The following is a 143,845-nucleotide window of genomic DNA, read 5'->3' as shown; positions in this document are numbered from 1 at the left end:
CATTCACTGCTGTGCCTGAGAACTGTGTGTGCTGGGCACATGTGGGTGCTTAGATGCTGCACGATGAAGGAAGCAGGAGAGAGCAAAAGGAAAACCCCACAGGTGTGCTCCTGAGCCCTTCCAGGTGTGCAATCTATGGAGCAAACATCTGGAGGAGGGACTGTCCTTGTAGCCCAGGGGGGGCTGGGGTGGGGGGACAGGCTTGGAGCGTTATGGGTTATCGGGAGGAATGTTAGCTCCTTGTGACCAGGAAAGGAAGGTGTGGACACCACCGACAGGACGGAATTTCCACTAGCCTCCCGAAAATATGGCTCATGTTATGGACGAAGATAAATTAATGAATGGGAGACATAGGATGACTCAAATTATTGAAACGGGTCAGAATCATGAAAGCAGCACTTCTGAAATCACCGAGACTGATGAATCTCACCTGAGAATTTGACACCCCCCAACCCCCGCAAGCTGTTTCCCATGGAATCAAACGTGGTGCCAGGTAGGGAAGGACCAGGCAAACTGTCAAGTACCTCATGGGGTTGGTGGGTGGTCAGTGGGCTTCTGTCAGCTCCACCTTCATACTCACCCAGGGGACATACTCAGAGAGGCCCAGAGGGTCTCCGCGAAGGAGGACGTCCCGCTGAGACCTGCTGCCTGTCCTGGGTGCCTTGCCCCTGGCGAGGGACCCAGGGGTGGTCCCAGCCCAGAAGGTGACAGCCACAGCTGTGTGTGCCTGGTAAAGACCCTGGGTTTGACCAGCATCTCAGGGTGCAGTGTCAGCACCCTCAAATGCTCAGAGGCCTGGAGAACCCAGGCGCACCCCACCTTCCTGCTGTTTCACCCCAAACTTGCCAGACCAGCCTATCAGCCATTGCCTGCCCTCTCACTCTCCCTCACCTCACCCGGTTCACCCCCCACTTGGCACTCGCCCCCACACACTGCCCCCTGCAGAAGTGAAGGCAGGCCTGGTCAGCTTGCTCTCAGGACAGGCCAGCCCCAGAGCAGGGTGGACGCACAGGGCTACATGTACACTTTCTGACCCGTCCATGTACTCTGCGTACTCCCATGGGGAGCCTTGTCAGGGGCCTGGCTGTTGCCCACCCCACACCGATTCTCTGCATCTGGACAAACGGCCCAGCAAACACGCCATCTCTGCGGAGTCCCCTCTCTCCTCTCAGTGTGGCCTCCAGGACCTCCGTGTTGTAGGTGGCCAACCCCTGCTCATAACTGGGTGTGCCCAGGGGGTGTGCCCAGGGCACAGAGGGTGGAGGCCGCTCATCTCAGATGGCACAGCTGCTGGGGGGCAGGACTGGGGCCAGGAGCCAAGCCAGGCCCCTCCAACCCGGTGCCCAAGACCAGAAGGTCACACCGCCTGCATGCTGTCACCCTTGGTGCTTACTATTTGTGCACAAACTTCAACTCTGCTGAGAGGAAGGCGGTTTTAAATCTGGGCCCTCCCCTGCAGCCCTGCAGCCCCCAGAGGGCAGGCCTGGTCCTGGGCAGCCCCTGGGATAAAGATGAGTCCTACAAGGGCAGGCTGCATGAGGGTCATGGTGCATGACCCTCCACCGAGTGCCCTGAGCCCAGAGTCCATGAATTGTGAACTATGTGTCTTAAGCTTGTGTGGTGATGCCAGGAGCCCTTGGGACCCTGGTGCAGGACCAGGGGTTGATGCGCCACAAGGAGCTACCCTCGCTTTAGAGACAGGCTGAGGCCCAGGAGGGGACAGCCCAATGCACAGGGCAGCTGGGGCTCCCCACTGCAGACCACCACGTGTGAGGTAGGCTCAGGGTGAGGCCACGGTCCACCATGTGGCCCATCAGAGCCGGCAGACACACAGACCTTCCCCCGGCACCTTTCTGGGGCCCTGGGCTCCAGCTGTGTCCCACCTGTGTCTGGGCCTCAGTTTCTCTCTCTGCAGAATGGGCTGGATGAGATGCCTGCACGTGCCCACCCTGGGCCCAACCAGCAGGGCATAATTGGGGTGATGGCAGCAGGATCAGCACAGCATTCTTCTCGTCGTCACTGTTAGGATTTTAGACTCGGCAGTAGTAGCAGCAGCCAGTGTCCCCAACCACTGACCACTCTGGCCGCTGGCCCTAGGCCACCCCAGCACACAGAGAGCTCCCTCTTACTTCAAAATAAACCACACAGTCCTGTCATTTTCTCCACACAGGACAAAACTCAGAAGCACAGAGAACCTAATCGCCCCAAATCACAGAGCTACCAAATGAGGGGGCAGCGCTGAGGCCCTGGGCCGCCCGCCCGCCCGACTCATCACCCTCCCGTGGAGCACACCCAGGTCCGAGCGCTCAGCCAGCCGGCGGGCAGGCACAGCCCGCTCACAGCGAAGCCGCCCACAGCCCCAAGCACCCACACTCCCCACTGGCCACGGCATGAAAGCTCCTCAGGACAGCAAAACGGCTTTCCCACAGAAACGTGCAGCTCCCCTCCTTCCAGCCCAGTCAGCGTACGTGAGGACAAAGCAGATGCTCGACGGAACAGCCCATCCTGCAACATCACCCTCTGAATGGATGTTTCCAGGAGGTAAAATCCGGCACAAAATCCCATTCACCATGCACCTCCTGCACCTGACATCATGCACTGGAATCCGACAAGATCTGCCGCCTTCAAGAACTGGGGATGGTTAGAGAGGAGTGCCTGCCTGCCTGACACTAGACGTCCATGAACATTCTAAGGCAGAAATAGACGTGTGAAAATATCCCAATGCATCGAAGACATTCTCACAGAAAAAATGGTTGGGACACAGGGCACGAGCCAAGGACAGGTGATAAAAGTGGACCAAGTACAATGTTTTTAACTGGGAGGAATTTCAGTTCACTAGAAGGCACCTGGCTACTTCCTGAAATGCCAAGTTCCATTCATTCATTCATTCAAAATGAATACAGTCCAGGTGTGTGCCAGGCAAAACGCAGGGCGTGTGCTCTGGTTGGGAGGGGTGGCCCAAGTCGCTGGGCACCACAAAGGGGACCAGGCGAGGCCTGGAGGGTCACACACTGAACGTAGAGCTTCGTCTGCTAAGGGGCGAGGGGTGCAGGAGGAGGTTTTGTGGGGCGGCAAGGATTCAGACACCAGGGGCTGTGGATGAGGGCACTTAACGGGTGAAGAGAAGCTCGTGTGGCCAAGAGGTGTGACCCTGCAACCAGGTCCCACCTCTGAAGGTCTGAGTTAGGGGCAGGAGAGGTGCCTCAGAGCCTGGGCTGCCAGACTTGGGACAATCCAATGTGAGAGGGGCTTGGCCCGAAGCAGCGCTGGCCTCATCTCACACCAGACTTTGCGTCACACCAAGGCCTCCTGTCACACCGAGGCCTCCATCACACCGAGGCTTCATGTCACACCAAGGTCTCCATCACTCCGAGGCCTCCATCACACCGAGGCCTCCATCACTCCGAGGCCTCCATCACTCCGAGGCCTCCTGTAACACGGAGGCCTCCATCACACCAAGGCCTCCGTCACACCAATGCTCAACTCAGAAGCATCCAGGCTGGAGCGACAGGCAGACAGGCCAGGCCCACGGGGCCTTCAGGGGAGGAGACGACAGACTCACTCAAAACCAAAAGGTCATGGAATAAACAAGAACTGGAGCACGCTCCCCAAGGGAGGGTGTGTGAACAAACACGGGGAAGGATCGGGAACGGCTGGCAAGGCCGAGTGTGACGGGAGGAACCAGGACAGACGTCCACGGCACGCCCAAACCTGCCGTGAGGACTCCAGCGCCCCCTGGATAGGGGCTCAAGGGCAACCCCAGGGAGGGTACAGTGCAGGTGAAAGGACACGCCTGACGCAGGAGAGGCAGGAGTGGCACAGCCCCCTGGAGGAGCCCTGACACCGCTGCCCCTCAGAGCACTTGGCAGACTGTCAGAGACAAGAACATAAAAATTACCTAGAAACGTACCATGTCTTTTCCATTTTATTTTTAATAAATGTACTCGTCGCCCGATTGGAATAACCAAGCAGGCTCCACGGTGCTGGGGCTAAAGGAAATGTCCATCCCCACCATGGCTCTGTTCCTACTGTAGAAACCGGGCCTGGCCCAGGTTGGTACAAGCACCCCATCTCCACTGGGTCCGCGTGGGGTCCATGCTGCTTCAACACATTTTTAAGGGGAAAAGGGTCCCAACACCATTCTAAACTCAATTAAACAACTAAAAGTTCTTGGTTTTCCCATAAATACTCTGAGATTTAGAGCAACACACTCCAGGACATTCTCCATGCGGTTTGAATCAATCCAACCATAACTGTCTTCACGGAGGAGGTCTTGAGGTCCTATCTGTGGCCCAGACCAGCGGCCCTACCAGAAGGGGTCCGACAGCACCTCCCAGTGACCGCCCAGTCTCTGAACAAACTCGGGAACGACGGGGAGCTCACCACCTCTCTGGGCAGCCATGCCACCTGTGCCCGTGGCTCCAACCATAAGGGAGCACCTCTGGAATTTGGGAGTTTGTATTTCTCTACCTTTATCTCCTACCTTTTGGTCCTCACTCTGCCCTCTGTGTCCCTTGCCCCAAGACATCACCTCAGACCCCTGAAGACAGTCACATACTCTGTCCAGCAGGTCAGGGCCCCCATGGCCGAGTCATTAGAGGGTGAGGTCTGGAGGGGAGGAGCTGCCCGGCCCCCAGGTTTTGTGCCCAGCATGCCCGCACAGCCCTCAGGAAGGTCCCAGCAGTGGGGCAAGTGGGATCTTCCCACTGAGGACCGCATTTCTCCCCGAGGTCGTACATGTTGCCACATGTTTTCCAGAGAACTTGACGTTCCCAGCTCAGTACTGCCTGGGTCTGCTTCTGCCCGGGCCCGCTTTTGCTGCTACCAGAAACACGGGGGAAATGAGCTTGCACAGGAGCTGTCACCATTCAGTTCCACTCATCCCCAGTCCTGGAAATGACATCAGCACAGGGAGAACAGCGCAGGTCAACCTCAGAGGTTAGCGCGTGACTCTGCAACCTAACCCATCTGTCACTCGCCTGAATCACTGGTGAAGGGTCACAAAAATAACCCCTTGCTCCTTGCACCCATTGTTTGAAAACACCGGAAAGTATACAAAGAATATCAAAATGACCTGTAAACTCACCACCCAGAGTTAACCACCATCACTACTCTATTTCCTTATCGTCGCGTTTGCATATTTTTTAAATTGGGATCATATAGTAACATACACTTTATATCCAGTCTATGTAGTTAAGACTGTTTCCAAACGACCTTTTAAATGGCTGCCTAGTATTCCACGGGGCTTCTGCAATTCACCTCACTGCTCCCGCTGTGGACGTGGGATTTTTCTATTTCTAATCGAAGGCTTCGATTTTCTATTGTGATAGGACACGTGAACCTCTTCACAGGTCTGTGATGTTTTAATCGACACTTCTTTGATTTGTCATTGAATGGACACTGGTTGACAGGGCTGTTCCGGTATCATCTGTGCACTTTTCCATGTCTTTTGTTCATTTTTTTAATCTCTGAGCAGCTACCTTTTGTCACGTTTCTGGCTAACATTATTAAAAGGAGCAAAGGTTTGGAGTTCGAGGAGCCCCTGCAGGTTGAGTCCCAGCGGGGCCTGAACAAGAGGCCCCCGGCTGTGCCCAAGACGTGAAGTTTTCATTCCCCAGAAGGACTCTATTTAGCATACATTCAGCCAGTGCACAGCTGGACTGGCATGGACAGACTCGATGCACTGTCAACATTCGGGGAGACTGGCCCCCGTTCATCATGCACTGTGAACACCCGGTGATGAGTTGTTGTTAATACACACAAGATGGGAGCTGCATCGGAAGCACAGACACTCACATCGGTACCGTATCTGGGTGGGTGGGTGGACCCTCCACGCTTTCCAAGAAGGCCAACCCACACGCTGAGCACCCGGTTTTCTCCGTGAGGGAGGGTCACCAAGCACAGTGACACGATTCAATGTGGCTTCCTTAGAACACATGCACGGACACAGAGCAATTGCTTTTTGCCACAAGAAGAGGCTTTACCCGACTCAGGGCTACTAACATGTCCCAAAAATTAGAGCCCATGCAACTACAGCTTTGTTTTCTTTGCCTGGACTGAATGGCACTTAAAGAAAAGCATGAAAGGTAACATCTTAGGGATACTTTTTGATGTAAGGTCGTTGTGGACCCCCAGGTTCTCCTGGGACCCAAGTGCACTTTGGGACCGCTCCTTCGAAAGTGACGTGAGGGTCTGAGGATGGCTGTGAGGTCCTGTTCACAGCGCCAATCCTGATGGCCTGAGCGGGCCCCAGCACTGCCCTCGATGTGGTGACCGCCAGTCACCCTTTTGAGACGACCCCTAAATGGCCCTGTTTGTACAGACAGCCCCACCTGCTGACTTGCCTGACTGGGGACTGTGAGCTGCCTGAGGGCAGAGCTGTGGTCTGACCCCCACCCTGCTGCTGAGAGCTACTCTGTCACCTGACACAAAGCCAACAATCGGAAACCACTCTGGATTTTTTAAAGTGGGAGACATTCATACTCATTTCCTCACTCTTCCTCTACCAGCCTTGGGGACAGAACCGGTTTTGGCCTGCTGACTATTTCAACCTCTGACACCAAGCAAATTGAATACATTCTGTTGCTTTCGCAAAGCAAGACCTACTGACCACAAGCTACTTGAACGGCTCTGTGCCCTACTCTTCCCTGACCCACCGGGCAAGGCAGGAGGGAACCCTCCTTCTCTGGGCTGCACCCCTGCAAGCTCCCTAGCAGGGCCGAGCTGGGTTTCTGGAGCACCCCAGTGTTCTGGGAACCCTGTCCACGGCCCCATCCTGAGAAGCACAGCTGTCTTCAGAGGTGACCAAGCCATGACCCAGCAGTCCTCTACCGCCAGCGGGCTTGTGTCTAGTGCCCAGGGGCAGCCGGCCTGTCAGGGGAAGAGAGAGCCCAGTGTCCCCTTTCTCTCGGTGCCAGAAGAATTTGGGGCTTGTCTTCACCAGGCCCAGAGGGCTGGAGGTGAGGGCAGTGTGGGATAAAGCTGACAGCATACCAGGCACAAACTCTCTCCGTCTCTACCTGGGAAGTCATCTGACTTTCTAAGCAATCTCTTGGAAGCAGAAGGCATTAGTGTCACTTTCGTAACTAAAACAGATAGAACCCGAAGACAGAGGCCTTAATGAATCACCCACTTCTCACTTTGGGGCACTTGCTGCTGAACAGATGGAATCAAGAACCAGGAGGGGAAAGCCCATGGTTGGGAAACAAGCCCCCAGCAGCTGGCCCTCATGCCCTCTCCTGGGCCCGCTCTCCCTACGTTATGGGAAGGGCCACTGGCGAGTCGTGGGGAGATGTACCCTTCAGTGTCGGCTGCCACTGATCTGATAGTGCCACTTCGTGATCGATCGCTCCTTCCCAGAGAAACTAAAGGAGTGCTTTCAAAGCGTATATGTATTTGTCACCTTCACAGTTTACTCCCATTCTCTAAAAGATCAATACGTCACCATTTCCGAGCAGGGCTGGAAAGAAGCAGCCAGCCATGCCTTCCTGCAGTGCCTACTCTCTCACTGCATAATTTTTTTGCTTGCAAATTTCACATTTTAAACCACAGAAACTAACAAAAATCAGGTCAGACATCATTTGTGTAGCACATGAAGTTAAACAAACTGGATAAGTAGATCCCCCAGCCAGGTGTTAGTACTCCAGGCAGGAGGCTTCACCGGGCACCTTTACAAAACAACTAAAAGCAGCCTCCATCCCCAATCACTCGGCACCTATAACCAAGACAAACAAACTTCCCTATTCCTTTCTCCCCTTTTTTTTTTTCAATTTCAGAATGCTCAGTGTACCAACAGGGCCAGGATGCATTTCACTCTTGACTGGGTACAGTAAGATTGCTAATCAGGATTACTTGATTCAGTCAACACTGATTTTAATAAAAAGACCCCAAAAAATTATCATAAATATAGAGAAAGTGCGGGCGGCAGTGACAGGTGATTAAAATCTCATTCGCTTGGAATCAGCCCGACTCACAGAGGCGGAGGCAGGTCAGTCCCGACTCGCGTGGCGACCATTATCTGCCGCTGCAGGCCACTTCCAAGCACACACAGGCACCAAGGGGACCCCCACACAAGGAGCAGGGGGCTGGGAGCAGGCTTCGAACCATCGCCCTCGTGCGCCAAGCAGGGCTGCAGGGGCCTAATCTGGCACGAGGTGAGACGGGATGGGGCGTGGGGGACCCCACAGGAGCACAGAGAACTCAGGCTGCCAGTGGGTGTTTAGAAACATTTCAAGGACTGAAACCAGCCTGCTCAGCACTGCAGAAGGCAATCGGTTAGGGAAGTCAAAGCGATTGCTCCCACACAGCAGAAGGAAGAAGGATCTTGAAACACTCAGAAGACACTGAGGGTCAGGTGAGCCGGGGCTGGGGGGAGGCTGCTCCCAGCCCGATGGAACTCTGCAGGCTGGATTCCAGGAGATCTTGGGGTACGTGGCAAGTGGTGTTGTTTTTTTAAGACCCCAGTGTCTCACTGGATTTCCTCTGTTTACTTCATCACTCAGGCCCCAGTGGGGCCCCGCCGTGCCCTCCAGCGAGGTCAGAGCCCACTGGGCGACGGTGAGGGTGTGGGCCAGGACAGCCCTGCAGGGCAGCTGGGCACCTGCATCCCCCCCGGGCCCTGCCAAGGCTAACCACTGGCCCCAGCCTGGGCCTCCCTGGGCACCAGCGCCTCCAGGCAAGCTCTGCCCAGTGGGCCAGTACCTGTCTCTCCAATCTGCCCCTTCCCCCAACCCTGCCTTGCAGCTCCTCCCCACTCTCCCCAACTTCCTTCGAGCAGCTTCATGGGTCTGGGGGGACCCTCTGTGGATGCAGACATGGCCCTCTGCTCCTATAACCCACCTAGACTCGGGTTACCAGATTCTCAAGGGGAGCTACAGGACGACTAATGTTTTAGGGTAAGTATGTCCCATGCAATATTTGGGACATACTTATCCTAACGCACTTTTCACTATCTATCTGAAAGTCAGATTTAACTGGGTGTCCTGTGTTTCATGGGGCTACCTGAGCGCTGACTGAGCTCAGACCCCCAGACTCCTCGCACTCGCTCCCAGCTCGCGGGGGCTACACCTGAAGGCACTTCCTTCTCTCTCCCTCGCAAAGCCAAAGTCACAAGGTCACCTGCAGCCCTCCAGGCCCAGAGCCTCCCCCCTTCCAGGCAGAGATGCTTCCACCTGGGCTCCCAGAGGGGCTCAGAGCAATCCCCTCTGGCACTTGCTGAGGGCTCGGTGGGAACCGGGGAGACCTTGGACTCCATCGTCAGTAGCTCCTTCAAGCTGGTGTCACCCTACCAGTCAGCAGCTGTGCCCTATACACAGTAGGTGCTCAGGAAACACTGGCGACCCTGAGTGAGCCCCTCGCAGCACACAGTGAGGTCCTCCCTGCCACCGCCTCCAGCACCATCCTGCCTCCTCTCCCTGGGTAATTGTCTGACTACTGGCTCATTTGCATACTATTAAGTGTCAGGCTTAGTGCTCGGGCTGGGAGTTTCTAAGTTCACTCCCCCTCATTTCCCTCCAATTTATGTCTGCTTCCTGACATGCTCTTCCTGCTTATCCTGGGAAGAGGGAACCCCGGGAGCTGAGGACAGGGGTTCCCTCCGATCAGCCGGCACGTGGCCACACCACCCGCTCCACACTCAGGTCTTAGCTGCCCGCCTGTGGTCAGACCTGAGGTCAGCAGGACACACAGCTGGGCACTGTGGAGCCCGTGGTCGGCCCCAACAGCAGCCCACGTCCACTCCCCCTGCAAAGCCGGGCCTCTGGAACCTTCTGGAAGCCCCTGGAATCTGGCACAGCAGGTATGGATCAGGAAGGATGATATTCTCGCCTTCAACTACTGCCTGGTGTGAACCAGGGGGTGATCGAACCAGAAACGGGAGCTGCAGGAACCTGCACTGTCCTCACGTGGGCGTGACACCGTGAGTGGAACCAGGAAAACTCACTAGTGCTCTGCACTGCTTCTCACAGGGGAGATTCTGGAGGGTCCCACTCCCACCTGTGTCCGCAACCACAGCCCCTCAGCCCCGAGAGTGGGGTCAGGGCCCTGGATGGTATCCACCCCCACGACAGGCCGCCTGAGACGTTACCACCTATGTCAGGTGAGGATGACACGTCCTGCCCTGCCTGGCTTGGGCTGAGAGGATGCAGCACCGTCATCCCAGGCACAGGTGAGCACCTGCCTGTCCCAAAAACTCCCGCCAACATAGATCCCTTCTGGGGCACAACAAGTGCCCATACCCTGGGGCTCCAGACCAAGGAACTGACCTCAGACACAAGGCCAGGGCCAGGAGCTTGATGGCAAAAGCAGACGGGCACCCAGCCCAGGCCGATGCACACAGGCCAGGTACCTCCTGTCCAGAGCCACTCGCCGAGAGCCCAGGGTGCCCAGTTCGAGGCACCGTTCCTAACCCAAGCCCAGCTGGGACGGCGTGTCACCTGTGAACCCAGGGGTCTGACCCGAACACACCGAGGGCCACTGCCACAGGGGACTCAGACCGAGACCCATCCAGCCCAGAGCCCGACCACCCCACGACCAGCAGCAGCACGTGACCCCCGGGAGCAGAGGGCTCCTCACTCAGGCAGACGATGGGAGAGGCCGGATGCCAGGAGGCCGAGATCAGCACCAGACAGGTGGGGGTCCACGGAAGGCCCTCCACCGTCACCATGGGGGGCTTCCCGACGTTCCTGCCCCCATGCCGCTGGTGCCCACGGCAGCAGATGCCGTTACGGGAACGTGCAGCACAGACTCACTAACAGCAATCACCAGAGTTATGAAAGGACAGGTTCTGGTCCAGAATTAAAGCACGACGCATTAACTGCTACCTCCCCCACCCGCCGGTGACAGTTTACAAAGCCCTTTCTCTTCCCTGGAGCCACAGGACAGCCTGGGTGGGTCCCACTCCCTATGTGTGGGGCCCGATGTCACCTGGGCTTGGCCCACCCTCCCCGCCCACCCCACAGCGCTCAGATGCCCCATGAGGGGCACGGAGGCCTGGCGGTGGCCTCTGTCTCTGGTGACAAAGTCAACCACTGAGAGGGCAGAGTAGTGAGAGAAAGGGCTGCCTGGGGACCCCGGACCTGGCCAGGAGGTGGGGAGGGCAGGGAGCACACGCAAGGACGAGCTGCTGTAACAAGGTTCCCCGGGGGGGACTTGCAGACACAAGTGGGGGCGGGCAGCAGCTCCCCGAGAGAATTCCTAAGTTCAGGGAAGCTTTTGCCCTGGTCGCCTGTAAGAACTGGACTCCACATGGCTCGATTTATACGAATAACTGACACAACCAGTCGTCCGGAGCACCTCGTCCACAGGGCGCAAATGGGACATGGACCCAGACAGGAGGGGTGAGAGGCAGTGAATGGAACCCCCCGGATGGAAACAGCCCTCTGGGAGGGGGTGTGCACCAACACACATGTGACCCACCGCCGTCGGGAACCCTCAGCCTGCACTCGAGGTCCACGCGTGGGCAGAGCCTGCACATGGGGCAGGAGACTCGCACCCGTCACAGGACGGGGCCTTGCGCTCTAAAGCGGCAGAGGGGCCCCCAGTTTGCACACAGGGCGGGATGGTTCCCACGGCAGTGTCCAGCTCAAGGAAGGAGGGCTGGGCAACTAACGGTCCCAGCAGACTCCCTTGGGAACTCTGACAAGGGGATCCCCGACAACAGAGAGGCCTGGGGGACCCACAACACAAGGGATCAATGGGTGATGTTACGAGAAAGGAGTGAGGTTTGTGCTCCATTGTCCAGCTCTCAAGACATAATGGCCCTGTGCAAGCCTGTCCCCTGCCACTCTCTCCACCTACTGCGGGTCGGTGGGGTCGGTCTGTCCATCCACATGCTTATTCAAGCAGGTGCATGGGGACCAGAGGGTCCCCGCATGTGCCCACACCACAAGTGGGGGCCTTAGGAGGACAAAGGCCACCCACCCCTCGCCTCCTGGGTGGCCCTGGGCCGCATCTGTCCCTGCACAAGAGTTGGGTCACAGCTGGGGTCTGGCACAGGCTTTTCCCTCCCGGCCACTGCCCATCTTAGGGCCGGCCATCCTGGGCTGTCACACCACTGCTCTGAGGAGCCCGGCATCCCTCCCCAAGTCCCTTCACCAGACCACGCCATACATGACAGTTCCCGAGGCATTTCCAGGGGAAACACTCCATTCTAGCATCTAACATTCATCCCCTAAAAGGTGAGGAAGCATTATGAAAAATCACCCTTTTACTAAAGAATGTTATTTTCTCCAAAGTGGGCACAGGGACCAATTTTTATAAAATATTTTAAGTCAAAATACTTAAAAATAGCACAAGCTATTTTCTGGCATATTCCTTTGCATCACAAACACAACTGTGCCCCATAATCACACAAACTGTAGCGACCAAACCATAAACATCCTTCAGGAAAATCCAGCAGGAACTTTCTCTTACTCTCTGGAGAGTTTTCTGTCCAGGCTGCTGCGCGGGGAAGCCCTGGTCCCCACATGAGGCTTTCCCAGTGAACCCCTCAGGAAACAGCACGTGTTTCATTCTAGAATGACACCAGTGGTTTTTCAAAAGTTGGTGGCGGAAAGAGAGAAACGATTAAATATTTTTGGATGCATGGCACCAGCAGGTGCGAGCGTGTTCATCCGGCAGGCGAGTGGCTGTCTCGCCAGCTGTCACCAGACAGGAAGGACTGACCACAGCTGGAGGCCAGGGCCCGCCCTCGCATCCTGGGGTCTGGCCTGTGCTCCAGCACTTGAAGACCACTGAGTTGGGGGACAAGGCAAGATGCTACCTGGGGCCTTTGTGGCTAAAAGCCAGCTGGGGCGGGAGGACACGTTTGCGGGCCGAAGCAGGACAACCCCACCGGCCAGCCTGGAGCCCATCAGACTGACAGAGGACGAAGACGTGGGCTCATGGAAGCGACCAGTTGTCATCTGAGAACTCAATTATCCCGGCTGCGCCTTTCAAAGCCTCCTTGAACCTCTGACCTGCCGCAAACAAACAAGGCCTCTGTGTGTCTCTCTTCTTCCTATGAAACGCCAAAGCCACTCCACGGCACAAAGTAACTTTGGAACCTCAAGTTCATGATGTTTCTGACACAGATCATGTCACCAACCAGAGGTGGCACCTAAGCAGGGCAACGGCACAGAACGTGTTCGAGGACCTGCTGTTCGCTGCAAGAGCAGAGAGGAAACAAAATGGTCTCCGAGCAGCCTCCACAGGTGGAGAACACGCTGTGTGGGTGGCAGCCTGCATCGTCCTCTGTCACCGTCCCTGCCTGCCACTCTCCCCGCTCTCTCAGTCCAGTGGCCTTCCTGTCACTTCCCAAGTGACGGACAACATGGTGAAGACTGCTCAAAATCTGAAAACAGCGTTATGATTTAAACCTACACAAACAACTCGAGACTTCATCAAAAACAAAACTAACCAGTGATGACACGCAAGGCCTCCACCATCACCACGGCGGGGGCTGCGGGGGCCAGCGACGGACACAAAGCTTCCTGCACTAAGGTTCTTACTTTGCAGGCTTCGTGTAAAGACGTGGTTTCGGTTGTTGTGTTTTGTTTTTGTCTGTCTGTTTTGCCAAACGTGGCGAGGGAAAGGTTCATGGGAAAGCCTGAGCAGAGCTCGCCGCGTTTTCTGTAGCTTTGCACCTCTGGGTTTCTCCAGTCATAGAGCTTAATCAGATTGAAACCCTCTCAGCACTTCCCATTGATAAATGGAATTAGAATTCCCACGTGGAACGAGAAATCCTAGAGTTTCAATGGCAAACTTCTGTCACGCAAGCTGATACCAGACCGTGTCTAAATTTTTTATAGGCCAAGAAAGTGGTACCAACTTTGTGACTGCACTTCTAAGTAGTATTTCTAAGCCCAGCATTCTGATAACTTACGAGCAATTATATCAGACCCTGTGGGTGCCTCTGGCCCTGCATGAGAGGGTCCTCCGTGGCCCTCTGGCTGGCACCCCCTAGAGAGTATCCTCCATGGCAGCCCCCGCCCCCCCGGGGTGGTACCAGTCACTGTCACATCTGAACGCGGAGCTCCACCACCACTGCCCCACCCCGCATGCGGCAGGCACACCACTGCCCGAGCGCATCAGACCCAGAGGGACCCAGGCTATGCTCAGGCTGCCCCCCCGCCACAGACACTGGGCACAGCTGTGAGCCGTCACCCCCTCATCTCCCTTGGACCCCACCCTGTGAGATGTCATCACAAAAGGTGTTTCAAGGGGCCGAGAGAGAGGGGCTCCCCAGATCACCCAGAAGCCCAAATTCAGAGGCCCCCAGGCCGCAGAGCTGTGCAACTGGGGTCCTCAGAGTCCAGCACAGAGCTGGCATGCAGGGGAGAATGAAGGAAGGGCCGCAGCGGCCTGCATTCAAATCCCTACTGAGTGACCACAGACACCTTCTTAACGTCCCCAAATCTGAGGAAATTACAGCATTCTAGTAGGATCGGGCTGTCAGAGGTATGTCTCATAGAGCCCGTCACTCAGGAAGCACTCAGTGACTGTGAGACGCTCTTATTATCTTAGTTGTGGGTGTCGTGATTGGTCACAATGGGACTGCCTACGGCTGCCCCACAGTCCTCCTCACACCCTCTGAGAAGCGGTGGGATTGGGGGGGAGGCACCCTGGAAGTCCTCCAGGCCCCCTCCCCAGTGAGGGGTGTCTCAGGGAGCAGTGGGCAGTCTGGACCCATCAATGGCACACGCTCCCCAGGGACCAAGCGCCAGGGCTGCCTCTTGTCCCCCCGGCCTGGGCAACCCCGAAACAGGCCACAGCAAGCCAGCCCAGATGGCATACTCGGGCAGGGGGGCCCTTGGTCGGGGCTGCCCCAGCGAGGAGCAGGTCCCGTCACAGGGCACAGAATGAGCTGTCGGCTCCCGGGGCTCCCGGGGAAGCACGTGTGAATTTTACATCAGCAAAGTGAAAACCCTACCTCGATAGGTAGGTTGAGACGGACGGGTAACCAGCAGCCTAGCCTGCTGGCAGGCATCAAGGAGGGATGAAAGAACCCTGCACCGGCTTAGCGAGACTTAGCAGGAGTATCAGCTTACAGGTCAGCCAGCGATGGCGAGACGAGTGGGGTTGGGGCTCCAGGCCCTCACTCAGGAGCAGGAGGCCTCACAGCCCAGGACATGGCTGACAAAAACACACACTTCTGTTCTGCCTCAGGCATCACACACGGGCTGCCAAGGACCCAGTGCCCACGGAAGGGGTCCGGCTGCCCTTCCCGAGGACAGTGGCACCAAGACCTGGGCATGGAGGCCAAGCGCCACAGGAAAGGTGGCTCGTCCACAGCCTCGAGGCCCAAGGGACATGGGGAGGGCCTTCTACACACAAAGGGTCGGGCGACTCCGAGGGTGGTGGCTGCGAGCAGGTTGAGGAGGAACAAGAAAAGAGGTGAGAGAGGTAAGCAGCACAAGACCCTGGGGGGTGTCAGAGGGAGGGGCAAAATGGGCACAGCAATCCTCGAGGGTGACAGGGCCAGGCTGCTCCCTGGAAGGGTTCCTGGAAGGAGACAGGACCTGGGTGAAGGCACCAATTCAGACATCCACAGAAGTCAGAACCCCCACGGGCAAAGAGCAAACGCTGGCTGGGTCATCCACACCCCAGTGCGGGGGAGAGGGGTGGGGGCCCAATCCAGATGCAGGGAGGAGCAGAAGGGGCTCATGGTGCAGACGCACAGGGACCTGGTGGCTATGAAGGGAAGGACTCCCCACTCACAGGACAGGGCGCGGGGGAGCCTCCTGGCCTCCACCTGCTTAGTATAGGTCCCTATGCATTGACTGCGTCTCATTTACAACATTTAGGAAGATACAACTGTGGTTGTATTGGGGGGATCTGTATCTTTGAGACTGCTGAGTGATTTCAGAACATTTCCCAGATCAGGAAAACCTGGGGGTGGGGGGGCTTGTTCAAGAGTGTTCCTTAGACCTGTGGACCTCAGTCCCAGGACAGCAATGTAAGACGAACTGACGAAAGTAACCAACCCCCCAAGTCACAAACACAGAAAAGGTATTTAACACTGATGCTGGGGAAAACGGCTTGAAGGCAGGGAATTCCAAAGAAAACAAGACAAATCTAAGCTGCACTGTCCACTTTTCCTGAGCTCAGAGCGCTGGGCCTGAAAGGATGGGCCACATGCTGCAGGACAGTGACAGGACACCCAGGAGCTCTGCAATCGCCAGGTACAATCAACCTGCGAGGCAGATAATTCAGGCCCGAGGGAATCTGGGGTGGGGGTGGTGGGGGAGGAGGGCAACCGCATCTAAACAGGGAGCATTCCAGAGACAGGATCTCTGCTCTTTGAAGCGTGTAACGATAACATTTATTTCTCCTAGATAACACTTGCCTATTTGCAAATCTGGTGACTGCATTTGACTATATTATCGGTAAGATCTTCCTTTTAAATGAAATCGATGGCAGATTGTATTAAATATTTACAACGGATTTTAAAAGAGCAAAGGAGACACTCCTCCCGCACAGACTCACACTGGAGTGGGAGTGGAAGACGTTGTGTGCGCAGAGTGGTGACAGGCGTCCATTCTGAAGGCAGCTCACCCAGGTGTCCCTCTGACACCAGGCCAGGAGCTGACATTAATCCAGTGGGCCTCAGAGTAAGACACATCCTAATTCAGGGCATTTGCTTCTTTACTGCCTTCTAATGGACGTTTTCCTCCAGACCCTGAAAGAAAGGCTGCAGAGAAGACATATTCCTGTCCTCCGTTCTCAACTGCTCTGCCAGCATGATGGGAAGTGACTGGGTAACCTTCCCCTGGCTGCTCAAAACGCCAACTATTTCTTGCACACAAACAAGGCCCGTCAGGGTGTCTGCACGCTGCCAGGCAGCTCATTACAGCCATGCCTGACCCGGCGTTCCCAGTCAGAGGGGATTCCAGCGGCTCTCCACAGACAAATAAACAGCAAATACTTATAGGGGACAGCCTTGGAGGACCGATTCCTTAATCAACAGTTAAAGAAGCAAATTGGATTTGCCCTATCACCAAAAAGAAAAAAAAAAAAAAAAATTAATTCCAGATTGTCGTTTTTGTCTTAAGTACAAGAAGGTTGTCTTATAGGCTTGGCTGGATAATTTCATTTTAAAAGTATCTCTAAAATTTGACATCCCTTGGGACCTGTGGTTTTCTCCATCATTATATAACTGTAAACTTCTGGATGTTAGAGATTGGATAATTTCTTTCAGCTGGACCTGGCCTCCAGCGCGTTTGGATGCTGAGCACGAGTGCCAATGGCTCCCCAGCTAGCAGGCGAGCTTCGGAACCAGACGGGTCCCCGGCAGGCAGATCAAAAGTTTTAGTGTGCAGGACTTTTCTTATTCATTCTCCTTAACACATCCTCTTCTCTCTCTACTATTAGCTGAGAGGCCTGTTAGACATTCTCAGGATGGGCCGCGTCAACAGCAGTGAAAACAAAACAGAAACAAACCTCCAGTCTCCTTTAAGGCTTTTGGGCTTGGTCCTATCGAGCCACTTTTCCGTGCTGAGCTCTTTGGAACCATATGTTCGTGAAACATTCTGGAAGGAAGTTGGCCGTCAGCAAATGACAGTCATGGGCCAGCAGACCCCGCCGAGACTGTAAACCGCTCAGTCCAACCAGAGGCATGTAAGGTACAGCGCGTGTCTCCACGGGTAAGAAATTCCCCCGGACTTCCCCACCCAGTGCAGGATCTCTGCGTGAACATTTCATCTTCAGTGGTAGGTTATTATGGCCTTTATGTTTTAATCCATTTTTTTTACACCGTGGGAAAAGAAAAATATCCCTATTCTAGTAATCAAGTTATTCCTGTAAAATCCTAAATAAAATGAGAATTTTATTAAAGATATTTATCTTCTCCAACAAGAACAAAATCAATTTGCACTGCCGGTCCCGCATCGAGTTACAGTAACATTAAAATGTAGTGTTTATTTGCGGGTGGGGCCATTTCTCTTTCAGGTCGGTCAGTGAGGAGAATACCACGGGGTGCTCTCCTCAGAACCCCAGCTTGGCGGCTGGACGTGAGGAGAGCATTTTTATTGTTAATCAATGCCAATCAATTCTGAGCCTTGATGTTAAATAGGGATCAATACCGCTGGGCTGCAGATGAGATCTGATTTCAATTGGTGAGCAAACCTGCAGAAGTTTTTAATCATAAGGTAAATCAAGACCTGGAACATAAGTCAGGTGAATTAATACAGGCCGTGCAGGACCTCTCTTGCCACTGATCCACACAAGGAAATTTCTGTCATATTTCATTATCACTCCTAGGCCAAGCCGAAGGCTGCGTTTGGGGACCATTTTCCTAGCGGAAGCTGAGCGCCCCTCGCACTGCACAGCGAGTCCTCCCGCAACTGCAGCTGCCGGTCCGCCGAGTATAGTTATACGTATGCCCCATGAATCTCATTTTATGCGATTAAGATCCATAAAAATTCAATAGCTTTTCTTCTGCAATTCACATTTTACCTGGTGAAATATCATAAGAATTTCATTATCTTTGCAGCTGTTGCCTAGGATCAAGCAAAGGTTATTATCCTCTTCGAAAACACTATAGAATATGTACGAAAATGTCAGGAGAACTGGGCATTTAAAGCTTGATTTTTTAAAAGAAAAACACTGTCTGAAGTTTAGAATAAACTGTACTTGACATTTATGTACCATGATGCATTTCTTGGTAAACTGATTTTGCAAGGAAATTCTTTGACTTCGATTCTGTGACTGGATTGTAAAAGGAAAGGGGAAAATGGGGAGGGGGGGAGGCCAGGAAGGGAGGGAAGGGGGGTGGCGAGGCAATCCAAAAGCAAAGCTCTCCCCACGTCAGACTGTATAGGATTTCTTAACCTTTCAGATAACCATCACGGGAAAGATAACTCCGAGAAGCCTAACCGATTGCCATGGCCTAATCCTATGGATCATTCGGGCCCATTTAAAGCATTTGAAGAAAAATGGCCAGTGCAAAGCAGGTGATTGATCAGAAAGCTCTGTAAATCATGTGAATTCGGTACAGTCCTCTGGCCTCCACTGCTAGGGTTCCATCTATGATGATAAATTAGCATTAGATGGAACCTAATGAGTTTACTAAACATTTGGGATTTGTGCTAATAAACTGGCTGGCTGTGAACTAGCATTAGCAATGAGCAGTCCCGGGGCTCCCTCTTATCTCTGTACATGACAGTGAAACCACGCTTCCAATCTGCGATCAATTCATCATCCGACACCATTGTACATTCTTCACAAAAAGATAATTACTGCTTCCCTGGATCAGGACGCTCATATTTCCTTGGAATTGCGGGTCTTGATAGCAGGCACTGTCACCACTTCCTCCAAGCCCCACTGTACAGCTCTATTTATGATCATTATTTTCGCCTAAACAAGCCTTTTTCCTCAACTTGATAACGAAACCCGCTATGATGAGAAGCGAACAGTTAAGGCATTGTTTCCTCTGCGGAGTGCTTTTACGTTTAGTGGAGGCCGCTGACAAATATTTTATTCAGGGCATTAGTAAAAGTTTCCACTCGTTAGAAGATAGCGCTTCCATTTCCTTCCAAAAAAAAAAAAAAAAAAACAAAAAAAAAATCCTGTTCCAGGCTCTGATTTGTTCAAAAACAGAAAGGGAGTGAGAGCAAAGCAAGTAACGTAACAGAGAATAAATCAAAACGTGATTAAAAAGCCCGTGGCTGGTTTCAAACCCCACGCCCCCCCCCCCCCCCCCCCCCCCCCGCTCGGCTGCCCCCACGTTTCTAGACCCTCCTGCCCTGCCGACTGGTCACCTCTGTGTGACCCCAGCACACGCAATAAATTACCATAACACACAACTCTGAAACAATGTAAATTAGTTACTGCTCACAGTCTAATAAATGGGAACAAATGTGTTTGGGGCTGGAATGGGGTTCTGGATGCTCTAATTGCTGGGAGTAATTATGATGGGGTCTCAGGAAACATAAGCAGCAGTCACTTGCCATGACAAATGCCCTCGGCCCAGCAAACATGCTTCAGATCCCAACACGTGGAACAGCCCAGTCATTTCTTTCTTAACCTTAAAAGGTACTTATGTACCTTGGCTGTGTTCCTGATCATGTGTGAAAGAAAGCCTTTTTAAAACCATGAGGCATAGCTACATGTCATATCATTCTGAATCAAGGCAAGTTTGTTTTCATTGTAAAGCTTTTTCTTAGACGGTCGTTGGGGTGCTATACTCTGTGGGAGCAGTGAGCCCAACACAAAAGCTTTGGTGGCCAAAAGAAGTAGGAGACAGTCACTCATTTGTTGGGGCAGTGGGACAGAGCGGATCCATTGCTGAGCTGCAGAGAGGCATACCTCTGGATGGGGAACCTAGCCGTTTATTAACTTGCATAACTCATTTATTTGTTCAAAGTAATGATCTTTGGGGAAAGGGCTGTGATATTTAGAACCTGCTTGTCAAATTTAATAAATGATAGTTATTGCCATTTTTCCCCCTGAAAGCACTTTCCCAGATCCTTCCCACCTTTCCCTGGGGCCCCCGCTGGCCAAGGAGCGATCGGCAGCCAGCGTCTCGGTAACTGATGGCTACTGCCCGGTGGCCGGATCAGGCCGATGACCTCCGACGGTGGGGATGAGCTTCACGTCTAATCCAATCCCCCACTTATTTCCTGACCCAATCTTCCTGATGTCAGAGGACGAATCGCTTCATTGAGAAAATGGAAATGGACGGGGGAGCTCCCTTTGGCAGCATTTCCAATAACCAAATATCAGGCAGGAGAGACACGAGAGAGGCCGCTGAGGACCACCCCATCCCTGCACACGGGTCTGATTTACAAACCTTTCCTAATGCGAAACAAATGCTGTGGGTGTGAATTCATACTTAACCATAAAAACCCGTGCATTACTCTGTCTCATATTAAATACCACATATAACTCTCAGCAGGTTTTATGTTGTGTTTTACTGTCCGCAATGGCTAAAGCTGGCCTAACATTTTGTTTGGCAATTAGGAAAATTTGTAGTTTAATTTATTAAACCAAAAAAAAAGCCAACAACTACACTGAATGCTGAATTCATTCCGTTTTTATGCCACAGTGCAGCGTATCTGCCTTCCCGATAATTTAATCATGCTCCCTTTATGGCCGATGCTATTTAAGTATTCTAAAAAAGTATTTAGGGAAAAAACCCTGATAATAAGCAAAATCGAGTCATACCGCTTAAATAAATTCTTGGTAAATAGTTCAAATGTTTTCATTTTCTCGCAAAGGAGCTAACTGTTTCATGGAAAAAAAGGGGGGGAGGGGTGGGACATGTAAACTCCTAAAAGCCACCAGAAACCCACAGACAACAGCCAAGTATCAAAACACTATGGGTCATGATAAGCTCAGGAGTAAAGGACTTTATTACAAAAATACCAAGAGACATTAAATGAAAGGAAAAATATTGCTCAGAAACCTTTAAGAAATTGACATTCAGAAAGTATTATCAGCGGCTATAAAGCCACAAAGACACATGGAAGAACCTAAAATGTACATTTCTAAGTGAAAGAAACCAGTCTAAAAAGGATACATGCTGTATGATTCCAACTACATGACATTCTGGGAAAGGCAAAACTAGGGAGACAATAAAAGAGCAGTAGTTGCCAGGGGTTGGGGGGGGGGGGACGAATGGGGTGAGCACCGAGGATGTTTAGGGCAGGGAGACTATTCTGTATGATATTAAATGGTGGATACCTGTCATCATGCATTTGTCCAAACTCATAGTATGTACACCAGCCAGAGTGAACCCTAATGCAAACTGTGGACTTAAGTTAATCACAACATATCCCTGCTGTGTCACTGATTGTAACAATGTATCTCACTAATGCACGATGTTACTAAAAGGGAAGTGGGGGGTGTGACATGGGGACTCTACTTTCTGCTCATGTGTCTGTAAACCGAAAACTGCTCTAAAAAATAAAGTCTGTTAATGTTTCTAAAAAGCGTTATCAGGACACCTTGGAATCTACATCAAAGGTAGAGGGACAAAATGTCAAGTTGGGGTAGTTTGTCACTGGTACTGGTGTGACCTGAGTGTCCCTGCTCCGTGGCCACCAGCTCCCAAGCACCCATTTCTATCTCCCAGTCTTTCTTCCTGGCATTGGGATGCCATGCTAGGGAGCTGGACATGTGGTTCTGGGCCATGACAACCCAGAAGGGACATAGATGGATGCCTGCTGACCATACTCCCTGATGCGAAAGGTTTTTAGAAAACTTAGGGGAGCCTCAGGAAGGAACTCCCCCTTCAACAGGACTGGAGAGCTGCGTCCCTGACTGCTCCCCAATGTCAAGTTGGCTTTGCTGGGTGTTCCTTAAAGTAAAAGGGGCGCCTTCCCCCATTGGGCCTTCTGTGCAGGCCCCATCCCCCGCCCAGAGTTGGGATGACCTGCTGTCCTGCCCCCACCCACGTGCACACCTCAGGAGGGCGTGCTGCCCGCCCGTGCCCATAATCAAATCCCATGCTTGTGCTGCACATGTTGCCTTCAGACAGCCCCAGACCAGGCGCGGGCTCCAGACCTGTTTTTCAGGGACTCCATAACATCCAGACTGGCCATTTCGGCGCAAGCTTTCCATTTCAATGAAAACTTGCAGCAAGAGGGAGGTTGTGTGGTTCTGTATGAAACCATTGTTGAAGCCTTTACCGGGACCTACGGCAGGCCTCAGTGGTCCAGGTTGGTCTTTCCCCCTTTGGAAATTCGTCATCACAAGGGCACGTGTTTTTAGGGCCTTAAACACCGTCAAGTTTTGTCTTGCTGTTCTAACATGGCACCCTGCCCCCAACTGCTTTCTGCTGAGAGAGAGAAGGAAAGGGGAAAAGATAGGCCATGGGGGGGAGACGAGAGGAGGGGGTGGAGGGAGGGAGGAGGGAGAGCGGGGCGGAGGCAGGGGCGCGGCTGGAGCTGCCTGTCTGGGCAAAGGCAGCCTCCCCCCCAGATGTGAGGCTCACTGCACACCCAGCAGAGACACGCTGGAGCCGACTCCTTCCGCCAGCGGGGCCTGGGCTCTGCGGCCCACAACGGCACAACCCCGAGCCTTCCTTTCCGCACATGTTAAACTCATTTCCTCGTGAATTACTGGGAAGGCAGGGCGCTACCCCCTCTGCTGTTTTCAGATGGTGCAGCCCGTCCACTGCTGGCACTGCAGCCGGCCGCATGCAGCTGCAGCGTTTTCTAGCCCAGCCACTTCCAGCAAAGGAATGACAGAGGGATATTTTTCATGTTTTGTTTGTAAAGGGAAAGGGAAATGAGTGATTCGAAAACAACCAAAATTCGAGCTTCCCCATTACCCCCCCAGCGCTCTTCATCTAATTGTTTGCCAATTGGTAGCATTTATGATGTTGACAGATACGCCTGAGTGTTTTCTGAATAAATAGTTTTAAAACCAGTTTTCTCGAGCCTCTACCCTTAATGAACCCTACTTACCCCAAAGTCTAAGAAGCTTATAAAATACCACCGAGAAGCCCTTCACACATAAAATTCCTCTGCTTATTTTTCTAAATTATAGCCATATTTTTATTTTAAAGCATTAATAATACCAGCATAATGTTTCATTATATAGAGTTTTGACCACAAACATTTTTGGGAGATTTGCTATGAAGATAAACAAACAAGAGAAGCTTGTGTTCTGGCGAGCTGATGGAGTGAATGGTTTTCATTTTCTCCAAGTGTAAGCTCTAGAAGCTTTGCCAAAGTACAGGTTAAGCTCTGTGAGTTTTCACTTCCTGTACCCCTACTTGTCAATCACTTCCTGTCTGCAGCGACAATTTCCATCATTAGAGCTTGGAATTTTTATCTCCTCCAACGTGCCTCCCCTTGCCACTGTTAGTTTGAATTCTGATAAATTATTCAGCATCTTTGAAAAGTAACCGAAAATTACAGCGTCACCGTGAGCCCCCTGAGCGTGCGGCAAGGATCCCCGTCCTCCTGGTTTGTCTCCTAAATGCTCTGCTGAGGCCAGCTTCTGCCGCTTCTTCGGCGGCATGAGAAGGCCTCTGGCCAGCCCCAATTATCTTCTGGTGCACAGAGAGTAATTATTTGCTTCCTGTAAGCATGCGTAACAGAACCCCGAGTTTGGACGGCTTTCCATAAGGTAATCCAATTCATCCAAGCCATCCTAACACAATTACAGGCACTGGTAATATCTTTGCTTTTCACCTGATAAGGCCGCGGCAGAGGCGCGGGATGGCTTGCGTCAACATACCTCCTGGACTATAGCTTTTGACAGCCCCGCTTTCAGCCTTCCCCTCCGCCCCCCTGCATTTTCATACCCAGCGGAGTGCTGCTCGGGGCTCCGTGCACAGCAGCTCCAGGAGACTTCTCCCTTGCACACGCGGACGGGAATCAGAATGTTTCGGAGCATTGCGGAAGTCATTACGGATGTGTGGCTTGTGTGAAAACCCAGCCTTGCACTGGCCTGGCCCTGGAGTCCTTCCCTAGGCCAGGCGGCCATAAATCTCGGCAGGCCTCCTCGGCCTAAACCAGAGAGGCAGGCTCTGGCCTGGTGGTCAGCTCGCCTCCTCTCCTGGCCCTGAACCTCCGTGGCCACAGCCGCATGCACTGTGGCACACAGTGGCGGTCAGCACACAGACTCAGCACGTGTGATGCAGACTCCAGCACGGGGGCTTCCAGGAGAAGAAAACATACAAAGTGGGAGCTGTTCCTGGTGTCCCCTATTCAAATGAAAGCCTGTCATTGTGACTCAATCACGCAGCTCTTCCTTTTCTGTTTATTTTCAGAAGTTTATGAAAAAAATTGTCAGAGGATGAATGAGCGTGGTGAACTTTTTGCCTCTCTCCACTGGCGTGCCAGGGAATAAAACAGCCATTCACACCTGAGTGCATCGAAGCCAGTGGGGCTGGTGCCAGGCAAAATCAGATTCTTTGTAGCCAGGTCCATTCATCCAAACTGTGCTTTTCATACTGCCAAATATCTAGCCAGTGTTTCCCCTTCACTGAAGTCCCAATGTATTAAAACAGACCCTGAACCAAAGAGGCGTCTCAAACATACGGCCAACACCAAGAGGAGCGTTGGGGATGCAGAGGCCTACTCACTGATAATTATATTCACATCTTTAAGGAAACTGAGAAGGAAAAATTAACACCAAACTATACTGTTTTCATTGCCTTATGCAGATGAAATGACAAGCTGTCGTTTAAGAAGTTAATAAACAGTCCCCGTTTTGCAGGTTATCCAAATGCTGCTGAATAGAAAACCTTGGATCACTAAATGGTGTGTAATTAAAATTATTTTTAAAATCCTCCTTGACAGGCTCGGGCTTAGCCAAAATGTAAATGACATTAAAGAAGACAATGAATTTAATTTTATTTAATGTCCCTTTTTGCAGATCCTCATTTACATAGCATTTTTAACAAAAGCGCTGACCTTATAAACGCTGGCATTTGTACAGCTCCCTCGGAGTTGGATTTAATCAGGCTCGTGCAAAGCCATGAGGGAGGAAGCTTTAAGTTCTGTGCTTGGAGATGGAGTAGGAATAAAAACATTGGGACTGGTCAAATGTTTATCCTCCCCGCTTCTGAAAACAACCTGACAAGAAGATGTAAGGGACTGGGGAATAACCCGGTGCTGTTTATAAGGCTTGGTAATAATCATACATAATCGTTTGGAAATATAGCTAATAAAAAATATAATGAGTGTTCAGCAAAATCGGCATTAGGCCCAAATTACATGATATTAATACTTGAACAGGTGCAGAAAGGCGCTTTAAATGAGGTAAATGAATAAAATGTCCCAGAGCACAACTGTGTGCGCTGACAAAAAGTCAATGCCATGAATAATTCAGTGAGGAGCAGTGCCAGCAAAGGTCGGCTCTCTTTGACCTTTGTGACAGGAAGTGAAAGGAAACACTGTTGACTAAAAAAAAAAAAAAGGAAAAGAAAGGGAGAGAGGGAGAGAGGGAGAGAGGGAGAGAGGGAGAGAGAGAGAGAGAGAGAGAGAAAGAAGGAAAATCTCCACTCCGTCTTCAGCTACCACCAGCATTCTGCAATCACTTTAAAGGTGTAAACTTAAAACTCATAAATGAATCAGAATGAAGCTTTGGAGGGCTGGGGCAGGGGGAGGGCGGGGAGGGCAGAGTTAACACTGTTGGTAGTTAGGGCATCTGACTAAGGACAATGTGAAATCGCAGACAATGAAAGGTTAAGTAAATAATATCTTTCTACAATCCAGTGTCAATTATGTATAAAAATCTGAGGTCAGCTGAAAAGTATTTTCAGAGCCCACAGGCTTGAAATTTTGTAACAGCTGTTAAATATGACAAAACTTTCCTCCCCCCCCCCCTTCAAAACTAAAGCTATTCCAAACTCTGTATGAAAGAAAATGGGATAAACAGATGTCTGGCTTCCAGACAGGAAAGTAGGACAGACTTGGAATGATAAGTCTCCCAAACTCTATAGACCAATGCCAAATTTATTGGGGAGGGGGCAATGCCCGCCACAGAGATGCCAGCGAGTAAGACGCCTGAGATGGTGCCATCTGGAACCACCCCGCCGAGCACGCTCCCGGCGCAGCATGGAGCACAGTGTGCGACCCGACCCGTTTGGATGATCGCAGCGCCCAGCCCCTGCCGCCTCTACAGTCGGCCTTCCCAGTTTCAACAGTTGGACCCTGCACCTCCAGTCCACTCAGGCCAGGCAGGCATGGGGCGGTAAGAGCGGGTGCCTTCCCGGGCACCCAGAGGGCCTAACGCGACCCCCCGGGATGGGATGGCACGGGAGGAGGACGACGGCCAACGTGTGGTTTTGGTTTAGCAGCTACACCGACATCCTGTAATCATTTACAGCCCTTGGAATGTACGGGTGAAACAGGAGAGATTTATCTGTTCATAGTTGGGATATGTGGACAATGGAAGTTCCTAATGAAGACCATCTGCTTTTGTGTTTTCCCAGAAAACATTATTCCACGAGGAAAACGATACCCCCATCCTTTCCAGCAGTACCGTGAAACAGCACGTGTGTGCACACACATGTACACATACATGCACATACATGTGGTTACACGTGCATGGGTGTTCACACACGCATGTGCCCTTCCCCCCCTTGCATCACGCTCTCTGCAGGTCCCTACAGTCTACCCGCCATGCTTTCTCCTGGGGTATCTCCTTACCGACCATGCTTCTTACTTGAAGACACTATGCTTCTCCTTTACCCTATAAGGTGTTATATTATTTTAAATACACTGCAGTATAATTATATTTGTGGAGCTATAAAAAATGGTTTCCCTAGCATCATTTTACAAGGAAGAAAACAGTTAAGGTACGTGAAAACTTCACAAAAAAAGGGTTTCGTAACGAGATAGCCTCACTTTCCCCCTCTTTTCGACTCGGAAAGATCTTCATGCTGTTTGTGAGTATTTAATGCTTCTGAAAGATAACTGAACTAAATTGTGTAATTAATTGATTTAAGGCGTCAGACTCTATAGAATGTGACTTGCCTGCCAGAGCGGGGACTTACTTCTCTGTTCTCATAACACAGAAAAGCAGTCTCGGCATGCCGGAAGAGCCTCGGCGTGGGCTAGTACAAATGTGGGCCCATTGATCTCAATTCAGCTTGGAATTATTGGTTTATGTCCTCAGGACAAATATGCCTTATCTGGTCAGAACCTGCTAAATGTACCCAAAGGCCACGAGGAGCCGGAGAAGCACGCTGTATATAATTCTTTTTTAAGCCAACTAACCAAGTGATGACAGTGCTGATGGAGACCTGTGGGCTGACTCCCCCGTCTGAACGGGGTTTTACTCTGCAGCACTCAGGAGGAAACATGGGCAGAAGCTCAACAGAAGCAACTAATTTTAGGAGGCAACACACACCCCACAAAAGTGGTTATCATTATGAAACCGAAACACATCTCAGTTGCAAAAGACAGCATCCTTCTGAAGATACTCCCCTCCTATAGGCATTTTTCTTTCTCTGATTAACACAACTTGCCTCAGTGAACACTAAATTCTTCATTTTCCCCCCTAGAAATACGCCTCAAACTGAAGATTATGCCAATACTGCAATCATTACATGAGAATTTACATCAAGCAACAAAATGCGAATAGTATGATGTCATTATCAGTGACAGCTCTCTTAAGAATGGTGAAAATGTACATTCCATTTGTCATTACATAAAACTATCCTTACCTTAATATCCCTAACATGGAAGGTGATTAAAATTCCTATAAAATTGTCATATCTTTGAATTTAGAAGCCGAGCAGATTTTTCATCAATAATTAAGACCTCCAAAGCATTTACGCCAGGCGTAAGGAGCTGCAATCCTCCTCATTCAAATAAACTTGGTAAACCCATTAACCAAATGTTTTTACATTTTTTCCCCTTCTCTCTTGCCTCTAGAATATCAAATGATCACACACTTCTCTTAGGTTAGAGAGGTATCAGTAATCTTAGCACATATTGTAGTTAACCAAACATAAGAGAGCATTCACTCAGACCAGAATCAAAGAGGCATTTCTGCCTATCTAGGGGAGCTACCTCTCATGTGATAAAAACTAGTATTAAAGGTTATTCCATATCAACAGTCAATAAAGGATCGAACGCCACACAAACCCAAAGTGATTTTAAAGGGAGAAAACACAGCATTCTTGTGCCAGGCTGAAAACCTCATGATTTATAAACAAGTCATCTTTTTAAATGTATAACTATCACAAACTGAAGACAACTCAAAAGATGAAACACTTCACAATGCTGTACGACGAGCAAACACGGCTGCCTTTTCAAGCATCTGACACTCAGACAAGATTCCAATAGCTACTCAAACACTCTAAGCCAATCAAGAAAATAAAATAAATTCAGTTACAAGACAACAGTCCGAGGCTGGACGATTTCCGTAGCCACAACACTAAAGACAAATATAATTATATTGATTTTTTTGTAGTTCGAGTTCTATAAAGTGTTGAACTTGTTCTCAATTGCCTGAGTGACGGCCACAACTGGTCAACCCTATTTGATTACTAATAAGAGAGCTGTCCCTTCTGTCAGATACCGAGCATTCTCCACTAAGCAAACAGCTATTCCAGCTAGTTAAACATTAGCACTACTCTCCACTGGTGGCGCATATTTCTTTAGGCTTAACTCATGGAGTTTTCCGGGTTTAATTTTTCAGACACTGGACAGCAAAGTTCATGATCAAAAGATAACTTTGTAATGAAAGCTGCTGAAATTCAACCCCTCTTCAAAACAGTCTAAACCTCTGCTTCACAAAACTGGTGTCATATGTACACGTCTAACATTTATTTGATTTGGGTACCAATTTCACAATCCGCAGTCAATCACACCCTGGCTGGGCCTTTCGCTGTTGCTACCCATTGTTGGGAAGAAAGAAATCCTCCTCTCCTCCAGGTCACCCAAACCCAGCGACTTGGGTGAGTGTTCTGAGAGGGGGGTGGCGGTGTTTTTGTTGTTTCAACTAAAGCCATGCCAAATGCACATTAACACTATTAGGACTAATGATTAGTAGCTGAAAAGGATGCAACAGTGGCCCAAGGAATATGATAAATAACAAGATGAAGAGCAGCAAATGTAAAGAATGCATACAGCTCATCTAGTTATGGAAATTAATGTTGGAAAATGGAACCAGCATGTGTAATTAGTTTCAATTATAACAACTTTGGTTTGTTAGTTACATATTTGCTACTTGACATAAAACGACAGCCACAATTGGAAAAAAATTAGGAGACATTTTGCAACTAATTGAGAGCAGATTAAATTCATTCTAACACTGGGCAACAATTACAACAGTAATACCACCCAGGTCTCAACTTCAGCTATCATCCGAGATAAAAATAATGCAAAAATGAAATACTTGTTAACAAATTAGGAAAAAGCATTTTATGACATATCTCTGGGTTTAAAGCCAGAAACTCTCTAGGCATAAAGTGCTCCTCACAGTGAGAGCAGTGGCAGATGAAACTGCTTCCCTTGACAACTCGCAAGCAATTACTGAATCCCCACAGAGCGAGCCACCAGGTTTCCAAGTCAACCCACCTGTGCGTGATCACACACACGACAACAAATGGTGCAGCGCACAAGATGAGCTCAACCCCAGACTCAAAAATACGGAGCCACTGGAAACCAAGCAAGGCAAAGCGTTTGGTTGTTATTGCAGTTTGGCTTTGAAAAAATAAAGAAGTCATCCTTACCTGTCAATGATCACAGGGTCTGAGGGCGTTTCGTTCCGATTGCCACAACTTTTCTTGTCACAGCACCGGCTGGGGAGTAATCGACAACAGCGGTTTTAATATGCATTTCATCCGTTCATGCCCAACTTGTAATTTTCTTTCTAAGTCTGACAGTGAAGCGGCTGGAGTCAAGAAAGTAAGTTCTCCTAGCAAGGCAGTTTGGCGAATTAAAACCCAGTGAGTTCACGTGCTCCACGGCCAAACTTCTAATGGAACTTTCTACCGGAAGGAGCAAAGTTGAACCTATCTGTTCCTAGTAGGAGGGTAACAGAGCTACCATCTAAATTGAGATGGTAAAATATGGAAAACATGCTGCTGGTGTTTGCCTTTGCAGGGAACTGAGGAGAAGGGAGGCAGGAGGCTTGGGAATAACTTTTCACAGCTTCAGCTTTTGTTTACCTCTAATTGTCAAGCTGTTATTTCTGGAAAAGATGCAAGATGCCACCTTCAACCAGTATTTCTTTTGGGCATTTATTAATTATAAGCACAAAAGCATGCATCCATCTATCAGAAACTTCTATTGTTCCTTCTTTAAGCCTACCTTAACTCCGTTATTGAAACTTTAATTAAAGCAGAAATGAAACAAAAATGTTATGCTTCTTGCATTTTAAAAAAGCATACTTGTATAATGGTTACATGTCTAAATTAGCTAAATTAACACCATATGGTAGGCAAAGTATATAAAGCCTTTTAAAGCTGACAGCTAAAGTGATTAAAGAAAGTCTACAGTCTTCCACTTAGAGCTTAAATCACATCTGTGCGCTTTCTATGTTAATTGCAGTACATGCAGAAGTGGATAATAAAGAAATTCCACTTTATTGGTTGTAATTTATATTTATTACCTGATATGAGAAAAAGTCAGCTTTTGTATATTAGTGCTGTAACAATATGTCTGCTCAGAAATGGCATTTAGGCAGCCGGCATCCGTAGCCAGGCAGACTATGCCCCTCAGAGTCTGCGGCCTGCTACTGTAGCCTGCAAGCCTGCAAAGCAGGTCCTTATTATTTCTCGCAACGATATTTCACATGCCGCACATACAAAGTCAATGATGCATTTTTATTTGCCATGTAGGGGTGAAACTCTTGTGGTAGTTAGAAAAAACAGGTGGGAAATTGCTCTTCTGACAGAGCTCTCCAGTAAGGCGCACACTCTAACAACAACATGAAGGACGCCTGGCTGCTCCGGGGAAGAGGTTAACTGACAGAATCGCAGCCCTATTCTCACATCCACCAGCTCCATAATAAGTACAAAAGCGTTTTCCTTTTATCAAAAACAGCCGATTGTATGGCTCAGGATGCGAGCGCTGAAGAAGGAAGTAGTAAAGTGACTCCAAGTGATCTCTGACTCCTCCGCCAGAGGACACAGGCACCACCCAGAACCCGTTTTCATTTTTGACGACATCACAGCGACACGGCCAACATATTAATCGGCTCTGCTGAGCAGCCGGTCGCGGTGATCGTCATCACTGGAGGCAAATGAGCCGGGCTCCTGGGCGACCAGCGTGCGGCCCGGCCGATTACATTTCAATCGATGCCCTTCCCGAAGCTGGGCGGGGTGGCGGCGCCTGGACGCGGCGTCCTTTGTAGACGCAGCTGGCGCCGCCCGCCCGCTCCCGCCGCCCGCCCGACGCTCACCTGCACATAATCTCGTGGGTCAGCAGCACGCGGCACATCTCTGGGTTCTTGTCCTGGCCCTCGTAGACGATGGCCTGAGCGGGGACAAGCAGAAGCGGGGGTTACGAGTCGCCCTAGGCTTCGGTGCCCAGTCACCCCGGGCGCTGCAGGCCTCGCGGGCGGGCGGCAGGTGCACGGTGGATGGGGGGAGGCGGCGCGGCCCACCCAGGCCACCCTCCCGGCGAAGTCACCTGGAGCGGCTAGGCCTAGGCGGCTTCCGAGCCTGCGCGGGGGCCCTTCAGCTCCGGAAGACGCAGCCGCGCACGCCCGGGGGAGGCCAGGGCGCAGGGAGCGACGGTGAGCAGGCACCGACCTCGGCGCCCAGGGCTTTCGGCGCCCAGGGCTCCCGGTCCCTCGGCTGCCAGCACCGCTGCCTGGCCGCGTCCTCCGGCCATTGTCTACACCGAGTTCAAATCCGCATATTGCAAGAGGCCGATCAGAACGCGCTGCGACTAAAGAAGCGGGGAAGAGCCCCCGCCGAGGTAGCAGTTTGTCTGGAGTGAAGGGCCGCGCCCGGCCTGCCCTGAGCGCTCCCCGGGCTCGGGCAAGGCGGGCGCCCGGCCGCTCCTCGTGTTTAAGCCCAGCTGCCTGCGGCGGCCGCCCTGCGAGCTGGGCTACGCGGGGCCCTGCACGCGGCGGCGGCCCCAGGGCCGGGGCGCAGCAGCGACACGTGGCCGCGCCGGGCCCAGGCCTCGCGGCTCCCGGCAGGAGTGCTCAGGGACCCGGGGTGCCCAGCCCCGCGCGGCCACGTGCTCCTCGCCGGATGATATTTGGAAAGAAAGTGCTAATGGCCAATCTGGTGTTTATTTTGAAACTGCTAACAATGATTTTTCTCGGGTAAAAAGGCAGTGTCTGTGCGCACGCTCTGGTGGGTTTTGAGCAGAGGCCCCGCCAGATGGTGCGCAGCCCTAGGTGCGCTCTCCACGGCGCTCAGCCCAGCGCCGCCGACGGGAACCCGAGCCGGGGCCAGACCGCCAGCGCAAGCCCCACCGCCGGCCTCGCAAAAAAAAAAAAAAAAGAAGAAGAAAAAGAAAAAAATAAAAGAAAAAAGCGGGGGTGGGGGGGGAAGCCACTGGGGGAGGAGCAGGAGGCGGGGGCCGGGAGCCGCAAGTTCCCGGCAGAAAATTCCGCGGGAGGGGGAGGGGAGTCCCCTTTCCCCATTCCCGCCACCCCCACCCCCCACCCCGAAAATTATCTGGAAATTACTTCCAACCTCCTCCGGCACTTCTGACACTTTCCTCCACTTCCAGGCGGACAAAGCTCTTTCCCGAGAAAGCCCGGGCTGCCCTCTGGGAAGAGGAAAGGGTCCCTGCGAGCCCATCTCCCCCAGGCTCCCTTCCGACCCCGCTCCGATCCACAAAAGTGTTAGTGTCACCGCAGGCCAAAGGGCCGCCTGGGGCTGCAGGGCGCGCGGCACAGCACCAGCCCTCCTGAGAGCGCGGCTTGTCCTCGGATGGAGCCTCGTATTTATATTTGATTTATTTTTTATTTTGTAGCACAAACAGAAATCCATAAACTGTCGGTTCAGCGCCATTGACTCTTTGATCAGTTACTGGGCTATTTCTTTCCCTTTTCCCCCCAATCCCCGTCAGCCAGAGGAGATTAAATGCCTTTATTTTCAGCCCTGTTTATACTGCAAAGGTCCATGGCTAAATGAACAATAAAAGTGTACTTAAGACGAATCCTCCCTCCTTCTCTATGCGGCAACAGGGAAACTTAGCTGCTTACATCAACCTCTTAATTAGACCACAGCTTCTCCAAAAACACCAGCCCTTATACACAAAGAAATAAAAGCGCCCTATCAACCAGCAGCCCGATTTCCAGAGGCTTCTCTAAATCCCAGTGAAATAATTACCGAAGGGCACACCGCCTGTCTTTGTCAGAAAGAGTGGAGTTTACCTGTCAGATCTGTTTTACTCTAAGAGAAAACCACACCGTTTTACCGCTGCAGACATTAAAATCTAACACGCTTGTTGCCTAGGTAAGGACCAACTTTCTAAAGGGGAAGTAAAATCGGAACACTAATTGCCGGGCAGAGAGGGAGGCATGTGTGCTGGACTGCAGGAAGCACACGGAAGCTCGGTTACTGGCTCACAAGTCTTAAAGTTAGCATCAGAAATGAAGACGCCACTTTCATTTCTAAGCGTGAAGCCAGCTTGGAAGTATATTTTAAATCGATCAGTGCCAAGTGGATTTAATTTACACATTGGACCTGCCCCTCCCCCAACCCTCTATTTTAAGAAAATGGGAAAAAAAATCTTTTAAAACCATGAAACAACATACCACCCAGCACCAAACCAGCCAGCGGCTGCACAATGTCAAAAAGCAAGGAAGTGCTTTTCTGCACTTAATCACATTACTGATAGCCAACAGTTATCATCGGAAAAGTTGGCCAAGACAGGTTAAATAATTTAATAAGGAACGGCTTGTAATTATGTTATTTACAAGGTATGACAGAGGGTGCGAGAGGGAGCAGGAGCTGCTCCCAGAGCAATGGACGGGTTTGGGTGACCCCTGGAGCTCGGAGTTTGAATTATGGAGATGGGGGGCTGAGAGGTGAAGATGGACTAGAGAACAAGGTGACTTTTCACCCCAACACATTTAACTTTTAAATCCAAATAAACGTCTCGTGTTACTAGACCATCACACTTGGAAGAAAAAAATGAACTAATCAAGTCTCACTCAATGGGCTTTGAAAAGGAGTTAGTTGCCATTGTTATAGGAAAAAAATCAATGAAATGATTGCAAGGAGAGAGAGAGAGAAACATTTAAAAATATACAGAAGGGGACATCTTGAAATTTTTCTGTCAAATATTAATTTCCACAATTAATTAAGAGGGAATTCGAATCCAATCACAAGCCATTTAATAAAGCATATATGTTCTGTTCTAATGACAACAAACTATTTTACCAATCGCTTCATTTATTCCAATAAATATGGAATTCTCATTAGCATGTCTAGGAAACTAAATGAAAAACAAAAACAGGAGATCCATTTGTCAGTCGCCAGTCTCTGAACCCCAGGACAACCCCAGCGGAGCACTGAAAACTACTACAGATGCTTAAACTTTCTCACCTGTTTGGTCATCGAATCTATGAGGCGAACATACAGATCCTGCTCCGTCCTGACTCCTGCAAAACAACAGGGACACATTCTCATCAGGATTTTAGCAAGGGCACACGGGCACAGGAAGTCCGGGACTCAGGGACTGGGGCCTCGTGATGCAGCAAAACTCGGCATGCCCTTTAACAGGCAAGAAAGAAAACCCCCACCACTTCTGGCTTTATTTTTTTCTTTTCTTAATCAAGAACCTCAGGACTCTCAGGGTTTTGCCGTGGCTGAGAGCAGGCCCGGTTGCTACACCCGGCGGGCCCATGTGGTCATTTATTTTTAGAGAACAGAAAGCAAGAAATGGAAACAGAGTCTGAACTCTTTCTAACGTCTCTCCAGGATTTTTAAAAAACTCATGCCCAAGAAGTAAGTTGTGCTCAGTTTAGGAAGCTACACTCATCTCAATAATTAACATTAATTTGCAAAATTGAAAAAAGTCACTTAAAAGTGATGTTCAGCTGGAGCCCATATCGATCCCCTTTTTACTTTCTACTTCAAGCCCCACCGGTTAATCATGTGAAGTGCCATCGACTTATCGATCGTTTATGTTTTGTTTTCTTCTATGCCATGAGAAGATTTCGTGTTTACATCCATGTCATTTTAATCTCAGAATCTGGGTCCTTTAACCATCTCGGGAAAGCAGAGCGAGCGGGCAGGGGCGGGAAGGCGGCAGCAGCGGCGGCCACTTACCATTGCTGTACAACAGCTGGAGTTTATAGTGGATGCCATTGTTGGTTTTCTCGTTGTTGGGCTCCTGAAAGTAACGATAAATAATTGCATTTAGTGTGGTCGGTGTCCGGCGCGGCCACCGCGCTCGGTCCCCTTCCACGACCTAGGCCCTTTGGCCTCACACAGGGCAGGATTCCTAGCTCGGAGCAGCGCGGTGATGTCACTTTCCTGCTGGAAGCCCAGCGCTCTCCTGGCCCTGCATAAGTCCGGGGGCGCAGAGAAGTTGCCCAGCCCTCTGCCGGGCCGAGCGGGCGCACGTGGCGGCGGGGGCGCCTCGCCGAGCCGTCCCCGCCGCCGAGGGGGGCACTCCGGGCCACAGAGTTTGGGCACCGCCTGCCTCCCACTCCTAGAAAGATGGAGGGTGTGACTGTATGTTTACACTTACTTTCTCTTTCTCCACAAAGTCCACAAAAGCGGTCCTTTCAATCTCCACCGGCTGCCCCTGCCTGTCGTAGAGCGCCAGCACGAAGTGGAAGAAATTGGATTTCCGGAGGTTGGAAGGCGGCTGCTTCTCGAAGTGCGCCCGCGCCAGCCCCACGCCACTGCGGGAGGAAAGAGACAGCGGCCGGGTGAGGAGCGCCGCGGAGCCGGGGCCCGGGCCGGGGCGCGCGGGGGCGGCCGGTACGTACCTCTGGGCAGCCGTGTTGGCGTCCACCACCCCCGCCGTGTGCATCCACGAGCGCACCGGGTTCATGCCGCTGCCCAGCGGCTCCTCCTTCATGGTCGTCCCCCCGCGCGGAATATTCTCCTGAATCCCAAACATGAAAACTGCTGGCGGCGGCCGCGGCTCCCGGCCGAAAGCGCTTCCGCGAGCAGCGGCGCTCGGGGCTCGGCGGCAGGCGGCTGCCCTGGCCGCGCTCGCCCTGTTCGGCGCCTGCGGTCCGGCCCGCCGCCGGCTTCAGCCCGTCCCGGGCAGGCGCGACATACACCGGCGGCCGGGGGCGCCGAGGCGGCTACACCGGCGGTTACACCGGCGGCGGCGCTCCGGAGAAGCAGGACGCGGCGGCCGCGGCGCTGGTTGTTGTTGTTGTTGTTTGCAGGCGCGCTCAACGTGGTGTCATCCTAGCCGGGCGGCGTCCGCGGCTGCAGGACACTGCGGGATCGCCCGCTTCTGGCGCGGCCCGCCTGCTCCAAAGACAAATAAACGGGGCAGTGAGTGCCGCGGCGCAGTCCCGGGCGCAGGCGGGGCGCGGCGGGGCCTGGAGCGGCGCGCGCAGCGGACGGAGGCGCACAAAACTCAGCCCTCTCTCCCCGAGGAATGGACCCTTTCCCGGGAGCCAAAACTCGAAGCCCCCGGGAGCGGCGCTGTCAGAGGGTGACGTCGGGGGGCGGCGCCTGCGCCATATATGGGAGCGGCCGCCCCTCGCCGCGCCCCTCGCTGCCGCGCTAGCCGACTGACTGCCTGACGGCGCCGCGAGCCGGCCCGAGCCCCGCGAGCCCCGCGAGCCCCGCCGCCGCCGAGCGCCACCGAGCGCCACCAAGCGCCGCCGCCACCCCAGCCACGCGCCGCCGCTCCTTGCTCCCACCCGCAGCCAAGGAAGTTACTACTCGCCCAAATAAATCTTGAAATAAAACAACCAGTGCACAATTGCAGCTTGGTTCCCTTAATATCTCCTACCAAATCAGAGACATAGTCAAAACACGGTAGAAAGGAGGGGTTAACATGCCCAGGCACCCCAAGTTGCCAAATGCATGCAATAAATGCAAGGGGCTGCAGCTCGCCCTGGGGTGGCCCAAAGGGAAAAATGGGAAGAGGCAGGCAGGCCGCAGGGAGGGATTTGGAGGGGCAAGCCACCGACTGGGGGCGGGGGGGGGGGGGCAGGGCTCCCTCAACAAGGCGGGGGGGGGGGGGTGTTGGGGGGACGCAGCTCAGCCTGGTTTCTAAGCAAACCTAAGGCTGCTGGGGGGCTGGTCTGCCCCCGTCTGGGCCTCGCCGGACGCGTGTGTTTTCTGACCCGGCGGAGGCCGCTGAGTGCCGGGCTGGGGACCCACGTCGGAGGCGGGCTCTGCCAGAGCTCCCTCTTTCCCGGTGGCCACGGGAGACCCCGTACCCTGGCCTGTCCTTAGGCGTGGCGAGTGACAAAGAAGGCTCCGGGCTCTGTGGGCGGACAGGAAGCGCGCCCGGCCTCTGCAGCGACCTGGAGCCGGGTGTCCGGCTACGCGCCCTGCACGGTGCCCAGATCTCCCCGGCGCCAGCCACTCTAAAAGCCGAGCGGACGCCGCGGGCGCCCGGGTCCTGCCCTTGGTGCCGCGGGGCTGGGTAAGCGCGCGGCGCGCGGCTGCCCAACCTGGTTTCGAGGAATTGGGAGGGCAGCCGGGCGCGGGCGGCGCGTGGGCCCGGCGGCCGGGCTCCTGCAGCTGGGACTCGGAGCCCAGGCGCACCGCCCGCCCAAAGAACGTCTGCGCCTCACCGATTGGAGACCCAGGGGACGACCAGGAGCTGTCCCGGCACTTCTCTGCCAAGAGAAATCAGGCCCTTTTGATTAAAACAAACAAACAAAACCAAAACAGGTTACAGGGTGCAAGGTTGTCGCAGGGCAATCTAGTCCCGTCGGTTTGGGGTAGCATTCCCTTTTTTTATGAATTGGCAGTGTGTGTGCGTTAATATTTTAATTAATCGGGAAAATCGAAGTCCGATTTACATTATCTGGGGACCCCCACGCCTCTTGGAAGGGGTGAGAAAAAAGATGTGTTGGAAAGCAATCTATTTTGCTGGTGTTGGGGGTTAATGACTATTGCCAAAGATAAGTGAATTATCAAAGCTGTTGCGCCAGTCCCATCTCAAAATCCATTACGGTGCCGGCCGTCTAATTAAATACGTAAGTATAATAAAATCATATTTTATGACTATTTGAGGGTAATGAGATTAGTCTTTAGAAGCGATCGCCACATATTAAAGATGCCACTGTCTATAGAATGTTAATAGCCTTAAATCAAAGTGTATGGAAACTATTCACGATAAATTAAAAGAAAATTTCTGTATTCCTAATAAGCCCAGAGCTTTCCACCCATAGCAGACTGAGTGTAGGAGGGAACACTTTCTTCCTGGAGGAAGAGCACAAAATAAAGTTGGCCATCAGTGGAGGGTGGGGTTGAGGAGTCGCTTTGTCTCTTCGTGGTGAGCGGCTTGGGGGCTCATGCAGGGTGAGCGGCCAGGCAAGTGTTATTGTCAGAATATGCAAAATGTCTTTTCGGGAAAGATGAAGTTGGAAATAGGAAACAATGCTTTCTTTGTAGCACACTTCCCAAAATGCCCAGCCCGAGCTGGAGGTGCCTCCTTCCTTGCTCTAACGAAAGTATCATGCTTAAAATCATTTACAGTATCTTTAATGCAGATTACACGCGCCAAGGCGATTTAAATCTGATTACCAAATTAGAAGGTTTAAAAACAAATCCTTCTAAATCTGATACTGTTGACTAAAGAGGGAAAAAAGTTCTATAAGCCCATCACATAAGGTAACGATCCTGCCCCAGAAAGAAAAGGGGTTTTAAACCTTTCTGACAGCAAATGCAGCTGCCCCACTATTTTGGACGATATTAAGCGAAAATGAATGCAAATCTGTGTTCAGCCGCCATCTGGCCCGAAATCGGGGAATCAGCTGCTCTCACTACAGGCTCGGAGGCTGAATCCATTTCAGCTCATTTTCTAGATCATCTGGTCCCGCACCCAAAGCGTGGAAAATACGGTCTTTATCATTCACCAACTTTATCTTTTTTGTCACTCCACGGCTGGCTCCGAGCTGCGGGCACAGGGACTGGCCGACCAGTCAGGATCTCCAACCCGGGCCTGCTGCAGAGCGGCCTGGGAGGGCAGCCTCCTCGGCCCCCACCTCACTCATCCCAGACTGTCACTTTGATGGGGCGGGAGCAGCAGCGGAGGGGAGCGAGAGGCAGGAAACCCAGGCTGCCGAGGCGTGGGGAGAGGGAGGCTGCAGGGCGATTCCTGGAAGTCCTGAGAGATGCTGGGAGCGCGTCCCCGCGCCCAGCCGCTTCCCGGGGGAGCCCAACCTCCGCCCCTCTCCATTTCCAGAGAATTAGGAGCGCCCAGCACCCAGGTAGGGGAAGCTGAGGGGAAACCAGGCTGACACCGTGGAAGTTGCGCAGGTCCCCAGAGACCAACGGTCCAGACTCAGCGCACAGAGCGCTCCCAGGGGCTGGGCCAGTCGGGCCTGACCTTCCCTGGGAACCCCGAGGGCCGCGAAGGCGGAGGAGGCGACCGCTCAGGGCCCCGCTCAACGCGATTTGCACGGGTGGCCCTCGCACCGCCTCCTCCTCCTCGGAGGGTGGGAAGTATTCCTTTTGTGCGGATTTACGGGGAGAGGCTTCAATGAGCCCCCTCACATTTGCATTTAAATAGCGGCATCAAGCGCTTCGCGTGCCACACACCAGTGGGCTCCCAGATGTCACGCCGGAGTCAGTCAGATGGCCAGTGCCCAGCTGTCCTCCCCACGTCGTGCCGGAGCAGGCAGTGACCTTAAAGAGACAGCGCCGGCACCCCCTGGAGCCCTGCTCCGGGAGCAGTGTGCAGGGCGCAGGGCCGCAGCCGCGCTTGGCCGCTACGCCGCGGCACTTCCCTAGGCTGGCCCGGGCGGTACAACCGCGCAGCACCCGCACCCAAGTCCAGCCCGCCCTCCCTGGCAGTCGCGCGTTCCAAGGCCTTCCACTCGCGTCCACTACCCACCCGGGTAAGGGGGTTGTTCCGTGCACGCCAAGCGTAAACTCCCCCCTCGCACCTCCCCTGTCCCGGGCCCTCCGCCGCTGCGTAGCGCCAGGCCTGGAGAGCGGAAGCCGGGCTGCTGCCGGCCTCCAAGCCACCCAGAAACTTCGGCCAAGTTCGAGTCCCAGGACGCGAGGCCGGCGTTTGCCCACCGTCCAGGGCACTCTGTTGACGCCCCTTCTCGATTGCGGCCGAGCCGGAGGAGCCTGTCGACAGCCCTACCAGCCTTCCAAAGAGTAATAAAGTGCATTTCCGGCGTCAAGAATCTCGGGCCGGGGGGTTCCTGGAAGCCCAGCCCCCTGAGGGATCAGGGCCGCGGCCAGGCACAACGCTCTCAAAGGGCCGGTGGCCTCTGCCCAGGTTGCGCGGCCAGGCCACTCACAGCGCTCGGGAACCGGTGCGAGCCAATGCGCCAAAGGCCCGCGCGGTTCGCGTTCCCGCCGCCAGTGCGGAGCTGCAGGCGCGGCCCGCCCCCACGTCCTCCGCGCCCGGGGGTCACGCTCAGACCACGCTGGCTACCCGGCCTGCAGCCTGGCTCCGGCCTGGGGTCAGGGCCCAGCGCCACGCAAAAGCGGAGGCCGAGGAAAGAACCCGAAAGCCGAGAGCTGGACTGACCTTGGGCCCCAGCGGGAAGGAGGTCGTAGGGGCCCGGAGAACCGGAGAATAGGGAAATCCCGGGAGGACACACCTAGAAAATGCCGTGAACTGCGGGAGAGGGTGAACAGCCACGCACTCTCAAACCCTGCCCACCGCGGGTCAGTGACACGGCCCCCGAGAGCGCCCGGGCTTTGCCTTGCGCAGCGGGGTCACGCTGCCCCTGGGCCGGGTAGGCCTGGCAAGCAAGGGCTCCGCACTCAGGCCACCTCCAACCTGTTAAGTTGCTCACAAAAGGTGCCAGGCCAGGTTCGGGTGGGTTTTTCAGCCCTAGAGAAGGCACCTTCGCCCTCTCTGCGCAGAGACGGAAGCCATCGGGTCCTCCGGAGGCAGGTGGCGACCGAACCCAAGCCAGATCGCACGTCCCGCCTTCCCTGGGAGCCAAGTAACTGGGCACCTTGCCCCCAGACACGTGGGGCACACCAAAGGGCTCCTCTCCCCTGCGATGGGAAGGCGGGAGGCCTGGCGGGGTTCACAGGTAAAAAGCCAACGCTGAAGGGTCTCAGACCCCTGTTCTCTGCACCACCCCTGGCCCCCGTTATTCTGTAAGGCTAAGACTCCTGAAGCCCGACCCCTGAGTACTGCAAAAGACTCAATTCTCCAAGTGAGAACGTGCAGGCGCCTCCTGCCAAGGCGGCCAAGTTTGACAAACAGCGCCTCCTGGGGTGGGGAGAGCAGAGTGCCGCCGCGCAGCGGAGAGCTGAGACGAGCCGCGCCGCCCAGACTCCCATCTACCTCGGGGCAGGTGGCCGCAGCGACTCCCCGTCCGGCTCCAACAGCTCCTGCGTGTCGGGTGCACCTGGGCCTTGCTGACCGCGTGACCCCGAGGAGCTCTCAGAACCGTCCACCCGCGGCCTGGTCCTAATTGCTGCCCACGTGCCTCTGCATCAGTCAGGCCTAGCCGGATACCGGGAACAAGGCCCACGCGGGGAGCGCCCACGCCTTTGCTGGCGAGAAACGCGCCCTCCTAGTGGCCGGGCCTGCGGGGACAGCGGACACCACACGGAACTCGCTCAACGCCCTCCCTGGAAAATCCAGGGCGCTCCAAGCGGGGCTGAAAACGCCAGGGCGCACATCGGCTCTGCCGCGTGTGAAATTAGAGAGGAAACAGTTAATTATTGTCTCCTTGTCCTAACTTTTCTCTGGTTCCTTCGGTCATTTTGGCTGACCCCACCGTTCTGAGTCAGCCCTGGGGTCTCCTCAGCCAGAGCGAGAACCCCAAATCAAACACTCGCTTTCTGAGAGCCGGGCTTCTCCCAGCTCACCTTGCAACGTTCAAGGTTGCCTCTCCGCAGAGAGCTCAGGAGGAGCACCGAAGCTGGGAAAGATAGCTGGTGCGTGGCAGGGTCCCTCGGACCCGAAAAGGTGCAGCCATTTAAGGAGCCGGGATTTCCCGAGCTGCGTTCAGCGGCGCCCCAAGGCAGTCGGGCAGGATGCGCCAGAGCCGGCACCCGGACGCCGATTCCGCGTCTGCCCACCCCCGCCAGTTTACAAAGCAAACTTTCCCTAGAGTAGTTTCTAGATGGAAAGTCGCGCAGAGTGCGCCAATCAACACCTAAACAGACCCAAACTGTAGTAACATGGATCGATCAGATAATTTCAAATATTATAATTGGCTTTAATTAAACACACTGCGTTCTAATTAACTCTGAAATTTTAGCATGCTTTGGGACACTGGTGTCTGATTTGATATTGTCAGTCCAGATGTCCTAATAAAATTCAATCCTCCACTCAAGACTTCAATATTCACTAAGAACAAAATGCAAATTAAATGTAAAACCTAAAGTATCACCAAAGGTATAATCAAGAAAGGTGTCTCAAAACTTCTCACTTTTTATTACGCAGTAGTTTAAAAATGCAGATTACATCGTGACAAGACCTCTCCAGTACACCGTAAATCTTAACTCTTTCCTGGCAGGGTTGGAATGCCTTGCCACTGGCTTAAAAGGTAAAGGTGAGGGACAGGCCGACCCCTTGACAGAATTAAATGCCCTCATCTGGAAGCTAACGGAGCGCAAAAGTTTGCCGATGAAATTCTGGTTTGAAATACGGGTTTGCCAACACGGCTCATGGAGATGGGATGGTAGAAAGCCAAGGAGTGGAGGTGGACCGGCTGTCACTGTACTGACGTCCTGTTCTGCCACGACCCTCGTCCACTCGTCAGCCGCACCTTAACGGTGTGTACACACCCGTTCCCCTGCGCAAAAGTGGGGCGGTGGGTGACAGCGGCCCGGCCTGGTCAGGCTGCTCGGGTAATTATCTCAGCTTCGGAGACAGAGACTGCGAGGCTGGGAAGGAAGCGAGAGCACACTACCCTTGGGAAGAAATGTGTCAAGCCCTCCTTCGGTTGACCCACGTTCGCGCAACTTCTAAGGGATCCATCCGCGCGGGCGGATACGGTCCCGCGGCGCGCGGCTTGGCGGGACAGACCCTCTGGGGAAGCACCGCGCTGGTCGTGTTTTGCGGGGGAGGGCGGGGAGATGGGACGGGGACGCCTTTGGCGACACATTTGGCGGAGACTTGATTCTTTACCAATCCGAGGGGCTGCTAAATTTACAGTCCAGAATGAGCCCCGTTAAAAGGAAGCTATTCCCACGTTAAACATGTCTATGTTTTCCATACTAATGGAGTCACTTAAAGCTGTTGCTAATTTAACTTTTTAAAAAGGCCACACTGTGGAAATTTGCATTTTCTTTAGGATATTGAAATGAAGAGAAAACTGCTGGGCGGCGAGGCTGCCCAGGGCATAGCTAGGGGCCATGCAGAAATAAAAACAGATAAAGAAAAGAAGAAAGAAAGAAACCCGCTTCTCTTCTAGACTATTAATAAGCAATTTGTCCCGCTGAAATTTACATTGCAAAGCGGAGCGCGCCGGCAGCCGCGGCGGCAGGGCCAGCGCAGGCTCAGGCGGTGCACCCCGCCCGGGCGGAGGCGGCCTCTGGGCGGTCCTGGCCGCCCTCGGGGGTGATCCATGGGTAGCTTTGAACTTGACGTCCTTGCCACCGCACCGCCGACCCTCACCAGCACCCACGCGTATCTGCACTCCAATGCCCCGCTCGGGCCGCGCGCCCGGAAAGCGGGCACTGGGACTGCGCTGTCGCCGCCAGGCCGGAGCTGCAGCCAGGTCGTGGGCTCTCGACGGGAACTCCTCGGCTCCCAGGAACGACCCGGAATCACAGACCCCCAATACTTCCCAGGCCTTAAATTTAAAATGCCAACAATAAGTTGGAGTTTTTTCCTGCTGGACCGGGCTGCCCTGGTCCAAGTCAACTGCGAGTGTGGAGCCCGGCGCTCGCCCCACGCCCCCGCCAGCTCCCCCGCCCGCGCGCCGCCCGGCGGAACGCCGCTCCGAGCCTAGCGTGTGGCCAGGGCGCCATCTATGGGCGCCGCGCGGTTCCGGGTGCCGCCGCCGCCTCCCTCTCGCGTTCAGAACCGGTGCTCGCCCGCGCCCGCACCGCGGTGCCTGCCACTTGTCACAATTATCCGACGCTCCCCGTGCCATTTTGTTTATGAAACATTGATTGCTTAGTTATGCGAACTTTTAAGCACTGTATTAAAACTTTTGAAATCAAGGCGCTCTCCTGCCTGCGATTTTTAGGCACACGATTAAAAGATATGAAATGTGAAGATAATGCAATTTGATTTGTTAGTCTAACTCTGCGATTTGAGACTTGATGTCCCCAAAGACCAGGCGAGCTTTCCCCTTTTATTTATTTTTATTAAAACATCAATCTATGCTAGAGCTGGGTGAACTCGGTTTCACCTGGAGAACATAAAATTCTCCATACCAAAGAAATAACCACCTTTCATAAATCAGCGGTATTCCTGACACATCGATCAATTTTTGGTTGTTAATCCGAAAGGAGGAGTTTTAATTGCTTCCTGCGTTCTTGTCCAGGCACCTCGGCGTTTCGACCTTTCTCTCCCTCCCTCCCAGGGTCTCACTTTTGTACTGGGGGCGGGGCGGGGACTGAAAAATCCTGGGTTCTTTAACTCAATCCCCGGAACCCCCAATCTCCGCCTGCGCCCGTGCGCACCTCCCCAGCGCTGAGGGCCCCCGGCACGCGCTCCCCTACCCTCAGCCCGGCCGGGAAGGCCGGGAGGAGAGGCCACCCGGAGCCCGCTAGGCCGCCCAGCCAGTCCTCGTCGGCCGCGAGGACGCTGCCAACGCGCAGCGCAAAAGTTCACTGCGAGGCCAGGCCCGAGCGCCGCCCACGGTCCGGGCTACCTCGTCCCCAACCTGGCCGCGCGCCCCCGCCACAGCCCCCGCCCGCGCTCCCGCGGGCGAGTAGAGCGCACCCCGGCTCGCCTAGCCCGGTAGTCCGCGCAGCCCGGCCCCCCCACGCCCTGCGCCCGGTCGGCGACGCGCCAAGTTCAACTTTGCTGGCCCGTGGCCTCTGGGGGGCTTCGGCTGGGCGGGGAGCCCCCGACGGGATCGGGAGCAGCCCCCGCGCGCTTACCTGCGCCTCTCATTCGACGGGCGTCGCGGGGCGCCCTCGCCGCGAGGTGTCGGCGGCGCCGGCGGCGGGCCGGGAGGGTGTGCGGCCCGGCGCCGGCCCACGTTCCCACCTCCCGCCCTCCCAGGAGAGCCCACGGGCCGGGCCGCGAGCGCGCCAGTGCGCACGCGCCGTGCTGCCTTCCACCGCGGGAGGCGGCGGCGCAGCGGGCGGGGGCCGGGCGAGGACGCGAGGAGGTGCCCGCAGGCAGCCCCGCGGCCTGCCTGCCCCGGTGCCCCCAGGCCACAGCTGCGTCCCGCCGCCGCCGCCGCCGCCGCCGCCGCCGTTGGGGGCAGGGGCGGCTGAACCTCTGGGCGCCCCCTGGGCCTGCGTGGGGCCCCTCCGCCGGGAAGCCTTTTGCAAGGACCGGAGGAACCCCGCTCCTTCCTCAGGGGCTCGGAGGGCGTTGGTAACCCGCCTGGGCCAAGAGAGCGAGGCAGGCCCCAGGCGCAGCGCCGGGTCTTGGAGGCCTGAAGCCGTCGGTGTAGACACGTGCACTCCCCGAAGCCTGAGGATGGCGCCGGGTCCCCCGGGCCTTCTTCGTAATGTTGGGTGAGGGAACTGCTTCCCGAGAGTCTGGATGCTACTAACCTCATGGGAAGTACTCTACTGCCCTACTGTTACATGAAATAGGGGGGGAGAGAGCGATCTTGCAGAACGGGGAGAGGGGCCACGGTTCTCCAGGAAAAGTCACGGAGAAAGAAAATACCTGTCCCCCTTCAAGCTGGGTCCTGCGTTGAGGTCAATGTCCCCTGAAGTGTTTCCACTGCTCTGGGAGAGTGAGGCCAGGCAGCCTGTCCCTCCTACTCCCCAGCAAATGACCAGATGCGGGACCTTTGCCATAAACATCTGGGGAGCTGCTACTGTAGACAGGGAAGGGGGTTGGCGGGTATCCCCACCCTGACCAGCAGGCTGGCCCTGGGTTGGTGCAGCTGCCTTGTAACCAAGGCTCAGGCCTACCTCCAGGCTGCATTGTTTCCTCTCATCTAACCCTGTGCTAAGAACCCAGGATTGTCTCCTATTAATTCTTATCTTCCTGCTCTGTCAAAGCCCAAGTGCAGTGTAGATACCTGAATAAAACCACTTTCAGATCACCAAGGTTTATCTCCGAAAACATCACCAGTGTGTCCAAACGTGACCCTCAACTGCGTCCACTTACTGCTCCCCGGCCCTCCTTTCTTACGCCTAGATTCCTTCTGTACTCTTTATTTCAACCTTTTATAGTGAAAGTTGAATGTGCTGAGTCATGAAATCTTACTGGAAGGGAAAAGTTATTTTTGGCCATTTATTTAGTAAAAAGCACTCTAGAGAATGCAACCCAGAAATGTACTTTATTATGATAGCTTAATGTAAGAAAAGAACTAAATAACGAATATTTCCCCTTTGTCATCTTCACTTGGGAATCATTTTTAATGTGAGCCAGCATGAAACCATTTAAGCAATATGCAATATTTTAAGATATAAAATTACCCATGTTTTTAAAAGCAGCTCACATGTCTTGAATGCTATATGCCAGGCACCCGAGACAGACACATACACAGAAAAATTAAAGGACGTGTCATGGTCACACCACAAGGAAGCTGGGACTCCAACCGTGGTGCGGGAGTCAGAGCCCTGGTCAGTACACGGTTCAGCCATGTGTGGCTTCAGAGGCAACTGGGAGAGGGTTTCGGGCTCTTGAAATCACTTTGCGTACGTGGAGTCTTGAAGTGGCCTTTGCTCAATCCGTATGACCAGGTTGGCTGTGGAATGACAGGGAGGAGGCTGAGGGGGTGGCTCCCCAACCCTCATCCTTGCTGTTTCACCCCAAGTTCCCATACCATCCCCTCTGCACGGTGTCGCCTGCTCTCCCTGCCCTCCAAAGACTGTGGTCATGGGCCTCTTTCCTTCAAGTGCACCCCTGAACCTCCGCCGCCCTGCGGGGCACGTGCCCACACCTCTATTCCTGAGATGCTCCTAGAACATGGACCCGAGGCCTCAGCCGGGGGAGGGCATTGAGGACTATTTTTTCTACAGGCATGAGGAACGGATGCAGAACGTTTAGCCATGTGGGGAATGATTCCTGGTGTCAGGGGCCTGGGAAAGGAATGGCTTTGGTCAGGTGGCTGCATGAGATTAAACGACTTGAGCAGATGGAGATGGTTTGAGGAAATTCATCACCTTGATGGGAAAGAAAAAGTCAGAGAGCTCAGCCGCTGACAGGAGACCCATGGCCTCATCTTCACATACAAATAACAGCACAGAGGGAGCCTTAATTTAAGCAGAAATGATTCCTTTCTCAGTGTCTCACTCACTGCATACAGTGATAGTTGTCCCTCCTTGCTCCCACGAATATTCATTTAGGTTGGCTGAGGCTGCATGCGCACTGGACAGCAGGTCCCTGCCCTCATGGAGCTTGAAGTTTTGTATGAGAGCAAGACGTGAGTAACAGGAAACAGCTTTGTGGTGTCTGCACAGGGAAAAGCTTCGATAGATCTGACAGGTTAAGCCCAGTTCTCTCAGGCACATAACAATCAGGGATCCTCTGTCATAGTCCACATGTATATGCTTTGTCACTGGCCACTGTCCCTGGAAAGGTAAATTCGCAAACATCAATATTCAAACCTGTTCCAATATTTACTTTTATCTCTTTATCCATGACAAGCAATATAGCTGGTGGCCACTGCTAACCAGCCAACGTTTGAAGTGACATGAGGTGGGGATTTAACAGTGCCCAAATAGCAACTACCAGCCCAGTCCAAGGTCACGGAGGGACAGAGGGGCTCTGTCACAGAAACCTGGCAGAGGTGGAACTCGGCCCCCTAACCGGAAGTCAGAACTTAATCCTGGGCTTTTGCAGAGCACCAATGGTTTGAATAATTATTTTACTTGCAGACCTCATTCTGGTGTGAAACATGTCTGGCATGGATGTCAGGACCCACCTGTTCTCTTCATCTGCTTTTTAGTTGTTAGCACAGAGCCTGGGCACAGCGTGGGGCTCTGCAAAAACTTGTTAAATTACTGTGTTTCCCTGAAAATAAGACTGGGTCTTATATTAAGGTTTGCTCCAAAAGATGCATTAGGGCTTATGTTCAGGGGGTGTCATCCTGAAAAATCATGCTAGGGCTTATTTTCCAGTTAGGTCTTACTTTCAGGGAAACACAGTAATCCAGATGTGGTTCACTTTTAAAGACTTTTATGCAAAGTTTCACACACACACACACACACACACACACACACACACACAGCTGATAGAATGACAGAAACTTCCCTCTTCTCAGTCCGGGGTTGTCCTTGCACATCTTTCTGTCTTGCAGGGAAGACAAATTACAGTTGACCCTTGAACAACACAGGTTTGAATGGCACAGTTTTCCACTTATACGCAGTTTTTTCAATAAACACCTGTGCTGTTTTTGATCCACAATTGGGAGCCTGCCGGTGGGGAGGGCCGGCTGTGTGCACTGATCCACACCATTGTACACAGGGGGCTTGAGCGGCCGAGGATTGGGGTATCCGCAGGGGTCCTGGAACCAATCCCCTGTGGGTCTTGAGGGACAACTAAGTTTTGGGGGTGTCAAAAGATGTACTCGGATTGTGAACTGGGATGAGACTCACTCCATCTGGTGGAGATGGATTTCAGGCTCATGGCAGACTGATTTCCCAAGAGACTAGATTTAAGCAACTGTGAAGATGTTGCGAAGTGTGAAGGGAGGTGGTCAGAGTCACCCCTTCCTGCGACATCCCTGCCCTTCCCTGGCCCTCCACTGTAAGGGTTTAAGGAATGTGATGGTGATTCTGTCTTGCAGTCATTTGTGGGGGGCGGGGATCCCAGGGTGGGAAGCCTTTGCTGTGTTCTTGGCCCATGAACCACAGAATTAGAGGTAAAAAGACCGAGATGTGTATGGTGAGTGGGAAAAAAATCACTGAATCTTATTTTCACCTCAAAATATGTATATCCATCTCCTTATTTTTTAAGTATAGGCCTCTATGTTTTTATTGTGAAGGTCTGTCACGTGAAGTACACTGTAATTCAGAGGAGACGCTTTGATAGAAGTACAGTGGTCGGGGCATTAGACACGGTTGCCCCGAGACCAGAACTTGAATGCAGGTGGTTGTGTTAGAAGCTTCCCCAGGAAGACCAGGAAGTGGGTGGGCAGGCAGGCCAGGGGTGGGAGGCTAAGTGAGGGTCCCACTTTGGGTGGCAAGAGTCTTCAGACCCTCCCATGGGGGGTTGGAAGTCAGTCCCCTCCCACCCTTTGGTTTTGAGTTGGTTGGGCTGCGTGACTGGCTTTGGCCTCTGTATGTGAGCTGTCATCTGCAATGTTCCCACTTCTGCTCCCGTGCCTCTGCCCTCACCATGGGAACAGACCCAGGCCTGCGACTATGTGTGGAATGAACAGGGCGTAGAGCTGATGGCTCAGCCAAGGCCGTCCAGGACTGGCCACCGCCAGCTGACCCCCAACATGGGCAAGAAAGCCTGCCAAGATCAGGAGAGCCTTCCAGCCAACCCACAGCTGGCGGCAGATGTGAGCGAGCCCAATCGCCACCTCAGTCACGCATCTGGTGTGGCCTGGGCTGGTTTGTTATGCAGCCTTATTGTGGCATAGAGGACCGATCAAGTAGGTGTCAGCCTGGTCCCCAGGGGACTCAGAGTGTGAGTTACCCTCAGGGCCTCCTGGCCCGAGGTAAGGAGCTGGGCTTTTGGGTTCCTGTGGCCTGTAGTCACTGACTGACAGGCTGCCCAGGGGAGACACGATGTCCCCGGCACTTCCAGCCCTCCCTGCCGGTGGCAATGTAGTTCCATTTGAGCAGCGCTGACATCTGACACCATTGGTGCTATTGGGAGCAATAGCACATGGAAGCCGGGGGGGCACCCCACTGGGGAAAGAGGGTCAGGGGGTCTCTCCAGCACACGCCAAGCTGAGAACGCCCATGAAAGGTGCAGTCACGATGCTGCACAGGACAGTAAGCTTTGTAAAGAGAAACGGTGTGCAACTGTTACACACTATTTATAATTAAACCCACTTATTAGCGAGACATCTGATGCTTGAAGAAAGCTTCACCTGCTTCTGTGATTGGGAAGCCATTAGTAAGTCCCCTTGGTAAGAAGCTCAGCAGCCCAAGGCCTGGGAAATGAATGCCCAGGACCCGGGCAGCCGTGGGATCCGGCAGCGGCAAGCAGTGTCCCAGCCTCTCCCCCCACGCACACTAAGAAGGAAGAGACGGAAAGGTCACGTACCCTCTGACTGAAAGAGTGATGTCGGGTCTTGGGCGAGGCCGTTAGTCTTTCAGTGAAATGCGTGTTGGGGTGCCAATCCCTCACCAGTGTCTCAGCTGCCCAGCTCCGGGGCCACTGGAAATGCGGCGGTGAGGTGAGAGGTCACACTTCAGGTGACGGAGCTGGAGAAGAATGTGGCAGCTGCTTCCCAGGGACGGAACAAGTCCAAGTCAGCAAAACTTCTCACCGGCCAGAATCCTGTCAAGTCCACAGAGGCGGTGCACTTGGCATGTCTGGAACAAAGTTACAGACGTGATGGCATGTCGGTTAGCGTGGGGCTCCAAGGGCAGACTCGGCTGGTGGGGGGACTGGTAATTAGGGAGACCAGAGAAAGACCGTACTCTGAATAAGCCATAGTCCCCATGGCACAGGGTAACAGCCCAGGAACGGGACGAGGATGAGGACACTGAATGTGACCAAAGCAGAGGTAACCTGCGCAAGAGTATTTTCTATCATAATTCAATTCATTTTACTCGTCTACTAGAGTATTTCCTCAATCTGAAAAAATATATTTTCGTACTGTGAATTCGACCGACTAAAAAGGAAACAAGTCATTTAAAAAATATATAAATCCTTGCACTTGATTGTGAAACTATCAGAAGAGATTCCTCATGAATTCTTTCCCTCCCTGCGTTGTCAGCTCCGGCCCAGCGCTTCCAGGCGTGTGGTCACAGCCAGCTGGTGAGAGCACAGCCCTGTGGAGGAGGTGGAGCTCTAAAGATGTGGGAGATTCCTGTCCTCCGGCTGCAGCTGTGCCTCAGACGCTAATCCAGGTACTGCTGGGAGGGACTGTGTAGCGGACAGCTCATGGTCAGCTGAAGACAGGGAGACGACTGTGGGTTCTCCGGGTGCCGTCCCATGAGCCCTCGAGAGCAGGCGAGGAAGGGAGAAGCGTCAGTGAGATGCTGCAGGAGGGAGGTGACGGAGATTGGAAGCACCAGAGGAACTCGGCCCACCATTGTCAGAGGGGCCATGCGGAAAGCACTAGAAGGAACTCGGAAAGATGGGTCCCCAGCTAACAGCAGGCAATCAAACAGGACTTCAGGACGCCAGGCAGAGGGACAGAATTTGGCCAACTATCAGGGTCAGCTAGGATGTGGACCCCACGCTCCAGATGAGAACACAGCCAAGCCACAACCTTGGCTTCAGGCTTGGGAGACCCGAAGCAGAGGACCCAGGTGAGCCCATCCAGACGTCTGACCTGCAGTGCTGTGAGACAGGAAGCAGGTGTTAATTTAAGCCTCTAAATTTTGTGGCAATTTCTTACAGCTGCAACAGGCAATGACAACACCCAGCTCTGCGGACTGGAGAAGGACGCTGCTCCCTACGCTGTGTACTGGTGATTTGTTGTCATGGTGATGCTGCGACAACCTTCCCCAACGCAGAGGCTTAAACCACAGTCATGCTCTTCACATATGTCCCTGCGGGGAAGCTGGGGAAGCTGTACTGGGTGGCTCCAGCCACGTGTGGCTCCAGACCATGCATTCCATCAGGCCTGCTCCACATGTCACATGTCTCATTTTCTGGGACCAGCCATGGCACGCACACCCGAGACTCTGCTGGCAGCCCATTGGCCCAAGCGAGCCCTGAGAAGCCTGCATGGGCCCTTAAGCCCGTTGGTGCTGGAGCCCTGAGGACAGGCTTGTCCTCCTGGGTCGTGGGCTCCTTCCAGAGCATGCAAACCTCTCAAGTTCTCTCAGAGTCAGCCTGGCCTTCGGAGAGACCAGCTCCCACATGAGGTTTGATCTCCAGAGGCGACCAGAGCTCTGTGCTGCCAGGTCACCCACCTCCTCTTGCCACCTACAGCTTCATCCCCAGACCTTATTCCTGCACCTTGCCCGAGGAAGGCCCCTCCTGGCTCCAAGCACTCCCCAGGAGAAAGTGAAGGGCTGATGAGTGTGCCTGGGTGACACAGGGTGCCCTGCAAGTGTGGGCCGCCACAGTAAGGAAAGCCTGCCGGGTAAGGAATTTGGCCTCCAAAGAGAGGCCTGGCCTTTGTCCTAGCGTAGGACAAGGTGAAAGGTGTGTCCGGTTATTCAGGAGCCCCTGGGACCTCATCTGACAGTTTATGCTGATGAGATAACTGAGGGTGGGGGCTGGCCATGCCAGAAAGAGCAGTCATGTGATTAGAGGTTGCTGTTTTGGACCACATGATGTCAGCCCGACCTCTGGGGAGAGAGGAGCGGGAGATTTATTTCAACCACGTGGGCAAATCAATCAAGAATCGTGCCTATGTAATGAAGCCTCAGTAAAAACTCCAGACACGGCAGCTCGAGTGGCTTCCCTGGTTGGAGACACTCGGTGGGTGCATGTCATCACACACGCGACCAGGAGGCGGAATGCCATCCAAAATTTGGGGAGGGGACAACCCCAGCCCCACGTTCGCCATCCCCCAGATTCTGTCATATATGCCGCCGCTTGAGCTTGAGCTGGTTTTCATTAGATGCTTTGCCTGTTAGAACTGTGGGTGTGATGTGACACTTTCTAAGTCCTGTGATTCGTTCTAGCAGATCAGACCTGAGTGTGCTTTGGAAAGGGGAACCCCCAAATGTGCAGTTGCTGTCAGGAGTCTTGGGCAGCCTGTGGGTGGTCTGGAGGACCGTACCCTTAACCTTGAATCCGACTAACTCTCGGTAAAGCCCCACCCACTTTTCCCACTGAAAGCTGTCCCACAGGCTGTGTAGCCGCTGAGAACCAGCCTCTCTTCCTGAAACAAAGTCCCAGAAGGGAAGTCTGCTGAGGTTTGTGTGGAGATGGCCCCAGGAGGAGTGTCGGGTGTAAGGACCCAGGCTCCTGGGTGACCCACCCTCCACCTTGACCACACCCCTGAGAGAGCAAGCCCGCACCTGGGGCCCAGACCTTCAAACCAGTCTCCTTTAGTGGCCCTTGACCTTGGACAACTTACTTACCCTCTCTGGGCCCCAGTTAGCAGTGTTTTTGACCTGTATACCTAACCCAAAAGAATGGCTAAAGGAAGTTCTATAAACAATAAAGAAACAATAAGAGAAGGAACCCTGGAACATACAAACACAACAGTTAACTTAAAATGGAATTCTCAAAAGTGTTAACAGAAAGAATTAGAGAAATAAATAAAAAACAGAGGGAATAAACTGAAAACAAAAAATAAAATGATTGACTTAAGTACTAATATATCAAAAACTACAGTAAATGTAAATGGTCCAAATATAGCAACAAAAAGACAAAGATTGGCAGAACAAGTTTAAAAAAACATGACTCAACAATGTGCTGTCTACAAGAAATTCACTTCAAACATGATATAGGCAGCTTGAAAGAAAAAGGATGGAAAAAGATATATCATGTAAACATTAATCAAAAAAGAAAGCAAAATTGACTATATTATCAGATAAAGTAGACTTCAGAGCAAAGAAAATTAGCAGAGACACAGAGAGGCATTATATTAGGTTCGTGCAAAAGAAATTGCAGTTTTTGCAATTATTTTTAACCTTTTAAACTGCAATTACTTTGCACCATCCTACTATAATGATAGAAGACATAGCAATGCTAATTATATGTGTACCAACAAACAGCTGCAAAACATGGGAAGCAAAGATTGACAGAACTGAAAGGGGAAATAGAGAAATCTATTATTATAGCTGGTGAGTTTCTCAACAGCTGATAGAACACTTAGAAAATCAGCTTAGGAGACTCAAGCATACCATTAACCAACAATTCAGTCCAATTAGGATCCAACAGACATTGACAGAAAGTTCCATTCAACAACGGTACTGTGCTCATTCTTTCTGATTATCCATGAAACATACACCAGTACAGACCACACAACCTAGGCCAAAAAACAGATTGCAACAAATTTAAAAGAATCAAAATCATACAGAGTTTGTTGTCTGACCACAATGGAATCGAAGTAATATTCAATAACAGAAAAATCTTCAAACATTTGGAAACTAAGCAGGGCATTTCTAAATGATCCCATGAATCGAAGAAGTCTTTTGTGAAGTAAAGAAGAAATGCACTGAACTGAATGAAGATGTGAAGACAACCTATGACAATGTGTGGGGCACAGCTAGAGCAGTGCTGAGAGGACAACACGTAGCATTAAATGCACATTAGAAAAGCTACTGGACCCACTGGACATCCCCAGGCAAACACATGAGCCTCGACTGAAGCCTCATGCCTTATACAACAATTCATTCAAAAACAAATCATGGACTTAATGTACAAGTACAAAACTTTTAGGGAAAAAACATAGGAGAAAATCTTGGGTAACTAGGGGTAGTCGAAGAGTTCTTAGACTAGAAACAGAAACAGTCCATACAAGGGAAAATGCATAAATGGGGCTTAATCAAAATATGGTGGGAAAGGCAGTCTCTTGCATGTGGTTTTTTGACCTTCTTCTTGGGATATGTTTTCCTGTTTCAGACTCAACGTGTGCCCCCCTGTTCTGCTTCGGCATGTGTCATTGGCACCTGGACAACCCCACTACTGCATCTGTCCCCTGCAGGGAGGGGACTGGGTCGTTCAGATGCAGCACAGGTAAATGAGCCTGCACCGGCTGTGGGAGGGACCTGCTGGCCATGGGGGCGGAGCCAGTGCCCGCTACTGACGCTGGTCTTGCACTGTCTTTTCTCGGACAAAGCAAGTGTTGTCCCCTTCAGTGTTGGACTGTGTCGTTTTGTCCTTGGCGACGTTGATGTCTGGTGCAGTGGGCAGACATGCTCGGGCTTCCACTCCTGGTGGTAGGTAACAGAGGCCACACACTTAGCAAAATTAAGTTTAAAAAGTTTGCTCTGTAAAAGACTCTGCTAAGAAGATGAAAGGGGCGGCTGGATGGCTCAGTTGGTTAGAGCGCGAGCTCTCAACAACAAGGTTGCCGGTTCAATTCCCGCATGGGATGGTGGGTTGTGCCCCATGCAACTAAAGATTGAAAACGGCGACTGGACTTGGAGCTGAGCTGCGCCCTCCACAACTAGACTGAAGGACAATGACTTGGAGCTGATGGGCCCTGGAGAAACACATTGCCCCCCAATATTCCCCAATACAATTTATTTTTTAAAAAAAGAAGATAAAAAGGTAAGCTACAGACTGGGAGAAGACATTTGCAAATCAAATATCTGACAAAGGACTTAGTATCTAGAATACATAAGGAATTCTCAAAACTCAACAGTACAAAAACAAATAATCTAATTAGAAGATTGGCTACAAGCATGAAGAAACATTTCACCAAATTCATCCATGAAAATATGTAAAACATCAGTAGTCATTAGAGAAATGCAAATTAAAATCATAATGAGATACCATTACGCACCTATCAAAATGGCTAAAATAAAAAATAGTGACAGCGCCAAATGTGGGCATAGATGTGGAGAAACTAGAACACTCGTACGTCTCCAGTGGGAATGAAAATGGTGCAGCCGCACTGGAAAACAGTTTGGTGATCCCTTAAAAGCTGGACATGCAACCACTATACACCCTGGCAACCACACCCCTGGGCATTGCCCAGAGAAATGGAAATTTTGTTCACACAGAAATCTGTACCTGAATGTTTGTAGCCGTTTTATTCCTAACAGCCAAATGAGGCTTTCCCAAATAAGGCAGTTCTTTAAACTATGGCCAATCGAGTAAGTTTTTCACTTTGCTAACCATCTTCTCTATAAAAAGCCCTCCCCCAGCTCCTGCTGGGGGCACGCTCCTAGCCCTCTTTGGCTTGGCACTGCCCGATCTGAACAGATGTATGCTCAAACAAACTCTCGGAAAGTAGTAATGTGCCTCAGTTTACCTTTTATCTCCCCTTCCCACCAGCCCCTGGTCATCTCCAATTTGCTTTCTGACTCTATGGATTTGCTATTTTGGACATTTCATATAAATGAGATCAGACAATAGGGAGCCGCCTGTGACTGGCGTCTTTCCCTCTGCATCATGCTTTCGAGGTCCGTCCCCACCGTAGCATGGATGGGTGCTTTGTCCCCGTGGTGGCTGAGTGTGGACTGCAACCCCACCTTCCTCCCCACTTCTCACCCATCCTCATCTCAGGGGCCTCAGCTCAGGCCCAGAGACCCCCCCGGGCCAGTCCACACAGGGTCTTCAGCTTAGGGAAGACACAGAAATTCAGTTCACTGAGAACCAATGAGTGTTGGATACCCACGGACACCCGCCTGTGGAGGAGCCAAGGTTATGGCTGTTGACCCAGAAACCATGAGCCTGTGGCTTTCTCCACGGCTTGGGGCTGGCTGCATTCCGGCAGCAGGCGCAGCCTCTCCCTGAGACCCTGAGCCAAGATGCCACCTCCTTCACCTGGGCATAGGTCTGGGCCCCCAGGACACCCGGCTGCAAGGTGGGCACATCTGCCCTCTGTGGAGGAGAGGCTGGTGCGGGGAAGGCGGCCAGCTGCCCAGGCTATGCCCAGGGCGTGCTGGGCACAGCCAGCACCTGGCTGCAGCTGCTTTGCCCGGGCTGGCTTCCCAGGCCAGGGCTGGCCTCCAGACACCTGCGGTGGGCAGCTCCATGCCAGTCAGCCCAGCTGCCTCAAAGAGGTCCGGGCATGGCTCCGCGCTGAAGTGTGTGGGAATTTCCTCCATCTGCCCTCTGCCAGGCTGGGAGTCTGGGCTTCCACGGCAAGGCAAGTGTCCGGCCGGCACCCTGCTCCTGGGCCAACCGGCCGGGCCCTGCCCTGACTCCCGGGTGGAGGGAGCAATGCCAGGAGATGGGGAAGAACAAACCCCGAATCCCAGGCCTTAGCAGCCGAAGGCTCCCCCCACACCAGTCTAGCTCAGCTGGGGAGAGCCCTGTGCCAGCCCTCGCAGCCCGCTGCAGAGTGGGAGCTCAGGGCCAGGCTGCTCCAGTGCTGAGCAAGGAAGCAGTTTATAAGGACAAGGACACCAGTGTCGGACGCTCAAACCATTTCCCACAAGAAGTCTCTCTCCCAGAGGAAAGCTATAAACTAAAGTTGTCAGAAAGAGTAGAGATCTGGGGTCTTGTCCTGAACTGTGGTGTCATGCAAACTGGGCCCCCACCACGATGCAAGGATTCCAGACCTGGCTCCCGGGAGCCAACCCGGGACAGAGCTCGGCTTGTCTGAGTCGTGAGCCAGGCAGTGCCGACGACGTCGGGCATAAGTGCCGCCGTGCACGGCTCTCGTCCTGCAGCCAGACCGCACCCCCCCACACACACACACAAAGTGTGATGCACCATGGGCTCCACTCTGTGTAACAGGCTTTGCGAATCAATCACGGCTGGGCTGGCATGCCCTCAGGACTAGGGAGCCAGGCTGCTGATTCTCATCTGGGGACACACAGGGCAGGGGGGGTGTGAGCTGTGGAGAAGGGAGGGGCCTCAGCCACGGAAGTCTCCACACAGACACAAAGCCGCTTCCTTTTACCACAAACACTGCCACCTCCTCTTCACCCCTCCTGGGAGCCATCAGCCTATCAGCCACTCACACCTTAGTGTGAACTTGTGCGCCCTACACAGCCCTTCTCACAGGTGGGCGGCTGCAGCACCTGCTCTCATGTCTCAGGCCCAGGCAGCGCTGTCGTCCTGTGAGCTTCTGATGCCTCCACCCAAAAGGGCACTCGGACTCAGTGTCCGCGTTGTGGACACCAAGGATTAAGGAAAGATCTCTGTAGCATGCGGAGAGGGTAAAAACAGTTAACCACAGAGCGATGAGGACCCAGTTGGTGCCAGTTTTTCCATCAGCCACACTGGATGCCAGGAAACAAGGGAGCTGAACTTCAAAGTCGTGAGGACAATGTTTTGAACTCGGAATCTGTGCCCAGCCAAACCATCAGTTATGTTTGGGGACGAATTTCCAGATATACAAGTTTTGGGGATGTTTACCTGTTGATGCCCCTTTTGTGCTCTGAGAAATTTTTGCTTGAGGAAGTACTTCAAAAAAGCCAGTAACAACAAAAGGAATTCAAGAAAAAGAAAGAAACCAGTTGCACGAACCCAAGAGCGCAACATGAGAAGAAATTCTAGTGAGAGAGTCTAGAAAACAGCTAACACAGATCAGCCATGAAGCAAGTGTTTGAAGAAGCTGGACGGTCTTCCTCACGTGGTGAGGCAAGACGCTTGTTCCATCAACATGGGGGAAAGCCTTTAACAATCATGAAGAGTTACAGAAGAGTGTCAGATGAAACACTGGGACGTACTTTTGAGCAACTGATAAAGTAATTATATATATATATACACACACACATATATATGTCTCCATTTTGACATTGGCTCCTGGGTCATCTGCCCGCCAGCAGCCACGCTTAGAGGAGTAAGACTTCATTGCCTTCCTGGAATAATATTTATAAAGTTATAATATATGTTTACTAACTTTAGAATGATAGACTCAACATACTATCAACTATAAGGGAGACATAATTACAGATTCAAAACAGAGAATAAATATTACAAATTCTTCCTTGGGCCTTTATGAACCTGCGATCCATGGTCTCGCTCCCTCTTTTCCCTGCTTTACTTTTCTCCCAGGCCAAATCCTCCACATGACACGTTGTAGATTTTGCCTACGGACTTCACTGTCAGTCTCCCCCAAACTAGAAAGTGAGCTGTGCAAGGCTAGGGGCCGAGGTCTGTACCACTTGCTGCCACATCAGTTCTGACATTTAGCAGGCGCTCACCACTTCTTGTGGGGACAGGACTGCTGAACAGTGTAAATACAAGGGCGTCGTTGACACAGGCGGGTGTGCAGGGAAGGACAAGAGCAGGGGAGCCCTCGCTTCCCCACCAGACACAGGAGTCCTGACGTTGTGTCCAAGGCTGGTCACAAAAAGGGAGATCTATGCACGTGACTCCAGCCATCAGTGAAAAAAATGGAAGAGCGAAAAATAGTGTAAGGGGAGAACGCCGGAAGTGGAAATGACTTAAACCTCTCTTTCTTACTGAGAAGTCAAATAGAAATTGCTTAAAATGGACAAATGCAGAAGCATTTTATTTAGAACGATGGTGGTAACGACAAGGTCTAAAACCATACACTGTTAAAATGCTTCTCTCCTGAGACTGGCAATGGGATGGGGAAGTTTTCTTTTTCATTTCAGATCAGTCTACCCTGCTTTAATATTTTTATTTTATGTGTGTTACTTTTATAATTTTAGAAAAGGTGGAGAAAAAGCCATGTACACAAACTTCAGTGCCCTTGTTGCCTGTAGAAATGTGTTCACTTCTTTATGAGTTAGCCTTATGCCACTGGACTTTACCGAGATCAACACACATGAAATGGCCATCTGAGGAATGTATCCATATTGCGTAAAAACTGCACTAAAGGACACGCATATTCATTATATCACCTAATGTCCCTCTTACGATGATTCATGCCACAGATTTCTCCTAGAATTTCTCACCTGGAAAAAAGTTTGTCTCGATTGGGAAAAACATAAATCTAAACAGATATGAAGGACATGGGGCTGACATTCTTCAATAGAGAAACTTTTTCAAATTACTAAGAAAAATCCCTAAATACCTCAATAGAAAAAAAAGGATAAAGGATGTGAAGTATCTCACCAAAGAAGTAAAAATAAATAAGACAGCAAACTAACATTTTTACTCTCATCCTGGCAAAAATTAATGGAGGAAGAGGAGGAGGACAGGGGGAGGAGAGAGGAGGGAGGAGGGAGAAAGGGGAGGAGGAGAACAGCTAATATGGCAGGAGTGGGGTCACTGGGGAGCCTGGCCCCCTGGGCTCTGCAGCTGGACGCACCACTTTCCGTGGGCCAGCTGAGTAACATGATCAAAAATCCAAGAGTTTCACTTCTAGAAATGTAGGCTAAAGAAATAATTGGTTAAGTGTGCAAACATATATTTCGATCCAATGACAGGTGTCCTTACAAAAAGAGAAAACAGAGACACCAGGACACACAGGAGAGGGAGAAGGCCGTGTGACAACAGAGGCAGAGGTTGAGTGATGCAGCCATAAGCCAGGGATACCAGGGGACACCCAGAGACACCAGAAGCTAGGAAGGAGGCAAGGAAGGACCCGCCCCCAGAGCCTCCAGAGGGAGTGGGGCCCTGCCCACACCTAGATTTGGGGCTCCTAGACCCCGGAGTTGCATTTCCATTATTATGGGCCACCCGTCTGTGCACCTGCTCACACACCAGGAAACTAAAGCACGTGCCCAACAGCCTAGGTGGACCGCCGATGTCAGGCTGGACAAGGGCATCCCACACCCCCTGCCGGATTGCCACCTGCATGGAGTCTCCATCTTGGGCCCATGGCTGCCACCAGTGTCACTGTTTCAGGGTCGCAGAGGGGAAAAGGGAAGCTGGAGAAAGCCGCTTTGTCTGTGGGGACTCTGCTTGGTGGTGGCACTGTCACTTGTGTGCTGTCCCATAAGCCATCACCCAGCTGCAAGGGGCCTGCGAAAGGCAGCCCCTGCTGGGAGCCATAGCCCACCTGGGACTTCCAGGGGTCTATTCCAAAAAGGGAGCTGGGAGCCGGATCAGGGGGTTTGGCTCAGTGTGATTGCTCCCCTCCACCACTGAGTTACTGTGGCCCTGGGGGTGGGGCGGGCTAGAAAGCTGCTGCAGAGTGCCCAGTGCCATATGGCAAGGGCGCAGACTGGCTACCTCCTTCCCCTTTGCCAGAAAAGCCAGGCTCACATGCTGTGTACCTTCTGACCACCAATCATGCACAGTGATCCACACAGGTGGGTGAAAGGTGGCACACAGGCCACCAGCTGGACCCCGCTATGAAAGAAGTAATGGCACATGCACAGAGGGGACACCACGCTGCCAGGGGAAGGAGGGGCCCCACCTGCACATACTGGCATGGCAGCGTGTGCACAGCTGCAGGAATGTAGCATCCGTTTACAATGCACATACAGAAGAAGAGCTCTGGGTACCTGCACACCTGTGAATGCATTAGCAGAAAGTGGCACAGCACGCTGCCACAAGGAGGAGGCAGGAACACATTGTACACCATGGATGGACCTTGAAAGCACGATGCCGAGTGAAGCAGCCAGTCACAGAAGACTGCATGTTGCTTGATTCCATTTGTAAGAAAGGCCCAGAGCAGAGAAATTCATACAGACAGAAGGTGCAGAGCAAGAAGCTTGCTTAGGGACGGTGGGTGTGGGGTATGGATGGAGGGGATAGCTAAAGGGTGTGGGTTTCTTCATGAGGTGATGAAAATGTGCTAAAATTAACCGGTGATGGGTGTACTTACCTGTGCATATACAAAAATCATTGAAATGTATACTTTAAATGGGTGAATTGTATGGTATGTGAATAGTATCTCAATAAAACTATTTTTAAAAAGAAGTGTGTGTATTTTTACAGATGTCCCTTGACTTTCACTGGGGTTATGTCCCCATCGACGCATCATAAATTGAGAAAATCGTGAGTTGAAAATGCGTTTACTACACCTAACCTACGGAACATCGCAGCTTAGCCCCGCCCACCGCACACGTGCTCAGAGCGCTACATGGACCAGCCAGCAGTTGGGCGAAACCATCTACCCAGAAGCCCTTTTTATGATGAAGAGCCGAACGGCGCACGGAACTGACCCAGTACAGACCCTCCGGCTGCAGGGCTCCGGTGGTTCGTTCTGTGCTGTTCCCTTCTGACAAAACAGGCTTCTGGTTCCGAGGTGCCCTGGGTGCAGAGCCTCCGAAGTGAAACCTTATTTCCACGCACTCCCCCGATGTGGGCTTCGAGAAAAGCGCGACAGACACTAGCGGATGGGTACAGAGGAGTGACAGCGGGACCTCGTCAACCGCAGGACACATCTGGCTTTAGAGTTGGACCGGTCACCCCAGGCCGGTGGGTCTGCCCTCAGCTGGTCAGAGCCCCACGCTGTGTGCACAGGTGTGTGGGCGGCAGCCCTGAGATGTTCTGCTCTGTTCCTGCTTTCGGAGCTTTTGAAGAAAACCCCTGCCTGGCACATTGGCCCTAAAATCCAGCTCGGAGTCGAGTCAGGTCATGTCCGGAGGGCCGCCCCTGCTTTGTGAGGACCCTGGAAGCCCGTTGGGAGGGCTTCTGGGATGTCGTGGGGACCCAGAGAGCAGGGACGGGCCGCGAAGCGGGGCCCACGCTCCAGCCTGGACATGCCCGGTTGGCCGTTGCTACAGCTTCCGGAGTCGGCTCCTGGGCCTCCTGCGGGTGGAGATGCGTGCACTCCGCCCGTGTGGGCTCCCGGGGCTGTCCCAGGGCAATGCTGTGTCCATGCCGGGTTCATGTGTCGCTCCTCACCCGGACCCGGGGCACCGCGGGCACGGTGGCGTCCATCCACTGGATACAGTTCCCAGCGCACGGCAGGCACTCAGACAGGGCTTATTTGGAAGGCAAAAAAACAAAGCAAAACACTCATCTACTCTAACTCAAGCACCAAAGGTGTGGTGGTATTGTACTGCTCTCAGGTGGGGGTGGTGCAAGGCAGACACCCTGGCAGGCCATCTGACGAGGGCATCTATTGGTAGAATGTCAGAAACTCACAGATTGATGAGAAGGGGGCACCAAGGATGGTTCTGACCTCTTAGTACAGGAGGCTGATGACGGTCTGGCTGGTGAGACGCTGAGGACTCTCCCATCATATGGGACCTGGCACCAAGGCCCATGAGTTGAAGGGGAACAGTGACTTTGGGGACAGACAGTGGCCCAAAGCAGACCTCGTCCTGGCCCAGCTGCAGCCGGGGGTAGATGGCTCCACAGCTGTGCATGGACTTGGAGGAGCGGTAATGCTGCTTCCCAGGCAGCTTTGCTGGGGCACCACCCAGGCTGTCCCCCCATAGGACGGAAAGCCTGGTGGCCGAGTGAGTACTCAGGCAGGTGGCATTGAGAGCTTGCGAGGCAGTGGTGGCAGCTTTCTGGCCTGACACCACAGGCCAGCAGGCCCCAGGCACAGGAATGGGGTCCCTAGCCACTGTGTAATGTCAGGGCTCTGCGCCAAGCACAGTGAGGATGGATGTCACCATGAGTTCAGTCCCAGGCTGGAGGCACAGCTCATGAAGGCTCAGCGACACCCAGGGTGCTGACCAGGGCCCAGGCAACATCTCGTCCAATCCCTACCTCACCTCTGATGGGGGTAGAGAGGGCACAGTGGTGGCCCCCAAAGTATGTCCCCATCCTGACCTCCAGAGCCTGTGAATGTCATTGTTACCTTCCATGGCAAAATATGCCATTAAGTGAAGGCCCTTGAGAGGAGGACCTTACCCTGGACTGTCTGGGTGGGTCCTAAATGCCATCACCTGTCCCCCTAGAGAGATGCAGAGGGAGATTGGACACAGACACGCAGAGGTGAAGGCCATGTGAAGACAGGCCGTGCTGGAGTGACGTGGCCACAAGCCCAGGACACCAAGGACGGCCAGCAGCCCCAGCGCGGAAGAGGCAGGAAGGCAGATCCTCTAGCACATCAGGGAGCGTGGCCTGCCGACACCTTGACTTTGAACTTCCAGCCTTGAGAACGGTGAGGGAGTACATTCCTGTCAATTTATGAGAAATGTAAGCAACCTCGTGCTGCCTTGCTAAGGCCGCCACGGGAGCAGGTGCAGGTGAGCGTCTGTGCCCCCTGCCGAGAGGGTTCCCGGCTCCCAGGCGCTGGGCCCCTTGCTGAGGCCGCCAGGTCGGGCACTGCTGGAGCAGAAACACACTCACGTGTCTCTGAGCTTTCTTGGCTCAGCAGTCACTGGGGGAGGCTTTCTTCTGCTGCCACCTTCCCTTAGCTCATTCATTAAGTTCTCGATGCTTCACAGCCAGAGGAGGTGCCTGGAGAGGGGGCGGGGTGAGGCCGGAGGCACTGCCTGTAGTTAACCAGCCCAGAGAAGAACAGGTTTTGCCTGGCTTGTTGTGTTGACCTGTCTATCTCGTTCTCTTCTCGAGATTTCACTCGGGCATGTCTGGGGAAGCTTGACAGGCCCCCAGAAACTCAGGGCTGCGAAGGTCCCTCCATGGAGGAGCAATTCAGTCAAGTTCATCATCTGAAGAGGGAGGATGGCGTGTCCACGAGTGCGTTCAGGCAGTCGGTGGCCGGGCCCTGTCAGCCAGCTGCCCCACGCATTCTTCTCCTCACCGTGCAGGTCAAAACCACCGGTCACAGTAACTACAGACGCTGCACACTGCCCTGGAGCCCGGCCCTGCCAAGTGCTACGGTGCAACCCTCCGAGGTGGGGAGGGTCCCATCTCCAAGGTGAGAACCACCCGGCCCAGCTGCAGCTACAACACGTCCAAGTGGAACTTGATTCTGGAGCGAGGTTCCAGAAGCCACACCCCACCCCCTGTCCCACGCTGCTTCCCCAAGGAGATGTTACACTTATCAAGATGAGTGATTCATCTGAAGGCTTATATTTTATAGCCAGTTTCATGTTTTCCTTGTGAGGTGGTGTTCTCAGATGTGAATGAAAGCTTCGCTTCAGCGACAATCATAAGGGAACCTTTTACAGTGCTGAGTGTGGGGTACGATCCAGGGTGGATCAGGACCAGGGCGATGCCCGGCCAGGGGCCGGGAGGTGGGTGGTCTTGGGGCTGTTCCTGCCATTTCTCTCCTCCAGGCTCACCCTCTGTCCCTCTGTCTGTCCACCATCCTCAGAGGACATGGAAAATCTGGCCATCATCACAACAGCAGTCATTGCGGTCCCTCTCCTCTCCATGGGAGCCACCGCTCTCCTCTGGTGACCACATTGAGTCTCTCATGTGTAATGACCACCAGTGTAGTACAGGGACCAAGAAGGCAGAAGGAAACCATAGAGACTGCAGCCTGTAATGGCTCCGAGGCCTGGCAGGGCAATCTCAGGCCTGTAGCCAGGGTCCCTGAAACAGCATCACATGCAGGACAGGGGTTTGGGACAAGGTGGCCGCCAGAAGAGGTCAGAGGGAGGTCAGCCACCTTCAGTGAGGAGGGAGCCATTTGGAACTGCCCCTTCCTGCTCATCTCTCTTCAGAGGGGTTTCGGGATGGAACCCTGGCTGGTCTCTCAGCTGCGGCTTCCCGGGGTGGATTTGAAAAGGCAAACAGGAGCGAATTTAGGAAGCAGACAGTGCTCATAAAACAAAATAATGAATTCAGTGCAAGTGTGAGGTATTGATCGAGCATCACCTGAGACGTCATCCTCACACTCCAGGAAGACTGTTTCGGTTCTAAAATCTTCTAATGGATGTGTCAATTTTAACTGATTTTTCCCTGTTAGGTCTAAATCTTTCTTTTGGATTGTGCCATGCAGCTGTCATGGGCGCTAATAACATGACAAATGGGGCTAGGACACGAATTTCCATTTTGCAAACGAGCCCACAGGCTGGGCAGCGACCGGTGGGGCCCTGGGTGTGGGCGGTGGAGCCATCACAGAAGCTGGACTAAGGCCGGGCCACCCCCCAAATGTGTTCTTGGGTCAGGGGTTGGCTTTGCACTTCATCATATTAACGTGTTACGATGAGCATAGTAATAATAATAATTGTTATTGTTGGTTTGCAGGTGAGGACCCTGCAGCCCAGAGCCAGGGCCCTGCGGTTACCTTTTGTGGTAATGGCAGCATCACCAGCAAATGCCCACGTGGAGCGTGCTCTGTGCCAGGCGCCATCCTGAGCACTTCATGGTTACCCCACTGAGTCCTCACGATAGGCCCAACCCTTCACAGAGGAGGAAACTGAGGCACGGAGGCTGGGAAGTGGGAAGCTGACATTTGCCCCAGGTCATCTGGGCTCCAGCCTGCAGTGCCGAGAGAGAGGCACGGAAGGGACACTTCCCAGGAGAGATGTGAGCAACTCCAGTCCATCCACCCAGGTGGCTGCTTGGCTGGGCGAGGCTCCTTCTGCCACGCGAGAGCCCCATTAAGGCCAGTGGCCATCACCAGTGTGGCTGGGCCCTGGGTTGGCTTTGGCCCCATGTGCTGCAGGCAGGGGCCAGTGGTCCCCTGGGCAGGGGCCCTGGGGAGCCCCGCGGGGTGCAGGTGGGCAGGGCCAGGTCTGTGTGCCGCCCGGATGGGCTGAGCAACTAAGCAATGGCAGGGAAACTACGTGTCTTCCATCACGAGGGCCACACGTTGGGGTTTGTATTGACTCTGCTGCCTTGCTATGCAAGATTTCCCCAGGATTGTACCATAGTAACGTTTTCTAGTCAGGCTGCTGATGTCTCCCCGAAGAGGGATTGATATTCGAATAAATTGTTGTTAAGGTGCATCTACTTATGAAATAAACTACAACAAGCACGCTGCAGGGTTCCACGGAGCACAGGAGACACCATAATATATAGAAGCCTGTCGGCTATTCATAACTTTGTTTTCACTTCCTGAATCAGCCTGCAAGGGATGGGATGGCTTTCTAGAACAATCTGTTAGAGAGAAAAGCTCACTCGTGCTTCATCTGAATGAAGGGAGTGTCCAGCGGGAGCAGCCTCGGGGTCAGGTGGGCTGCTGGGGGTGTCCAGGCCCTTTGGGAGCCAAGGTGCAGGGCATGTGCCCTTCGAGGTCTTCACTCCCCGCTGGCCCATCTGGAGACGTCACTGCCCAAACCCCAGAACCATGGCTTGTGGACTTCCCTGCACTTGAAGGTGGGTGTCAAATGCATTGCTATGTCTAAATAGTCAATTCATTAAGTATTAAACATCTGTTCTAGATAGCACTGTGAAGTGCAAATGGTAGCAGCTGTGTGATATCTTAATACAAAATTCATTAAATGCATTGCCCCAAACTTTCCAACCTCATTTATAGCCACATGCTCAGTGCTCGCCACCAAAGATGTGTCATGGCTCTGCTGCCTGTTCTTGAAGCCGCGACATCCAGGCTGTGGGCGTGCAGAAAGATGCCGCATGGGGGAGACTTTGCCACCGCTCCCCGGGAGAAATAGGAAATAAAGCTTTGCCTTTTGTGCATGCCCAAGGGAAACCATTTGCTCAGTTCTAAGAAACCCAAACATGTCCCTGTGTGAGAGCACGGCGGCTCCCCCAGCGAGGGGTAGGACTGGGTGGACCACAGGCCAGACCTGGGGCTGCCCTTGGGGTCAGCGTCCTGCAGTGCCAACTAGCTAGGTGCAGAGACGACCTGCGGGCAGCACAGCCCCCGCCCTACTGCACCGGGGAGATGAGAAAGAGGACACGGGGCCGGGCAGTCTTAGAGCCGTCCCTTCTACTGCAGACGGTCAACCATCTCCATGGAGCCTCTGTTAATGTAGACCAGGGGAAGAGCAGAGATAGGAAACAGGGCTGTGTGGGGGGAGGAGCACGGGGAGGAGCGGGGGGGGAGGAGTAGAGGAAGGAGAGGGGGAGGAGTGGGGAGGAGCAGGGGAGGAGGTGTGAGGGGTGGGGGAGGAGCTGGGGGGATGGGGGAGGAGACGGGGAAGAGGAGGGGGAAGGGTAGGGGTAGGAGCAAGGGGGAGGAGAGGAGGGAGGCGCAGGGGAGGAGCAGGGGAGGAGCACACAGTGCATCTGACAGCACTTGGCGGCTGATGGTTGGTGGGTTGGTTGGTTAGCTAATCGGTTCTGTGTTCACTCCTCCCTCTGCATGTGGTGCTTCCACCTGGGCATCTGTGTGGAAACGGCCTCAGCTCCCCGTGGTGCCTTCAGCCCAGCGATGCCACACGTGACCCCCTCCCCCCATGCCTAGTGGAACATTCTGGACCTGGTCACTTCCCTTGGAGATTCTGGCTCTTCTCTCCCCCGAAACCGCTCTCTTCCGGTCAGCTGCTGGCCTGTGCCTGCGTGTGCCACACACTCGACAAACATTTCCTGAGCCACTGGAAGAACAAATGAGCATAGTGCATGGCCTGGGAGACAATGCGTGAGCCTGGGCCCCCCGAGACCCTGCCCCCGCAACACCCAAGCCAAGGTCAGGATGAGGTGCGTCCAGGAATCCACGTAGCCGACCACGCAGAAAGCGTCCACCTGGCCCTGGCCCTGCATCCTTAGCTGCTGCTCTGTCTGCCCCCCTTTCCTGTATGGACCCAGGTGGTGTGGGGGGCTGACCTCAGGGGTCGGCTTAGGAATGGCTCGTGACTAGGCTTCCAGGCCACTTCTGCTTGAACCCGAGCCCCTGCAGAAGGCAGGGTTCCTTGGGAGCGCCGAGCACACTGGTCCTTCCTGACACTTCCTCACCCCCGCCCCCAACAGGAAACGCATTTCACGGTGACCAATACTCACATATTTATATTTCATTGTCTGTTCTAGAATGCATACTTTTCACCTTTTAGCATCTCTGAGAATGCACTCTGTCTTACAATCAAGGAACCACCGAGCGATCGACAGCTGCCTGGGCCTGCTCACCACACTTGAGTTGTCCATCTTCGAGGTACCACGTGGATTGAATTGAATTTTTGTTAAAATGTCCTCAAAGAGACTCACTACGATTCGACATGGAAATGAAAGGATTTTGAGCTACAGAACGGGGCAGCTAACTCAGATGAGGTATCGAATACCTCATTCAACATGAGCAAGTATTCATCACTGGGAGAATGACCACGAGGCCTCGTGTTTTTCCAAACAACCACCAAGTGCTTTCCAGGCCTTAAGAAAGGAAGATGCCCACGAGTAGATGAAGTTGGGTTTTGTCTGGTGATGGGGACGCGTGATATACTGCAGTGCAGCCACAGGCAGGAGAAATGGCCAAATCCTCAAACGGATGAGGAACAAGTGCCAGGAGGCTGCTGTGACCGAGTGTGGCCTTCCGAGGGCCTGTCGTTTAATGCCTTTGTCGTGGTTTGACTGGCTGGTGTTTTCTCGCGTAGCTGTTGTAAAATCACAGTGCATCTTCCAACTTTCGGTGCGTGGGAGAAATGGAAGCTGTGTACCTGAAACCGGTTTCGCTAACCCAGCCTCATCTTCATGCAGGTCATTGTCCACATTTTCTTTTCTATTCTACTGCATTTTTTAAAACTCTGGCTACAATCTGCTAACTTGATTTCCTGGCCTACTAATGGGCTGTGACCTACAATTTGAAAGAGACGATGCCGGCAGCTGTCTCGTGGGCCATATGCAGGAAGCCCACCAGAGAGGCGGGAGAGAGGCGGGGAGCGAACCTCCAAATCAGTGTTCTCCGATGGGGGCCAAAGACGCCGCAGAAAAGTTCCTGTAGCCATGTGAAAAGTATAAGACTAAGCAGGTGAAATTAATAGTGATAATGTATTTCATTTAACCCGACATATTGAAAAGTATCATCTTAGCGTGGCATCAATACACAAAGATTCTCAATGAGCTGTTTTTCATCCTTTCCCTCACACTAAGTCTGTGAAATCGTGCGTAGTTTATACTTCCAGCCCATCCTGATTCAGACTGGGTATGCGTCAGTGTCACAAGTGGCAGGTGGCCCCCCTATTGGACAGCACAGCTCCAGAGCCTTTTGTGGCAAGGGCCAGATAATAAACATTTTAGGCTTTGCCAGCCACTGGTCTTTGGCACCACTCCTCAACCGTTGTCACGTGAAAACAGACACACGTCATACTTAAACAAATGTCTGTGGCTGTTTCCCAATAAAAATGTGTTAACAAAACAGTGTGGGTCATTCCATGCCTGAAACCATCAACATCTCTACGCTCCCCAGTTCAAGCCAACAAATCCTCTTCTGAAGGTTGCGTAAGCGGTCATCAGCAAGTCCCGTGTAAGAGAGTTAGGGTCTCGAGCGCCCATGCTGGTCAGTGTCCTCCAGCAATCTGGTCTGCAGCTGGGACAACGCTGCCCCGCCTGCAATGCCCATCCGTTCCCCGTGAGCGTCGTCACCGGCCCTCCTCCCTCCCTGCCTCCCGCCCCTCATTTCTCTTCTCTGAGTTGTTGGCTGGGTTCTCCTGAGTTTGAAAAGCATGTGTGAACGGGAGGTGGACTTCCACGACAGCCAGCATTGCCTCTCGTGGACTTGGAACCGCAATCTGTGGAGGAGGGAGATTGTCGGACTCGTGCAGGGCAAGCTGGCCAGATGGGGGAAGGCCGTCCACGTGCACAGGCTGCCAGGCTCCACACAAAAGCATGGTCTGCCCTCCTCCCTCCCTGGTCACTGCTGCCCGAGGCCCTGGGACGAGCCGGGGAACCCAGCACAGCAGCATCTCTCTCCTGCAAACCAGCTCGGTGTGAGCCGAACGCAGTCGACATCTGATTTCCTTGCCAAGCCAGGCACCTGCCCAGCTCTGCACAGGAACTGGTTTCCCACTGACAAACACTGGCCCAGGGGCCCAAACGCCATTCCCGGAGCTAAGTGAACAAGCACCACGCACAGCAGCCTGGGAGCAGATCTGCAGCCAGTCCCCCACAATCCATGGGCAATTCCTTGTCCCATGGGCCTCCGATGGCAGGGGCACCTGCCCTGAGGGATTGGGACTTGGTGCTCTGTTGGCGGAGGCAGACTCACTGGGGGCCGTTGGCCGCCCCGTGGAGAGGCCGAGGTACAGTGACAGTGAAGGAAGCTGGCGGCCGAAATGCCAAGGGAAGTAAGTTGGGGAAGCAGGAAGGGCCAGCGGGTGTCGTGGCCCTGGTGTTGTACCCAGGTCTGGCTCATTCTTGCTTCCCCAGTGGCTCTGTGGCTCATGGAGACACCCCCAGGTCCCTTCAGTTAAGCCCTTTTCTGCTTTAGTCCGTTCCTGTGTTGTCTTGACCATGTGCAAACTGAGTCCTGCCAAGTCCTATTAAACAAGCCCAACCGAACTCAAGTGGTCCCAAGTCCCAAAGGAGGCAATGAGGGGAGGAAGGGCAAGGACACCAGGAGCGCCCAGGCCTGTGGGGGCTGCAGCGACCTGAGGCCAAGCCCAGCGCCTCCTTCCTGCCCGGGCGCCCATGGGCCGGGCTAGCTTAGCTGCCCACAAGAGAAAGCCCTGCTCATGTTCAGGGCAGGCTGCTCTGCCCGTGCCCCTCGGGCACTGGGGGGTGGGGGGGGGCGGCCTGTTGCCCACAGGGGCGGTGTGTCTAGGAATCAGAGGGCTGGCCAGCTGGGGTTCTGCCCATGAGGCTGTCGACCGGGACAGAACTCCTGTGTCTTCTTCAGAAAACACCGTGATATTCGTAAATATCATGTGCTGCTTTGGGGCGTTTTGGGCAAGACTTGGGGAGTGAACAACAAACTCACCCCAAGCTGGGGCAAAGGGAGCTGCTCTTGATAACAAGCTTCCTGGAGAGGATGAACAGAGTTCCCCCAAATTCACGTGCACCCCAAACCTTGGAATGTGACATTATTTGGAAATAGATCTTTGCAGGTATGTTTAGTTAAGATGAGGTCACACTGGGGTAGGATGGGCCCCACATGCAATGATTAGTGTCCTCCTAAGGAAAGAGGGGCCACACTGGGGACCAGAACACACAGGGAAGAGAGCCACATGGTGATGGAGGCAGAGGCTGGAGTGAGCAAGAAACTGCAGCAAACACCATGGACCAGAGAGAGGCAGGAGGACCCCCGCATCCCCAGGGCCTCCGGAGGGGGCGTGGCCCTGCCCACACCTTGATCTCAGACTTCCTGCCTCCAGACCTGGGAGAGAATAAATGTCTGTTGTTTCAAGCCATCCAAGCTTTCGGTAATTTTTCCGGCAACGCCCCAGGAAGCTAACATAAGGAGGAAAGGAACTCCTCAGCCAGCCCCCATGTGAGGCCCCAGTGCCTACCTGCACTTCTGGTGCAGAGAGCATCCCAACACAAACCCTCACTCCGCTTCTTGTTTCATAGACCCCTTGTCTCCCCAGAAAATCCTCTCTTGAACTGGGGGCCACCCTGCCTGCACCCCTGCCCCCGGTGCTCCTTCCTCTGGGTCCCCTCTGCCCCGTGCATAAGGCCACGTTTATGATGACCTCAGACGATGCCAGCGCTGTGTCTGCATCTGCTTCCCTGTCCTGTGTGGAGCTCGCGGAGGCCACCCAGGGCCTGGCCATCTCCTCACCAGCCGAGTGAGGCACCTCACGAATGGATTGCCAGGTTCGATCATCCAGCAGAGCTGAGCCAGGACTGCACATAACTAAGCAGCAGTTGGGGCTTTGCTGGCAAAGCAGGGGTTTGAGAAAGATCCATTTCTGTTGATCTCAGCTTGACACATGTCAACACTGTACCAAACTCTTGTTGCCTGGATGAATTCATTTCCCGTCATGACATCCAGCGGGGGACATGCTTGGCTCTTATTTGATGGGTGAGGTGACTGAGGCCCGACGCATCCAAGGGTGGCCTGGTGCCCCCTGTCTCAGCCCTGCCCTTCGAGTTGTGTCCCTGCACGGAGGGATGAAGCCAAGGGTGGCTTTCCTCTCGGAAGTACCCGAACACCGCCTTGGCTCCGCCTCACTTTGGTAACAGGCAGCTGGCCACACCCACTCCCATCCACGATTTCTGGCGTTCCGATGTAAAATCCAATTTCCCTAAACCTGGGCAATTACATACATATTATATTTCTGGAGAGAAAGTGCCCAAACATAGAACAAGATGGAGATCGTGTGCATGCAATTCTTGCTCTGTGAAACTCTAAAGAGATGAGCTGCTCCTCGCTAGTGGTCCAGTGCCCCATCCTGGGTCGGGAGCCCAGTGGGTGTGGGAGGCAGAGCTGGGGCAGGGCCAGCCTGGAGGCCAAAGAGCTGAGACACCACCAGAGTCCGAGTGGGGAGGCAGATGTCCTCCAGGCCGCACTCCCCGCCTGACGTGGTTCGTCCACCTCCCTCTTAGGCCAGGGCGTACCTGGCACAGATAGTACCAGTCTCCACTGAAGACAGGCTCAGGTGTCAACTGGACTACCCGACCAGAGCCAGGATTCCAATTGGCAGCAGGACAGGTGTCCCCAGGCATCCTGGCTGCTCATGAAGTCACAGGTACGCCCTGAAAGGGCCTTGGCCAGGTATCCCATCGTCCAGACTATGCCTTTGGGTAAATCAGAAAGTGGTCCCCTTCCCAAAGATGCCTCACTTCCCCACTCAGGAAACCGTCCTCCTCTTCCGATGGGTCAGAACGAGAGTGCCATGGACGACGCTCTGCTGGTGGACAAAGCCCGTGGGCGGCTCCAGCAGCCCGTGTCTCGTCTGTGGAACTGCCGGACTCTGGCAGACGAATTCAGCAAGCATCCCTGATCTTACTCATTTGCCCTTAGAATTCAGTTGTTTAAATTCATTCACTGATTGATACCCTGCCATATTCCAAGATGGATGTGTTTTAAAATCTGTTTCCAGGTCGATGGTCCCTGTGAATATTTCTAGAAGCCACCCACAAAGCTTCGAGAATGATCCTTTTCCACTCACAGGCACGTGGTTCCACACACTCAGGCTTCATGGGTGGTTTCACAGTAGCGGTTTGCGGCACTAATGGTGGGGTTTCTGGCGGAAGGTGTCGTGGTGCCTTTGGCGTGCGGGACACTGGAGCTGTGTCCAGAGCACTGTCACTATTTCCTCGGGGGGTCACACTGCTTGTATGCCACAAGAGACGTTTCAACCTCCGATTTCTTCCCATCCTTCCTCCGAGGAATTTGGGACGCATCCTCATTCGTGCCCAGCGTATTCTCTGCAGGGCGATTTCAAGGGATGTTCACACAGAGAGATTTTTTCCTCTCTCTTTTGAACGCATTTAGAAATGGCTGTGTTGGGGAGGCTGGGGATTCCAAGTGCTCCCAATTACTGGAATGTTCTCTGCAATTTGAAATGTTTTCCCCTCACAGCTCCCAAGAATTTGCTCAAACAATCCCAGTGTTCAGGTTTGGATCAGAGTTCTAGCTCTGGCTGGTGCGACCAGAGGCGGAGCTGGCAATTTAGGCATCAGATTAAGGCGATAAAAACCTCTGTGTGCATATTGAAATTTATAAAAGGAGCAGGGACTGCAGGCAGCAGCATGAAGCCATGTGCGTGTGGGTCCCAGTAAGAAGGAAGCCTGCTGGTCTGATGGACGCAGTCAGGGGCCTGGGTGGTGACATGCACAGCAGGTGGCTCAGTGAGTCAGGCTGGCTGCCCCAGGTCCACTGGGCTTCCTGCCTCCTCCACAAACCTGCTGGGTGTTGGAAGAGTGTGGGGCAACTTCTCCCATCTCAGCTCTTTGTTGAGAAGGAGGGGGGTCCTACACATTCTCAGTCCACTGAGTAGGAACAAGTGCCCGTGGCCGGGAGCCCAGGAAGCATAGCCGTTTGTGAGCGAGCGGCCACCAGAGGCTGGGAGGCAGGAGGCTGGCTGTGGGCTGACTCGCTTCGTCCTGCCTCCCAGCCAGCACAGCAGCAACCTGTCCCAAGAGCCTGGTCTCCACTCTGCACTGTAGCCTGGATGCTGGGCCGAGCCCAGGGGCGAGGCCCGGTCACGCTGGCATCACCGTCCACCCCTCCCAGGCCCAGCATCTGGCCGGAGCGGGAAGTGCGTTCCGAGCAAGTTGGCCCAGCTGGGGATCCTCTTCCTAGATCGCTAGGTAGAAGCCCTCGGGGGCCACAAAGGGAAAGGTACAGGGACACTACCTGTGATAGTGTAACCCAGTGTGTGCTATCGTGTCCTGGGAACCAGGTGGCCTGAGGGTGCAGGTCAGATGACTGATCACGGCAGGAGACATGCCCCGAGCAGAGCAGATCTCAGGGACTGGCCAATGCACAGCAGACGACGGGGCAGGAGCCCGGCCAGTTCCTGGGTCAGGGCCACCACAGAGGCTGAGGGCGACCCTCGTGCCTCAGGATGAGCGCACAGAAGCACAAGAAGGAAGCCCCACTCCTGCCCGCTGGTGCTCTGGCCGAGTTTTCCCTGCCATCCACGAACACTTGCTTCTGGTCCTAACTCTTCAGAGAACCATCACGGTGGGGTACGAGTGACCTGCAGCTGTGATGACAAACTACCACCAACTGGGCGACTTCAAACAGGTATGTATCCTCTCCCAGTTCTGGAGGCCGGAAGTCCGAATCAAAGGTTTTGTCAGGTTGGCTCCTTGTGGGGGCTCAGCGGGGAGTCCACCCCAGGCGCCGTCCCAGCTGCGCCCAGTCCCCCCACGTGCAGATGCTGCGCTCCAGGCTCTGCCTCCATCTTCACCGTGCCTTCTCCTGTGTCTCTGAGTCCTTTCTGTTCTTACACTGACACCTGTTGGATCCGGAGCCCAACAGATCTCACCTTGATTTCGGTCTCATCTGCAGACACCTTATTTCCACACACAGCTGAATTCTGTGGTTCTGAGTGCCTGGATTTGAAGGGGCACTACCCACGACCATAGATATGGGGCCGCTTGTCCAGTCCACTGTGAGCAGTGTGGACTCTGGCGTCCACACCCCACCCAGACCTGAGGAAGGGCGCCCAGGAGGAAACTGAGACAGCTCCCCTCCCAGACAGACCTCCCCTTTATTTTATAACTCCTTATGTTTTAGTTTAATTAGATGTAATTATGGAGACAACCCTAGAGGAGTGAAATCAGGGTGTGGGGACAGAGCCCCAAAAAGCAGTTTCCAGGCTCTCGGCCTCACATAGAAAGGTGCTGACTCAGGTAGTAAATGGCCATCGACTGTGATCAGATGGCCGTCAGCTGTGGCTAGTTGGCCATCAGCTGTAACCAGTGAGCCATTGGCCAGTAATATAACTGCCGTGGCTGGGCTAGCAGAAAAGGGGGAGCGAGCAAGAAGATGGTGGCTGAGCCTGCAAGCGGCACAGTGAGGGTTGAGAATTGTGTGGCTCCTGGTTCCTGTATCTCCAACCCAGCCGCCAGTGAGAGTATAGTGGTATGACTCCCCTACCTATGGCTCCGTGGGTGTTCCTTTTTGGCCTCACCATGTCCTGCGTTCTTGTGTGGGGAGTGGGACCAGAGACCCCGCCGGATGCCCCGCACGACACTTGGCGTAGTCGGCAGGATACCCCGCCTAACACCCCGCAGGCCGCCCCGCACGACACAGGGGTTGTATTAGTTTTCCGTTGCGGCTGTAACAAATGACCACAGACAGTGGGTTCCAACAGCACGAATGTCTCGCTTTACAGTTCTGTAAGTCGGAAGTGCAACACGGGTCCCAGTGGACAAAAGTCAGGGTGCGGGCAGGGCCGCTTCCTCCCACCGGATCTAGGGACAATCCACGCCTCCGGCTTCTGGCGGCGCCTGCATTCCTGGGCTGTGGCCGTCCCCATCTCAAAGCCTTGGCATGTTGAGTCCTTCTTACGTCACCTCACTTGCACTTCCTCTTCTGTCTCTCTTAACAGGACGCTTCTGATGACACTGGGCCCACATAATGCAAGGTTGTCTCCCCACCCCAAGATCAGCTGACTAGCAACCTTAATTCCTCTGCCATGCAGCCCCGTGTATTCACAGGCTCCAGGCACGAGGACCTGGGGGCCTTGGGTGGGGTTTCACACATTGCTCCGTCGACCACAAGGGCTTTCGGGGTAGCCTCTTGGTGTTGGTTTCTAATTGAATTTCATTCTTGTCAGATTACATCTCCTGCATTAATTCAATCCTTTAAATTTAATAAGACTTCTTACGTGGCCCAGCATGTGGTCATCTATCTTGCAGAACATTCCATGCACACTTGAAAAGAATGTGTAATCTCAAGTTTCGGGATGTAGTATAATTAACTACCGGTAAGATCAAGGTAGTTGATAACGGTTTCATATCACCAATGTTTTAACTACATTTTTCTCTCTTTGCTCTATAAATTGCTGAAAGATGGCTGTTAAGGTCTCTAAGATTGTAAAATTGTCTATTTCTTCTTCTGTTAGGTGCATACACATTTATGATTATTGTTGTTTTTCTGATGAATTGACTATTTCATTACAAAATGTCCCTCCTTATCTCTTTTAATTGCTTTCTGTCTTGAGGTCTATTCTGTCTGAAATTAATGCAACTACTCCTGCTTTCTTATGCTTACTGGTTGCGTGGTATATCTTTTTCCATCTATTTATGCTCAGCCCATCTGAGTTTTCATATTTAAATGGAGTATTTTAAAATAATGTATTTAAAATAACTATTACAGCTGAGTCTTGCTAGTTTTCATTTTTAATTGTGGTAAAATACACATAGCATGAAATTTATCACCTTAGGTGTACTGCTACCATCCTAAGTATACTTTACCATTTTTAATTGCACAGTTCAATAGTGCCAACTACATTCATGCAGTTGTGCAACCAACATTCAGAACTTTTCCATCTCGCAAAAACGAAACTCTACACCCGTTAAAGAACAACTCCCTCATTGCTCCCTCCCATCCAGCCCCTCAAAACCCTATTCTATTTTCATCTCTCTGAATTTGACTACTCTAGGTACCGCATATAAGTGGAGTCATCTCGTATTTGTCTTTTTGTTTCTGGATTATCTCACTCAGTAAAATGTCTTCAAGTCTCATCTATATTGTAGCCTGTGTCAGAATTTCCTTCCTTTTTAAGGCTGAATAGTATTCCTTTGTATGTGTTTACCACATTTTGTTTATCCATCCGTCCGTCAATGTACATTGGGGTGCTGCCACTTTTGGGCTCCTGTGAATCACGCTCCTAGAATGTGGGTGTCCAAACATGTGTTCATGCCCTTGCTTTCCATTCTTTTGTGTATATACTCAGACAGAGAATTGCGGGGTCATATGGTAATTCAATTTGTAATTTTCGAGGAATTGCCATTCCATTTCCATAGCAGCTGCACCAATTCACATTCCCACCAATAGTGCACAAGGCGTCCGATTTCTCTACATCCTCCCCAACACTTGTAATTGCAGTTTAAAAGGTTAAAAATAGGGAGCATTTGAGATCTTGCTCCCCCGCATATGTCATCAGTTTGGCTAAAACAAACAAGCAAACAAACAAACAAATAAATAAATAAAAATAAAAGGTGAAAAATAATTGCAAAAACCACAGTTACTTTTGCAGCAACCTAGTATTTCCTGGTTTTTAGATTGTAGCATCTTAATGAGTATGAGGTGTGGGTCTTGCTTTTTAAAATCCATTCTGACAATCTCTGCCTTTTAATTGGAGTGCTCACTTCACTAACATTTAATATAAGTTTTGGTTGGATTTAGGTGTGTGAGTTTATTAGTTGTTTTAGTTGTTTTCTGTTTGTTCCCTCTGTTTTGTGTTCCTCTAATTCTCATTTTCTGTCTTTTTCTAGATTATTGTACCATCTGATGCAAAATGTAGAAACCTTACAAATGCTAGGCCCCCTAGTCCTTTATGCTATTGTTGTCATGAGTACTATGTGCACACACATAATAAACTCCAGAAGACAATGTCGGATTTTTTTTTTTTTTTGCTTTAAACAATATTATGTATTTTAAAGAAATTAAGATTTTAAAAGTATTTTATATTTACCTACATATTTTCCAGATTTGATCATCTTCATTACGTCCCTAAAATCTGAATTTCCAGCTGGTATTCTTTCCCTTCAAAGAACTTTTTTTCAGCATTTCTCATAAATAGCAATATTCTCTAGGTGTTCTTTAATCTGAAAATATATTCACTTTTGAAGGAGACTGTCCTTGATTATAGAATCCTAGGTGGAAGGTTTTTCTTTCAACACTTTAAAGACACTGTTCCACTGCCTTCTGGCCTCCATAGTTTCGGGTGAGACATCTGCAGTCACTCAAATCATATTCTTGCCTCTAAAATGTGTATAGTTTTTCTCTGTCTGCTTTCAAGATTTCTCTTTCTTTTGATTTTCCACAGTTTGATTATGACACTTAGGCATCGTTTATTTATATTTATCCTGCTTGGGGTTCACTGAGCTTTTTGAGCAAATTTATGTGTTTCACCAAATTTAGGAAATTTCTTGGCTGCTATATCTTTGGGTCTTTTTTCTGCTACATTCCCTGTTTTCTCTCCTCTTTAGACTCAAACTGCATATATGTTAGACTGTGTGACGTTGTTAAACAGGTTTCCAAGGCTCTGTTCATTATTTTCAGTCTGTTTTTCTCTCTTCTTTAGGTTGCATCATTGTTACCCATCTATATGCATGTTCATTGCCTCTTTCATCTGTTATCTCCATGCTGGTAATAATAATTTCAGATATTGTATTCAGTTCTAGAATTTCCATCGAGTTATTTTTATAATTTCTATTTCTTAACTGAGATTTTTTTATCTCTTCTTTCACTGCCAGCCTCTTCTCCTTTACTTCTGTTAATATCGTTATAATACCTTCTTTAAAATCCTTGTCTTCTAATTCCAACACCTTGGGGTCATCTCAGGATTGTTCTCACGAATGACTTTTCACTTGAGACTAGGCCACATGGTCCTGTTTCTTCCTATGTGAGCAAATTTGGATTGTATCCTGAAATGCATGTATTGGGACTGTTATGTTGTCTGAATTCTGTTCTAATCCTCCAGACAGTGTTGACTCTTTTTTCGGTAGGTAATTAACATGGTTGGACTTAAGGTACAAACTCTGTCTATTTAGTATCAGTGCAAATCACAGTTCAGATATTTTATTTTAGCTAAACTGCCTTAAATTTACCTAAAAGCACATGTGGTTCAGGGGTCAGCCAGAGATGTGGGTAGAGTTTATTTTGTTCTTTCTGTCCAGAATTTATAGTTTTATTTGCAAGAGGGGTAGGTCCAGCACGAGTTTAGTTGGCTTATGCTTATATTCTTACGACTTCCTCTACACACAGGTGTTTTGTTCTCCTATCACAAAGCTGGGAGGCCTCTGAGCAAATGACTTGGTGACAAACAGACCTCTTCAGAATAGACTGAGGAATAAAGGACCAACCCCCTCTAGGCTGACAGCAGAGGCAGCTGTGGACAAACTTGCCTGGATTAATCTGTGCAGGCTGTCATAAGAAAATAACACAGAATATGAGGCTTAGACAATAGAAAGGTATTTTCTCACACTCCTGGAGGCTGGACGTCCAATATCAAGGTATCAGCAGGTTTGGTTTCTTCTGAGGCCTCTCTCCTTGGTGTGCAGACAGCTGTCTGCTGCCTGTGTCCTCACATGGTCCTTCTTCTGTGTGTGTCTGGGTCCTAACGTCTTCTTCTCATAATGACAAAGGTCATATTGATTTGAGCCCCCCCCCCAATGACCTTGTTTCACTTTAATTACCTTTAAAGGCTATCTCCAAATACGGTCGCATTCCGAGGTACTGGAGGTTGGATTTGAACATAGGAAATTTGGGGGGAGACACGATTCACCCCATAATGCTGTCCTTCAAAGGCTGAGGACTGCCATCTCTTACAAGGCTGCAATTAATTCAGCTGATCTGCCCAATGGTACCCGTGTCATCCGTGTATTCTCATGAGACAACTGGGGCTCAGAAAGATGCAGAAAGAGGTGGGTGGCACACCTGGTGCCCGCTGCCCACGCCAGGCTTGTTTGACCAGCAGCCCATGTTGGTCCTGGACTCTGGCCTTCCGAGCCCAATAGGTCATGGATACCACTCATCCTAGAACCATAAGCAGCGGTTGGGGCAGCTCCACATTGGCCAGCGGGGGCCTCATCATTCTGTAGGCCTGTCTGTGGCTCAGCATCAGCTCCTGGGAGCTCCAGTAGCCTGACCCCGAGGCCAACAGTTCCCTCTCGAGTCCCCCGACACAGGGCCTGGACACATGTAAAAGCCCCGCCTGGCTCCTCACCCAAGAGGAGTGGCGCCCTTCTCCTTGTCAGCTGCCTCGTGGATGCATGGTCCCTTGCGAGCGTCCCGTTTCTATGGTTTGTACTTGACAGCCAAAGGGAGAAGCCCACGTGGCCTGAGGGTCGGGCATCGCCTCAGGCGTGCAGCCCAGCCCAGTGTACTCTGCGCCACGTTGCTCCCTCTGCAGTGGGCCGGGGTGGGGTCCCCAGAGAACGGCAGTGCCTCACAGAGTCTACAGTGTGGGCTGCGCCGGCAGCGTCTGCCATGACACACTCGTCTCTCCCCACTAGGGTCCCCCCGAAAATGAAAACCTCTACAGAGGTGCCTCCGCTGTGGAGTGGGGCTGGTTCTTCCAAGGTGCGGGTCAAGGGAGGAAGCAACACCCAGAATGAGCGGAATTGGAATGTTCTGGAACTTGGCTTCCATATCATTGTAAAGCACAGATGACACTGGAGAGCGTGGCTCAGGGTAACTAAGGCATGGACCAGCCCTGGAGCCACCAGTCGGGTGGAGACAGGGTGGGTGGGGGGAGGGCAATGCCCTCTACACCACGGGAGGGGACGGGCAGCAGAAAGGCTGCGTGGCGGTACAGTGCCCCACAGCTGTGTTCGGGGTCAGTGGCATTTTACACGTCGAAGAACATTTTTAACTGAACGCTGCTACTTTTCCCCAGCTGGATTCATGCAATCATATTCATGCAGTATATTCATGCAACTTGCCTCAATTACACTGTCTGGGGACAGCTCGGTGACCACTAATCCCCTGATAAAGTATTGTATAAGCAAACTAACTCAGAGAAGGATCACACAGGATCGTGAATTTCATGAGCTCCCCCTGCAGTGAGAGGAGTTGGGGTGCTTGTCCCCCCCCAGGAATGGGCAGCTGGCTCTGACCTGTGTCCTAAGAGCGGGTGTGGCTGCCAATTCCTTCCCCCACCAGGGTAGGTGCCATTGCACGGTGGGCACACCCGGACCAAGTGACGCCTATGCATCTCACCTTCAGGTAGCTGGAGCCCCACGCGTGCCCAGCGTACGGACACAACAGGAAGGTGTGCAATTACAGGAACAAAAATACCCCAAGGAAATCAACACAGGACTTATTAATATCAGACCCGCAGGTGACAACTGTCAGACAATCGGTCAACAAGGGGCGTCATGTCAGGGTGATCCCCACTAACCCGTTCTGATCTTTATGAAGTGTCCTTCTGGGGGGTCTGGGTCGTCAAACACGAGGGGCAGTCCCTTCCCTTTTATTAGCAGCTAAGCTCTTTATACTTTGACCATATTGCAGCAGGTTCGAAGTCTAAGCTTTATTGTCTTATGTTATTGAAAACCCAGATTCCGGCAGGCTTCTCCCTCAGGTCACGCTTTGTCTGTGAATACATCCTCATTTTTCCATGTACAGAGACCGTCTGGAGAGAGGCAGAAAAAGATTATGACTGTAATATACTTAAATCCAATTTATTTGCCTGGCCAGAAACTTGCACCCTCCACAATTGCTTCCTGCCCAAGATGTTGTCTTTAATTCTATGGTGACAGGGAGAAGCATGCAGTGACAGCTTCCAGCAGGCACAGGCAGAGAAAGAAGGTGAGGGTCCCGAGGCGTCCAGGCCAGGGGGTGACCAGAGGGCCTTAGAGGGGACTCCAGCTACTGACTGAAGCGTCCAGTTCAGACCTTCTCATCTGTTTACAAGGAAGATGTCCGCAGCCACGTGGCGTTCACTAGACGAGAACAACGTTCGTTAGAGAATAGTGGGTCTGGGCACGACCAGGCTTGGCCCTGTGATTCCTGCTGCAGTCCCTCACTTGTTTTATGTCATCTGGAGAAGCTCTTTCCTGGCTGTTGGGTTCTGCCCAGGTGTCAGCCCCATGAGGACGGTCCCCCAGGGCCACACGTTGGGTCTTGACTAGTCTGTGTTAACATTCCCTCTAGATGTTGCCTCTGGGCACAGGCTCTCAGCCTGGGAGGGCGGAGATTTGGGAGAGGTGCTGCAGCATCCTAAATGGGGTCCCCTCCTTCCCTCCAGAGAAGGGCAGAGTCTATGAAATGTGTCCCACTTTGGAGGAGACAAGTCTCCCGAGCTGACACCTTGCCAGAAAGACGCTGTGTTTGAGACAGATGCAAACAGCACCCACAATGCGGAGTGCGGGGGCTTCCAGAGCCTTATGTCTCAAGGGTGCAGCCAGGTACCCTGGATGGCGTCAACCCCAGAAAGGGAGGAAGACGGCGGTCCCTTCAGCAGGTCTGTGGTGGAGCTCAGAGGGCAGTTTCGGACATAAATCCACACACAGGAACAACTCTTAGGAGGGCAGCGAAAGCACCAAAGGGCAGGGCGCTGCACACACGGACAGGTTCTACCTAGTTCTCTCCTCAATGACTTCCACACTTATCACTGTTACCAAGTCATCAAGGCCAGTATTTTCATCAGCCCTAAGTATCAGAATTTGAAAACATTCTTGCCAACTTGGTGGGAAAATGGTACCTAGCAGATTTGATTTGCACTTTTTAACTAACGAGGTTTAGCATCTTTTGCTGTAGTAAAAAATTCAAGTACAATGCAAGTGTCTGTCACTGGACGCCAGCTCTGTGAATTACTGGGCATCAGTCAGCGTAAGAATACGAGGATCGTAAATGACGAGCCAGACCTGTGCAGGGACTTGTGCTCCCAGGAAAGACTCTGGGACACACTGCTAGGGAAAGGGAAGCTGCAGGTCCTTTGTGCGTCTTTTAAGTAGGCTCCACACACACTCCCCCATGCACACACGCACACATGCACCCATGTGCATGTACACACACACACAGACGCACACTCCTGCAGGCCGTGTTCTGGGCATCAGGTAGGCAGACAGGAGACGGGACCAGGCCAGCGCGAGGGTGGCTGTCACTTCCAGGATTTCAGGGCTAGTGTTTGGGCAAAGTCACACAGCGTGTGGGTCGCCAGATAGGAGGGAAGCCCACCTAGGACAGTTTAAATGGAGCTAAGTTAACTGACAAGGAAATACATTAGGAAGTGAAAAGTCTGCAGATTAGACTGGTCACAGCCCAAGAAGACTCTGCCAGTGGGTAAGTACACACGCGTTCCTTGAGCTCCCTTCTTCAGAGGCAACCATAGCATCTGCTTCATGCGCAGTTTTCTGCACAGTGTTTCAGGCTGCAGCCTGGGAGCTTCCTGGAGCGTCTGTGCTGCCCATGTGAACAGGACCAGGCCCTCTGTATGGCTGCTTGCTCTGCTCCCTACCAACTCACCTGAGCGACTGAAAAGCATTCTTTCTGTTTTGCATCTACCCCTCTGTTCTCAGAGCCATAACTGCTCACAGCCACACGTCTTCATCATTCCAGCCTATGTTTAGAAAGCCTACGCAGAGCCAACGTGAGAAGGCAGGAAACTGGAAATGAAGGAAGGTGGGCAGACCTCATCACTTGGAGAAAAATTAAACTTGAACTGGGTGTCAGATTGCACTAGGGAATCACTGTCTATTTTGTTAGATGTAATAATGGTGTAAGTGATGCCAAAATACCCTTCCATGTTAAAGATACATACTGGAGCATTTAAGGATGAAATAAAATGATATCCTGAATTTGCTTAACATATTCCAGAAAAAAAGTCCTAGGGAAGAGAGAGAAAAGGCAACTGGCCAAGAGTTCACAGCTGGAGAGGCTGGTGACACGTGTGACGTGTGGGGAGCCATCTCCTGGTCTCTACTGTTGAGCGTGTCTGCATTTTCCCTAACAATCAAGTTTTTTGAAACAACTACCAATAGTAAAAAATAAATAAAAAAAATAAGGAAGCGATCAACATACTTACAACAAAATAGATATCATTATTTACAAACATGTTGGTATTCTTATAAAATCCAAGAGGATTAATTTGTTAAAACATTAAAAATAATTAGAAGGTTTATCAGCTGGCCAGATACAAAACACATTAATATGAATCTAAAACTCATGCCAAATACCAGCCACTGGAAGGGAGAGAAGGGGGAGGGAGGAGGAAGGGAATGGCGGGGGGGATGAGAGAGGGGGAGGGGACAGGAGAGAGAACTTGAGCGCAAGTTGGATGCTTTCCTCCGGTCAGACCCACTCGCCACACCTGGATGGAAACTGCGCCAGGGGACCCTTTGAGGACCAGATACAGGGACCGGCCTGGGGCTGCTGCCACAGCAAGCTAGCAGGGCTCCAGAGGGCATGCTGGGACTCTGGCTCAGGTGGGGTCACCCCTGGGGTGGACGGGAGGCTCCCATGATATGAGAAACCGAGCGGGGGCTGCAGTTGAAGGAATGGGGGGGTTTTCTCCAGAGCTGGAAAGAGGGGTACAGCCCACACCGCCGCCCCCATCCCCACTCGAGCTGTGCTTGCCCTCCCTGCCTGCCTGTCCTTCCTTCTCCTCCCACCTGCACCTCCACCAGCTGGGGAGACCCCTACCGCCAGGGCTGTGGCCTCCAAGAAAAGGGGCTTCATTGCTCTTAGGACACAGAAAGGCCTCGCTTGGGACTCAAACTGCAGCCGGACACAAAGGGCTAATTCGGGGGACTGAGCCTTTGGATCTTCGGACTTGTGTGGCTTGAGTGGAAGAAGTGTACGTGACTTCTGGTGGGATCAAGCGGGGAAATCCCAAACCCAACAAGCAGGCTGGCTCCAGTTTGGCCACTGACCGGCTGTGGGCCTCAGGAAATCACAAGCTCCTTCTGGGCATGTGCCCGGGCCACCTCAGAGGGTCTCTGTCCCCCAGGAAGGACCTCCTGAGGCGTGTGGGACAAGAGCGGACTAGAGAGGCCATTACTGGAAACATCCAGGGGCGCCCATCATGGGGCAAGCGGGGCCCAGCTCGGGGCTGCCCGTGACCCCGTCATTGGCCTGTGGCGTGGTTGGGAATGTTGAGTCCCCGTGCCTGCCCCACAGAGGGCTGCCAGGACCTGGTCCCCACACCCCAGCCCTTGTCTCTACTGCCCCTCTACTTACTGGGCTCCAGAAGTCACTGGGCCATGTGGAGCCAGGCGCGGGGTGCAGAGGGGGCACAAGCGTCCCAGCACTGCCCGTCCAAGTGAGCAAAACACGCCTCTGGAGAAAGTTTTGGACATGACCTGGGGGGTTGGGTTTCCTGGAGGGCAGGGGCCGGCTTCCTAGGCCCAGGCCTGGCCACTGGGGACTCTGATGGTGGTTCCCTACAGAGCAGGCTCTGGGGGAGGAATGACCAGGTGCTCACAGCTCCCCCACACAGGGGCTCTGCTCTCCCCGTGCTCTCACAGGACTTCCTTCCTAAACCCCTACAACTGTGATTGGCTTCCAGAGCTAGGCTCTGCTGCCAGACTCTCCAAGCCCAGAAGGGAAATCTGCACGTGTCAGATGTTGGTCTGACGCTAGTCGATAATTAAAATGGCACAGGCCCCATCCTGTGCGTCTGATGAGAGAGCAGCAACAGCTCCTGGGCCCTGGGACACGGGGCTCAGCCTTTCTGCGGTCACCTTTGGGCCACACCCTCACACACGTTCATTCGCATACGAGCAACGCCCACACGGCGCTAACGCGTCCAAGCCTTTACTAGAGAAATGTTTGTATTCCGTGGAATTTTCATTTGAAGCAGAGGTTTCAAAAATTGAATGCAGACAAGTAAATGTCATTAGGCAACCACGGCATGTCTAGTCACAGCCCGCACTGATGGAGATGAAGTCACCACTCAGAAGGCACATCCCTGTCACAGCAGCGTGGCGCGTGCCCGTCAGCGGCTGGGATCCTGACTGCAAAAGCTGGCACCTCGTCCGCTAATCCTACCAAACGTGCTTTCCCATATTCTGAGGCCCACTGATAAAGTAGATTGATACAAAGAAGTTATAGATTAGATTCTGCAAAGGACGTTTTCCCAGGAAATCCACTAGCGCCTGCTTTCGTTTCAGGGGCAGTATCTCATTTGGTGATATTCTGTGAAATGTGCTTAGGCTGTTGGAGCAGGAAAGGCGGATGAGACCGCACCAGGGGGATCTGGCAGGGGAGGCTCCAGAGTGGCCACCTTGGGAAGCCCCACCTGCCGCCCCACCTGGTACCTCCCCCACCAGGACCTGCTCCGGAAGCACCAGCCCAGAGTCCACTCGTCGGAAGGCAGGCATTTGGTGGTTCTCACTGCAATGCATTTTAATTACGTGTGACATAAAAAGACCACCTACAGATGAGACAGTGCTGCCGTAAGAGTCTCAAGGTTACTGTAGGGAATACTTCATAACCGAAGTGTGTTTTCCCCAAGGAGTTATACTACCATTTGATTTAATTTTTAATTTTTACATTTTAATCAAAAATAGATCAAATGGTGGTGGTCTCTCTGGGGAACACACTTCAGATAGGAAGCTGGCCATGCTCCTTTAACTATGGAAAGCTGCCATCTCCGAATAAGTCACCGATAGCATGGCTGCCAGCTGCCTGAGAGGGACTGGGCGTGTTTCCGGAGGAGCAAGGCCACACCTGCTCCGACCCCTCGTGAACTTTAAACAGATGAGAGGCTGATTTAATCCACACACCTCCATACAGCATGGGCCCTCAGCTCTCCTTGCAAGGCCAGGTGTGTCTCCCAGGGAGCATCCCCTTGTCTGTCCAGGGTGCGGCTGTGGGCAGTGTGAGTCAGCGCTCAGGTGTGTGTGTCTATGTGTGTGTATACCTGTGCACACTTGCTTTTCAAGGCTCTGCGCTCAAAAACAGGCAGTGTAACTTTTTGACTATCAGGAAAGGCACACACATTCTTATCCAAGTGCTTGCAAGGGAGAGGTGTGTTTTCCATCTATGATGGTCACTTGGCTTGTCACATCACAGCTCAGAGGTTGGCCTAGACTACTGCTGATATCCAGGAGGGCTTCAAAAGCAGCCACCCAATCCGCTGCGTGACCCCAGCTGAAGGTGTGACCTCAAATGACCCGCCGTGTGACCCCAGCTGACGCACACTGTGACCTCAGATGGCCCGTGACCCCAGATGACACACAGTGTGACCTCAGATGGCCCCATGTGACCCCAGATGACACAGTGTGACCTCAGATGACTCGCTTTGTGACCCCAGCTGACGCATTGTGACCTCAGATGGCCCTGTGTGACCCCAGATAACACACTGTGACCTCAGATGACTGGCTGTGTGACCCCAGCTGACGCAGTGACCTCAGATGACCTGCTGTGTGACCCCAGCTGACACACTGTGACCTCAGACGGTCCGTGTGACCCCTGATGACGCACTGTGTGTTCCGCAGCCTTCCTAGACCTGGTGTGCTCATCTGTCAAGTGGAACCAGGCTGGGATGTGCCCATGGTGGTGGTGTGGCGACAAGAGCCAACGGCCATGCCAGAGAAATACGGCTGCAGGGAAAAGGCGCTCACTGACGTGATCTTGTTAGCGCCACTGCTACCACATGCGTGATACAGACAATCTGCTCTCTCTCCCTGAGGGTCAACTCAGGTTCCTGAGGGTCTGGACGGTCTGTTTAAGGTCCGAGGGGCAAACAGCCAGCCCATGGGGGGGGCCCAGGGCCTGCAGAGGCTCTGCCCTTCCCTGACGCCCCCCCACCGCCCCAACAGGGCCCACAGCTCTGCGTCCTGCAGCATCTTTCTCAAGGACCTGGGTCTCCCTTCTGTGAGTCACTTCTGACACCTACACTTCAGGGTTCCAGGCTGCCCCACTGCAAAGCCAGGCTCCCACAAAGGAAGAGGGCCTGGGAAGGTGACAGAGCATAACCACTTTCTCTAACGGTGGTCCCTGCACAAGCTGAGATCAGTGACATGACGGCCACATCCACATAGCTCTGGAGATGTGGCCTTGGCCTCTGTGGCCCAAGTCAGGGGTGTTTCCCACCTCCCACCAACATCATTTACACAAAGACCCACGGCATGCCTTTTTTCTGATTTAGCTCTGGGGAAATAATGCTCTTTTTCCTGAAAAACAGGTGTGCTTCCTTTGTGAGGGCCTTCGGGACACTTGGTAGACGTCTCTGTGACGCAGAAGTCCCTGCTCACGTCCGGCAGCCAGGTTTGGCCCCACTGCCCTTGGATTCAGTATAATGGCATTCGTTTTTTGCCCCCATCTCTGTGGCTCGTCACTGAAGGGCTCCCTCTCCAAACTGGAGGACAGACAGTGGGACCAGGGAAAGGCTGGCCAGGCTGCCTCTCCTCCCTGGGCCCCCCCACCAAGGCCAGTGGTGAAGCCTGAGTCTATGGGCGTCCCATCCACTGGCCAGTAGGGGCAGGCTGGTCGGGAGCAGGTATCCCCTTTCCCTGCAACCCACATCCTCCATGTTTCCCATCCTCCACGTGTCGCTGCCCTGGGCCCATGGCTTGGCTGGACTGGCTAAGTCCCCAGTGCCTGCTGCCGGGGCCCCATGGCCCCTTCTGTTTGTTCCGGTTGGGGCTATGGGACAGCTGTGCGAGCCCCCAACTCAGGACACAGGGTGAGTGGCTTTGGCTGCAGTTCCAGACCCAGGGGGCCCAGGGGAGGTGAGGCCTGAGGGCCCTGAGTCAGTTTCAGGCTCCAAGGGCCACCCACTAGTTTACTGACTTTTCTCACAGACCAAGCACTGCAGAGAAACTCACAAGTGAAAGAGCTTGGGAGGCGTTTTCTTTTCTTTTTCTTTCTTTCTTTTTTTATTATGATTATTCGCTTCAGGTGTACAAAACAATGTACTAGTTAGACATTTACACCCCTCACACAGTGATAACCCCCTTCCCCAATCTACTGCCCCTCTGACATCGCATAGTCGTTACATTTCCCCTGTCTCTATTCCTTATGCTGTACTCTACTTCTTGTGACCATATATATATATATATATATATATATATATATATATATATATACACACACACACACACACACACACACACATATATTATATAAACTTGTAGTTGACATTCATTATTATTCAGCTTCAGGTGTCCAGCGCAGTGGTCAGGCATCTACACCGGGAGGCGTTTTCTTAATAGACTTTACTCCTAATGCAGAGGCCTGGGCTCCAATCCTCAGTAGGGTCCCAGGATGTCCCAGAGGGTGGGGCAGGGGTTGGGTACAAGACCTGGCCTGTGGCACGTGGAGGCTTCACTCTGCTGTGTCAGGGGCTGGTACCCGGCTCTGAAACAGAAGCCATAGCCACGCCCACCGTGCGGCTCAGGCTTTGCAGTCACCTTGTTGTTTGTTTTTTTGCTACCAAGTTGACAATTCCTGCTCGACCACATGAAACGGGCGCCACTAGCAATCCTGGAGGGAGAGCATCCCACGAAGGGGCCGAGTCTGGGGTTTAGACTTTGAAGGCTGCTGGTTTAGAGCTTGAATATCACTGGAAATATTTAAAATGTGAAATGAAAATTTCAAGGTGTTCAATTATGTATTGTTGCGGAAGCGAAGCAGAGGATGAGGGATTATGGCGACATTTAGGAAGTGTCTGTCCCTTAGTGGTTAAATCAAGGGTGATTTTATAACTCATGGCAAGTGCTGGGTTTCCAGGCCCCTGCCGTGCGCAGATCCACAAACTGGAGAGAATCACCCACCACGAGGACGACCACGATACGAGGAGGCGCTGAGAGGCAGAGCGCGGGGCTTGGGACCAGGAAGCGGGGGTGCGCTCTGGCCTGAGGAGGAGGGACCCCGGAAGCTGTGGCTGCCCGATCTCAGAGCCCTTAGGCCTCCCTGGGTGGGCACCTCCCACCCCTCACGGAACCTGCTGGCTGCGCACGCTGTCAGTATAATGGTGGCTGGGCTCCAGTTCAGATGCTAATTAAAAATCGGTTCCAACCGACTCCGTGAATACACGCTGAACCCTCCTGGGTGCCAGGGAGTGACGGCTCTGGGGTACCGCACTGTCCTCCCGCCCCGTGAAACCTCACTTGGCAGCCCTGTTCCATTCTACAGTCTGCCTTTCTCATCGCCAAACGAGAATAGCACCTGCTGGGGCACAGGGGCAATGAACTCAGCTCCAGTGCCTGAAAGCCAGGGCATCGGGGGACAGGGACCTGGGCGACAGGACAGGGATGGCGGGTCCTGGGCTGACAGCCCACCCCTTGGACTGGAGTGACGTATCATCACTGAAATGTAAGAATCTTTTAAGCCACAAAATAAAGGCAAAATGGAAAAGAATACAGAGCGTAATCATAGGAAGACTACACATGACATTTTCTCCCTCAAATAACATAGGTGACCTGTGAATTAATGTGCGTAAGCAATCAAAGAAACAAGGGGTAGTGCTCAGATTCAGATTAGAAAATGTATCGGAGATTGTTTTATATACAGAGAGCATGTAGCAACCAAACAGTGTTTCACACACACCTAAGCTCTGGAGCCCTCAGCCCTGGTCCAGCACTGACCAGCAGTGTGGCCGCAGCCAGTCCCCTTGGTCTGGCTGCTCCTGGTCTCCAAGGCGGATGACTGTACCTGCCTGGTCTCCAAGGCGGATGACTGTACCTGCCTCCGGGCCGTGGGGGGCGGGGGGTGCTCCCCGAGCTGCCAAGTGCAAAGCATTCAGGATGGGCATGGACGGAGCCAGGGAAGCTGTGCTTGCAGACCTTAGGCCGCACTGCCAAGCCAACTTACTTCTCATTCAAAGTTAATTTCTGAAAGAACATTTTAAGAAATACAAAAACAGGAAAAAAATACACCACATAACAAATACCCATGTTCTCTCCAGAGTTAACCATTACACTTGGTCCTATTTGCCTTTGATTGTTTAATTAGTAAATCATGACAGTTGCAGCTGAAGTTCCTTTCATCACTGAACCCTCGATCCCTCTCCCCACCCCAGCTGGCTTGGCCCCCAGCACCCTTCCTGACCCCACAGATGCTGGAAGCCGAGGTGGGGCTCCTGTGCTAGTGACAGAGGGCACAGGAGCCACAGGAGAAACCTGGGGGATGAGAGCGGGACAGGACGGGGAGAAGCTGAGCCAAGGCGGCTGCAGCGCTGTCTGCGCCTGACCCCATGGGGAGCTTCGAAGGCTGAGGCGACGGAGTGGGTGTCTGTGCAGCCACACGGGCCAGTCGTCAGTTCTGGGCCGCCCAGCCCGGGGAGTGACTCTGACCCCCATGCGGCGATGCAGGTCACCATGGGCAGTGGCAGCACCAGCCACACCATCTCCCCAACAGTCAGGATAGTTCACCAAGGGAGACAACCAGCCCAGAGCAGGCAGCCAGGACCGGCCGGCTGGAGCCCGAGTCTCAGGCCTGGCCTGGCCGCAGACGCTGCCCGGGCAGGTGCAGCCCCCAGGACCAGCCTCACACTTACAAGATGTGCCTTTGAAGCCCTCTGACTTGCTATTGCAGTCTCACTATGCCAGTCCAGTCACTCGGCACTGTTCCCCTATCAGGCGTGTTCTGATATCCACAGCTTCGTGGATAAGTATTAGTACAGCATTTGAAAATTCTCACACTAACTCTGAGGAGAAAAATACATGTTCTAAGAATGTTCTCTGAACACGTCTGCTAATGCCAATCGAATACTGGGGGCAAGGGGTCATTCATATAAACATCTGCCGCCAGACATGAGGCAAAATGTACTGATGGACATTCAGTTTCCGTATCTTGGCGATTGTGAATAGTGCTGCAATGAACCTGGGGCTGCTAATATCACTTCCAGATCCTGATTTCAATTCCTTTGGCTGTACACCCTGAAGTGGGATCGTTAAATCATATGTTGAATTTTGTGATGAACCACCATACTCTCTTCCAGTAGCTGCACCATTTTTCATTCCAACCAACAGTGTACAGGGTTCTGATTTCTACACGTCCTCTCCAGCGCTTACCTTTCAGTTTTTTGGTAATAGTCATGCTAACAGGTGTGAGGTGATATCTCCCGTGGTTTTCATTTGCATTTCCCTGAAGAATAGTGATGCTGAGTATCTTTCCATGTACCTGCTGACAGCATCACACTTCCTGATTTCAAAATATATTACAAAGCTACAGTAATCAAAAAACAATGTAGTAGTATAAAGACACGTGCTGACCAACAAAACAAAACAGAGCCCAGAAATACCTCCATGCATATACAGTCAAGTGATCTTTGATAAAGGAGCCAAGAACACACAATAGGGAGACGACAATCTCTTCGACAAACGGTGATGGGAAGACTGGATGCACATGCAAAATAATGCTGTTGAACCCTTGTCTCATACCACAGAAACAACAACTCAGGAAGGATGAAAGACTTAGACGTAATACCCGACACTGTTAAACTCCTAGAAGAGAACAGAGGAAAAGTATCACGACACTGACTGTGGTGGTGATACGCCATGGCTATGGCAACAAAAGCAAAAACAGACAAGCAGGACTCCACCAAACTAAAACCTTCTGCACCGCAAAGGAAACCATCAACAGAATGAAAGGGCAACCTATAGAATGGGAGAAAATATTTGCAAGCCATATATCTGATAAGAGGTTAATTTCTAAAATATATAAATAACTCAATAGCAAAAACAGAAAAACCTAAAAACTCCCTTAAGTAAGGATTTGAACAGACACTTTTCCAAAGACATACAAATGGCCACAGGTCATTTTTGATGATCAACAACTTTTAGGAACTGGAAGAGGCATTTATGACCCCTGAAATTAAATTTCTTCAGCTAGTTCAAACTAATTATTAAAAGGCTCATCAAGAATGTTTGAGGATTTCCGGTCAAGATGGCGCAGTAGATAAACGCTATGCTTAACTTCGCTCACAACCACATCAAAATTACAACTAACCTACAAAACAACCATCATTGAGAATTGCCTGACATCTTGCTGAACTGAAACCTTACGACTAGAGACGTGCAGAAGCAGCCACCTTGCGACTGGTAGGAGGGGCGGAGACGCAGAACAGGCTGGTCCCACACCTGGGTGTAACCATTAAAAACAGGGATATCACGGCTACGGAGGTCCCCCACCGCCTCGGAGGAACGAGTGGTCCCAGTCCCTTCTCAACCCAGGGTTTCAGTGCTGGGAAGAGAAGTCCCCATAACTTTTGGCTGTGAAAACTAGCAGCGATTGTGGCTGAGGGAGACAGAGGGCCGCTGAAGTCCCAGCTGCAACTCTTAACCAGCTCGCGCACAGACTTACCCACCAATGGAATCACTGGCTCTGAGCTCGAGCGCTGGGGGAACAGCTGGAGAGGCGGCAGGGACACAGGGGGAGGAACTGAGTTGGCGTCAGGGTGAAGACTGGAGGGGCAGCTTTCTCTCTGATGGAGGAGCTGGCAGAAGCCATTGCTTCTGGTGAGCCCGCCCCCGCCCTGCGTGCAGACGCACGCACGTATGCAGACGTCATACCTGGCTCCACCCTACTGATTCTAAGACCCCATCCCACCCAACTTTCGGGCATACCCACGCCGCTTCCAGTGGCTTTTTTGTATAAACTGCCTGCCTTAGCTCATGCTGCAGACTTTCCTAGGGTTGCTCAAAGGCTCATGGAACCCAAACAAGCAGCATCTGGCTTGAGCATGTCTTGTACCTCTGGCTGAGCTGCCCTACGCCCGGCACTTGTGGCAGCCAGCCTTGGTTCACGGTTTGGCCTCTCAAGGCACTACCAAGCATGGCATGGGTGGCGGCCATCTGCATATTTCTTTGTGGCTCCTGCTGAGTGGCCCGGGGTGGAGCACTGGCTGCAGGTGAACTTGGCCTCCAATGGGTCCCCTCCCAGGAGGCCCCAGGGCTGGCAGGCCCACCAGCCAGCTTCCAAATGAGCTGGAGCATCACCCAGCCGCCTCCCAGGATGACACACCCAAGGGGTGGATTGGATAGGCACCTGAGCCCTGCTGAGGCAGATCCTGCTCCACAGGCTCAGCCCCTGCACAATAGCTCCTCCACTGCAGTCAAAGCCAGTCCTCACATCCAATGAGCCTGAGGGTCAGTCCTTCCTATTGATGTGCAAATAGCAACCAAGGCTCAACTACCACAGGAGGGCATACACAACCCACACAAGGGACATACCTGGAATGCACCGCTCAGGTGACCAGGAACACTGCGCCACTGAGCCCCACAGGATACCTATTACATAAGGCCACTCTACTAAGACCAGGAGAAATAGCAACCCTACCTAACATATAGAAACAGGGAGGCAGCCAAAACGGGGAGCAAAGACACATGCCCCAAATAAGAGAACAAAGCTCCAGAAAAAACTAAACAAAATGGAGACAAGTAATCTACCAGACGCAGAGTTCCAAACACTGGTTATAAGGATGCTCAATGATCTCAGGGAGAACTTCAACAAGGAGACAGAAAACATAAAAATGGACATGAAAACATAAGAAAGAACCAGTCAGAAATAAAGAATACAATAACAGGAATGAAGAATGCACTAGAAGGAATCAACAGATTAGATGAAGCAGAGGATCAAGTCAGCAATTTAGAAGATAAGGTAGCAGAAAACACCCAATCAGAACAGCAAAAAGAAAAAAGAATCCAAAAAACTGAGGAAAGTTTAAGGGGCCTCTGGGACAATCTCAAGTGTTAACAACATTTGCATCACAGGGATACCAGAAGGAGAAGAGAATAAGGGATTTAGAACCTATTTAAAGAAATAATGACAGAAAGCTTCCCTAAATTGGTGAAGGAAACGGACATACAAGACCAGGAAGCACAGAGAGTCCCAAACAAGATGAACCCAAACAGGCCCACACCAAGACACACCATAATTAAAATGTCAAAGGTTAAAGACAAACAGAGAATCTTAAAAGCAGCAAGAGAAAAACAGTTATCTACAAGGGAATTCCCATAAGACTCAACTGATTTCTCAACAGAAATTTTGCAGGCCAGAAGGGAGTGGAAGGAAATATTCAAAGTCATGAAAAGCAAGGACCTACAACCAAGATTACTCTACCCAGCAAGGCTGTCATTTAGAATAAAAGGACAGATAAAGAGCTTCCAGACAAGAAAAGGCAAAAGGAGTTCAGCACCACCAAAGAAGTATTACAAGGCATATTAGAGGGACTTCTTTAACATGAAAAAAATAAAAAATAAAAAATGTGAATAATAATATGGCAATAACTACATACCTTTCAACAATTACTTTCAATGAATATGGATTAAACGCTCCAATCAAAAGATAGAGGGGCTGAATACATACAAAAACAAAACGCTTACATATGCTGCCTACAAGAGACTCACTTCAGATCAAAAGATACACACAGATTAAAAGGGATGGAAAAATATGTTTCATGAAAATGAAACAAAGAAACCAACAAAAATCAGGGGTAGCAATACTTATTCCAGAAAGAATAGACTTTAAAACAAAAGCTGTAACAAGAGACAAAGGAGGACCTAGTAATCCCACTTCAGGATATTTATCCAAAGAAACCCAAAATGCTACTTCGAAGGGACGTGCTTATCCATATGTTCATTGCAGCATTGTTTACAATGACCACAATATGAACACAACATGGGTGTCCCTGAGTTGAAGAATGGATAAAGAGGAGGTGATACATATATATAATGGAATATTGCTCAGCTGCAAACAAAAGAAAAACAAAATCTTGTCATCTGTGACAACACAGATGGACCTAGAAGGTATTGTGCTGAATGTAGTAAGTCAGACAGCAAAAGACAAATGCCATGATTTCACTGATAAATGGAATCTAAAGAATAAACAAATGAAACAGGAACAAACTCACAGATACAGAGAACATTTTGATGGTTGCCAGATGGGAGGAGCATTGGGGGTATGTATAAAAGTGGGAGGGATTAAGAAGTACAAACTGGTAATTACACAGTACTCATGGGGATGTAGGGTATAGCATAAGGAATATAGTCAATAATATGGTAATAACTATGTATAGTGCCAGGTGGGTACTAGTCAGAAGGATCACTTCTTAAATTATATAAATGTCTAACCACGATGCTGTACAACTGAAATTAATATAAAATATTACATGTCAAAAAAATCTTAATCGTTTTTTTAAAAGCAAAAAAAGTAAAAAATAAAGTTTGAAAAAATTGAGACTCAGATCATTAAACTGGCTTTCCTGAAACATGACGAAGTGGGCATCACCAGAAGGGTGACCAAAAAGGTCCTTTTAACTGATGCACACATTTGTGGTTGACAGTTGCATCTTCTCTTGTAATTTTATTCTTTTTAATAAAAGGTCATAACTACTTGTGATTTAAATCTGTGTAATTATGTTCATCTATGTAAATTTAGACGTCAGTAAAGAAATCTTGTCTGTCCTGAATTTGGGCTAAAGAGTCAGTGTGTATTTAGTAACAGTGTAATTGAACTTTACTGACCTGAGCAGGCCACTCGGATGGAGTGCTTGGGCTCTTGTTCCAGAAGGGCAGGCTGCTCCCAGGCCCCCAATGCTCCCGGACGCTCACCTTCACCATGAGATAAGGCGTGGGAGTGCTGTCACTAGCAGGACAGGAGAGCAGCGGAGGACCCGGGACGGGCTCAGAAGGGGCAGTTACCTTACATTGGGCATTTACAAGTCTGCTGGGCCTTTCAGCTAAGGTGCCTAATAACTGTTACAGTGACTGTCTAAGACGTTAACCCCAAAACACAACGGAGGAAACCATGGTCTGACCGAAACCCCAGCGGAGCCTGAGACAGCGGGGAGAAACAAACCATCAGGGATTGTGGGATGCAGTTACCCGTCACCTGATTACAGGATGTGTGCAGCCTCTTTCTGACCAACCAGCCCAGGGTTTCAACTGCTCTGAGCTGGCAGTGGATCAAACCTGCTTGTCCTCCTGGATCCATACCCAGCTGTTTGTCCACAGAGGACCTGGAAACTAAGGAACCTGATTTTGTGACGGCCACTGAGCAGCCCCTTCCCGGTGGTCACCTGATGGGAGGGCATTACTGGTGAGTTCTAGAGACAGACCGTTACTTATACCAGATATAAGCTGCGCGGTCCAGGTGGGTCCAAGACGAAAGGACGTTAGGTGACACCTGGCAGAAATGTACTGCAGCACTCAGAGCTTCAGAGTCAACTTCGCTTTCTATTGTCCTATTTTTTCTTGATCAGCTTTGCCGTTCTGCGCAACGCAGGGAAAGGCAACATGATGCGTGCAGCTGCTACTGTGTGGCCCTCCCCCTGCAACACTAATTAAATGAAGCTAGCACAGTCGTCACCCTGTGTCACTGTCCACTGCCCTGCCCTCTGGCAATTGCGCAAGGAGGCCCAGGAGTGCCGCCAACCCCCAAGGATGACTCAGCACGGTCAGAAAAAAATGGAGCCCCTCCAAATGGTTGTGAGGGATGTTCCCCCAGACGTGGGGGTTGAAGGGTCAGCCACAGCTCTCCATGACCATTTGCCCACAGAACAGAGGGAGGGGGGCATTGTCTGTGTCCCCACGTTGTCCCAGGGTTTCCAGTGACTGAAGGAAGAAGAGGAAGTGGAAAACCAGTGTTTAGTATTTGGACTGTCAGTTGGTGACTTATGGAAAACGAAGAAAAGAAACGCCGCCCTTTCTCACAGTGAAGGGAAAGACGAGTCACTGTTAAGTCTTGATTTGAATTTTCTACTGGGATAAAATACACGACACAATGTTCACCACCATAACCATTTCTCAGCGTGCATTTCACTGGCATTCAGCACGTTCACTGTTGTGCAGCCACTACCACCACCATCTCCAGAACTTTCCATCCTCCCCAAGTGAAATTCTGCCCTTTTACATAACTCCCCCCACCCACCGTCAGAGCCCTTCTAAGTTCGCACTAGACAGCCCTGTATGCCAACAAAGCTGCAGGAGAACAAATAGTGATCATGAGATAGACGTCGGAAATCCTCAGCAAATGTGTGTACATATTTGTAAGTAACGGACGGGCCAGAAATTTCTGAAGATGCTTTAAAATACACAGAACGTCAATAGTAGGCGTGCGCCAAGGGGCGTGGGCTGTGGAGACAAGGTCTGGGATGGTGTCCTCCCTGCAGCCTGTGCCTGCGGGGGAGGGGCTTCACGACAGGGGCAGTGGCAGTGGCAGAGGGCCGGGCTTCAACCTCCACTGTCACTGTCTTCCTGGGAACCTGGGTCGGAAGGGCTCTAAGGCCCGTGCACAGCTGTGCAACACTAGTACTGGTCCCTATTGACAGGCCGCGTTCTAAGCACCTCAAACACACCCGTGTGCTTTACTGCTCACAGCACGTCAGGAGTGGGGTACCGTTGCCCATCTATCTTCCAGACGAGGAAATGGCGGCTCGGGGTTAGAGTGAGGGGGAGGCAGAGTCGCAGGCCCGGTGATCCAGCAGGCATCACTCCTTCAGGTGGTGGACGCCATGTTTAGGGACCTCCCTGAGTGGGAAACGCTTTCCACACTAGGACCGGGGACTGCCTGCCTGCACGCCACAAAGCCCCCACTCTCAGTGGGTGACAGCGTCTCCTGGGAGCCTATCTGACGTGCAGATTCCCAGGCCCCTCCCCAGCACCCCTCCCACCCCATGACCCAGCTGGGGTCTGGGGATCGTGGGCCTGGAGGGGCAGATGCTGGGGTCCAAAGGGCCTGGCTGTGGACAAGTGACCTGGCCTCACTGAGCCTCCATCCTTTTGGTAGTGAGGGTGACTGTTCTCAGAGGGCGTTTGAGAGTTGACTACGTAACTCAACACAGTGCTGGCACACGTACTGCTCAGGGCCGAGCAGCTTCCTTCCTTTGCATTTGGGGAAAAAATGCACGACTGAGTTCGAAGTAGCTGTTTTCAGGAAATGATTGGGTATTAACGGTTATAATCAGAAAACGTAAGGCAAACAGATTAAGCTTAAAGTTAAAAGATCTGTATCAATAAAATGAAAACCAAAAAAAGAAAAAGGAAACTCTTAGACATATATAAGAAGTACTTATCACATTAAATGTCCTGTGTCTCTGGGTAATAAACCTGTCACTTATCCTGCAAACAATCGGTAAATTCAGCACAAGTCCAATCAATGTGTTTGTGGTTTTTATTTTTGAAATTTGACAAAACGATCTTCAAGTTGGTCTGGAAGAATGAGCACGGGAGAAGACCCGGAATATTCTGAGAACTAACAGGGAGAGGGAGCAGTAGCCCCTCCACGCAGCACACGCACTGGGCCTGGACTCACACTTTCCCTTTTCTGCATATGTTTACATTTCAATAAAGAGGCCACACACACACAGGATTACAGCCACCCAATGAGAAAGAGATGAAGGAGCAGAAAATAAAGTGCAGAAGCAATCCCATAAGCGGTAGAAGTGGGTTTACAATCAGAGCAGAAAGACGTGGTTAGGATAACTGGTTACTATCCGGGAGAAAAATGAAGTTAGATATAGCACCTTTATCCATCCCAAATTTGTACCTAGAGCAAAGTTTTAAATGTTAAAAATGAAATCACAATCATGCAAAAATATAGATGCATAATTTACATATCAATTTATTTAATGCACATACTGTTGGGGAAAGGAAGGCCTTTCTTGAATGATTCTCAGGCTAGAAACCAGCAAAAAAGAAGCCAACAGACAGGAGAGGTAAAAACTTCTGTGTAGCAAAGGATACTATAAATTTCATTGAAAAGAAAGTGAAAAGTTTTAAATTGGGAAACATTTTTGTAATATAGGAGACAAAAACAGATTAACGGCCTTAATATATGAAGAACTCTTAAAAATAAATAATGAAAAGACATACACTCACTAGAAAAGTGGGCAAAGCTGGGAAGTTCACAAAAGATAAACACGTGGCCAAAATCTGTCAGAAATGTCATGCAGGACACATAAAACAGAGTCAGCACCAAAGATCAGAATGGCAAGGGTCAAAAAAGAACTTTTGCCAAAAAAATCAGAAGTGAATCTAAGTGGGGCGGCCGGATAGATGGCTCAGTTGGTTAGAGCGCGAGCTCTGAACAACAAGGTTGCCGGTTCAATTCCCACATGAGATGGTGGGCTGTGCCCCCTGCAACTAAAGATTGAAAACGGTGACTGGACTTGGAGCTGAGCTGCGCCCTCCACAACTAGATTGAAGGACAATGACTTGGAGCTGATGGGCCCTGGAGAAACACACTGTTCCCCACTTAAAAAAAAACAAAATGTGAATCTCAGTAAGCTTCAGACTAACTACCAATTTCTAGGAGGTAAGAGGAGCAGGGGAAACAGGAGGGATGCAACTGCAAGACTCGTTTAAGACTCATTTCTCGAACACGTACCGCAAGGGGAAACGGGAGGGCAGGAAAGACAGCACCATGTCAACCAGTCAGATACACAGACCTGCTTTGGACCCCAATTCAAGTCAGTCATAAAAACCAAAATAAAATGGAAACAATCATTTATGAAGTCGACGAAGCATGTAGAAATTTGATAACAGATGTGATTTCGTAATATAAGGAATTACTGTAATTTTTGTTGGCGGAGTGACGATGATATTGTGATTGTTTTTTATTTTTTAATTGTTTATTTTTGTTTTTCAATTTGTTTTTCCAGGACCCATCAGCTCCAAGTCAGTAGTTGTTTCAATCTACTTGTGGAGGGCGCTGTTCACAGTGGTCGATGTGGGGATCGAACCGGCAACCTTGTTGTTAGGAGCTCACGCTCTAATCAACTGAGCTTACAGGCCGCACCTATGATTATGTTTTTAAATGTCTCTTTGGGACGGACACATGGAATAATTATAGATGAACTAATTTAAGACTGGGATCTGTTTCTCGTACGGGGGGAAGGGGAGGGCAGTGGGTGGGCAGGACCAGCCATGGGCTGACCGTTGTTGGAGCTGGACGACGTCTAAAGGGTTTCTTATACAGTAGTACGTTTTCAAACGTCTCCGTTGACGAACATTTCGGTTTTCGAATGCTGTAAACCTGGAAGTAAATGCTTCGGTTTTCGAACATGCCTCGGAAGTCGAACATGTCACGTGGCTTCCACTGAGTGCAAGATCCTGAGGCCTAGCTGTCGGCTGTTTTCGAACGTTTCAGAACTTGAACAGTCTTCCAGAATGGATAACGTTAGAAAACCGAGGTACCACTGTACTGTTCTGCCTATTTTTGTGTTAAAAACGCTCCACGTTAAAAAAAAAAAAAAAAGTGGCTCTACCCAGCACTGGAGAAATGGAAGGGACACGTGCTCTTGGGACCTTTCTAGAGGGCAGAAAACCAGAGTGTACTCTCTGACCCAGGAATACTTCTAGAATGTTCTTTTATGCGTACAATTGGGAAACTTTATAAAAACGTATGTGTAAGAATGTTTATGCAACGACATTTGTAAAAGCAAGAAGATACAGGAATGAAAGAAAACCAACTAAATGTGCATCACAGAGACGGGAGGGGCACCGTGGAGGTCCCCTCAGCGGAATACTATGCAGCCATTTGAAATGACAACCCAACACACATTTCCTGACACAAACATGTACATGCTGCCATTCAAAGCACGTACTTATGGGTGTGTGAGTTCACAGAGAACAAATTTTGTAAGGATACACATCGAAATATTAACAGTAGAACCTTTGAGTGATGGGATTATGAATGATTTTTATATTTACATCTCTTTTTTACTTATCTATAACTTAAAACTTTTTCTTTAAGAAGTACAGATTTAAGGTATAATTTTAAACGTGTTAAAATTTCTTTGGAAATAAATTATATTTTAAAACAAGGCAGAACACTTCAAGTAGTGTTAATATCTCCTCATTAACCATTTACCATGGTTTTGAATTTTCTGAGTTTTATAATTTGTTGGTTTAGAAGCCATTATAAACTTATTTTTGTGAAATGTTAAAAGGTGTGTGTTGATATTTTCACCCCTACACAGAAAACAATGACAGCTAATGATTGAAGAACTGAAAATTTATCTAATGGAAATATACATCCATAAATCCTGTTTCCTCAGGGTCTAAGAAAATGTCTTTCCCTCCTCTTCTGACTAGAAAACAAAGATGAAGACCTTTACAGGGCTGATCCCATTTCACACTCGTCCTGGGTGTGCAAAGCCTGTTTAGTGAGACCTGCAGGTTAGGCCTGTCGGGGAACCTGTGAGGACCTGTGGTCCTGCAGGGAGACGGTTTCTGTGGGGAGCGTGATCCCCCGGCTGCGCTGGCGCTCTCTTCCAGGTTCCCAGCAGGACGTGTGGTCCTGCCTCCTGCCTGTCCCACCAAACACTGGCCTGACTGCACTTTGCAGACAGAGGCTCCCCCACTTCCCTACGGACTGAAAATGGCCTTTTCCAACAAGATGGGCATACTTAGGGTCAGGGCTGTCCAAATGGTGGCCTGTCCCAGCGTGGGCTATCCTTGGGAAATGACGTTTTCCTACGGTGATTCAGGAGAACTTCCCGTGTGTAATACTCAGTTAGAAATGAATAAGAAGTACACAAGGAGGGCAGTGTGCCAGCAGGCTGAGAGTGGCAGGCTGGGTGGCTGGGGTTTGCTTTCCTTTCTGTATTTTCCACATTCTTCTACAATGAACAGGTATTAGTTGTATAATCATAAAACAGTTTTACCGAAACATTCGTTTTCCTCATATGTTTCAGGCTGCAGGGTCCAGAGGTGGCTGGGTGGGGAGTAGAGATCAAAGGTAGGCTGGAGGTGGGAGGCTACGATGGCCACTCAGGGGAGGGTGGGCCGGATCTCTGCTGAGGCGAGGCGGCCAGCCTAGGATGGACTCTGTGGGTGTACAGAGAAGGTTCTAGAAGCCTCGTCTCAGAGCATTCTTTCTGACCTCTACTAAACTGACTGAAAATGCTGAGGCAACGCTGAGGCCATATCTTCCAAGGGCCCACGGCAAGCTCTCCATGCTGAGCACTCTTTACAATGTAGGAACGGCAGAATTCATGATTAACTGCTGCTTCCCGCACCTCTGGCTGGCTTCCCTCCCCCTTCCATCACCTTCACGCTGTTACAATCTTTCACGTCCTTTTGCTTTTTCAGAAAAGAAGGCCTGCTTGGCTTTGAGGGGCTTGCAGCGAGGGGTGGGGGCAGAGTGGTCACCAAGGCCTTGTGTTATCTTCCTGAGTTTCATGCAACAAGCCCTGTGAGTCATCGTTCCCATTTCACAGACGAGAGAATGAGGCTCAAAGACTAATGACTGAGCAAGGTCACATGGGTGGATGCTGTGGGCAATTGGGACCGGAACCCATTTGCCGGATTCTAAAGCAGGACGTCTTCCATCGAGCAGGATTCTGCATGGGGCATATTCTCTACGAAACAGCTTCCGATTCAGGTAACGAGCTGGGGTGATCTGTGTGCCGCTCAACTACCAGAATACCTACCCGTGGATATGTGGACACTCAACCTGGGAATTTGGGGGAAAGGAAGAGCTGATGCACAAAAAGAAAATGTCGTGCACCTAAGACTTCATCTTTTCTGTAAAAATAAAGATGTGTATCTCATTTTGAAGAGAGGAGCAAAGTGAAGCTCTTTTAAAATACGTATTTTTAAGGCCACAATGTCAACACTTTCTCTCTGCCTTGGGCGTTCCCACATCTGTCACAGCTGTGACCTCATTCAGGGTAAATGTCTAGTGACCACCAGAGATGCTAGGGCAGGAGTGTGGCTTTCTTTCCTGCCACACAGCAGCATGCCCGGTGCTTCTGGATAACCTACACCACGGCTGGCAGTGTTCCGGTTTCCTTCCAGCACCCTGTCTTATGTCTGTCTGTCTTTCCAGCATGAAATCCCCTCTGGGACCACACACCGTGACTGTTTATGGACTGGACTCTTCAGAGTCGATGCTGATGGTTGCTCACCGCCAGAGACCCAGCCCACGTGGACAACACAATGAAAACATGAGAGCACAAGGGCTGCTCTGGCTTTATGAAGGAGGGGACCTGAGAACAGTCTTGTAACCCAGTGGACTGTCAGGACCTTGCCTCTCAGTGCCCAGGACATCGCAGGAAGCCTTCCAACACAGGGAAAATGACACCAGGCTCCACAGTCACACGATATAGTGAAAACCCAAGAGAAAGTGAGAAACTTCCATTTTAATATCAAAGGGGTCCTGTACCTGATAATTCCAGTTAGAAAATTACACAGACTGGACACTGGAATTTAGCAAAATTCAGTTTAAGAGTAGAGAGCATTTTAAATACAAAAATAGGTCTTTTAATTAAAAAGGAACACACAGCAGCCCTGGATACATGGACAAAACCCCTGAAAAGCACAAAAGCGGGGCTACATCTGGATTTGGTTCCATAAGCCAAAGGAAGGAAGTTTGACAGTGAATGTTTTACACTTTTCCATGACGCCTGGTCTCTTTCTTGACCAGGACACAGCGAGAGGAGCTTAGCGAGCACCAGCGAGGTGCAGGCTCTGGGGGTGACAGGTTCTGCTGGCTGAGCGTGGAGGACGTGGGTTACCTGAATAGGACACCAGGTGGACGCCCACATCCATCCGTGACAGATTTACGTTCGCGCCACATGGGGGTTCGAAACCCAAACTGGAATCTTCCTTTTCCGACTCGCATCTTCTACCGATTCTCGATGTGGCTGAAATGTCCCTAAAATGATAAAGGAGCACATTGTGGGGATGCCTTTCACTGGCTCAGTTCACCTACAGTGGCCGTGCGCTCACCGAGCCGGCGCGGCTGAGCGAGGCCTTACTTCTCAGGTCCGCGCGCATGTGTACAGTGCACACGCACGCCTCGGCGGGACGCGGGCTCCGTCCCAGACCACCGCGAGAACCGCAATGCAGCCCCTCACACGAGTGTGTTGGTTTGCAGTGCACACACACGTGTTTACATGACACTGTAGTCTTTTAAGTGTGTAATAACATATACCTTAATTAAAAAATACTTTATTGATAAAAACTGCTAACCATCATCGGAGCCCTCAGCGAGTCCTAATCTTTTGCTGGTGGAGGGTCTGGCCTTCAATTTGTAAAAAACGCAGTGTCTGCGAAGCATAATAAAGCGAAGCACAATAAAACGAGGTGTGCCTGTAAATATAAAAATATTATAATTAAGATATTTAAAGCGCTTCCACAGTGACTGTTAAATAGAATGTTCTCATACATGTTATTTTTCTTCCTGGCTATGAGGGAAAAGAGAATGAGAAGATCATCTAAATACTCAGAAAAACAGGACTTGCCCACGATGCTGTCTCCTAAGTACTGAATCGGGATTCATACAGAACCGGTGCAGTGGCCCCTTTTGGGAGGCTAGAATGCAGGTTCGTCACCGTCCCCACCAGGGACTCCTCACCTTTACTGCACAAATAACTGGGGAAGCCAGATGGCTGCTGGCAGACAAGTGGCCAGACACTGTGCCACCATGAAATGAGGTCTCGTCCAGCATTCGGAAACCTTTGTCACACTTGGCTATCACAGCAGCGGACAACAGCGAGGCTCCATGGCCCATGGCCAGAGGCCGACAGGGCAGCCCTGCTCTCCAAGACCACACACTGGTGGAGGGGGCTCCCGGGGCCAGCCGAGGCCAGGAAGGGCGGGGTGGGCCAGGTGGTGGGGAGAACAGAGTAGTCTGCCAATGATGGCGTCCCCGTTTCTTGGACAGTAGGTGCCGCCCTGAGCCATGGGGACCCAATAGGAGAGACTCGGGTCTTCCTGACAGCAGGGGAAGCGGCACCCAAGCTCATGGGCCGGTTTCACACAGGTGGCTCACTCAGGTGATGGAGACAAGATGCTGTGGTGGCACTGATTCTACCTAACGAGGAGCTGGGGGAGGCTTTGTACAGGACAGGTCTCTCGATGGACCATGAAGGCGGAGTGGGATCTTACAAGGTGGGAGAGGGCATCGCAGGCAGTGAGAATAGCATGCGGTCGGAATGTTCCAGAACTGGAGACTCTTTGTGACAATGGCGCCCACGGGCAGTGACAGGAGATCTGCCTGCAAAGTCAGGCTGTGCCCAGACTGTGAAAGGCCCTGAGCACCATAATGAATCAGGTGCTGAATTTAGTCATGGGGCCTGTTTCCCAAAGTTTCCAAGTCCATGTGTGACAGGTGCCCCTTTACTAAAGGACATTTTGGAAACAGTAGACTGAACAAAATTAAACAGGTTTATTTACTGTCATTCTCAGGGTCTTTAATAGTCTAACGCACATCACATCTCCAACAAGCGGGGGAAAGGATGCATTTCTCGAACTTCTTCGGCCAGGGAACTCTCGTCATGAGACCTGGGTAGCAGGACCCCAGATGGGGAAGGGCTGCCTGGGGCACAGGAGTTGTGGAGGTGAGAGGTCGGGAGGACCTCTCAGCCCAGGCGCCGGGGGTCAGGGGTAGAATGGGTGGGGTCAGGACGCCAGACCCCAGAGAAGACGGAGCCTGGGCCTGTCTCAGGAGAGACAGTGGGACGGGGGCGGGGGGGGATGTTTTCAGTTAATTTCATTGTCATCATGTTCATCATCGTCACCAGCACCACCACATGGCTCAAAAAAACTGATTTTTTTAAAAACAGTCTTTGCTGAGATGTCTCCCTCCTGCCCCACCCCCACCTCCCTGTTGGACAGGATGTGTCTGAAGACATGTTTGTTGGAGGCAGAACGGATTAGACTTGGGGACAATTAGATAGACAGAGTCACACCACACAACATGAGGTCCAAGATCTGGAATCTTAAACACGAAAGAACCTGCAGAAATTGCTCATTTAGACCTTTCACCCAATGCTCTGTCCCTGACATGACTTCCCTCTTCTCAGTAGGTTCCAGTTAGTCCACGGCCCTCTCAAAGCAGAGCCAAAGAGGAGCTGTGCTGCCCCTGAGCCAGACAGGGGTGGTCCAGTGAGGTCTCGAGTCCTTGGACCTCAGATGACCAATGGCACAGACCAGACATCAGGGGCATGTCTGATGGGACGTGTCCAGCACTGAGTCTCTGATCTGATAAAGTCAGAAAACAGTTGTGCCTTAACTCTAATTCTTACACAACAGGAGGCTCAGAGAGAAAGGGGCAGAAAGAATAGTTGAAGAAATAATGGCCAAAACTTCTAAAACTTGATGAAAATGATAAATCTACACATCCAAGAAGCGCAGTGAACTACAACTAGGACAAGCCCATAGAGATAGACACCTAGACACATCATAAGAAGTGTCAAAAACCAAAGAATTCTGAAAGCAGAGAGAAGACATATCACATACAAGGGATTCTTAATCAGATCAACAGCTAATTTCTCACCAGCTATGTGGAAGTCAGAAGGCAGTGAGGCGACATATTCAAAGTGCTGACAGGTCATCTATTAAGAATTCTATCTCCAACAAAACTATTCTTCAAAACTGGGGGAGAGCTTAAGACATGCCCAGATAAACAAAGAGAGAAAATCTGTCACTAGTAGACCTGCCCTACAAGAAATACTGAAGGGGAAATATTTCGGGTTGAAATTAAAGGACACTAGGTAGTTAACTTAAATCCACATGAAGAGATGATGTGAATGAGATTTTTTTCGAATTGTTACCAATGAGTAAGTCTGTTTTTGCACATTTACTTTATATTCAACAACCTTGATGAATATTAGTTCTAGTAATTTATCTGTACATTTCTTAGATTTTCTATGTAGACAATTATATCATCTACAAATAAAAATTTAGTTTTTTCCTTTCTAATTTTATACCTATTGTTTCTTTTTTGTCTAATTGTGTTAGCTAGGAATCCCAGTACACTAAGCAGAAGTGATAGCAAGCAGACTTGTCTTGTTTTCCTCATCAGTGGAAATGCTTCCACTAAGAACGATATCCTTACCAGGAAAAATCCTCCGTTCTGTTTCTGGTGTGCTGAGTTTTTATCACGAATGGGATCTGCAGGTAACTGAACACTGTTTCCACATCTACTAAGACGATCCTTTGTTTTTCCTTTTTCGATCAGACAATGTAGTAGTTTTTCTAATGTTAAGTCATCCATATGTTTCTTCGTGTAGGATTGATTTTTAACCTGTGAAACCACCGGGGATGGTCCAGCTGTATGCCAACCCACATGCCCACACAGGCAGCTCCTTTAGGGTTTCAAAGATGCTATTCCAAGGACTCCTAGTGTCTACTGTTACCAAGGAGAGGTCTGTTGTCAAAGTATTTTTCCTTCATGGATAATCAGTCACTTCTCTCAACCAGCTCCATAGATTTTTCTCTTTGTCTTCAATGTTCTTCAGTTTCACCATGACACCATGACGGATGTGTGGAAACATCATGCCCACGACTCACCATGATTCTTCAGGCAAACAGAAAAGTGTACACAACAATATAAACAACACTCAAGAACCATCACATGCCTGAAGAGATACAACAGTACAGATGTGACTGAAATACCCTCTGCCTCCTGAGCCCCCACTCTCTCAGGAGACATACACCTCATCATCCTGAACTTGATGTTCATTCTCAGGTATGTTTTTATTATCTTATTCAGTATGTATCAATGTTTTACATGTTTAAAATTATATCTAAATGGTATTGTTCTGTACATATCCTTCTGTATTTTTCTTTTCAGTTCGTTCATTTTCACCGCTGTGTATAGTATTTCATTAAATAAATATACCCCAATTCATTTATTCATTCTCCTATTAATAGACATTTAGGTTGTTTCTGGCATTTTGTTAAGCAAACAAAACTACAATTATTTCGCATGAATTTCCTAAGGCATCTCTTAGGGTACAGACCTAGGACTGAAACTCCTAGTTCACAGGGAATACCCACTGTCCCCGTTACTAGGTATTTGCTCTCCAAGCCACTGTGCCAATTTATACCGCCTCCAACGAAGAGGACAGATCCTACAGTTCTGCATTCTCCCCATACTATCATTTTTATTTTTGTTAATGCGACACTTTAATTTGCATGCCCTTAATTAGTAGTGAGATTAAACACCCACTTATATTTATTGACTAACTGGGTTTCCTCTTCTCTTGCCAATTCATAAACACTCCCCATTTATCTGCTACTTTCTATTCTGTGTGTTGTAAATGTCTTCCCTGCTTTATGACATATTCTTAGATAGTGATGGGGAAATTCTTACAATGCAATGTGTCTTAATGCACACAGTCAAATATATTAAAATAAATGCTCTGGGTTTATTACACTTCATAAATCTACCTGACTTCATAAATATACGAGGTCTGAAAACTAAAGTCGTGAACTCATCCTACAAAAAATGCTACACACCCCACGGCTGAGTATCACTACAGTCACCTTCGAAGTACTCCCCTTGGGAAGCTGTGCACTGACGCCAGTGCCTAGTCTACCCTTCAAATCAATTTGGGAACTCTTTTTCTGGAATGGCCATCAGAGCTGTTGTCGTATTACTCTCGATGTCCTGAATGTCATAAAAATGTCTTCCTTTCAATATTTCCTTTATCTTCGGGTAAAGAAAGAAGTCACTGGGGGCCAGATCAGGTGAGTAGGGAGGGTGTCCCAATACAGTTATCTGTTTACTGGACAAAAACTCCCTCACAGACAGTGCTGTGTGAGCTGGTGAAGTGTTGTGATGCAAGAGCCATGAATTGTTGACCAAAAGTTCAGGTCATCTAACTTTTTCACGCAGCCTTTTCAGCACTTCCAAATGGTAAACTTGGTTAACTTTTAACTGTTCGTCCAGTGGGTACAAATTCATAATGAATAATCCCTCTGATATAGAAAAAGGTTAGTAACATTATTGCAACAAGTTTCGCAAACTTAATTGTCAGACCTAGTATTCTCCTTTTCTACTGAAAGGCTTAAAGTTTTTTTTGTGTGTTTTTCCTTTTTTTTTTGGTTTTCTTTGTTTGTTTGTTTGTTGTTTTTTTTTTTGACATTTAGGTTCTTTAATCTTCCCCCACCTCCCAGGATTGATTTTTGTGTGAGGTAGAAATCTAATTTTATCTTTCCTCATATGGGGATAGCCAGCCGTCCTAGCACAATTTATACAGTACCTTGTCATTCCCAACTGATTTGATTATCTTCTCTGTAAGGCATCAAACTGCCATAAATGCATGTTTATTCACTGCTCTATTTGTCTATTCCTGGGCTAATAACACATCATCTTAATTAACATAGCTCTGTAATATATCTTGACACTCGACAGGTAATCTTCCTCACCTTGTTCTTCTGCTTCAAAATTGTTTGGCTTTCTTCAATTCTAGGAAAGTCTCATCCATTATCTTTTCAAAAGTCATTTTTCTTTTCAAATCTTTTCATTATCTTTTCCTCTCCCATAATAAATTCTTTTTTTCTGCATTTCCTAATGGACCTTCTCATTCTTTCCTCTATGATTCCTAATCACCCTTCCATAGTTTATATCTCTTTATCTCTCTTGATGTATTTTGAATGATTTCCCTAGATCTATCTTCTAATTCACTAATTCTGTCTTTAACTGTGTCTAACCTAATGATTTTTTCCTTTTAACTTCAATGACCATATCATTTATTTTTAGTTTTTTTTTAAACCTTCCAATTACTTTTTCATACTGTCCTCTTCTTTCGTTATGACTTCTTCAATCACTTTTTTAAATCAAAATACTTTTATAGTGAACTTCAGTTTCCTTTTATTACTTCAGATTCTTGGAGGATTCTACTTTCCTGTTTGTTAGAGTTCCTGACACCCTCTCCTCCTCTCTAACCATGGTGGTTTGTTTCTGTGGGTCTTTTTTCTTGTGATCTCATCCCTAGTGCAGCTATTTCATCCCTGAGCTCCGTATGCTCTGGGTGGCGGAGGCCTACAGGACAATGCTGCCTTTGCCACTATCCAAAACCTTAAGGATTCAATAGCTGCAGCTATTTTTATGTTAATGCTAACTTTTGATTCTTATACCATAGAGATAGAATAAATTGGACCCTGCACCCATGCATGGCCTGGTATTTTAATTTCTAATCCCTTTTTAAAGTACAGGCAGCTCTTCAAGTCTCTGAACTTTAGGCAAGGGTCCAAATTCTAGCTGCCACACCTCCACTGGCCAAAGTCACATCCATCTCTGGATATTAGAATTCTAGCCCCCCCGTCCCTGGGCCCAGTCGAGGTCCAAACCCAACAGAGGCCAAGACCAAAGGGCAGCCACAGGGATGTGTTTGGTATCTACTGCTCTGCTTCCACTTCTCTCTTCACTTGTATGATTAACTATGTACTCCATGTTTTCATCTGTAGCAGGAAGGGGACACACTGCATTAGCTTAATCCAGCATGCTTGTAAGAAGTCAACAATGCACTTTTCTTAAAGTGCTCACTTTTTTTATTCCTTTTCACCATCTCCTCATAGTTTAAGATATTTATTCCTAGAGAAAGAGGTTTTTGCTTTGCTCTTCCCATCATCTGAAGGCTTTCTTCAAAGCCTAGAAATGATCAAAGTAAGTTAAAATTGTTAAATAACACTATTTTCCTGGTATCCATATTCCAGAGAAAACATTTACTGTCAGAAGCTCAATCTGAAAATTTTGTCAGCGAGTCAATTCAAACTCATCTATTTGGGGATCTGCATTTGGCTACTGACACAGCCCAACGCTCCTCTTGCCAGTTGTTTCTTCCCCAGGTAGAATAATTCAGCCCTGTGTCTTAGCCAGGGGCTCTCACGGTGTGTGGGGACGACGTCCATGAAGACCCACAATGTCACTGCTGCACTTCGCAGGGGGTTAGCGGCCGCTGTACCCAGTGTGCGGGGCTGCTGCTGGCACGCTGGCTGGACACACACACCAGCCCGGAGCAGGAGGAGAGGGCTGCAGTGAAAGCTGGAGCCCCAGCCTCCCCATCGAGCCCGGCACATGGCAGGCCAATCACTGAACCCCTACAGACCTCATTTTCCTTATCTGTAAATTGACAGGGTTAGACCGGTGAACTCTCGGATCCCTGACAAACCGAAAGGAAAAATGCACGAAGCACGACTTGATTTTTACAGAACGATCAATGAAACTCCCATTGAGCCTTCCATGAGCTCAGGACGTCAGAATAAAGGACTGACAAGAGCGAGCTGCTGCTGAAATAGGACACAAAGAGCAAAGCCCTGCACATCGCTTTCCTACCTTTTCAGCCTCGGCCTTTGTGGCCGGCTTGGCAGCTGGCCTACCATACCAAGCACAGGCAGGAGAAAGGCAGAAACCTCGTTTCCACTGGGTCCTGGGTCTGCGCCGGTCCAGTGCAGTGTTTATAGATACAATCGCCAGTGACACAGCAAATAAAATTAGTATTTTAAAGGTCATCCGTTTGGAGATAAAAGAAGTACAAAGAAAAACATTCACCCACTTAGAATCCGGTAATAATTGTACTTGGGCTCCCGCTGCCCCTTGCGAGGAAAAATGAACCCAACGACAGGCTCAGACTACAGACCCTTTCCCGGCCTTGTTTCTACCCCTACAGGGCCTGCCACTCTTCCCGACCCCACCCCCACGGTCAGGCAGCGGATTCAAGGTCAAACAGTGAGTGAGACAGAGGCTTACTAAAACTACTCCCTCAGTATCTGCCCTCCACACGACGAAGGAACATGCCAGTAGCCGAAGTCAATGTGTTGGGGGGTGGGGGTGGGGCTGGTCTACACCACCAACAAAATCATGTTTCCATGTTGGCTTTCAGGCGGCAACTCACTACCAGTTTGGGTAAAACCCAGTAACACCAGATAAAAGAAAGCAAAGTAACACCAGTGACGGGCAATATTAAAAGGCCCAACTGGAGTTTTCCATGTCACACGCTCCGTCTGACTTACAGACCGACTGGCTCTGTCAGCGCCCCAAATTCTGGGCTCTGGACTCAGAAGCTAAGCCTGCGGTGGGCAGCAAAGACCCCAAGTGCTGTGTTCAAAACAGCAAGCTCAGCTTTTTTCCCTCCTCCCCACCCCCCAAAGGAATTTGTCCACTCATTAGCTGATTAGCCCAGGCAGGGTCCAGTCAGAGAACAGAAACCAATCTAAGTATTTCCAACAGGGGGAATTTAACATGAGATTCAACTGCACAAATGGTGAGACAAGAGAAGCCTCACAGAGACAAGAGAAGCCACACAGGGGGTGAGGCAACCCCACGACCCACAGCAGGAGGCCCCACCCTCGGGCTGGGAGGACACAGGAGGAGGATCAGAGCCCAGGCACCCACTGGTCAGAGCTAGGATCACCCCTGCAGGACCGTGACCCTGGAGGGAGGCGGGAGGCGCTGAGGCTGCCCTTGGGGGTTGCAGGGGGGAGGGGGAGAAAGGCCCTGCTTCCTCCCCAGCCTCCCGCCACACTCCTGTCTGGAGTCAGAAACCAGAGGCACGGGAGTGCAGAAATGCAGTCTCCACCACAGAGAGCAGGGGAGACAAAGCCGGGGATGGAGCTGAGGGAAAACGGGCACCTGACCCTCACGCTGACCCCCTGAAACCTGAGGGCAGCCCCTTCCCCCAAGGGACTCCAGCACTGGGGAGCTACAGTGTCAGAGAGTAGGCGCCACTCGGAAAACACAGGGCGGAGGGGACAGCACCTCCCCCAACCAACATCCTAACTCTCTTCCTATCGTTTTCTGCCTTATAACGCCACCCCGTTTTCATGTGTCTTTTTAATTCTGGAGATCTTTGGAGGTTTCACTTCATGGGTTTGAATTTGCAAAGAACGGCGCGATTTTGTTGTTACACTTGGACCCCACAGGCTGAGCTGGCCCAAGAAGGAGGCCTGTTCCAAGGCCACGGTCCAGCTCTGGAAACCCAGGTGGAAGGAAAGGGGGCCTGCCGGTGACAGCGACCACGGGCTGCTCCTGGACTTGGAGCACCGGATGGTACCCAGCAGAGGGAAGCCTGGCCCTGGGGGAAGGGGTGGACGCCCCAAATGACACTACCATGTCCCGCCACATGAGTAGAGAACAGTTTCATCCCATCTGTCAGTAACACGAGCAGGGTGACTCAGGACTAGGAAGAGAGGCTTTTCTGAATAACTTGTACTGTGAGTTGAATCTTCACAGTGATTACTATAAGAAACTAAGTCAGCAACTACCGAAACACTGAGCACTGTACAATGAGCTGGTATGAATCAAACAGAGAAGAGAGTGATGTGCTGATGTAGAATTTGCCAGCAATTTCTGGGTGTGGGCCGGGATCGTGTCTCGTGAAGCAGAAGAATGGACACCCAGACCACGGAGACGCAGCCGTAAAGGAAGATAGTTTATTAAAGCAGGAGGAAAGGTTACAGCTCCCGAGCGGGAGGGGGTACCCGGAACTGGGAAGCCCAGTGACTAAGGCGAAAGGCTTTGGCTTTTATGTTTCTATTTCTCCCCGGGAGGGGAATAAGGAATGCTGGGACCCACCAGTAGGATGTTTACCAGATCCGCTCTGCCGTTTCAGCCTAGGGGAGACTTTTGAAATGTTCCGGTTGCTCCAGAGCATGATTAAGGTTTTTGCCCTGTAGGAGCAGGTTATCTTCAGGCTTGGAAGATATGGTCAGTTCAGTTTCTGCTCAGTCTACCAGGGAATTCCTAACTGCCTGATGTCACACTAACTAACCTGTCTCAATGCCACTGTGGAACGTGAGTGTGAGAAGGTCTACGGGAAGAGTGCCTGCATATGTGAGAAGTCAGGACCTCGCATTCGTGAGAAATGATTCGTGACAAAAACAAGAAAAAGCTTAGGAACAGAAGGACAACAGGAACTCAGGCACCGAGCTGAGACAGCCACGTGGAGAATTTAGAGCAGAACTGATCAGATGAGCCGATAGCCACCGGATCAGAAACATACAAGGTCAGAAATGATTTCGGAGTAAGATGCGAAAGGGTAAGTAACTGCGGAAAAGCACCAAAGCAGCTGAGAATCACACACAAGTTTCCTGCTGGGAATTCCACACAAACTACCCAAGGCCTGTCACCTGGGTCAGCTCCAGGAGCTGGCGGGAGATGGTGGGGCGGGGGAGGGGCACTCATGTGCAAAGGGGGCACACTTGTGCACGCATGGAGCTGCTTGTGTGATGAAGTCATCTGAAACGTGGGGCTGGGGCCCATCGGTGATCTGTGCTAAGTACTTCTCCCTGGGATCCTGCATCACTAAAAATACTATTTGCTTTTTATTTAACACTGAACTTTCGATGCTCTAGAATACAAAAATAGTGTCTTATTATTTTAAAAGCTTAGAGGGAAACTAGCCATATTATTAGAAAAAGAAGATATATGCAGCTATAGTCTGTTCAAATATCAAGAGGTGTGACTTTTCAAATTCACATTTCAATCTTTATTTACATAAGACTTAGAAATAGTGGGTGTAAATATTAAATCACCCAAGCCTCGGTGAAATTTTATTGAGAATAACTACAAATAAAGGGAAACTGATTTTTTAAAGTCGGTTTCTGAAATTTAGATGAAAAAGAATATCAAGCATTAACAAAAAAATGATATATTTACATATCAATATAGGTTTTCTGCTCATAGATTCATTTCCTCTGAAACATAACAGAGGCAAGCTTGGGGAATTACAAAGGAAGGAAAACCCTCATCAAATAGGTGCTGTTGTTCAAACAGAATATTAGCCAAAATGATCCAATCAGTTGCTTGAGCGAAATTTTTTTTCCCTTTACGCCATTCATGCCAGAACACAAGCTCCCAGGGCACGGAGAATCCATGCTCCACTCCCGGGGTTTGCTGCACAGATGGGGGTTTGAAAGGCACATTCCCCTGGCGTGGGATGAGAACGAGGATGGTACAGCATTAACGCAGGTGCCCAGAATGGGGTTCTATTTCTCCAGGTGACTTATCTCTGCTTGGCAGGGTCTGTCTGGCCATTGCATGAGTCAGCCTAAGCTCCGCAGTTCAAACTGCAGGGCCCTGATTTCCCGCTGTGCAAGAAGGACTCTGCCAGGGACCACACAGAACCAGCGGAAATGCTCCTGGAGGTGGAGACGCAGGCCTTCAGGGACTGACTCGGGCACAAAGGCTCCGTTTATACTTGTCTAATGACTTCAGATAATCAGAGGTTCACACGGGTGACAACTGCCACAGTTTCAGGTCTTGGTTTAAAACACACTCATTGCCTATCGTTGTGAAACACAGTAGCTTGCAACATGTCCGTTGAAGAGCTCTCTAATTTATGGACTCAATCTTTTGCTCATCAAAAACACAGCAATACATTTCTCTAAAAATCTTTAGGGGGTAATAGCAGAAATACACAGACGCGCGCGCGCACACACACACACACTCCTGGTTTCTGTGTTTGGAAATTAAACACAATTCTATTTTATTACAGTATTAAGATTCCAAATTTTAAATTTAAAAAACCCCAAGAATTACAGAGCTTATCAAAGATATATTAACTTGTTCTTAAATAAGCTCAAAATTAATAACAAAGGTATTATTATGCTAATGTGCACTCTAGGACGTTCTGCCGGATACAGGACCCTGAGACCGACTGGCAGAGTCAGACCTCCCTTTACTTTGAACTAGTGGTGTGACTGCTGCATCTCTCCTTCTGAAATGTGTGGTTTATGGGAAGTTTATGGAAACATGACAGAGAAACTTAAACAGAGACCAGAAAAAACAACGTGCATTCTATTTGGATGACGAAATGAGGGCAGGTCTTGTCTCCCAGATGCCCTGAAAAGATCTCTGCATCACACTATTCCATGGCCTGTTCCCTTCCCTGAGTCCTGCTTTTAGAAAGAATTTTAAATGTATTTTCCATTTCTATTTCCAACTTGAAGCTGGAAACAAATTAGTTTGCACCCCAGTAGAATACTAAGAAAAGCTTAAATCAATCTGCACCTTTTTATTTACATCCCTCATTCCTTAGAAACGTAATTGCCATTTTTATTAACTTTGTTTTATGGATCTAATATTTAAGAACAAGTCTATCTTTTATGTCACAGCAAGAAGGTTAATGCACTTACAGATTCTCCTGCAATACATCTCGGGCACGGCTGGGCCAGGCTCCTTCCACCGTTTGGAGGAATCTATTTAACAAATCACAGACGCAGATGTATCAGAACAATGGTTATTTACACTTTTTATTAAAATATTTAAATGGGTTCCCAGCTGGTGTGGCAGGAACAGGAACCTACCCCCACACGTGGTGGCCCCTGGCCAATGTCTGGCCTTGTTGCAGGGAGGTGGCCTCCAGGCGGCCAGGCCAGATTCTCAGAGACCCAGGACCCCAGGACGCTGGCCTTGCCTGGGGGGCAGCCCCGCTCTTGTACAGCTGCTTCGAAGCTTTTGCATGCCCGTTTCTGAAACAAACAAAATTTCACATGAGATGGCCTCATAAAGCACACAACACTCTAATTAAATTTGCTTTCTGAAAACTTTAGTGGCAAATACAGACCCTGTGGAACGGGGAAAGTTTATAGGACATCTGAGGAGATGACTTTAAACTTTATCTTCAGCAATAACCACCATCAATTACATTTAACCTGATTATTTCCTGCATTGTCTGATATTTACTTAGCTTTATAGATTTAAAATAGTCATTTTAACAAGTTTGGCCAAAACTCTTGTAATAAACTATTGTGATTGGTTTATTGATATTGAAAATGTACGAAACCTATAAATTTTGTTCAATATGCTTCAACACATTTTGCCCAGTGCTACATTACGTACTTTCTTAATGCAATAGGAATAATTCACATGTGAATAATTCTTTCTCTTACTGACACTTTAGAGCAAATTAATTTTATTTCAAAAGTTGCAAACACAGTTCACAACTGGATACCTTTGGGAAAGCTACCACTTGGTTTTTGCTTCCCTGAACTGAAGAAGATAAATTATCAAAACAATCCTCTAATGCTAAAGAAAACATTATTCACTCTCAAAGTTCCAGGACTCTGTGTATTCTGAGAGGTAACTCTGCTTTCACTGACAGAGGCAAGAGGACCTTTGCAAACAGCCACAGAGTCGGCCTTGCCAGTGCCAATGGTGGCCGGGTCCCTGAGCCAGCCCGCAGGCCCCGCTGCTGGACAGCTCCTGCCGCCGGCAAACACTTCTGTTAACACAGCGGCTTCCAACTCCTCTGGTCACTTGCAAACCATTGCTATGATTGTGCCACATTTGTTTATCTGTATTATTATTTATTTAATATTTTCTAAATTGACTTCTTTTTATTTAATGGATTTATTCAATATAGAAACATATCATCGGTGTAGACCATTAGTTTTACTATTCTCTAACGTACCTTAAAACACTTCAGGATTAAAATGAAAAATGTTGAATTCTGAGCCCCTTAAGCCACTAGAATAATTTCTTGGGCTAAGCGCTTGACCCCCAGGTAGCTAAGGACAAGCACAGGGCACAGCTGTCACCCACCTCTCTACAGTTCTTCCCAAACGACACGACATTACAGAAAGGGAAACCAGAAATTCTACACCTAACCACACCTTGGGTGAAACTTAAAGACAGAGACTGCCGAAATCTGAAAATAAGGCTAATAAAAATAGAAACGCCACCAAATTCAAGTGTGCCCCCCCCCACCCACCGACTCGGGCTCGGTGGAGAGTAAGGGCAGAAGGAAAAACTGTGATGGATGGAGGAGGGACACTAGCACAGGGGGTGAGAACGATTTACACGCCACCCTCAAGCCCTACCCCCTGCAAAGTCCACGACAAATATGAAAAAGCTATGAAAGGACCTGCGCAGACCAGAGCATGGACTCAGGGAAGGGATTTCAAAGTCCACACAATTTAAAGGACCAGCTACCATTTAAAGATGCAGGCTTCAAAACTCACGACTTCTGGGGGAAGAACAAGGCAATAGAGGAAGGGAGAAGCACTCTTTGGGAATTGGTTGGTGAAGATAAAAAGGAGGAAAAGAGGTAAAGTTTAGGGACCATAATACCAGAAGGGTTGCACATGCCGCTCCATTAGTCACCTAAACACACACACAAACAGCAACCTGAGCTCGGGGACTTGGCCCGACTAACAAAAGAGGTGCCATCACTCTAGCGATCTTTTGAAAAACACAAATACCATAAAAATTTCCTCCTGAAAACAATCATGAATCTAAAGAAAATGGTAGTTCAGTACTCTAAAAACATAATTAAATACGTTCAAACAAACATGAAGATATGAAAAATCACCTTGAATTAGAAATGTAAAATTAAAAGTAGAAGGGGACCAAAACAGAGAAAGGAAGGAAAAGTTGAATGAACTCAGGGAAGTAGTGAAAGGAAAAAACGAAATTATTTCAGAAACAGAGAAAAAATTATAAAGTGCCCAAGGAGTATAAATTCAAATAAAAATTAATAAAGGGCATTGAGGAAAGATAGAAATACAATGGAGAGAATGAAAATGACATTTAAAAAAAGAATTAAAGAGTAAGAAATAAAGCGGCGGGAGTAGAAGACAAAGGAGGAATAATGCTCATAAATCAGAGTTCCTGAAAGAGGAAAACAAAATAAAGGAGCAAAGCTAATATTTAAAACTATAATCCAAGAAAACTTTTCAGAAATAGAAAAAGGACTGGATCTTAAAATGAAAAGGTTCACAGGGTACCTGGGAAATCAACCCAGAATGATCAATGCTGAGACGTATCCTAACAAAACCATGAGATTTCAAAGGCAAAGATCAAATTCTCAAGGCCCCTGGCTGGGCACAAAGATCAGTGAATGTGCCAAGCAATGAGACTGGCATCAGACTTTGCAAAACCAACATGTAAGTAAGACAACAATGGAGCAACACTTTTAAACAACTCAATGAAAGAAAGAACGAACCAAGAATTTTAAATCCAGCAAGCTGCCTTTGTTATCAAGACTATCAAAACCAGTTTTTAACATACATGAATTTAGAGAATACGACACCCCTACACCCATCAGCCCTTCCTGCGCATTCTATGTGAGGATGAGCTTTATCTAACCAAGGGGTGACTGGGAAAATTCCAGCAAAAGGATTTTGATGAGCATTTATAGTTATTTAGATGCATATCTAAGACTAAAACGAAGGTGGGATTTGGCTGACAGACTAATGTACAAATATTATATACAAAGCAGAAATAATTCAACTAAAATATGGGAGATGAAGGGAGAGGGAAAGTAGAAAAAGTCTGATTAATATCTAGGCTATTATTGTATAGGTGTGTATTAAAGGATACCGGAAAAAACTGGTAAATCAGACAGTGAAGAGTAAAATAATAAAACAGGTTACTAAGGACATCAAAATAGGTTTAAATACAACATACAAATCTGTGTAAATCCAAAGTTAAAAAATCTCAATAAAAGAGAAAAGAAGACAGATTTCATAGAGAAAGAAATAGCAAATACAACAAAATATACATAATTATAAAATACTACGATAAAGAGTTGCAAACAAATTAGTCATGCCAATAAGTATTAATGGGCTTAAGTCATCTGTTAAAAGAAAGCGATTTTTAATTTGGCTCACAGAACAAGACCCAACTATATACTGTAAACAAGAGACATACCTAAAATGAAATCATTCTGAACATAAAAGTCATTTTTAAACATAAAAAGGATGGACAAAAGTACACCTGGAAAATGAAAAAAAAAGAACAGGAGTAGACCAAGCAGAAATCAAGCCCCAATGTGTTAAACACAACTGAGGACATATTTAATGCGAAAAGCCACAGTGCACAATGGAGATATGCTCATGAACACGTACGCACCAACTAACACAAGCATGATCTTCATGAAGCAAAGACGACAGGGGACCCAAGGAAACCCAGTTAGAAACACACTAATCTTAGGAGATTTACTACACTATTCTCAGTACAAGGCAGAGCAAGTATACACAAAATAAGGAGACAGACAATCTAGATGCTATCAATCAAGGTAGATCCTATGGCTGTATCTTGAACTCTAAACCCTGATGACAGCAAATACACATTCTTATCAAGAACCTGTGGCACAGTCACAACAACTGATCATACATTAGGTCACAAAGTAAACACCAACGTAAGGTAGAAACTACCTCCATAAGGTAAAAATACTGCAAACAATACCTTCTGATCACAATGCAGTAAAACTATACATTACTAACAAAAACAAAACACAGAAAGGCGCTTGCACCTGGGTATTTAAAACCCCCATCACTGACTCTTAGGTGAAAGAAGAAATACAAACTAAATACAGACTCTAAAACAAATAATTACAAGAAAACACTACATATCAGAATCTATGGAATCGTTTATTTAAAGCAGTAATCAGAGAAATAGTCATTATACTAACATTTTTATCAATAAAAATGAAAAAATAAAATTAACAAATCTCATCAGCTCATGAAAACTAGAAAAACAACAACACAGTAACCCAAAAGAAAACACAAGGAAGGAAATAATTGAGGGAATACCTGATTAATGAGGTAGCGGTTTTTCCATTGTAAAACAGATCTAATAAATCTAAACTGCAGGTGTGTTTGGGTGGTGGGAGGAATTAACAAAATAGACAATCCACTAGCTAAGCTGATCAAGAAAAAAGAGGTAAAAACACAAATGTAGAAAATAAGAAATGACGAAGAGGAAATAACCAGTGAAAACATACACTAATTGAATGGTCTCAGCAACTACATCACATGTGGGTTTGAGAGAGACTCGCACCCTCCACAACCCTCGTGTCTTCTCCACATGAAGCAACTGTCCCATTCCTGGCCCTTACTGAGTGTCCCTCTTCTTTAAATTTAACTGCATGCTCTCCTGCAGACCCTCGTTAAATTTAATTTGATTTCCATGTTGTATTCTAGCATATCAAAATATACTCAATCATTCTGCCTAATGCTGCAGTAACCATATCAATGCTGCAGTAATGATATCAATGCTGCAGTAATCACATTAATGCTGCAGTAACCATATTAATGCTGCAGTAACCATATTAATGCTGCAGTAACCATATCAATGCTGCAGTAACCATATCAATGCTGCAGTAATCACATCAATACTGCAGTAATCACACTAATGCTGCAGTAACCATAGTAATCATCTTCACGACTTGCAAATAATGCAGCCTCCTGCATCTTCACCTACGTCAGATGACAGTACTGGAGAAGAAAAGACCAAGGGCCTGGAGCTCTGGTCATTCGGGGTCTGCTCAATCTTTATACTGTAAAAAGAGGGTGAAAAGACATGGAGACAACCTCAGTGTCCTTCAACGGATGGCTGGACAAAGATGTGGTACGTACACACAATGGAATACGGCTCGGCCAGAAAAAAATGAAATGCTGCCATTGCAACAAAACAGATGGATCTTGAGACTATGATGCTAAGTGAAATACATGGATGGAAAAGGACAAGAACCGTATGGTTTCACTCCTATGTGGGATATAAAACAAAAAGCAACAAACAGAAAACAGAAACCAAACTCACAGACACAGACCACACTATGGTGGTTACCAAAGGGCAGGGGGAAGGACGGAGAGGGTAAAGGGGGTCAGACACATGGTGACGGAAGGAGACTAGACTTTGGGTGGTGAGCACATAAGAGCGTACACAGGTGTCATATTATAAAGTTGTACCCCTGCAATCTATATAATGCTATTAACCAATGTATCCCAATACATTCAATTTAAAACTCAGGTGTAATGTGTTAAAACTGGTTTACTCTCAACTTTCAATAATCTGCGCTAAAGGGAAAAGGTAGAAATACTACTTTATACCTACGTCTCCCATTTCCCCATCAGTGACACCAGTCGGCTAAAAGCAATCATCTTTTCCCTTGTTCTTTTGGAATAACGTCAGACCTGCCAACAAGGAAAGCACAGGGCATGGACGGACGAGTGAGAGGCAGACCTATACTGACGATGAAATCTGGACCCTCTGGGGCTCCATTCTGAACCAGTTCTGTGGGCTCACCGAACGTGTGGCACAGGAAGCTCAGCAGATTTGTGGTCATCCATGGTCCAGCCGGCATCCTTCAAGGGGCTCAGGTCGGGCCCCCACACCCCGTGTGGCAGGCGAAGGGGGACCATTCTGAGACCAAGGTGCTGGGTGATGGCTGGGCTCCTCCAGGGACGTGCTTACCGGCTTGGTGGCCCTCGGCCAGCTGAGTGGACTGAATGATTCATGTTCCTGCTATTTACTGCGGACACGGAGAGCTGACTGTACACAATATTGACCTGGACACTTACTTGGCAAACAGCCCAGTGCCGGGGGTAGTGGGACCCAAGCAAGTGAAGGCTGCAGAGGCACTTAACTCCAGGGTGCGTGCATGACGAGTCACTCTACAGCCTTCTGGAGGGGGTATCAGCCTTCCTAGAGGCAGACGAAGATTTGCCACCCGGCTACAAAGCCCCCCCACTGTAAAAACAAAATTAAAACCCTGCATGGACACAAAGACCCCATTTCTCCACAGTAACTGAAGATCAGTCCAACAGCAACCTCGCCGGAGAACAACTGCACGAGCAACACGACCAAGACACTTGATAAGATGCATAAACTAAAATACAAACTACGTCTCATGTTCCTCAGTGGTGGAACGGAGGTGGCAGGTCTGGGAAAGACACGCTGCCCTCAGTGCGGACGCCGATCACGCCTTTGTTGCCCGGGCCCTTCTCCTCTATTGGAAGTGAGGGGGCCCCAGTGAGCTTGAGGAGTGGGGCGGGGCGGCTGGGAGGGAGGGGCAGGTCGAAAGGCTTCAGGGCACCTATGAAATTCCAGGCCCACGAGGAAGACAGAAACCAGACGGGGACGCTGTCACCACACAGCTGGGCACACACTGGTGAGCCCGTGAACAGAGCAGGGAACGGGGCACAGAGAACACACAGGTCAGGTACCAGCACTGCGGGGCTGAACTCGGACACGTGGCCACCTCCAGAAACCCACCCTCCACTCCACTAGGGAAGAATGTGGAGAATAAAGAAAAAAAGACACCAACTTCCTTGCACACTTCGACAGAAAAGCACTGCATTCTCTTCAGTCAGCACAGCCAGAAAACGGCACGTTCTGAAAGATTAAACACCTTGAATTGAACACACGAGTATCTAACATATACGCTAATGTGTGAGTTAGGTACATGCACTATGTGTTGGAATACCAGTGTAAATCATTAGAATGCAGTAATGCAATCAACGGTGTCCACACACACACACACACACACACACACTTCATTTTGAGGATTTTTATTGACTAATGGCCTTTATTCTAAAGATCATGTGCATTATAAATGTGTCATGCTGGTTGCCGGAAACAGTTTGCCCAGGGAGGTTTTTCAGTTTAGTTTGGTTTAGTTTTCATTCCACCGAAGTAAAGAAAGTTTACTTTTGCTGCTGTGAATGGAGTAGCTGACGTGGACGTCCATCAGCCCTGGACGCAGAACCGTTACCGCTGACGAGCTCGATTGATAAGGCCCTTCGGACTGCCAGTTAGGGAGAGAGCAGGTTTCCATCAAGCAGAGTCCTCCTCGAGGACATTTTCATTTGGAAAATGACCTTGCACTTGAGAGGTTCGCTCTACAACAGTGAAATGTGGCACCGTGTCAACTAGAGAGGACAGAGTGAGGATTCCTGCTCTCCACTCCCATGTCACCAGGGCGAATGGGGCTCAAACCAAACGGATGGGAACTTGCGGTGCCAATCCAGCTTGGCAGAGAGAAGGCGATTTCTGAGGAGACGACCAAAAGCCCCTGGTCAGAAGTAAGAGTGCCAACTCAACTCTATGCGAGCTGGTTATCTGAAGGAAGACAGCAGGGAAGAGCAAAGAACAACCAGTCACTTCTAATCCACGTAAAAAGACATCAATGCACACACTAGTCTTACTGACTTTTTTTGAATTTACTGAATTTACGCTTGCAATATTTATCAAGAACACTATAAACCTAAGTCATGCTCCTGATTAAAATGAAGGACGCTGAGCAAAGCAGGCGTACACATTGTCTTACAACAGGGGGACCCTAACGAGCATCCCTTCCCATCCCAAAAACTAGTTGACAGTGTTTCCACATTTCTGTCATTTGATCCTCACAATAATTCTGTGACACGGGAAGAGTAGGGAATTTTATTTCTAGTTCATAGATGAGGAGATCGAAGTCCAAAAACCGAGGCTAACTTGCCTGACGTCCGATGATTTGAAATGAAAGACCTGGATCTTCAGTGTATTTTCAGTCTCAGACAAGACTGAGAAATACAACTAAAGAAGCACTAAAAATTAAACCATGTAGGAAAAAGATTTCTAAACTTAACATAAGTCTACAATAATTGAGGTAGTGTGTACAGGAATAAACACAGATCAACAGCACAGAACTGAGAATCAGAAGAAAATCCTCATTATTTATGGCTAACTGACTTGTCAAAGGTGCCAAGACAATTCCACCGAGAAAGAATGGTCTTCACAAAAAAATGGTGCAGCCACGACTCAGTATCCACATGCAAAAGGAGGGACTCAGGGCCCTACCACATATGACAGATGAAAATTAACTCAAAATGAATCAGAGATCTAAACGCAAGAGCTAAAGGCATAAAATTTTTAGAAAAGAACACAGGAGAAAATTTCTGTGATCTTGGGTTAGAGATTTCTTAGATATGACACCAAAAGCATGATCTGTGAAAGAAACAAATTGATAAATTAGACTTCATCCATATCTAACTTTTGGACTTCAAAAGACACCATTAAGAAAGTAAAAAGTCAAGCCACATCCTTGGAGAAAATACACATCACATATATGTTAAAGGATTTGTACCCAGAATATATAAAGAAGCCTTTCAATTTAACAAGACAAATAACGTAAGTTTTTAAATGGGCAAAGGATTTGAATAGTAATTTTTCCAGCTAAGATGCACAAAATGCCAATAAGCACATGAAAAGAGATTCAACATCATTAGTCCTTAGAAAAATGCAAATCAAAAACACAATGGGGAAAAAAACTAAAAAAAAAACAAAAACAAAAGAAAACCCACAATGGGATACCACTTCCCACCCACTAGAACGGTTACAACCAAAAAGAGACAATAGCAAGTGATGAGAAGGATGTGGAGAAACTGGAACCCTCATTCATTGCCAGTGGGAATGTAAAGGGTGCAGCTGCTGTGGGAACAGTCCGGAGATTCCTCAACCTGCCAAGCACAGTCACCCTACGGCCCAGCAATTCCACAATTAGGTAGCTACCCCAGAGAAATGAAAACATCTGTCCACGCAAACTTGGACGCGAATGTTCTCGGCTGCATTACTTATAAAGCCCAGAAGTGCTAACAACCCAAATGCCCATCAGCTGATAATTAGGTAAAGACAATGTGGTCTGTCCAGACAATGGAATACTGTTTAGCAAAATGAATAAGGCACCGATCTTCCACATGGATGTACCTCAAAACCTTATTATGCTAAGTGAAAGAAACCAGTCACAAGAGACCACATATGAACTATTTTGTGATTCCATCAATACCAAGTGTGGAGAACAGGCAAATTCAAAGAGACAGAAAGTCAACTGACAGTTGCTCAGGACGGCGGGAGAGAAAGCAGAGTAACCGCTAATGGGTGCCAGGATCTTTCCGAGGTGATGCAAATGTTGAGATTAGATTGTGGTCTTTACACGACTGTGAATGTACTGAAAAGACTGATCTGTGCACTCTAAAAGAGTCAACTTTAAGCTATGTAAACCATACACAAAGCTTCTTTTAACAGCAGGTGAAAGATTTTTTTAACAGTTCACCAAAAAAGATATGAGTGATGAATAAGCACATGAAAAGATGTTCTAAATCATGAGTCATTAGGAGACACCAGCTTCACATCTATTAGAATAGCTGTAATCAAACACAGACAGATGTGGATGTGGGCACACAGGAACCCTCGTAAGGAGCTGGCAGGGTGCACTCTGGAAAACAGTCGGGCAGTTTCTTAGAAAGTGAAACATAAATCTACCAGAGGGACTAGCCATTCCAGTCCTAGGTGTCTACCTAAGAGACATGAAAACGTGTCCACACAACGATCTACATGTAAATTTTCCTAATTTTCAGCACTATTCATAAGAGCCAAAAAGGAAAAGAAGGCCTAATGTTTATCAACTGATGACTGGGTAAACTGAATGTGGTCTACTCATAGACCAGAATATTAGTTAGCAATTAACAGGAACAAGCTACTGACAGATCTTCTTCATGGACGAACCTGAAAAATATGCCTTAAAAAAGAAAGAAAATGTTGCAGTATGTGACAACATGGATGGGCTTTGAGGACATTAGGCTGAGAGAAATAAGCTAGACACAGAAAGACACATACTGCAGGATCCCACTTACAGGAGGTATCTAAAATAGTTAAACGCATAAAATCAAAGGTTGGTTACCAGGCGCTATGGGAGGGGAATGGAGTCAGTAATCAACAGGCATAAAGTTTCAGGTAAGTAAGGTAAACAAGCTCTAGAAACCCCCCGTCTAACATTGTACCTACAGCCAACATTAGTGTACTGCACATGTGACATTTGTGAAGAGGATAGATTTCAAGTGAAATAAAATATTTCACTTATAATAAAATAAAATAAACTTTAGAAAAAAAGTCTCAGTAAACTTAAAAGGATTCAAGTCATACAAAGTATGTTCTCTGACCATGGTGGAATTAAATTAGGAAGCAATAAAAGAGCTCTAGAAAACTCCAATAGTTGGAAACTAAGTAACACACTTGTAAATGAGAAATGCATCAAAGAAGAGATCAAATGGAAAATTATAAAGCATTTTGAATTGGAAAAAAATGAAAACAAAACATACCTAAAATTGCACTAAAGAAAAACTTAGGGGGAGATGTATACACTGAATGCCGACAACAGAAAACAGGAAAGGTATCCACCCAATGAACTCAGCTTCCAACCTTAAATACCCAGAAATAAAAGAACTGAACCAAATGTAAGAAGAAAAGAAATAATAAAGATCTGGGTGAAAGTTAATGACACAGTAAGTAGAAAAGCAATATAAAAACATCAACAAAACTTAGAAAGACATTCCATGTTCACAGAAGACTTAATATTGTTCAGATGGAAATCAAATCAATCTATAGATTCAATACAATCCCTACCAAAATTCCAGCTGCCTTCTTTGCAGAAATTGACAAGGGACCCTAAAATTCGTATGGAAATTAAAGGGCCCAGAACAACAACAACAAAGAACAAAATTGGAGGACTCTCATTTCCAGGTTTAAAAACTTACCAGAAACTATAGTAATCAAGACCAGTACTGACATAAGGATATAGACGTATAGATCAACAGAATAGAATTGAGAATCCAGAAAAAACACCCTCACATTTACAGTGTATTCGTTTTCAACAAAGGGGCCAAGGTAAGTAAGAAGGGGCGAAAAGAAGAGCCTTTTCAACAAAAAGTGCTTTGAACAATTTACTACTATATGCAAAATAATGAGATTGGAACCTTACCTGACACCATACAAAAAACTAACTTGAAATGGAACATAGATCTAAATGCAAGAGCTAAAACGATGACTTTTAGAAGGAAATAGGGGTACAGAATGGGTAAAAAAATACACAAATCATACATCTGATAAGGGACTTATATTTAGAATACATAACAAATTATTATAACTCAACAATAAAAAGACAAAAACCCCATTTAAAAAATGGGCAAAGGCTCTGATGGACATTTCTCCAAAAAAGATACACAAATGGCCAAGAAGTACATTAAAAGATCCTCAATGTCTTAAGTTATCAAGAAAATGCAAATCAAAACCACAAAGAGGTAACACATAGGATGTCTATAACTTTAAAAACAGATAACAAGTTTTGGTGAGGATATAAAGAAACCGGAAGCCTCAGACACTGCTGATGGGAATATGAAATGGTGCCGTCCCTTTGGAAAACAATCTAGCAGTTCCTGACATGTTTAAAGATAGTTACAGTTACCACACTGACCCAGAAATTCTACAACTGGTATATACCCGAGAGAAAGAAAAACATGTCCATACAAAAATTGGGACATAAATGTTCATAAAAGCATTATTTATAAGGGCCAAAAAGTCAAGTTGTAAACAAGTGTACTTTGTTATACCCCAACAATAGCATTAAAAATAAATAAAAAGAAACAGAGACAATAAGCAAAAAATCCTAATAACAGCCAATGAATTAATGCATCCTTCTATTTTATTTTTAAAGGTCACTGACTAAGTATGGAAAGTAATAACAACAGAGGAAATGGCTGCTTAGCCTCGGGATCAAAAGCTCGGAAAAGGATCCCCAATCAGCTCAGATGGAACCCAAACGGTACCGAGTGGACCGTGAGCCCAGGCATCTCAGGTGTGCTCAGAGCCTGTGCTCTTTCAGGAGAATCTTAGCGGAGAGGAAAGACTGAGTGGGCAAGACTTGCACGTGTTCCTGGAAGACAGTTTCTTTCTGAAACATGTGGTGTGGTGAGCGGCGTGGGCAGGGGGACTGGAAGAGCCAGCACGGGATGCCCCATGTCACAGGGTCAACCTGACTGAGGACTTCACGTTTCTTCTTCCAGAGCTCAGAACGCTGCTTGGTATACAACAGGTGTTCAAAAAACATCTGCCCGAGGGAAACAATAAACACCACTGGTACCTAACGGCTACACGGGTTACCACATTAGCTAACTTCCCACAGTCAGAGTTACAGAGAGGTGCCAGATGCCGGCGCGGCACGAGCCCCACTTGCGAAGCTAGCAAAGATGGGTCCCGGCTGCTGCAGTTCCTAAACCTCCACTGGTGGTTACAGCTCACGAGGTGTAGAGCCACGGGTGTGCGTGGGGCGGGCAGAGGGGAGGAAAACTTGGGACAAGAACTTGAACACTTTATTGACCTCAATCTGGATTATTAGATCAAAGACTAGGACACAATACAATATAAACAAGAACTTTATCAAATTAGGAGGCCACACACACCATGGCAATAAGACACCCAACTCACTCTTCACTGCTCAAAGTATTGCAACCTGAAGCCGGGCACTTCATTTCAGCAATTTCAACCTGAAAGATCATTCGAAGTTTCTTCCAGAAGTCTTTCCTGTTCCTTCTGATCAATAATGACCCCTGGTTGCCCGTCTGTGACAGCCTGTGCCATCACACTTTCCATCATTTTATGGCCAACTTAGGACTTTATTGCAAAGCCTCCTGTTTCAGTTCCACAAGCCTCACAGTGGAAGCTGTAGGGCCCTGTGGTTAAGGGGCCAGGGTCTGCAGGCAGATGGCAGGGCTTCAGACCTAGTTCCTCCACTTACTAGCTGGGTAACCTTAGGCCAGCTGATTAACCTCTCTGTGCCTCAGTTTCCTCATTCACAATAACAGGTTGCTATGAAATTCAGATCATCCAGCTGGTAACCGCTCAACGACAAGCAGGATGCACCACGTCTCTGCTAAGCCTCTCAAAGGCCTGGCACTCAGCACGGCCTAACTGCAATGCCTCGCTTTCCCCGCCACAGCCCCACACCAACCTTCTCTCAATAAAAGCACCACTATCCACCCAGGTGCTCAAGTCTCAAGGCTGGGAGTCATGCTGGGTGGCTCCCCGTACACCACCTTCCACATCCACTCCATCAGCAAGACGTGTTAGTTCTTCCTCCAAACTAGAGAACTGAGTCTGTCTACTTTTACCATCTCACCGTTGTCCTCTGTCCAAGCTTCCGTCACCTCTTGTGATCTATATACTCCTTGCCCACCCCCCACCCCACCCCACCTCCGCCTTCACTCTGACCACCATCCCTTTCATTTCCACAGAGCTGCTCTTAAAATGTCAGTGTGATCCTGTCACTTTACTATTTCCTTCCCACTGTATGGAATGTGAGCACTGTACTGATGAGCCAGCACTGACCACGCAGAAAAGGACAAGACTCAGGGGTAGTCGCAGGGCTGAGACAGAAGGAACTGGGTCCCTGGATGTCTTCGACCTGTATTAGGGTCCCTATGCTCCACCGCCCCAGACCGCTCACTTCCATACTGTTATGTAGCAGAGAATCAAACTTCCACCTTGTTTGAGCCAATGTAGTTTGAAGTGTCTCTGCTACAGAAGCTAAACCTAGTAACATGGTCCCTGAGTAGGGTACAGCTGTGACAGTGGCTTCGTGGTCAGGCAGTGGGTGGCGAGGAAACAATGGTGCAGGGAGAATGCTAGTCACTCGCTGTGCTGTGCAAAACACGTAAAAACAACGTAGCCTGCATTAACTCGCAGACAGATCCTGTGCTCATGCAGCCTGTAGGTACGGAAGAAGCAAACAGAAAAGTCAGATGCTGGAAATGCTGGCTGCTCTTGGCGAGGACCCAAGATATAAACGAGGTGGAGGAGGAACCAGCAATTTGCAGACAGAGGCGGAAGACAGCGGAGCTGCCCAGAGGCTCTGCCTTCCCGCTCCAGCCCCCCTGGTCTTACGGTTCCCTAAAGGGCGAAGCGCTTTCCTACCTCCTTACACTGTTTTCCCTTCCAGCCTCTCCCAGGCCTGATTACCCACCCGCCCTGTCTATCACCTCTTATCCTGTTGACTCCGGTCAAAGCACTCAACCCAAGCCCGACCGACAGACGTCTGCGTAACTAGTACCCCTACCACCCCCAGCCCAGCGCCTGCACGTGTTGACGGGACTCAGAAAGAACAGCGTGCAGACAGTGGGGCACCACTTGGACTAGACACCGAGTCACAGGCCTCGCAGGGAGCCCCGCGCACCTCTGAGGGACCCCGCTGTCCAATCCCCGGGAGGGTGCGGGTCTGGCGGCGCCCGGGTCACGCACCTCTGCGCAGGCGCGACCAGAGGAAAGGCCACGCCCACCCGGGGCCCCCACAGGTGAGCCGGGGCGGCTGCCGCCCGGCCTCCTCCTAGACTGGGCCGCCGGGAGACGCGAAGCCCACTGTGGGCCCGCCCAAGAACACCGCCTTCCCGCTGCTAACGCCCAGACCCCGGGGGACTTACCGCGTCCCCGGGAACCGGCAGCTCCTCCGGCTTCCGCCGTCGCCACCGGCCCAGCGCCACAGTGTCCATTTGGCCCACAGGCCAGAGTCCGCGGACTTCTCATCTACACCCTTGGCCGACCGCCCCGTCCACGCCGCCGCGTCCACGCCCCCTTCCCTCACGTGTCCCGGGGAAGCCAATGAGAGACCGGGACAGGGCGCCGCAAGAACGCGTTTGAGTCTTATCCGGCGAGTGCCGCAGGCAGGAGTAGCGGAGACCAGAGTTCTCTGGACATAATGACGCGTCTGTCCCCAGGTCTTTATTTCGCAAAGAGGGCCGGCCTGTCATTTCTTCGATCACTGAGTTGGCCCAGACGCACCGAAGAACCTACTCTTTAAGGGTCCCGCCATGCTTCGACCACAGACCTTGGATCTGCTGGACGAGCGCCCGCCTCCTCGCTCTTGTGATTGGTCAGTGAGCCCCGTCTGCTGTCGTCTTCCTGTGACTGGTTGGCTAATAGATGGCACAGAGAGCCAATCAGTATGGGCGAAGCCGCAGGGTCTCTGGGAATTGTAGTCCCAGGGAGGCGGCCTCACTTCCGGGAGGGAGGAACGTGGGACGGCTACGCGGCGGCACAGTTATCTCAACCCGGGCTTTGCCTTCTGCGCTATAGCTTCCGGTCCGAAGGCCCTGGGGCCGCCCCACTTCTCTGCAGACTGAATGAAGGCTGAACTGCCGGGGTCCTCGGGCTGTGCAGAAGAGGAAACCTAGGCCTCGCCGCCCACGCCCTCGGAGGCAGGGTTCCATCTATGCGTCTCCTGAGCAGGGGCTCTACGCCCTGTCCTCCGCAAACCGCGGGCTCGGGCCCAACTCCACTGCGTTCGGCTACTCAGGGCCAGGAGTGTATTCATTCACACCAGACCAGGCTGGAAGGTGCTCAGGCCCTGCGGGCCCCTGCACCCCGTCACACTCCCCACCGCCGAACTTCCGCCCGCAGCAAAGTGCCCAGCCCCGGGACCCATTTTGATTACTTAAAATTGGTCTAAACCCCTCCTTTGCTTTGGCTAGCGGGGGACGGGTGACCTAGTTTGGGTCAGTGGGAAATAAATGAGGTCTGCTAAGGCCTGGACTCTGGGGAAGATTTTCCTTCCTGTTTACAAAGGGACTATTTGGGTGGGCACTTGCGTTCCTCCCTGGGGTTGTTGCCAGTGTAAGCTTCCTGGAGCTGCTGCAGCCTTCCTGTCACTGTGAGGGTGGCTGGTGGGAAATCTAGTGGAAAACAGGAAAGCACCCAGACCCAGACAACAGGAGCTTCTGAACCAACGAACAGCCAGCTGCCTACCCGTCTCCAGAATCCTTATGTCTCTCTCCAGCTGCTGTGAGTTTACCGTTGCGCCACGGTTGAAGGCTCCGTTATTACAAAGCCCGGTTCTTAACCTGGTGAAATGTGTGAAGAAGCCCGCTCACCTGGGCTACTTGCTACATGATGTTCGGCAAATTAAGTAGCTAATCTTCCTTAGTTTTTTCATTTATAGAAGCTAATGACTCGGTATCATGAGGATTAAATGATGCGTTTACATATAAAATACTTTGAACAATGCCTGACACAAATTAAGTATTCAAAAAGTGGTTTATTACTACTAGTAGTACTCCTAGGACTAATACTCCCACAACTAGTTCACATTGCTGTATCAAAAACCCTTGGGGGGTCTTCAAGTTACAAGATGAATAAGTTCTGGGCGTGTAATTGTCAACCAATACTAAATTGATGCCAATTCAACGCCAACAGGAATCCCTGATTTGGGGGGCTATGAAGAAGGAAATTATTCAGTGCAAACAGCTCAAAGACCTCTCCAGAAGTTGGGAAATGCTTTCCCCAAGCCACAGGGGAGCTGATGTAGAGAGAAGTCCCCACCACTGGTCCACGATTGGTCTGTCCTTATGAAAATGAGGGCTCCAATTTCTCACAATTTGGTCCAGAAAACTATTCTTATTGGTTAGTGAATATGATGGAGCTATAGCTGCTCAGCTCTGATTGGATGGGGGAATCTCAGTCCTATTGGTTGAGATCCAGTTCCAGGAATTCCTTTATAAGGGCTGGCTCAAGAGGGCAGGAACATAGTTCATACAGGGACTTAGTACAGGCTCCTCCCCGAAGTGCAATTTGAGTGAGAGGGCCCTGTTGAGAAAGGCTGCTAGGACCTACTTTTCAGTTGGAAACCAGTTAGCCACCAGGAGCCCTTCTTAGTAGGTATCAGCTTTCTCAGGGTCCACATAACATACAGTATGGTGATTATAGTTAATACTGTGTTGTGTGCATGAAAGCTGCTAAGAGTAGATTTTTTAAGTGCTCACTGTGCATGCACACAAATGTAACTCTGAGGGGGTAGTATACATAACTGTGATACACGTCCAGCAGGGTCTGGAAAAACACCCTATAATCAAACATATTTCTGCTGCAAAAATGTGTGAATGTTCACAAATAGTCACCCTAAGTGAGATATAAAGGCTATAACTGCTCATATTCGTTCAAATGAGTTTGCTCCAAACTTAGGGATAACCTAAGTTTTAAAATTTTTGTATTGCAGGCTTGAAAATACGATACTATTATGCACTGTACTGTTACCTCTGCTGGAGGTAACCACTGGGTAATGGGGCTGGAGGGGGCGAAGCTTAGCCCCTGGCCTAGTAACAGACGCTCTCCTCGATAAACTACAAAGGCTCCCCCGAATTCTCTTCTCAAGTAGGCCCTGACTCGGGGTTTCCATGTTCATCTCTGCACTGGCCCGTTTTAGCAAGAATCCTGCTAAGTCAGCTTAGCTAGAACCCCCCACCCTCGCTATCTGCTGGGCTTCCTCCCCCTCCAGCATCCCCCAGGAGATGTCTCATCACCCCGGCCAGCCTTCAGCAAGAGTCCTGTTAGGTCAGTTAGCCAGAATCCCCCCTCACCTCTGAGGTTTGCTCTTAGTGATTTTCCACCACTGCCCCCCACCCCACCTCGCCGTGCTCCTTGGCTTGTCCCACTTGTCCTGGGATTCAGAGTTGAGCCCCACCTCTCCCCCCACTCCAAAGCCCATTACAGGGGTCTCTACTTTTGTGATAGTCCCCGAACAAAGTCAGCCTTACCATTTTTTAATAAGTATCCTGAATACCTTTTTCTTTAACATTGCATACAGCAATTGGTATATTTAGAAGGATGCAGTGTAGCTTAGCACACTGTTTACCGGACGCCCGTCATTTGGGTACCACCCACAACGTGTACACTAAACCTCTCCTACTATTCAGTATATTTATTTAAATTCTTACTGTCTAAAATTTTAAAACCTTTAAAACTAATGTATAGCATCTATGAAATGAGAGTTTAAAGTGCTCGTTATTTTAATATCGTGTTTCCCCGAAAATAAGCCCTAGCATGATTTTTCAGGATGACATCCCTTGAACATAAGCCCTAATGCGTCTTTCGGAGCAAAACTTAATATAAGACCCGGTTTTATTTTTGGGGAAACATGATTTATTAAAATAAATACATTAACTATTAGAAGAAAACATAGGGAAAGCTTCATGACATTGGATTCTAGCATAAGATACCAAAAACACAGTCAACAAAAGAAAAGATAGATAAATTGGACTATTTGAAAATTAAAGACTTTTGTGCATCACAGGACACTATCAACACAGTGGAAAGGCAACACACGAAGTGGAGTAAATATTTGCAAATAATATATCTATCTGATAAGGCGTTAATATCCAGGATACATAAAGACCACCTACAACTCAAAAACAAATAAACAACATGGGTGAAAAATACACAAAAGACTGGAATAGACATTTCACCAAAGGTGATACACAAATAACCAATAAGCACATGAAAAGATGCTCAACATCACTAATCATTAGGGAAATACAAATCAAAACCACATACCCATTAAAAAAAAAAAAAACAAGTGTTGGCGAGAATGTGGAGAAATTGGAACCCTTGCACATTGCTGGTGAGAATGTAAAATGGTGCAGCCACTTAAAAACTGGCATTTCCTCAAAATATTAAAATTACCTTGATTCCACAATTCCGCTTCTGAGCATGTACACAAAATAACTGTAAGCAGAGATTCAAACACCCAGTTTTATAGCAGCATCGGTGGAAGCAACCCAAGTGTCCATCGATGGATCCAGTGCTCCGGGGTACTCATCACTAGGTGGTGCCTCTCACTTGCTGATTGGTGTTCTGTCCCCCGGACAGAGCCAGGCCTGCAGTCACCACTCAGGACATAACTGCCCACGGATGGCAGAGACTTGACTAGCCAATTTTGCACCTGGATTTAATTTGATCCTCACAGCAATGCTGCCGGTTACCTTCGTGTTCAGGTAGAGAAACAGGCTCAGAGATGCTGCCTGTCCTGCCCAGGGCTGGCAAAGGATGAAGTGGCACAGCTGGATTCAGAACAGTGTCCACTTCTACCTTCTGCCGCCCAACAGCCCTGGGCTCCTGTGAGCGCTTCTTATTAAGCTGCAGTCTTCATGTAAATGGTGAGTTTGATAAAATAAGCAAACAAACAAGCTCTAGCACCACCATTTGCCCTAAGGGCCTTAATTTGACAGGACAAGTCTCCAGGGGCCTGCTGGAGAGTGCAGGGCCCCCCAAGGGCCTTAATTTTAAGGGGCAAGTTTGGAGAGAGCAGGGCCTGGAGCGGCTTTCCCAGGTGAGCCTCTGTCATACATGGGCACCAGTGGTCTTTATTCTGAACACCACCTTTGCATTTGAAATGACAAGGGCTTTGTCCTCCTAAGAATCTGTGTTCCCAGCACCCAGCAGACGTGAGGCCCAGAGAGGGCAAGGCTAGTGAATGGCTGAGTTTAGCCGTTAGCTGTGTGGCTTCTGCTCCAGCCATGGCACCTTCAAGGGAGGTGCCCCCACCCACACCCCCGTCTGGTCTGGGCTGTGGTCAGCTGAAGACCTGTGTAACATCCCTGGGATGTTAAGGAGAACCCAAACAATGCGAATGCACAAGCTGCCACCGGGGCACCTGTCGTCTTTGTAATTACATCTTACATTTCTGTGTTCAGATCAAAACGTGACTGAAGCATGGCCGGTCAGGACTGTCTCCAGGGCCCACACCTGGTCCTCAGCTGTGTGTTGTACAGGTAGCTGGCATGGTCTGCTCACTGGGGACAGGTTGCTCTACCCCAGGAGGGTCAGGATCCCAAGGATGTCCCCCAAGTCAGCACATGTACGTTTTGCTGAGGGTCATGGTTTTGTCCCAATGTCATCTTCACTCAGGTGCTTTATTTTTTTATGACGAGACTCGGTATAAGATTTTTCTAAATGTAATCCTTATACTGATCTAGGCATACTTCATTAAGGCAAAAAATAAAATAACCCCCTGCTTTTGAACTTTCAAAATATCTCTACATGGAGAACTTTGTGATCTCAGCCAGTGCCCTGTATTATTTACTGACCTTGTAAATATGCTCTTCAGGGATGACCAAAAATAGATAATTATTTACCATTGAAAGACTTTATGACCAGTGCAAATGAGAGATTTACAGGATTCTGGGTACTGTGCCCTGACCCACCCCCAATGTAACTAAACACTGGCTATGTCCGGAAGGCAGGGATCTGAGAGCCCATCGTGTTGCGTTTTCTTCCTAGGTGCTATAGATCAATAAAAATATTAGTAACTGCAAATGTGCCTTCTAAAGCCCATAGCTTTAGCTTAGGACAGAAAGCATTAACTGTATCCCATTTTAACTTATCCCTGCTTCTAATGTCTTGGTAATGTTTGTTAAATGCCAGACACCAGTGCACTTTCTGTGCTGCGCCATGTTTCAACAACAGATTGAAATTTTAGCATGTTTTATATTTCATCCTAAAATTTTTTATTAGCAAGTGTATGAAGTCACATCGGTTATGTTTGATAATCCATTTTTGGCATGTATTTTCACATAAGTTATAGGGTGTTTTGCCTCTCAGCTCTCACAACATAGTACAGATAAACCCCAGCACGTGGAAATATGACTGATGCCACATCAGTGTGTGGTTGGAAATAATAAGGATTATAAATGACTCACTAGGTATAGAAAATAAGGGGAGAAGACTTATTGGGGGGAAGCAAAAAAGCTTGCTCTCTTTATGCACAGCTGAAAGAAGGCACCGTGAAAGATATATTACTATTCACCTTTTTTATTTCTAAGGGGGTTTTTATTAACCCCTTTTTATCAATCAAAATAAATTGATTGCCAGTGAATGCAATATTTTCTGACTATTTGAAATTATAAAACAAAACCAAAGGCACGCAAACTCACATACTACATCTTCTGGTAAATAAGAGACAAACCCCCCTCCAATGAGATTGTTAAATAGTGTTAAAGATTTTCTGGCCATTCCTTAGAACAGGATGTTTCATTTAAAGACAGTAATAGACAGGCCTTGGGACGTGTCTGGAATTCGGCTTTCTCCTGCTGTGCTATTGAGCAGGTATTCCAGAACGCTGCTCTTTAATCTTTATGTCCCGTCATAAAAGGACATGTTTCTGTAGGGTAAATACAGCAATGGCCAATAACTCGTTTCTGGGTAAGGAACGATATAACCTGATCCACGGGAGGGAAAACCGGGTGGCCAGGAACCCACTGACAGTGCACCCTGAAGAGGCGTCCAGTCACGCTAGCTGTGATACGGAATCTACAGAAATGAGAAAATACACAACAGGAATAAAACCCAGCAGTTTAGAAGGTGAGGCCATGAGGGGCTTCCCACGAGGGGCTATGGCCGAAGGCCTCCCTGGAACCGGGAGCTCTTTGGTTTCCCTCTCAGCCCTCAGGGCAGCTGCACCCGGCAGGGCTGGCCTGGCCTGGCCTGTCTGCAGTCTGCCAGACGGGGCTCAGCACCGCTCTGGCCCTTGGGTCCCTGGCATCAAGCGTCACCCATTTCAGGGTCCGTACGTCTGTCTCTTCCCCATTGTATCACCTGTTATTCATTTCTTAGTTCAACAGATGTGAGCTGAAAATAAAATATATATCACAGTTAGAAAGTCTAAGGTGATACTGGCATCAAAATTTTTAAAGGAGATATTTCTTCTGATTAAAATGAAGTGGACGTGTGTCCTAGGAACGAGCGGATAGTAGACACTAACTTAAACTTGGGCTAATAACGGAGTCACGGCAAGTTTGGGGTTTGAGGAGAGGACAGGAGGTTTCAACCTTAGCTTCTCTATCATGAGAACGTGAACTACGGCCCCTTTATTTTACATACTTCTTACAGAGCAACACGGCGTTTAAACATCAGCGGTTTGCTTTTCTCCTTCCTTTTTTGTTTCGTTCTAGAGGAAGGAAATTAAAATCAGCAATCATTCCACAGAAGAATCATCCCAGCCATTGAAATCTGAGGTGGGCAGGGCCGTTTGCAGACCCTCTGAATGGGGAACCCTTTCAGAGTTTGAAGCAAATGCAAACGGGTCACATGGCCCGGGGTTATTTTATTGTCACCACCTTCCTGAAGTGCCCCCCCCCCCCCCCGCCTCACTGGGAGCAGCTGCTGACCCCTGGGCACGGAGGCCCCATGACTGACCACGTGGGGTGCTGCTGGCATCACACAGCTTCCGTTCTGCTCCCTGGACTAGGCCTGGACATGGCCACCGTGGGACCAGCATCACACAGCCCAGGCCATATGGCTCTGGAAGAGGCTCAAGAATACAGATTTCAGATGATTGAAAGAAACAACATTCAGTGTTCCTTTGTCCTGCACCCGGGGGACATGCCACCGTCATGTTTTTAGAGGACACAGAGAACAGGAAAGGAGCCGTTGTGGCACTTTTGAGGCACTGTGGCAAACATAGGGAGACTATGGTGGTCACAATCTAACTGAAGTTAAACCGAATAGCTCCAGGCTGGGATGGCACCTGCTCAGTGGGAGAAAACTGGCGACCAACTCTGTCCTTTGGCCATAGCTTGGACCCCAGAACTTAGCTCTGTCTCTAAGGGGCGTGTGTGCACACTCAGTGTTCCCACACCTCTGTTCCCTGACTCCCTTCCACAGAGAAGGGCCAGGTCTGCTTGTGGTGCCCGCTGGACACTCCAGACGTCCACTCTGTGAGGTGTCATCTCTATGCCAAAGCAGCCTGTGAGAGAGTGCCAAGGTCAGCAGGACAGAAGGCCCTTGAGCTCACACGAGGCAGTGTGTGTGGGGGGCCCGTGTCCGGAATGGACCTTGTTGAGATGTGAGCTCTTGGAGCCACACAGCCTGAAGTAGCTTGCCTGGTGACAAGTTCTTCGCTCTCTGAGTTTTATAAGCAATCGTGTTTGTGACACCAAGGCAAACTCATCTGGGTCCTTAATTTCTCAAATTTGAAAACAAGAATTCCAAATAAGAGCAGAAAATTTACTCCAGGTGTACTTGGAGAATAAATACACACGGGCATACACACCATGGTGTTTTCCTGTAAAACATCTGACAAGATACCGTGCAGCTGCATATAAACACACACAATGATTGCGAATGATAATCACCCCAAATCTGCATCTGGGTGATCACATGGGGAACTGGCCCTTTGGGTCAATAAGGATTGCACCCTTATTGACCCCACCCCTCCCGTGCCAGCATGCTTGCATGTACATGGTACAGACTTGGTAAATTGTACAGGGTCTCGAATACACAGCCGACTGAAATGGAAAGGGAAGGAGAAGGTGTGAAGTGTTGGCAGGTCAAGGGGAAGCACACGTTTTTGGTGGCTCAGCAGAGCATCCAGAGACACATCATCAGTTTGTGCAGATTCTGAATTGTGGTCTCTTTAGGTTGAATACAGAAAAGCGCTCAACAAAGGACGCCCCTTCCCAGCTTGAAGAGGTGGCTGATGCCACCTACAGCCGGGAAACTGGCACTGCAGCCCTCACCTGTCACCCTGTGGTCCTCAGTGAGGAATTCGCAGAGAGGAAATGAGAATTCATGTAGGATGGAAAATGGGCAGTCAACTCTCAAGATGAATCTTTTCCTGATCAATCATCAACAATTAAAAACATGTTTAAAAATTATTTTGATGAGAGTTTTTGGAAATTGCACTACTGGACTGAGATTTGTGAACTGCATTTCTTACATTTCCTCTAGAGAGTACCTTATGGGATGTGGTCACATCTTTTTTCCCCTGTGCAGACAACTGCAAAACATTCAACCCAACACTTATCCAGATAGTGTTATCTTCTTAAAGGAAACTGGGTTACTGTGCAAACGTCAGATAACACACTTCTGAAATGAAATGGAAGGTATTTTTATTGGCAGAGCCAAGATGAAGTATGACTTGAAACCCGTTTTACAAATAAACTTGAGCATAAATTGTCCATTCACTGCTTTGAGATCTTTTTTCACGTTTGAGGAGCTGTCAGAGGTCCTTCATAAACATGAGTCTTATTTAGTTTACTGGGTATGTAATTCTTCTTTCCTTTGAAAATCATGATTTTTCAAGCAAGTATAGCAAAACTACAACCCATAAACATCTAGCTATGACAGTATAAACCACCTTTACAGCCCGCATGTACGGAGAGTTCTCCCAGTAAAAGCACTTCCTGGTAAGGAACACAACACAGAAGCTTGGCTGACTTGTGCCGGCCCAAGTTCCGGCTCCTACAGCTGACAGAGGAGCCCTCACAGCCTTCCCATTTCCCTAGCCTGTGTCCTCCTCTCTATCAGGGTGACAGCTGGGGCATCCCAACTGTCAGGCTGGCCCTTGGACTAAGAAGGAGGGCTAGTGGCTTGGTAGGACCTAGAATCCGGTTTATGTCCATCCACATGGTTTGTGAGGCACCTTTCACAAAGCCCATTCTTGGGGCCACCAAAGCTAATGGACAGTGGGGTGATATTCCCTGGTGGGCTCTGGAGGGCAAGATGCAGACTGTCCACCTCTCGGTTCCCCCATTCTGCGTCCAGGTCGATGGTCTCTCAGCGAATGCTGTGCCAAGGTTTTTGGCAGGGCTGGGCGTGGGGGTGCAAGTAGGCTTAAGAGAACCTAGTCCAGGGATTCTGCTCTGGGCTTTGGTCCTCCCGTCAGGGCTCCGGGGAAGGCATCTGGGCCCTTCCCACCCAGGCGCCCAGCAGTCACTGAACCCCTGGACATGACCGTGGGCCCCCGGCCAGCTGTGTGGACACAGCCCGGGAGTCTGGCACTGTGCTGACTCCACCCGGTGAGCTGTTAGCAAGTTCTCAGCAGACGTGCGGGTGCTCACTGATGCTTTTTATAGCAGCTCCAGAAGATATCGCAGCTTGAGAACAGAAATGAAAATATGTATCCTTCAGGTGCCAATCTACTGTACTTACAGTTTTACTATTTCTCTGCAGGGGGCCCATTAATCCTGCAACAGTGAAATTCCTAAGGAAATTAGTTCCCTCCGGTTGGGGTTACCCTCAACTGGTCTTTGGGGGCAGAGTGATTGGAATTTAAGAGTCTCTTAAAAGAAAGGAAACGTTGGCCACTTTACCTGAGTAACACACTTTCCAGTACAAATGCTTCGTCGTCCATTAAAGCTGGCTCACTCCTTCCCTGTGTGTCTCAGCTCCTGGGGTGGGGTTTACAAAGACCCCGCCAGCTGGGGGTTCAGTTCCAAGTGCTCCTCCACTGGCTGTCACTCCTTTCCTCTCTGGGTTATATGTGCCCACCTGGAACTCAGCACTGTGCCCTGCCTGCCGTGGAGGACACCACCTGGCTGGGCAAAGGAATGAGCCAGGCGTCATCAGAAGGGCACGGCTGCAGTATTTCCCTGCCTTTGCAGGAGCAGTAAGTGTTAGCTGTCATTACCCGGGGAAAACACACACACACACACACACACATTCCTTTAGAATGGGGCAGTTTGGACATAGGCTGGCATTCCTTTGCGACCTGCAGCTTTGTCTGCAGTTTCGCTCTGTCAGGCCAGGCTTCAGCCCCGAGGACCTAGAGCCCCAGTTTCCTGGTCCCCATGCTCCCGGCCCCTGAAGTGCCATACAGCACCCTGGGGAAACCTAATTGTCCTATCCTTCTCAGGGCTGTGCTGCTGTCCTAGGAAAACTGTTCCTGGTGCCAGACCAAGAGCGGCCTGGGGACCCAGGAGAGGCCCCTGCCCAGAGGGTACTTAAGATGAAGTGTCACTGGGTTCCAAAGGGGTTCCCCACCTCCTTCACTGCTCCAAATTGGAAATAAGATGTGGCTAAACGATGCTTACATATGGAGTCAGCAGAATGTCGGTGCCTGGGATGAACCCACACTGGGGACACAGGCCCAAATCAGCCCCTGGATCTTGGATTCCAGTGGTTTTGAGCTTTCAAGCACTAATAGGGGCACCAGGAAAAGCCAAGTCCAGAGTGTAACAGAAGGAAC

General features: G+C 50.0%; 2 protein-coding genes and 1 long non-coding RNA gene across 18 annotated transcripts in view; 1 reads left to right on the top strand and 2 right to left on the bottom strand.

The window, feature by feature from the left end:
* The window catches only part of EBF3 (EBF transcription factor 3), a 117,103-nt gene extending 80,173 nt beyond the window's left edge, over positions 1 to 36,930 (bottom strand). For all 14 annotated transcript variants that reach the window (XM_033131168.1, XM_033131171.1, XM_033131172.1 and 11 more), the window contains exons 1-6: positions 36,304 to 36,930; positions 36,060 to 36,216; positions 35,636 to 35,699; positions 34,910 to 34,965; positions 31,795 to 31,868; positions 30,122 to 30,190 (exon numbers count right to left, since the gene is read on the bottom strand). In XM_033131168.1, the coding sequence (XP_032987059.1) occupies positions 30,122 to 30,190; positions 31,795 to 31,868; positions 34,910 to 34,965; positions 35,636 to 35,699; positions 36,060 to 36,216; positions 36,304 to 36,437 (554 nt within the window). In that variant the 5' untranslated portion in view covers positions 36,438 to 36,930. The remainder of the gene's footprint in view (positions 1 to 30,121; positions 30,191 to 31,794; positions 31,869 to 34,909; positions 34,966 to 35,635; positions 35,700 to 36,059; positions 36,217 to 36,303) is intronic.
* A 45,663-nt stretch (positions 36,931 to 82,593) lies between these two features.
* Positions 82,594 to 132,746, bottom strand: C16H10orf143 (chromosome 16 C10orf143 homolog). 3 transcript variants are annotated; one of them, XM_033130520.1, is made up of 4 exons: positions 132,534 to 132,714; positions 117,828 to 117,992; positions 117,657 to 117,719; positions 82,594 to 82,835 (listed from the first exon to the last, which is right to left on the bottom strand). In XM_033130520.1, exons 1-4 carry the CDS (start codon positions 132,600 to 132,602, stop codon positions 82,833 to 82,835), a joined length of 300 nt encoding a protein of 99 aa, XP_032986411.1. In that variant the 5' UTR covers positions 132,603 to 132,714; the 3' UTR covers positions 82,594 to 82,832. The 3 variants fall into 3 exon arrangements, with proteins under 3 accessions (XP_032986411.1, XP_032986410.1, XP_032986409.1); XM_033130519.1 differs by lacking the exon at positions 82,594 to 82,835 and adding an exon at positions 105,270 to 105,444 and having other exon boundaries at positions 132,534 to 132,713; XM_033130518.1 differs by lacking the exon at positions 82,594 to 82,835 and adding an exon at positions 112,858 to 112,957 and having other exon boundaries at positions 132,534 to 132,746.
* Positions 92,785 to 105,232, top strand: LOC117036000 (uncharacterized). Its single transcript, XR_004425306.1, has 3 exons — positions 92,785 to 92,814; positions 97,412 to 97,413; positions 102,553 to 105,232. It is a non-coding gene; the product is annotated as an uncharacterized LOC117036000 (long non-coding RNA).
* Positions 132,747 to 143,845: the final 11,099 nt, after the last annotated feature.

Source organism: Rhinolophus ferrumequinum, chromosome 16 (genome assembly GCF_004115265.2).
Source record: "Rhinolophus ferrumequinum isolate MPI-CBG mRhiFer1 chromosome 16, mRhiFer1_v1.p, whole genome shotgun sequence".
Taxonomy (NCBI): domain Eukaryota; kingdom Metazoa; phylum Chordata; class Mammalia; order Chiroptera; family Rhinolophidae; genus Rhinolophus; species Rhinolophus ferrumequinum.
Note: the sequence above shows the minus strand (reverse complement) of the source record. Positions and strands in the feature narration are given on the sequence as shown.

Coding starts and splice junctions, on each gene's coding strand:
- C16H10orf143 (XM_033130518.1), bottom strand. CDS start 132,602: ATGGACACTGTGGCGCTGGGCCGGTGGCGACGGCGGAAGCCGGAGGAG. Junction 117,993..132,533: donor TGCCGGTTCCCGGGGACGCG/GTAAGTCCCCCG, acceptor TGTTTGTTTCAG/AAACGGGCATGCAAAAGCTT. Junction 112,958..117,656: donor GATGTATTGCAGGAGAATCT/GTAAGTGCATTA, acceptor GGACCGGCGCAG/ACCCAGGACCCAGTGGAAAC.